General features: G+C 37.1%; 1 protein-coding gene across 1 annotated transcript; it reads left to right on the forward strand.

The window, feature by feature from the left end:
• Positions 1-44,059: 44,059 nt before the first annotated feature.
• GABRA2 (gamma-aminobutyric acid type A receptor subunit alpha2) lies at positions 44,060-99,351 on the forward strand (the record flags this gene model as incomplete). Its single annotated transcript, XM_080344052.1, has 9 exons — positions 44,060-44,130; positions 46,689-46,804; positions 68,973-69,040; positions 80,265-80,485; positions 82,856-82,938; positions 85,865-86,008; positions 86,785-86,937; positions 94,905-95,107; positions 99,043-99,351. The coding sequence occupies 9 exons, from the start codon at positions 44,060-44,062 to the stop codon at positions 99,349-99,351; spliced, it is 1,368 nt and encodes a 455-aa protein (XP_080200178.1).
• Between the last annotated feature and the right edge of the window lie 38,115 nt (positions 99,352-137,466).

Consider the following 137,466-nt stretch of genomic DNA (forward strand, 5'->3'; position numbering starts at 1 on the left):
TTGGAGAATGGGAAATTGCACTGGTTAACAATCCATCCTACTGAAAGGGCATCTAGTTATTTATATTGCATAAATAATAGAATGCAAATGAATACTCAATGTTAATCATATAGCGAATATTATCCCAATCTCCACCAATGGACCTCCAAGCCAGAAAATGTTCCCTTCTTCTCCACTCCTATCTCCATCAAAATCCAGGAGATGCAGGCTGAAGTTAGAAATCTTCAGTTTCAAAGAGGCAGGCTCCTTCATGTGAGGATAATTCAGTGTTTCAGAGGAGTAGCATTGGAGGTATGATACAGTTCGACTTCCTGAAACCTTAAAAAGGAGGCAACATATTTCCTAAAAGCATTTTGTTCGTACTGTTCTAGGTAATTAGAATATGGTTTTGACTTTAAAATCTGTGGTTTTATGAATTTCGTTTCACTCTTTTTCTTCTTCCCCTTCCACCCCCCATCCGCCAGCATGTTTTTAACATTTGTAGCTGCACAACAAAACAGTTGAATGTGCAATGTCAGCTCGTTGCCTGAGAGGGTCTGGAGGAATTTATTTATTTATTTATTTATTAATCTGAACCTCTGAAATTTGGTTAGATGATGGAGTAAGTTAGGAAGGTTGTATTCATGTTGTTAAATAATACTGAGAGATCTCTGCTTAGTGCCCTTATATGCTTAGGGTCACAACAACCATCAGAAGTATCTGGGAAGATTACTTCCCTAGGTTTGGCTGGCAGGGGATTTGTCTTGAATCTGAAGGTAGTGGGGCTTCCATAGATGTTTTTCGGCTGTCTCATTATGCCCTTGCCTTAGGGACTGGTCTATTGTTTGTTGCCTGAAAAAAAATCTGTTTATGTATTCATCTAAGAAGCATAAAACTTCTGCATAAATCAAGTGGCAGGGCTCATTACAGGTGTGTCTGCAGAAAATTATGATGATTCATGACAATGGTTACCCAGGTTTTGAACACACATGCATCACTGTGGAGCTTTAGATTTACTTGTACTCTACCATAAAAGTCATAAAGAAATTGAGAATTTGGACATTTCATTGTTTAGTGAGCTGTAGATCAGCAGTGATCTGAAGGCCAGACTCTAGATGTAGATAATGTAGTGACTTCCTCTTTGTTTAAGCTCTGTGAACCTGGTATGAAATTTGAGTTTTCTTTCTGTTTTTCATTTTGCCACTTAAATTCTTATTAGTTGTCTCCTTTCTATCCCAGTCTTAGTCTTCTTCATTAACCTCCTCACCATTGCAAGAGATTTCTTCATAGATACCTGGACTAAAATTGTTATTGGTAAGAAAATTTGCTGCTCAAGGACATTCTTTCAAATACTCTGTTAATATTCTCAGAGAGCAAAGAAAAACGACTTGCTGAAATAAATTCATTTCATTTATTGACTTTTTGTAGAAAAAGAATACTGAACAAGTTTTTAATTTAGCTGTAGTGTGTGTGGGGGAAGGAAATATTTATTGCCTGAGAGACAAGAAGATATGGGAAAAGCTGTGATCTAGTTGAACAGTATAGAACATGAATCAAGATGGTTTGGAGTTTCCCCTCCCTCCCCAGCTCCACTTCCCCCTTCTAGTATAAAATAAGAGAAACCAGACAGTCTTTGGATAAACTTCTGAGTGCCGAGATTCCAGGTAGTTCTGTAAAAATTACTGAAACTTGAAGAACATGTGGAAACACTCTACATATATTTATATACCTCATTTGACACAGGATAGAAAGCTACCCCAGAATGACTTCACATCAATTACTATTTATTCAGACATTGTTCCAGTTAAGGAAGATGCATACAAAAAACGGGCCTGTTATTATAACAAAATATTCTTTCTCATTTTGTTCGCTGTTCACTGAAGTATGTTGAAGTTATGAATTTTATTTCTGTCGAAAGTGGTATTTAACATACTAAATTATGCAACTGATATTTAGATGGTGTGATTGTTTTGCAAAAATAAACCTGTCAACTTTATACAAGCTACTTTACCTTGCATGTTTGATTCAGATACATTTTAATTTATGTACAGCTAAGGGTAAATTCTTGACTACATAAAATCTAACTGACTGATGCATGCAATTATATTTCTGTGCCACTGATCAAGGGCAGTTAATTACTAAACCCAAAGTCCTGCCCAATTTGTGTCTGAGAGTCTAAAGCCTTTCATGACAGCAAGCCTGCCCTCTACTGTACCTCAGTGTGTGGCTGGAGCTGTCAGGTTTACAGCTGGTACACAGGAGGCTGGACACCCTCAATAAAGATGGATATATATGTATATCCTCTAACCAGAGGATAAACAATTTTTTTTAGTCATTTTGGAAGAAACCCATGAAATATACAGCACGCTTTGTGCTTCTTTGGCTTAGGTACTAAATACTTTTTTTTTTTTTTTTTTTTTTTTTTTTTTTTATAATAGCAGATAAAGATGCCTTTTATGACAGCAATACTACTGACTGTGAGGCAGATAGGAAGGATACCATCATGGTATAATAGTACAAGAAGTGTTTTGGTAATATTTGATTCAGAAGCCTGTACGATTATAGTCCTGATACAATGATGTTAGTGGCATGAACTTTGTTTGGGAGATCATAGATGATGGTGCCTGTTCTGCAAAATTGTTCTCTTCATGAGGAGACCTGATCTTTGGCAAAATGCTTGTTCCTGTGAAACTCTGCTGAAATTGGTAAAACTGGAGCTTTGCTGTATTGAGCTCCACCACAAGGTTGCCTTGTACTCTTCACCGGCAGATTTAATTTTGAGGAAAATGTCTGCTAAATATGTTTATTCATCTTCTCTACTTTTAAGCACCAACAAAGGAATCCAGAGGAAAAAAATGCTAAACTAACATTAAGGGTCTGATTAAACTTGGGAAATGTAGGGTGAGACTCAACCAAACGATTCTCATTTTTGTGCTGAGGTATCATTGCTCATTTAGTGTGCAAGATTTCCTTCCCTGACAGACCATAACAGCTGCAATAGCAAACCCTTAATGAGGTAAGGACTGTTTTAGCCTTTACTGTAAATGGCTCTTACTTTATGCTCCCCTGCATCAGCTATATGTTTGAGATGAATCTTTTCATGTAAAGGAGTTTAAAGAGTAGAATGAAAAAGGAAAAACTATAAAATGTACATACTAACAGGACTTTAAATTTCAGCCTCAATTGTTTGCTAATATTATGGTTGATGCAAAACCACACTTGAGAACTCTCACTGCAAAAGTGGGTTTTGACTTAACAGAATTTTTGTATGAAAATAGGTGCTTTCCTCAGGAGCAAAGACTGACCTGCAAAGTACAGCAAAAGAATAAGGCACGTGCGTTTTCCTAAAAAAAAAAAAAAAAAATCAACAGCAGTGTTTCTAAAGTTTGACCAAAATATTTGGATTTTTATATTATCTTCATCCACATGTATCATCCAATGTTTTGGTTATGGCCATCACCTACAAACTGAATTCATAGATTCATTGGAAAACTTGAGAACAAAACATAAGAATGTTACCTAGTTTGGGATGATATATGCACAATGGATTCCATTGGAAGTGGCTGGTGTGCACAATGTTTTGTGCTTTGCTCAGAGAGGCTGTTGGAGGGCACATCAGATTTGATAGTGAAAAGCTGGAAATGCTCCAAGTGTTGAAGCTATCCATCGTGATAAAGTTCTGGGTATGTGTATTGGTCTGACCTAATAAACGGCATGAAACTATGAAACTTGCTCTTGCAGGAGTTGTGGTTTGTTTCAGACTTCATTTTGCTTCAGTACAAACATATGAGGAAATTGGATCAACCTTTCCTGATAACTCAGGCCTTGTCCATCTTGTTAGACAAGTAAGAAAAGTTAGCACCTCCCTCGTGTCGAATGGGCTTTGGCCCAGCAAATCAGCTTTGATCCAAAGGCCATTTGAAGTGGGGCTATACTTCAGCTCATAGTCTGTTACTTTTATCTTATCTGCTTTCCTATTATAGATTTTTCTGGGAAGTTTTTCTTACTCTTCTTGAAGACAACCCTGTCATTCTGGCAGTCTTCTGTGGAAAAGCCAGCAAAAATTTTCTGGATGTCTCTACAAGTAGCAGGAATTTGTCCTGTAGGAAGAGTTGTAGTAATGACTTCAAAGATATCAAAAGTAGGAACTGACATTATGGTTTTGACAGTCGGGAATCATGGAATGGGACTGTTGATGTTGCAAAGATAAGCAAAATTGGCAACTTACTGTAGTGGCTAACTTTTTCAATAATAAGCTTAATGAGCAATATTTAATACTTACTGAATTAAAGAAAATATGTTCATTTTTATTCAGATTTTTTTTTTTTTTTTAATTGAGAGGGTTTGTTCACTGTATGTAACTTCAAATTGAAAAGTCACAGACTATGGAGCCATTCTAGTATAGAGCAAGTGGTATTTATGCTGCCATGGACCTTTGAGAGGTGGATTAATGTAAAAGATTTTGTGATGTCTCTTTTACTCCTTCATGTTCACAATTCCCAGCAAGAGAGCATTCAGGCAGTTGAACATAGAGCTGAGTTAAAAAAATGACTTTTTTTTTTTTGCAATGCATAATTAATCTCTATTCTGTGTTGCCCAATATATCATTGCAGGCAGATGGTAAACAGGAGTCCAAAAAGTCTTAAACTTTTATACATCTCTTCACGTTATATACAGTGGCATTAGAAGTGGGAATTATAGAAAGGGTATAAACAGTCATACTTCCACTTTTTTACAAGATGGGAAAATGAAATAAAATTGGTTAGTTTCAAATTTTCCTTTTTAGAAAACCATACATCATTCTCTGAGATAGATGCCCAAGGTCTGCGTGCCAAGCTCCATAATTGAGCTCCATAATTGAGCAATGTTTTATTTTTTTTTCCCCATGCAGTGGTGTGTGCTGTAAATTAGGATGCAGTAGTATAACACAAGTCCTAAAAAAGTCATCTGTTTTCATGGGTGGGAAATTATATCTCTCACCCATTGTTAACCAGCAAACAGCCACTCCTGTTCAGTATTCTAATCATCACTGAATAGTTTGACACATCTTTAAACAGATGTTTTAGCCTGCTGGCTTTAAAAGACTCCGTGTTTCTGACAGAGCAATTGCACGGCTGGCTGGCTTTACTCTGAGCAACAATGTAGTTGGAGCACAGCTGTGCTGAAGTAAATTACATGAAAATACTGACTTTTAGGGTTAGTCTGGTTTGTGATAGAACGAGGAATATCTTCCCGTAGGTTTAGGAAGTCAGAGATTTGTACTGCTGTGATACTAAAGCAGTACCAGAGTTCATGGAAGATCTGCAAAAATTTTGTGTGGTGAATGTTTTCAAACAAGCTGTTCTGAATGTTGCTGCTTTACATTACTGAAATGGGCAAATTTAGAGGTATCTTGTATGAATGCTATCCATAGTGCATCCAAGTACTGCATGTGCGGAGTACCAAATTCCACCAAAGACGTCAGTGCGTTGCTCCTTGGTGAGATGCTTTGCATTAAGTTTAACACACACTGCTGAGAGGATTATTGTTGTTGTGAGGATACAGTGGGGACAAATTGGATGGAGGAAGAAGAGATTTTTAGCCCAGGGCTTATTGTAAAGAAAAAAAAAAAAAAGTCAACTGTTTCTTAATGTACTATTTTGTAATAGAATATACAATCTGCCTCGGGCTTAAATAATTTTATATTTTCCAAACTATGCAATAGTTTTGATGATTTTAATGTGCTCCCAGCATTTTAGCTAAATTCATATAATCTTCTTAAATCCCTCAGGGCTCTTCTGTTAGCTTAGTGACTACCCTATGAATCAGTCAGGGAATGTGTGAAAATATACACAGAACAGAGAGAAGCTCTCCCTATAATTTCAGAAACATCCTTCAGATCTTAGGAACTCTTCATGAGTCTAAACAAAGTGTGGGTTTTTTTGGTTGTTTTTTTCAGTCTCATATAATATTTGGAATTATTTTATTGTGTTGTAGATGACCTAAAAGGAAAAGCAAGTAAGTTTGTTATGAGGATGACATACGCCTCATCATGCTGAGGATGGCATGCCACTGAAATCTGGTTAGAAAGCAGAAAAGTGCCCTGGAGGGCTCTAAACAGGTAATAAGATAAATATTTTTAAAATAGAGAAAGAGAAAAAGTGTGTGTATTTAATCTTCCATAGGAATACTTCATCTGTAGAAAAATAAGAGTTCAGATTCTTTAGTTAGGAGGTTGGAGAGAGCTGTCAGTCAGCTTGACTCCCTTGAACTACTTGCTGTAGACCCAATTACCGTAGTTGTCAGTGTTGTTGCCTATACTTTGGGGACATGAAAGGGCTTTGGTTTAAAATTCATTTATTGACTTTTGCAAGTTTTCTTCAGAAATTTTCCCTTCTTCTAATCTGGGCTTGGTTGAGAGGAAAGGGGAAAACACTGTATGCATACAAATCTGGGGTTAAAAAGGCCTCCACAAAACAGTACTCAGCAAATGCTTCTGCAGCTTTGCATCTGGGGCATCATCTCTCCCAACTATACCCATTTAAAATTAAATCTTACAGAAATAGAGCAACTGGGTCCTGTGAAAGGTGTAGTCAGGGCAGAGTGAGCCAGACAGCAGAAGAGAAAAGGAAGTTTCAGGAGGGTGAGGAGAGGGGCTCAAAGTAAGGAGAAAACAAATAGTATCACCAGGGTTGGAACGCATTTTAAGTATTTGGTTAAACATCTGGATTCCTGCTGCTTGATTTCTCATCAATAACACAAAATCCTATGCTCCTGTTGAAGGCTAGAGAGTCAGCAAAGACCTCTTTCCCTCAGCCTGTCCTTCTGCACGTGGGTCTTGAGCACAGCAGGCTTGGAAGTGGTCCTCTTGCCATGGGGGTGCTGAACACATGCATTTGGATCATGGTTTTGAAGCCTGCTCAAAGAAAAATACAAGTAGAGACAGGAGACTTGTTTCACTAATGAGCAGTGCAGAAGGAATGAAGGAGTTGTCATTTATTATTACTTATTCTAATTATAAATATTCACTATAACAGTCACCAAAACTCTGGTCTTCTGGCTACAGCAGAAGAAATTCTTTTTTGGTCTTTCATCAGGTAACTCCTGTGTGAGATATTGATGGATTTGATTAATTTGTCCATACCTTCATGCCCTAATAAAACACTGTACTATGTTCAGTAGTTTTTATAAAGCACTGTGGTCCTGGGATGAACTAAGCCAGATAAACACTGAGGGTATTTCCAGAAGATCCAACTATTTCCACTTGAAATAGGTGGTGAGTGCTTCGAGGTTGCTTGGCGAACGTGACTGGGACAAATATCAGCATCATTAGCATGTGAGGCACCTTTGATAAGTGCAGCAATTAGCCACTCTAAACAAAACTAAGATTTTTCTAAGCTCACATGACCAACATATCAGAAGGTGGGAAGACATTAACAGTAGAGCACCTCTCTGCTTGACTTTGCAGAAGAGATGGTAACCAAAGTGTAGCCAGTGCCTATATTTACATTCAAATATGAATATTTTCCCTTTATATGTCTTACTTGCTAGTATTTACTAAAATAAGATACGTATATATTTTAATGAACCTGGTCCATAATTTGTTTCTGTTGATCATCTGTAGGCAAATAAGTGTTTGTTTATTTGTATGTTTTGTTGATATATACAGAGTAAAGAATAAAATTCACAGCGTTGAACAGTACCTGATGCCAAATACTTTAGCTGTTGGAGTTATATGGGTGTATCAGCATTGATAATTCAGTGCTATTAGCTCTAATTGCACAAAGTCATTAGTACTAAGAAGTAATAAGTAAAGTACTCAAAGCATGAATTATTTTTACTAGGAAAGGACTGGGAAAATGTATCATTACTGTAGATGCTTAGAGGTTAATACTTCTAGTAGGGCAGCTCTGCACATCTTGTTGGGAAGAGAGGGAAAATTTGTCCCTAGAGATGTAAAACTCCCTAATAAACCCCTTCTTCAAATTTGCCAATGATTATGCAAAGTAAATGAAGTTAGATCAGTAAGAATTTTCCTTCTATTCAGATGAAAAAATCTCATAACAAAATAAGTGCTTGACACATCGTTGGATACTAAGTGTCCAAGATATTTAGACTCACCTTCTTACATGTAGTAAGATTTAATAACTTGTTCCTAAGTATCTTTTTTCTGGTTGATTATTTAATAAAATTTTTTTTTTCAACCAAAAAATTAAAACGGTACTTGAACATAAAATTATAAGGAGCATTTGTTTTGCATAAAGGAATAATGTTAGAAGAATGATTTTTCTTACAGAAATTAATAATTATTCCAGTAGTATGAGAATCTCTTTACCAACAAATGCTTAGTAAATTGTATATGCTTGAGTTTTATAATATAAATGCTGCTGAAGTAAATATGCTTTTTTTCTCATTTGAAATTCATCAATGTATCTAAGTGGGCATCTATTTTAAACTAAGGCAACTTGTGCTTTCAGAAACCTTGTTAGTTGACTATTTCAAACTAGTGAAAGAATTGGCAGAATAAGTGGAGGTGATGGTCCTTGTAAATGACCTTGAATTGTGAAGCCATAAATAGACCATAAATGCCATTTTCAAAATATGACATGAAGTTTTATTCTCATTATACAGCATGTATGTAACTCCCAGAAGGAGAAGTTCAGACATGATACATTCCCAACCTATACAGCCTTACCATGAGAACAGGATGGGAAATTAATTACAGTTTCTTCAGCTATAATGTCTTAATTGTCATAGATATATGCAACAAACAGATCTATATACGGAAAACTTAAAATGCTGACTTGTTCCACTTACCACTTGAACTGCCAATACTTCATATTTTCACACTTAATATTTCCACATAAACCAGTAACATTTTCAGTAATCTTTACTGAATCTGTTTAATTGCTATGTGGAAGGAAAAAATGTTACTTCAGAAAACTGACAAAGCACTACTGTTTGGTTCGGGTTCAAATCTCTCCATCTAGGAACAATGAAATTTGTTTAATGACCATGAAATTGGACTTTTTTTTTTTTTTGGTAACAAACAGTACCTGGCAGGAAAATGCTGCCATTATCCTAGTGATGTGCGGTACACAATGCTGTCCCTTTTTGGCTGCTTTTTGAAGTCTTCAGAAGAGCCATAAGTAGTAACTTTCTGCTGGTTTTGCTGGTAGGTCTATACAACCTTCAGTCAGTGAATTTTTCCATGTTCTTTTATTGGTTTGTCCTAAAATAGAACATGAAATAGAGGCACTGAATTAGTTGCAACAACTTCATGAAACTTGAGGGACCTCAGCAGAAGGCTACAAGGAAGACTGTATGTGAGTATGACATGAGCAAGAATAGGAGGAAGGGTAATTTCTGTCACTTGCTTTCTGCGTAGCAAATGTGGGAAGGCAGCCTGTTCATGAGATAATTCAAGTACAGTCTATAGCTGTAATTTCATGAAAACCAACAAAAATGCTGGGTTTTAGTGTCTTGGTTCCTCAAAAATTACTGAAGGTTGTGGGGAAACAAGGTATTGCAATTTTATGTGCTTGATTTGTGTACAGGAATGGGCACACATTCCTTAGCAATTTATTTATTATACACTTTATTGGGTTCAACACTATGAGAATAACTCAGTTTCCTTCAAATATATTAGGACAATTAATTGTTTCCTCCTCTAGGTAGATATAAATAAAGGCTCATTGACAATTATAAGTATGAATTTCTTCAAATATTAATATAATTCTAATTTAAAATGTGAATTTCAGCTCCTGGTAACTTGTTCCCTTACCAACAGTGACCCTGATCTCTCCCTTACAGTTTGCATGTCTGTGTATAGAAATACAATAACAAAACAATGAAGAAATCAAAATGTGGATAGATGCCCTCAGTTATATGGCACTCTGAACATAGCTGCAGCAGTGTGCTCTTACGCAGCAGGCTTTGATTATAATTCTAATTCCATCTTCACATAGTCTCCTTTCTATACTAATGTGTCAATTCAAGTACTCTTTACTCTTGTCCTACATTTGGTTAAAAAAGAAAAGGAAAAAAACATCTGGGCTACATAATTTTAGAATAGGCTCCATTAGTAATGATGACCTTCATTGACCTTATTTTTTGTTTTAGAAATGTGCACGCCACATAGTTGAGTGAGCTAAAGACCTATTTTCTAAGAGAACATAGAAATTGGAACATTAGTGAAAGGAGAGCAAAGCTAGTCTGAAATCAGTGTGTAACATGCAGTCACAGACGAGGGCAGGCAGAACAGGAGGCATGCATAACCCACCAATTGTGCCTAGTGAAACGCAATATTCAAAAACTTTGCAGGTAGTATGGATAGATAATCTTCACTTACCCACGTTTTCCCTCATCTTGCAATATATTACTCATGCAGCAACATGTAGCTCAGTGTAATGACAGGACTATATAGAGGAGAATTCAGATATGTAAAATGTGAGCCAAACCTGTACAACTGTGTTCCTTCAACATGGGAAATGTTGTACTGGGACATACAGTCTGCTCTGCCTTTTCAGAATTCCTGCATTAGACACCCGAAATCCTGAGCTTCCCATTCCAGGATTCTAGCAATCATAAAAGGCATTTTGTATTCAAATGGAAATTATTACTTTCCTAGTCCTCAGAAAAGAAATACTATCCCCAGATGTGAAGGTGGGAGGCTCATCCTCAGAAGCTGTGAAAAAGATTTTCTCTGAGCTTTATTATAGAGGAACAATTGAGGATGTTGCTTTTGTTTTCTTCCTCTGAAGAGTCTAATCACGTTTTGGATTCTGTGTTTGCCTCTTATTTCTAAGCCCTCTACAGGGCTTAGAAATAAGAGGCAAACACAGAATCCAAACCCAAATGCCAGATCCTAACTTCACTTGCAACTTCAGTTATTAATTGCTATGGCTCGTGCACTATTCTAGGCAGCAGGCCACCAAAACTTGCTTCTTTACTGATGTGTGGGAGACCTTCAGGCACTGAAAAAATTCTGCCTTTTTTCTTTTTGAGTAACTTTAACCTTAGCAAGAAATTAGTTCATTAATAAATGAAGAGGAGTGAATTAATTATGAACTGAAAATGTCAAAGATTCAGATTCCCTGAAAAATTTCTTTGTCATATATGCACACAAAAATTTGTAAGTAAGGTCATAAAGAAATTATTTCAGGGGAGGACAAGGGACTTGTACCGATTTGTGAGCTGGGAGTAGAGATGAAAGTGGGAATGGGTAAGATAGTCATGGGAATTTCTTATATTTAACTTCTGCTTCTAGAAGAGTAACAGAATAACAGGGAAAAAAACGTCTCTCTAGACATATAAAACCACTTTGAGCAGGAAGCATTGTGATTCTTACATAAGTTGTTTATCAGGTGTGTTTTTAAATGTCCTCTTACATTGAAAGTAAAATAGAAAATAGCTGTACAGACTGCAGCGGATGAAATGTCTTTGGATTTCATTCCAGAGTTTTATCTCATCCTATGAAATCAGCTGACAAAAAATTAATTCACCTTTACTTGAATAAAAGTAGTACTGCTTGTTCTGAAAAAAGGGCTGAAAGACTACCAGATGTATCAAAAATAACAATATGTCAAACAAGGTAGGAGTTGTTTAATGAGCTGTCTTAGGCTCTAATACTTTAGTAGCTAAAGTAACATATGCCTTGTGGAAAAGGAAAATCATATCCTTAAATTTCAAACAGGTGAAGTAAATGATAGAGAAAAAAAGATTTAGAGTAGAAAGACTGGATATATAGGCAAAAAAATATGGTAGTGTCAACATGGAAAAATGTCTATTAAAATGGGTGTAATAATTCTGTAGTTACTGTAGACATGGTGAAGTAGAACTTATTGCTCTCAAGGGTGTCTTTAAAAAAAGAATAAAGTGCACATAAAAATATTGCATAAAAGAAAACCTGTTCAGAAACAGGCCTCTCTATATGTAATTTTAGCCTTAGGGACTGTATTATTTATTATGTTAATTCCACAGTATTTAGAGACATTTTTTCCTAGAAGTGGAATGCTTTGGAAAATATCATTAGGGGAAACTGTGAAGTTTTCCTCCTCTGAACTGTCTCACCCAAAAATTTCATCATGGAATCTGTCCTTACATGGTTACAGATGAATCAGACTTTACTGGAGAGAGAATTACCAGATATATAATTGGCTTACAGGTGAAGAAGAGCAACAGAAATAGGAGTGACATATGGAAAAAGATAAAATGGTGTTCAAAAATGCATATCTTGGCTTCAGAAAAGGCTTAGGGTATGACGGGCTTTGACGATATTTGCAGCTATTGAAAAGGTGTGAAATAAAAAGGAGGAAAAGAAATTGTGTGATACTTAAAGTATTTTTGTTTACACCAAGATTTAATTCAGCCATATGTTTTCTGTAGAGGTGGCTGTACTTTCCTTTCAACCTATATCCACTAGATTTTTAACCAGACAGTTTGCATTTTGTGAATAAAGAGGACGCACGGACCTAATATTTCACTAGATTTTGCCATCTGTATCTCTGTCCAGATCACATTTTTATAGGACAGGGAAGATTGTTGTCCTCATTTCAGAGATAAGAATGCTACCAGTGTGACTGCAGGAACATATACAGATCCCAGGGCAGGCTTGTGCATCACTTGCAGAGCCCCGTGCACAGCCATGCCAAGGGTCTCCAAACCATGGTCTACCAGAAGGAGACTTGCCTAAAGTGGCTTATATGAGTTTACTCCAGAAGTGTGTGACAGGGCAGGGCATTGAACTTGCTCAGCTTCTTACATCCCATACCAATGTTATTGTACCATACTTTCTTCCTCCTTTTTACTTACACATGCAGTTGCACTTGGGGCCTTGCATGACAGGAGATCCTGCCATGGTGTAAAAGCAATCCTACCCTTTGAACAGAAATATCACTCAATTAAGAGTTTTTACAAACAGAAATATGTAAGCAGTTAGTCAGTGGTGGTAAGTAATCCGATTCCTATGGCAATATCTCACTTTCTCCAGTAGTAACACAGAGTTTTCAGCACCTGGAAGCCAGTCCGTTTCCTTGCTAAATCTGCATTGCAACTACATAAGGCTATAGTAAAAATTGATTTAGTTTCAAATAATGTCTGCAGTGTGGGCCAAGACCTTTCTGCAGCATTACGTACAGGCTTCCTCTCTTGCTGCTTTTTCCACTCAATAATTCTAGTAATTTGTTGGTATGTGCAACTGGCTGTTGCTTTCTTTTTAGTAGTGCAAAGTGGGCATCTTTCCTTTGTGGTGGTTTTATTCCAAGCAGCTGACTTCCTGATAGCCTGATGTGTTTTCCCATTAGCTGGCTTTTGCTTCTTAACAATTGAGCTGCTGCTTCTTGTTTGTCATTTTCTTTTCACAGCTCTCAGCTTGTTGCTTCAGTTGATATGTCAGTAGACTCCCTGACAACATCAAGTATTTCCTTCTGTTACCTCTCTTCCTCCTGCTGCTTCGGCTTTTTGCTATGCCTGGCATTCTGAATCTTGTTCATTGAGACTATTGTTTGGAATAAAAATCAGCATTTCCTTGCTGATATTATTTTTGAGTTCTTATTCATCTATTTTATTTCCCCTCGCATTGTTGGTCTTAAGCTCTAGAATTTTACTCAAGACTGTTAGGCTATTTTGAGTTCCTGTATTGTGTATTTATTGTATGTACTAAGGCAACCGATAATTCTGGATAGGTCATGGTGGTTAACTTCTGCATGTTTCATTTATGCAAATGCTTTGGACATTTTTAGAGTTTCTGTTCCTAACCAGGTCTCTGTGAATCGTATTTGTTAGTGCTGTTAAAAAAGACTTAAATTTGAGACTGGACTTTATCACCTATTTCAGAAATGCAATATAGGTAACGTAATTAAGCTTCCTGTTAAGGAACCAAGATCTGTTTTTAATTGAAAGATATAGGTTAATTGGTGTAGAATGTGGATCAGAGGCACTGAACAGCGGGACTTTTGCTTTTCAAACTCTGATCTTCAGAAGTCAATGTGTGCTTTTCTATTGACTACACCAAAGAATGGATGGCTGTGGTGTTTTTCAGAATTGGAATTTAAAGTAGCCTGCTAGTAGTGTTGAATGATTTAGAAAAAAAAAAATGCACACACAGTATTTACTTTGGTGTAGGGCATTAGTCGCGCATTAAGAGACTTCTCTGTATCTGTGTCACACAGCTCCATTTTTGTCAAAAAGGGCTCAGGCTGAGAACTCTGCCTACCCTGTTTGTGAGAAGGATACCGCAAAGCTGTGACTGTTTTGTATTTGCTTATAATTATTTCTGTTCAAAGAGGTACAGAATTAATGTTCTTAGGTTACTAAACAGCTTTTGCCTTTACATGTTTTGACCATGGTTGTGAGATGAAATAATTTACAAAGAGCAACACAAGAGAAAATGCTCTCAGATATAGTGATATTTACTTGGCAGCAATGGCTTATACTAATAGATTATAAAATCCAGGTTAACAAGGTGATCTGCAGAAGCAGGTTGATACGGAAGACAGCAGAGTTTCCATTGCGCATTTCTTTCCAGATCTCCATGTATATAACTACCAGGTTGAAGAGCATAAATCATGTGATAGACAACATCCGTAACCAGTGCAGTTGGTGGGACATTGGTGGCAAAGCCATCTTTGAATGGCTGAGCCTCGGTTTTGAATTAGCCACTAAGCCAGGGGTATTGCAACTTATGCTAAAAGCTGGAGTATTTTTAAACTTAAGTTAGTGGGTACTAGCACACAACTTGGTTCTGGATCTCTCGCCTTTTTGTGTCCCTTCCCATGTCCCTTCAGACTGCTTGGCTCCTCCCATCCTATGAAAAATAAAATCTCAGCTACTCTTTTATGCTGTTCCAGAGCTTTACCAGGATGCAGGGGCTGTCAGAGCTGTCTGCAGTCATTTGTGTGGGAGGTGTGTGAGGGGACTTATGCATTAACTGTGCTGAAATAATTACTGTATTTGACTTGACTAATAATCAAGTGATATTTGTTGCCAAAAAAAGAGAAAATCTGGACAGGGGATAGAGGAATATTTTACTCGTTAAGCTCCGTACTCAATAATTACACAAAGATGAAAATATGAAACGCTTTGATGAAAAGAAGCAATTACGCCTAAAAGGTGTAGGAAGAACTATTTATGAAATAGGCACCGTTTGTTATGATTTTTCATTCAAAGTTTAAATTCAGAAAACTGAAGCCTTTGGGGAATAAAATGTTAAGTAATTCTGCGGTCTTAATATTTTTTTTAGATGCTGCAGTTTCTCTGTGTTGCCATGGTAACACACTTTCTGTATAATTGCCAGGCTGCCTTACAATGATGCAAATAAGTAAAGAAGTTGTCATATGGCATGACCCAGGCTTATATTTGAGTGGAGATTTATTGCTCGCAGAGCAGCAATAACACCAAAGATATCTGCCACCTGTAGGATAAAGAATTACATGTCGCTGAAGTGCTGCAGAACCAAATGGTAGCAAATGAGAAGCACCAGGCCTGGATGTTATGCAAGGGGACTAGAAGCCCTCCCCAAGGCCTGCTCCTGCTGAGCTTATTTTTACCCATGCTTTACGTGACTGGAGGATCAGAACTTCTACAGCTAACGCCAGCCCTGGGCACATTATTTAGGAATTTCATTTGTCTTGGAGGTACAAGAAGTCTTGAAGAAGATTTGCAAAGAAAGAGTCTTAGCTCTTACATTTACTGGTGAAATATAGCCCCTCCTTCCAGAGGAAATAGGGCTTGGATCCAAAAACCTCCTTTTGAAAGAGTGAAAAAGAGGGGGAAAAAAGAAAAGAGACATTAAAGTTCCCCTTAGTTTCTGTTTGACGAAGGCAGCTCTTATATCTTTCATGCTCCTTCAGGATATTTTTGATGTGAACCACAAATCCCACTGGTTGCTGGGAATACACATTTACATGAACCCTTCTCTCAGCCATGCTTTCTCGTCTCAGTCCTCACTGTATTTTGATATGTTGCTCCAAAAGGAAGAAAGCACCTGGGGTAATTTCTTAGTGATGAGCCCTGGGTGTTCCTGATGACAAGGTTTCTCTTTTTGCTCTCGGCAGACTTCCTTCTTGGTTTTCTTAAATATGGCTGTGAAGTTACATTCTCTTTTGTGAGACTTACTCGGACACTTGTAGTAAGCAGGAAGGCTTCTCATCCCTTGCTACCAGGTGTTAGGTTTCTTTCCCCTTTCCTCCAAATTCACCTCTAATTCATTAGAATTGAAGCAACTATGCACATATATTTCCACTGTGTTCCTTAGCTAGTCTGTCTGGGTTCTGGCTCTATCTGCAAATTATTTTAAGGATGTAAGTGAACTTTAGCTTCCCAGATTAGGAGGATCCATTGCTCATACACAACAGAGGGACTACAACTTCCAGCTTACCATTAGCTTCTTTCTCAGAGGCCACATGTGACAAAACAGTAAAAAAATATAAAATCTGATATTCAGAGTCTTGTTTTTCTAAAGTTACTCTCTTCTGCTTTCTGTCTGTCTGAAAAAGGTCTTGTCATTGCAATATATAGCATTGTGAATGCTGTATTAGTATGGGCAAACAGTGACTATTTTCTTCATATGAGAAGCATTGTAGAATAAAATGCTAAAAGCACAAACTAAGGAACTGCTATCCACAAAACTACAGAAGTACAGGATGGATTCAAATTACATATAGCCCATAGCCTCACAAGGAACTATTTTTTTTTTTTTTTAATATATATATATATATATATATATATTTTTTTTTTTTTGAGAAAGGTGTGGTGAGTGACAATATCTCAAATCATGACCGGATTTCTAAGTTCCTTTTTGCCTTCACAGTATGGCTGGTCTTTGCTCTGCCCTTCTTTCAGGAATGGACTATCTGCTCGAATGGCAACATACAAAAAGAAGTGTCTGAACATATCTGATAGAGAATACTACCCAAGTAAAAATGTTACCCGTTTCCTTTACAGAAACAGTGAAAGAATTGCTGTAAAGATCCTGAGCATGCAAGCTGAAGTCCATAGACTTATGCTACTGACACTCATGGCAGGATAGTTTAATTTTTGATATTCAGGACACTCAGCTGTATCAAGATCAGATTATTCTTTTTTTTACTTGTCCCAGAACTCTTATGTTTACAAAAAAACCTACTAATTGTCATGGAATAAAAATGACTATGCTCATATAAATTGTCTACTAAGCTTGCTTTAAATTTCTAGAGTTTTTTGAATGTAAGAATTAGAAGAAAAAAATGTCTTTGAAGGTTGTGTACATGCCACCATTCAATCAGGAAAATCACTGCACTTCAGAATTTTTCTCATTATAACATTTTATACATCCCATTAAAAAGAACATGTAAGTTGTTAGAAGGAGGAATGATTTTGTTGTTGTCTTTATAATGGGATGTTGGTCTATTACTCCTACCTAATGCTAGTAATAAAAATAATAGTCTATAATTGGGACATCCAATAAAATGCTTTTAAATGGGAGCACAGAAAATTATTGTGCCATGACAATAACCTTGGTAAGGTAGATGAATGCTTGCTTATGTGAGTCTGTTGAGGAAAAAAAATGAGAGTATTTTGAATATATGTGATACAGGAATTTTAATTTACAAGCTAAGTTCCTGTTCTCCCCTTTCTGATTGTATTCTCTTTCGTCCTTTTTCACAGCGTCTCTATTTTGTTTTCCATCCTCTGTTGCTCAGATGAACCACTGATACTAAAATGCCCAGGAGAAAATACGAGACATTTTCAACTCCTGTCAACTGTTGTCTCATCCTCAAAGCATAAGCAAACAAATACCCTTCTCTCCTACTATTTGTGAAAATTATATAATTTGTTACTTCTTCTTTTTTACTTTTTGAAATCCACCTACATTCTCATTGTTTGAAGAAAAACTATGGATTTCCAGCCTGTCAGTTACACCAGTATTTTTCTAAATATCTTTCCATGAATGAGATCCACTCTGTCAGGCAACAGAATGCCCAGACAGACATACAACAAAAGTGTGTGTGCTTCTTTGCCATGTCACTCTGGTTCTGCCATTTCTGATGATGTGAATGCAGAACAGGAGTCCAGAACCTCAGGAGTTCTTTCCCTGTTGTTCCTGTCAAAGTGCTGTTTAGTCTTGGGCATATTACAATGACAGCTTGTCTCCACACTTGTAACCCCTTCTGTAAACTGAGTAGGAGACTATTTCTTACAAAGTCATCTCCCTGGGGTGTCCTAAGGATTAATTGCTCTAAGTACAGTTCCTGGAACACATAAAGTTCCCTATAAGTATCCATTATTAAATGTTATATCCCCTGAAGTACTTATTCACATTAGTTTTTCTTCCTTAAGTAACCCAGTGACATCTGTTTCTGTTAATTATTTTTACTATTTGCCACTCTTCTTAAATACAAGCTAAATAGCTTTGGCTATAGGAAAGAAAATTCACCAGACAGCTGCTTTCTTCTGTATTTAAAGTATACTTGGCACTGTCTTTTTCCATTACTTTATTAATTTACATTTATCTTTGTCAATGATTTTTTTACTACCGTGGTTTTCTGACTCCTATTTTCCTTATTAGGGGAAGTACTTAAGAATATTGGAAGTAAAGAAATAGCAGAGAGATAAAGTAGAAGAGAATCAGGAAGCATCATACATCCTTGTAACTCGCAGAGGTCTCACAATTTCCATAAGTCTGAAGAATGAGAAAGGAGGGCGTAGCATGGAAGATTTCAGAAAGCTGTGACTTGAGCTGGCGTGAAAAAAGAGGTATGTTTTTAAAACTGATTCCATTAACTTCTGATTAGTTTGGCATCCAGTTTAAAAATATTTAGAAAGCTGTTCTTAAATCACACTCCTTATCTGCCATTTTCCTCCTCCTTCCATTCGCTCAAGCTGCCTCCTCTCTCCATGTGCAGTGTTACATCAGCAGACATAGGAATTCTCTGTCTTGGAGTCCCTCCTTTTCCTGCATTTTCCTGATTTCTTATTAGCATCCGTATATTTACAAAGGTGACTAAACATAATTAATAAAGATAACAAAGGCAAGTCAACTCATCCACTTCTCTCCACCACCTTTCTACTAAACAAATGTAATGACTCTCGTAATTAAGTAAATAGAATTTAAACTACTTATTCAGTTTAATCTGCAAGAACAAATAGGTAAAGAGACCAAATGTGATGACCTAAATGAATCCTTCACCAGCAGGGAAGTTGCTTCATTCTTTCTGCTGATGTGTTTGCATCCTATTTTAGGGCTTTTCTTTATTTCATTTTCCTTAGCAATTTATTTTGTAGCATTAGCAATGTTGGGGTAACTCAAAATTCAGGTGTCTTGCCACTCATGTTATTTAAAGTAAATAAATACATAAATAAGCATAAATAACCTTGGAACTGGTTAATTACTTAGGATATTCATGGGTAGGCCAAAAGAACCCTGGTTCCTGATGAGTTTGAAACTTTCCAACCGAAGTGCACTCAATATTTTTCTTGCCTTAAGAAGTGCTTAGTAGCATTAGAAACTAATTAAGGCTGAATTAATCATTAAGCCTAAGCATGTTCCTTAGATGGAGGACAAAAGCAGTTCTACTGACTCCACATTCTTATCCATGGACTTGAATTTGAGTACCTCAGTGCATCAGATCAAATTACAAATATGGTAAATGGTAAAGTTTTGTTGCTCTAAATGAAAGGATATACAACAGACATTTTATTTTCAGAAAAAATATGCAATCCTCTCCAGCTCTGCTGAAAAAATCCAACATATTACACTTTCAAGTACAAAAGAGATATTAAGGATTTATTACTTCCACCTTTGCTTTATCTTAGTTCAAAACCTTGGACCTGTAATAAACTGTTTAATGCTTTATCTGGCCTCTGATATGTCCTTGGCAAAGACACATGCACCAGAGAAATTAAAATCTTGGACTTTTTCTAGGAGAACTCTTATCTTGGGATTCTGTAAATAAGAAATTTTTCTAGGAATTTAAACTAGCCTATACTCATATATCAACCTGTTAATGTACCAGACCTGACAAAATGCGGACCATATGAAGCTACACAGAAACTAACTGAAATTACAAATGGTTGGTACACTAGGGATCACAACCCATCTTTTTCTGGACAAACAGTGATACACAACTATGCAGCCAATGCCCAAGGTTCAGCAGGATAAAGCAGAAGCAGAACTTCTCCACCCCCCAAAAATCACACAAAATAATTAGATGGCTGTGCCAAGAAAACACTAATTACACATGTGCAAGATGGAAAAACCTGTATCCTTCTCTCCTTTTAAAAATCTTATCCTTTGCATTGATGTGACCATTCTTCTCCCAGGCCCACTGCCTTAATGACTCACACAAGATCCTGAAATTAATCTTTCAAATCTATGATTCTTCCATGAAAGCTTTAAAATTGCCTTATATGTACAATGTTACTGCTCTCAGATCATACTGTTTGAGTGTAGATGTGGTTCTGCTGTGACAGGATTGAGGTCAATCAGAAGAGCATGTAATTCACAGTTCTTCAACAAAATGTTAAGATACAGGTTTGGTGGCAACTCTGGGATCTCTGGCTAAATTAAACTTTTCAGTAGGAATCTCTATGGATTCCAAACATTTTCATATATATTAGCAGAGGTGAAAGCATCATGAATTAGAATTGCTACATTATTTTTTAATTTACAGTTTAAAACTTTGCCCTTATGCAAATTTACCAAAGAGTATTCCATCAATTTTTGAAGTGCACTGTAATAGGGTGATCTGTTCTCTGTACATCTAATGGTATTTGGGACCAGCCAAACTTGTTCCTTTCCAAGAAAAAGAATCCTGGGAAGGATCACCAGTCTAGGCTGGGATGGTGGAAGAAAGAGTATATAGGTTTCTTAATGGTGGAATTATCTGGCCATGAAAACGCATGTTTTTACAGCAGAAGGTAGTTTAAGATCAGGAGAAAACTTGTGATGATTTTTGATTTTCCCTTTCAAGTGCTTCATGCATAAGCCACAGCAGAGCTGGAGTCATAGATGAATTATCTGGATTCTGCCTAACGGACTTTTTTTTTTTTTTTTTCCTGGCTGTTGTGTAAGAAGGAGTGTGCTGCCAGTGTCTTGATATACAGTTTTTCTCAGTCTTGGACTCCATTTACAAATGCATTCTCTGGACCCAATAAATTAAACATAGGATAAACAAAGCCAGCAATGCCCACATTCAGATTATGAATGAAACTTGTTTCTGCAAGGTGTGGAGTCCTTTCCTCAAGCTGAAAGAAGTATGTGAGTCAGTAGAAATGTAGAATCCTCCTAGGTGAGATTTTGTACTGGTACCAGGCTCTTATTTTTCATTCTCAAGACAAAGTTCACTGTTTCTAGAAACTGATTAATGAGAAACACATTCTTGAGGTTAAAAAAAAAAAAATTATTTGATAGGTATGTTGCTTTGTCCACAACAGTTTGTGAACATGTAATTAAACACTTATTCAACTGTGGGTTTGATTTATGGTAGACTAACTCAGGGATGTATAATCAAGTTCCAGTCTTTCCTGTTTAACTGATTGATGGCAAAGTAGCTTGCTGTAATTTAATAAAACTGAAAGCATCAAACGCTTTCAGAGTGTTGTTATTTATCTTGAGAGATTGATCATAAAACTTACAAGACAATCCTCAGTACTTGCTGGATCCAAAGGTCCAAGCTGCCTTTTATGCTTGGCTTTTTTGTCGTTGTTGTTTATTTCTCCCCATAGCACATCTAAAAACCCTGGCTTTCTCTCTTTTTCAACATAGAGGAATAGCACTTTCAGGTCTGAAGTCTTATACATTGTAAGCATTCACACTGCTTTCTCCCATCTTTCCTTCCCTTTCCCTTTCCCTTTCCCTTTCCCTTTCCCTTTCCCTTTCCCTTTCCCTTTCCCTTTCCCTTTCCCTTTCCCTTTCCCTTTCCCTTTCCCTTTCCCTTTCCCTTTCCCTTTCCCTTTCCCTTTCCCTTTCCCTTTCCCTTTCCCTTTCCCTTTCCCTTTCCCTTTCCCTTTCCCTTTCCCTTCTTTTTCTCCAAGATTCCCATCATTTTCTCCCTTTCCCTAGAAAAAAAAAAAAAAAAGGCTGCTAATGTAATCTCCTTTCTCTGTTTCTGTTAATCTATTACTATTGGTCTTTCTTGAATCCCCATATCCACTGATCTCCATCTCATCATCCATAGCAATGTTTTAATGGAAAAAGTAGCAAGGAGAAAAGTCATTACTGTTGTTCATTTCTTAAGATATTTGTAAACGTTAACTTAAATCCTTTGTGGAAACATTTTATCACTTGTGTATGTAAGTAAGGCTATGACTAAAGAAGCAGCCATTCAGGCAAAAGAAGCCTCAGACCAGAACTCGTATATCCTTTGGTGACACAAAACTCATGGCGGTTTTTAAGTGAATGTGGCACAATGTCATTAGGGTTCTATTGCAAAACGTTGCTGTATATTGTTTAGTTATGGAGAAGGAGTATAAATATTGCATCTAGGAGAAGTAGCTGAAGGACATGCTCTACTTATTTTTGCTCTTAGAGAAAGGTACAGAGAAAAATGTTTGCCACTGTCATTGCCTTATGAAAGGGATTTGGTGCTGAGGTATTATTTTGTCTTGGCAGATTTCCTCCTTAGAATAAATTTCATTGTTTAAAAAACTTGGTGATAGAGGACAGCCCTCATGCTGACAGCTTTCTCAAATCACAATGGCTGAGGGTGCCTTATATATCATGGTGGTGAGGATACCCTACAATATATGCCAGTGCTCAAAGGAAAACTAGCAGCAGCAGCATCTATGGTGGGAGGTGCTAGAAGTGGGAAGGAATAACTGGGGAAATGCAACAACACATTTCCAGATGAACTTAAAAGCCTTTTAAGGAAAGAACCAAACAAGGGTGACAATAAAATCTCCACTGTGACAGTAGCAAGGGTTAGCATTGCCTAGTAGCTATTTGTTATCTGTATTACGGAGATATAGGAATTACAGCTGTATGGCAAACCATGCACAGAGACCAATTAGTGCTAAAGGATAAAAATAACATAAATCCAAGAAAGGTGGTTGGAATCCAATTTTACTTGAGGAAGCATTCTTCCTCTAACTAGCTAAATTGAATCATCTATTAATAATGCAGCGACCTTCTGAGAGACTCAGCTCATAGATGTGATTTACTCTCAACGTGCCCAGAAGCAAGGTTCTAAAAGGATATGCAAAAGTTTCAGACTACGGGGTTTCTTGCTGCTTATGTACTTATGCATCTTTCACTGGAACTGGGGAGCAGGTATATGCTGGGATCTTATGTGGATGTGAGATTTAGGGTATGCCTGGATATACGTCAGATCCTGGGAAGTAGAGAGCACAGCAGTTTCAATTTAACCCATGTATCTGACTCTATTTATTAATCATATTTTCAGGTCTTGAGTTAATACTGCTCCTTCCTACAAGAGGAAAAGAAAAAAAATAAAAAAAGGAAATATCTGTTCCTACTTGTATCATGACGTATGTAACAGCAGACATTGTTAGGTCAGACAAAACTCTGTTGAATTAAAATCTTTGCTGGACATATCGTTGAAAGTACAGCTGTGCCTGTCAAATAACTGCTGACTGATACAAAGGCCAGTCCTGCTCATCATTCTACCTCTCAGCTAAGCACTTTCTTTTTAAGGTCCAGCACAGGCTTATCACGATGTGTTCCTGTTCAATGGGGAATTTCTGCAGGGAGCTGAACCAACAGAAGTTAGGGTATAATTGCGCTACTGCAAGGTAGATGAAAGATAAAGAAATAGCATAAGGAAAGTGGCAGGAGCACTTGGCGGCAGCTATGGGTTGGTTTTCCTTGGCTGCACTATGAAACTGCATCTTAATTGCATATAAACATATAGGCACATGGATACAGAACTACTAACAGACTATAAGGAAACAGCTGTATCAGTAGAATTATACATTAGATGGACATAGCTTCTCTGCTTTTATATTTCATTATATACTCTGCCATTTCTCTCTTACTGTTTTCTTCCTCTTCTCCCCTGTGTTTGGCACATTTCCCAGCAGCACGACTCAAACATCAAATCAGTCTCCTAAGCCACTTGATCTCTGAATAGCCTGGGGAGAAAATGGGAGTTCTGTGCCATCCACAGCAGAGGTAGGTGACTATTGCAGAAAGGCAGGCATTTGAGGACAGTGACTTTAGCTATGGCCCTGTGCAGTGAGTGTACCAGTGTAGTCCTAGCATGCCTCTGTTTGAATTGGATATTAGGACAAATTTCTTCACAGAAAGGGTTGTCAGGCATTGGAACAGCTGCCCAGGGAAGTGGTTGAGTCACCATCCCTGGAGGTGTTTAAAAGACACATAGGTGATGTTCTTAGGGACATGGTTTAGTGCTAGAGTTAGGTTGACGGTTGGACTCGATGATATAGAGGGTCTTTTCCAACCGAAATGATTCTAATATTTGCTAGAAAAGAGGCCCAGAGACTGAGGCTAAATATTCTTCTCCTGACTGTCTGCATTACTTAACAGCTAGCTTGCTGGCTGGCTCTGTTTTGGACTACTCACTTTCAAAGGCTATGTCAGTGTCCTTACTCAGGTAAGGACTCCATACATGCCTGTCTGGATTTTGTTTAGCAACATAGACATAGACTGTGTGATATAGAGAAAAATCTCCGTGTAGAATTGCTCTGCATATCCCACAGAAGCAATTTAATCCCAGCCCTTTTAAGTAACAATCACCTTTCATATTCCCTCTGACAAGTCCAGTACTTCATTCAGTGTGCAGGACCAGGGTGAAGACTCCCTTCCTCAAGACTTGAGGCTGATATGAGTAGATCCTGGCCATGCAGGCACAAGGTCTCGTCTGTCCATTGACTTGGGCTCATTCTTAGTCCATCCATTACTTGGTGAGGACCCAAGTCACAGCCAAGCCCAATTTATGCATGCAGAGAATGTTGCTCAGCAGTTAGTTGATACTCCTTATCTTGGTATTCAAATTACATGTACTATCAGGTCTGTGAATCTGCCTGAAGTCTGGGATCAGATCATAGAATGTATTTCTGTGCTTATTTATCTTCAGTCAAAGCAGCCACTGAAAGAAAAGGGAATTTTATGTGAGTCATTCCTGCATAAACCCTCGGGTCACATTCTGGCACCTCTGCATTCTAGATACCTCTGTGCTGGTCCAGCAATTCTACTGCAATTGTACTGGTAATGAGGATGTGACCCCAGGAAAACAAAAAAAACATCTAGGTCCTCATGGGTCTTTGGAAGTGCAGTTCTCTGAGACAAAAGCACCACTAAATAGTGAAAGTTCTAAAAGCTTTGAAACAATATTAAAGGTAATGTATTGTCTACGTTCCTTTTGTAAACCTCCTGGATAGGATTGCGTGAAGAAGCTACCTTCAGTTTAATTGATACATAGCAGAAGGCAGTGTTCCTCTGATGTTACTTTAATTACAACAGAAGGAAAAATAGCAATAGCAGAAAGTACTCGAGTAGTAATTTCAGCAGGTGCATCAGCAGTAATAAGAAATCTCATTCTTGCTTATCATTGTCAACAGGGGGGAAATTGTCCCTTCAGCCCTTTGCAGTGAATCACTAGATTATCAAAAATCAGTCCCTAAATGCTATTTCAATAGCATGAATTTGGGAAATGAGCAATTTTCTGACATACTCTCTATCTGTTCATTTAAGGATGGCTCTTTCTAGTGGATAATATGGAAAATTAACTTCCTGTGTCCTTCTAGTGTCACCATAGACACATTATTTGTGGGGAGCAATATCTCCCTGATGTACACAGTGCAGTGATGTTCAACCACCACATGTCACCATGAAGACTGTAATGCTAGACATACTAGCTTCTGTGCAATAGTGAATGGGAAACAACAAACGAGATTAATCTAGAGATCAGAATTGCTTATTAATTGTCCATGTTAAAAGGATGTTCATTTAGAATGGATAGTAATTGCAGCTGATTCATAGGTATATGATAGGACAGTACTTCTTTAAAAGTAATTTATTTATCCATTTTCTTTCAGGCCAAAGCACACATCCCTGATGAAAAGGAGCTCAGACTGGTCACCAGAGCTGAACATTAAAGAATGAGGGCACGGTCCAGATTGATACAGGCTTTAACAGCAACTAAGCATGATAAAGATACAGATTCAAAATATCTTAGGTGGCTCTTCAGATTTGCTTAAGAGCCAAAATTAAAATTTCAAAGGATTAAAGTAGTTTTCTTTTTCAAGTTCTACAAAAACAATAAATATTCTCAGGTGAGGAAAATAAAAGCTTTGCTATTCTTAAGAGTATCCTCACAAAACACACAGTTTGGAAAATACTTCAGCCATGCACTTGCATTTCTGCATAGCATTCCCTATGCCAAAGCTGTCTAAAATACAGGGTGTTTCAAAAAGATGGGCCAAACATGTTACACAAAAAATTGCAAACAGTTTAATGAGTTATCTAGTTCTATTATAAATCAAGTTCTTTTTATAAATGCTCTACGTTCCATCTACCTGCTGTATGGACTGTGAGATTTTCATTCATGGGCTATTCGTCGTTGAAGCGATACAGTGATTTCAAATTGGGTCCATCTTTTTGAAACACCCTGTATATTTGAAGAAACAATGTCATCAATTAGAGAGTCTCTCTTTTTTTAAAAAGCTTTTTTAACAACTGTGGTGTCTGCTAGGATCTCTAAGCACTGGGATCCACTGAAATGAAATGTTTTATCAGAAGTTTCTTTCTTGTTGAGATAAAGCAGTTTCAAGGAAAAAAAAAGTGTACACAAATAATTCAACATCCCTATGTCCCCATCTCTTTTCTGGTGCTGAAGCTAAAACCATATTTTATAGAAAAGGTAGTGACTTTTGAGTAGGACAGGGACAGTGAGTAAGCTATTGATGTATTTCACAGAGCAGCAGATATTGCTGAAAAAGACAAACTTCTGCTCATTCAAATGAATTCACCTTCCTCCCCTGTCCTAGTACACAAATATTTAATTGACTCAGCTGTAACTATTGTGAAAGTGTCAATCAAATGTTAAAGTGAGATTATTGGAAATGTTCCTTTAGATCTCTAGAATAACAGTGGGCAAAATAATCCAGGTTATATTTTTATAACATAGCAGAGTGTTAAGATTGGTTTACATGTAACTTAGATTTCTCTAATCTGTATAATTTTTGTGATCTCTGCACAAAAAGCAGTGATTTATTTGTTCAGTGGTGTCTGTGGGATGGAAGTAAATATTACATACAAGAGCTGAAATGTGCAGTCTGTTTCATAAGAGTTCAGTGGCAAAGGTACCCATGAGATGGAAGAACTGTAATTTGTCTTGAAATCAAAGAGAGAAAAGATTCCTGTTGGGCCATGACGAGTGAATTTACTTTTCAGTCCACTTAAAAAAAATTAATACTAAATTGATCTTTAAATTTTGAGAAATGTCTTAAAGGAACACAATTTATTAACATAACTGTTTGTAAATAAAATGTGACATATTTGTATCCCTAATTTGATGAAATTTAAGAGTTGTTTAAACCATCACTGTCCGTTTAAGCCTTTATTTGAATTGGAATACCTATTAGAAAGTTCCTATTCTTTTTTCCCTGCCTTAAAAATTCTGTGTGACAAATGTACCATAAAAAACTTAGAGGTAAATAGCAGAACTATATATACGAAGTCAGAGTAAGAGGAACACAATAATTGCTTAGTTTGTCTCTTCCCACGCTTATCTCAAAGACTGATTATTTAATGCACTAGTTCAACCTTATTAGGCATATTAAAACTTTACATAAAATCATATGCACAGCATCTTAACATATTAAAATAACAGGGGATAAAATCTGTTTGAAATGGCTTGGGAGACATTTGCTTTATATTCTAAAATGAGTTTTTATGAAACTCCTACATGAGAATGAGAAGTCAGGTTAACAGGCTCTTTTAAGTACTCTAGTGAACTAGTTTTGAAAACTAATGCTTACTTTGCAATCACCTCTGCATAGCACAGCTTGTATTTTCATGCGACACTTTCCTGTGTCATGTTACATAAGCCACTGGATTTTGTACTTTTTCTCCAGAAAACATTTTGTGTGACTTGGGTATTAGACACCTTTGGCAGTAGGAAAAGAATATCATTTCCCAGCAGCATAAGAAATTCAAACACAAATGCCCTTATTTTATAGTGTATATTAATTTGAGGTAATACATTGATTAAAAATATTTGCAGAAACGGGGAATGGAGTCTGTCACCTATAGGCAGAAGCTTGGAGGTTAAGCTCGAGTAGGCATTTACAGATTTTGATGTTTCTATTTTGCTAGCTACTTACACACTTTCTGCTCTGCCAAAAATGGAATAGATGGTGGGCTTTTATATGCAATTGGAGCAACTGTCCTTGAAAACCCACATAAAACACCCACCACTCTTCATCCATATTAGACAATTCTGAAGCACATGGGGAAAAAAAAAAAGGGTAACCTAACTTTTCTCCTTTTTTTTTTTAACAATTTCTTCAAGAATGTGGATGAATGTGTGCGTGTGTTTGTTTGGTTTGTTTTTCTCCAGAACACATAGGTTCTGGAAATAACCTGTATGAAGTTTCTGCAGGCTGATTTCCAATCCTGTCTTGATCACAATGCTCAGGAATCTTCTTATAATCTCCTTCTCTGTTTGGTCACTCCTTTTATTTCTATAACATGGCTATAACAGCATAGTGTCCCATAATTGAGATGGAATATGTTCAGTTTCCGTGTGGTAATAGGTAAGTTTCCCTAGTGTCACACACAGGACAGTGGCTGGGGTGCCATCATGGGAGACCTGGGTCAGAATGTCTTTGGCAGATAAATATCTGCCTAGAGTGTAAGCACCAAGTGCCTTGGTATTTTCTAAAAATAGACCCCAGCTTGATTTTTAAAGTAGTTGTAAGCTCAGGAGAAGATATAAGTGTGTAACTACCAGGTGGCTGTTCTGGACCTTGTTTGGGCTCTCTCTCTTTCTGCCTGTCCTATGTATCGAGGGATCTAATGTGGGGTCTGGATTCTGCTTTGGTCCTAGTTTGGATAGAACCTCAACTGTCTGTCTTAGTGCACCTGGAAACAGCTGACTGTGCACAAACCAACAGGAATAATGAAGGACAGGCTGGACCACGAGAGGTCCATTTTCCTCCTGGGTGCCATATCTGAGGTGACAACTGCACATGCAGAGGCGAGTTTGGTCTCCAGAATACTACTCATAAGGCCCTAAAGAATGTGCATTGTGTTAAACTGATTTCTTGAGCTTGCCCATATTTTTTCCCTTTCCTGATAGGAATGAAGAGACTCTAGCTGACTGAAAGAAGAATTTCTAATAGCTATAGCCCTTTAAAATGAACCACCTTTGGCAAAGCTTTGATGATGAAATACACAATTCTGTTCAATATACGTAAGCCAATTCTCACCAGTTTAATGCTGTTTTAATTGTAACTATATCCTTGTGCCTCCAGGCAGACCTGTAAAATCAAATGGTACAATTAGATCTACAGGATCCATTCACTGACTGGTTGCAATCAAGATAAGTCTTGGACACTATGGTGTTTTTTAATTTGTAAAGTCTATGTATTCCTCCTCTAAGGGTCTGAGAAATGTAACCATGAAAGGTATTTTGTTAGTAGGTTTAAATTCACTATATGTCTCCACTGGGAGGTTTTTAGAGGTCTGCAAATTGAAAAAGGTTAAAACCAAACTGCATTAGGTCATTATATAAAAGGAGTGACAGAAGTATGATAAAAATACGTATTTCAAAGGTGTTTTTTTGTTGTTTATAAATCTGGGCTCTTTATTGGAAACGTAAAAGTGTGCAGGTTAGAAAAATGACATTGTGTTTTCATAGATATCAGAAGAACTAGTGGCTTAGTCTGCACTTGTTAAATGAAACAGAGAATGTCAAGGGAGGGCCAAAGGTTTGCATGGTTGGTAAGGGAGGTAGAGGAAGGCTGGCTGCTGGCTGACTACTGGTGTCAGCCTACTTAGGAATAACCTCAGTACTGATGAGATTTGCTGTATTGTAATGGTATTGGAGAAGTGCCTTTGTCATTTTAAATCTAAACAAATCTCTTCATCTATTAGGGGAAAATGCAGTGTTTTGGGGTGTGTGTGCATTTTTTTGAAAGCTTGGGCACTTAACCGAATGCCCAGGTGGACATCTTTCCTGCTGCAGTTTGGTATCAAAAGCAAAACTCTCTAACTGGCAGCAGCACTGTCCTGGAGGTGCCTTTTCTGCATAACCAAGGCAGTTTCTTTTGGGCAGAGCATGACTCAGCCTTCAGCAGTCCCTCTCCTGGCCGAGTGAGTGAACAGCTATTCCTTGAGCTCCAGGAGATGCTTCCTTTATTTTTTCCTGATACTTGATTGCTTTGTGCTCCAGAAAGGCATATATTCTAGCGATAAGATTTATGAATGCCCTACTACATTTATCACTGCATTTTATCCTTTAAAATAAGGGCGTTGTGTTTTATAAAATCGGAGCATAACATTTTGCACAAACTTCACTGTATTTCTGGTACTTAATTCTAAATAAGGAAAGTTGATAAGTGAGTTGATAATGGTCGCAAACTGCTCTGTAAATACATCCATATGAATAACAGCCCAAAGCAGTTGCAAACTGTTTTGTCTCTGTATTTAGTCTGATCTAGTTATATAATTTTAACTAATGAAGGTTGAAAAGAAGGCTCTAGATCTAACCTTGGGGAATACATCCCCTTGGAAGAAAGGAAGAAAGGGAGGATTCCTGACCATTGAGAATGGATTTGTTAGATGATCACATTGTAGGAAATCTGTAAATGGTAATTCCACCTTTAATATAACAAAACAACACTGTCCAGCACAGCTAGTAAAGAAGCTTTTTCAATGGAGTAAATACTTCTGTCCCTCTTCCACCTCTGTAAAACTGATTTCTGCTAAAAAGCATTTATGTTCTACATTTTCTTGTTTCAATGATGTACAATTCTATGTCCAGGTATCTCTGAACCTTTAGTTTCTACTTTTAGCCTTAGATATCAAAGTTCCTAATTGAATCTGTGAGATAAGTTTCTTTCCTTATTACCATCTTCCATTAACCTTTCTAATTTTTCTGAGATTTATTATCTATTCTTTGCTTGCCAGTGGCTGGAATATATTTGCCATTTGCTCTTGAAATATCTCGGTATGGTAAGAGGGGTAGGGATTCTAACCACAATAGTTCTTAAATGACTTTGATAAACCTTTTCATTCATTTTTGAACTTTCTTGATCCCTTTTGGGATGCAGATGAACAGTGCATGTCTGCTTAATCAAAATCAGGCACAATCAATGACATTTTTTAACGTGTGTATTTATATATATATATATATATATATATGTATATATATAAAATAGTTGTGGCTTACTCTGGTGGAGAAAGAATAAATTTGAACGAGTAGCATTTAAAACAAATTACAGTGGCACCGTAGGACCAGTAATTCTTACTGTACAGTAAAATTATAGTAAGATGTTATATTATTTAAAATATTGCTTTTAAAATAGTCACTTTCATAAAAATACTCTCCCATTCAGAGAATAATCTCCACACCTGATGTTCACCCATGCATACACTTTCATGAAATCTGAGAAACATCACTTACTTTTGATTTATCTAAGCACTTGTTTTACTGTTTTGAGGCAGTCAGAATGTATATTTTTATAAAACATACAAGTGTGATGAATCGATATTCAGCATTAAGGGAAAATTCCTAAGCTTATTAAATAATGGAATAAGCTGTACTCTCTTCCTTGTGTCTTTTGGAAGAAGGTAGTTTGTCTCAATCAGCTAACAAATCTTAAGAAAAAAGAAAAAACACTCTAGATCTAAAAACTCTGGAGTAGATACGGTAAACATTTAGCATAACAAAAATGCTGACCCCAAATATTTTAATATAATATCTTTTCCTTAATCATAACCAGCTGATAGAGTGAGGTTGCTTGGAAAAGGGCATGTTTCATGTGTATGTATGAGATGGAATCAATATAAATTATTTGTTCTACTAAAACACAACAAAACAGCTCTGTCCAAGAACTGGACAGAGGTGGTATTTAAATACCTGTGCAAAAGAAATTATCATTGTTGGTAGACTGGCATTCATCAAAAGTGTCTGTATCTTATGATAAAATGTGCTCTTCGGTTTTGTTCTGTGTTTATTATAATGTTTTAGCTATAGCTGATTAGCATTTATTTTTCTTTTAACACTAAGCAATAGTAATGAAACATGCAAGATATATAGAGGGAAAACACTTTACTCTGTTGCTACATAATGCTTTCCCAGTCAATGCTCTTTCAGTAGACCATATCATTGGAAACTGGTTCTTATGATTCCTGACAGAGTGAGCCAAGCATATTACACACAGTTACTAAAACTTTGTATCTCTTGCAAAAAACTTCCTGGTGTGTCCTAGGATCACATTTACTTTGCAGTGTCACTTCACATCAGTGATTAAGAGCCATCTTTCTTCTCTGCTTCTGATTAATGAGCACTGAATTTAGCAAAGGAGCTACTTACAGATATGGGAAGTGCTGTACACTGAAGACTGCCACAGTGAAGCATCCACCAGGCAAACCACCTAAGGGGAACTTGGCAAGCCTGGACCCCTGTACATGTACATGGAGGTGTTTAAAAGACATATAGGTTCTATGTTCTTTCAGTAATCTCACTGTGTCTATGACTGTATTCACAGTATAGTAGTAGTAGTGGTCATTATCTCTTGAGTAGACTTTGAGGATCTTAAGGAATCTTGCCCTTCTCTGAATACAATGAGAGCTCTTCTTCTTTCCTCTTACTTTGTACACACAGATTTATTCTTATTCGTCTTGCCTTTGATGTTTCTTGCCTTCTGAAAATAACATAGGCATTCACAAGGTCTTAACTACTCAAGGCCATAAATGCTGCATTTTAAACTGTTACCCTTGAAGTCTTTGAACTACCTTCAATTCAACATTAATTTTCCTGGCTTACTTGCCTTGGGTTAATTAGTTCTCTGTACTGTCTGCCCACATCTTTGATTTGTTTTAGAGGTTTCCTTACTTGCACAGAAAAAAAATTATTCTTTCTGCATGTGAGTGAAGTGAAATAATGGTCTTCAGTATTCTGCAAGATTATTAATTCAGGAAGTTGAAAATCATACTGTCATTCTCTATGGGGAAACCTATTATTATATCACTATTAAGTACTGATTAAATATACATTGTCCTTGCATAAATATATTATGCTAATAGTCCTTCCATGATCTTATAATACCTCAGGATTATTCCCAAACCAATAGATATTAAAAAAAAATCCAATTTTTTGAATTTATAATGTAATAATTTTCCTCTACATAGTCCATCAGATAGCACGTGTAGGAGAGAGATTGTGGAGCACAGGCCAAACTTTGGATTCACAGTATGTTTCAGAAAAACTGATGTTTGTAGGAGGACTCATCTTGATGCAGCTAGTATAGAGTAATCTGCAGACAAACCTGAATTAATGGCACTAAACCCATGGCAAGCTGAAGTTACCTCCCATCATGTGTTCACCCTGCCATCTCAGAAGTGCCAATTTTATTGAGCAACTTTTGTAACTCATACTGCCAAATTCTACACTGTTAACAGAATCTGACCTACTTCAAAATGACCTCACATTTCTCTGTACCTCCCAAATAACTGCAGTATAGGAATTCTCTCACTCAAGCATAACTTCATTCAAATATGGCACAGGTATTTGAGTGGAATAATGTGGTACTCCCTGCCATTCTTCTTTGAAAGATGTCCAGAGCACTCACCTTCAGATCAGTCTCTGAAGTGATAAAAGTCTTGGAAAGAATTATGTGCCCTGTGGAAGTCAAGAGCATTGTTTTCAATGTGACTGGAATTTTCACACTACAGCTTCATTTGCCAGATGACTGGAATGCCATGATACATAGGAATTTGAGAAGCAGTAACAAGGTGCAATTGGATACATGTAATTAAGATTAGTAATTAGAAAAGAGAAAAAAAGTGTTGTGCATTTATGAGAGAGCTGAAGTACAAAACATATAAAAGCCATGAAAATGGCAATAACTAAATAAATAACGTGTGGGAATAGTATCCAAGATCAACTTACATTTACGCTTTCATTTTCAGCCAAATAAAAGCATGTTGTCTAATTTGAGAAGAGTTATATGGTTTTACAAGTACTGTTGATGTCTTTTGAGACATCTTTTCAGCACTGTTGATATATTAGTGAAGTACAAAATTTTTCATCACCAGAATATTTTTTTTCAGTTTCTTTTAAGTGATGGAACATCAGAGACTGATTTTCCACTTAAAATAATGCACAAAAAAATGAAAAGTATTCAATAACATTTAACTTTGAAATATTTATTTTTCCAAAGTATCTATGACATAACAGAGGAGCAACTTGAAGCTTGTGATTCCTTTCTTAAGGTGGAATAGAATGGTAGAAAATGTAGGAAGCTGAGAAGAAAATCACACTGAAGTAGGAAGGTAGTTGGGTAAGAGAGATGTATTTAAAAAAAAATCTTGATAATTCTTAATTGTCTCTTTGGATAGCTTGATCCATTTGAGTTTTGTTTTGCCCTTGTTTGTTTGTCTGTTTGTTTGTTTGTTTTTTAATACAGGATAAGAATGAATTTGAGGAAACACTATGTTTATGCCTGAATTACCTGCTGTTGTGCAGAAAAAATGAATTTAACATCCCATATTTTCCAAATACACTCCTGAAGGCCTGGATTAAGTGACACAAAACCAGAGAAGCAAGCTGTTTTCTGAAATTCAAATTACCCTGGTGAAAATATGTGAAAACTACAAGTGTGCCACATTGGGCTGCAGGTACATCTCTAACAGAGTTGTATAAACAGTACACAAAGACTACTTTGCATATTTTCTTCAAATTTTTGCATGTAGGCTGTTGGTGTTTTTCAGCAGACTGCTCTCCTAGTTGAATACTTACTACAATGTAGTCTTTAGGGTCAGAGCAACAGAAAGTTCCTTATACAAACAGAGCCCCCTGCTAATCCTTTAAAATTTCAAAAATTAAATGAGACTTCTTTCAGTTTACATTTTATTCCTTGAAAAGGAACTGTGATTGGGGTTTGTAAGAGCCATCTACAGTTTTCTGTGTAAGCAATCCTTCTGGGCAAATATGTAATTCAAAAAACCCAGAAATAGTTAAGTATATGACAACATGGGGTACCTGTTAAACCATTGCCTGTAATAAATGAGAAGCAAATGAGAGGAGTGGGAATTTTGTACAGAGTGTGGAGGTGGATGCTGGAGTTACATGTCCTGGTAAATTAGATTAAAAAAGACTTTTTTCTTATGTGTCTCTCCAGTCTCTTGCATCCTAGATGATGGTCCCTCTGCCACTGGTGTTTGTGAGAACAGATTCAGGCTTTTAGGGAGAGCCAGCATGGGGGAGGATCTTGCCCTGGCTAACGGGCATGTTTGTAACTTCTGGCTGTGCTCATGTCTGCCTTTTGATACAGCAGTGACTCAGGGTCAACTAAAAGCTTCCTTCAGGAGATGTGGTACCGTATTCCCCAGGAAGTGGGGAAGGAGTTGCTTGAGCCACCCCTGTGCCTGCACAGCATGCCCCCAAAAGGAGACTTGCAAGGCAAGCAGATCAAGCCTCTGAAGCCAGACGGTGCAGTGAGAAAATTGTGTGGAGGGCCACCAGGGAAAAGGAGAGCCTGTTATCATGTTCTCAAAATGTGTCACACAACTCTGTCCACCCATGCCAGCGACCAGCTAGGCTGAGGTGAGGACCTGTCTGGGTTCTTAGTTAGACAGTGGGAACCATCAGCAAGAGCTCAGAGCAGAAAGCTGGGTACCACGGTATCAACTAAAAGGGATATAACAAGTTCCTTATTTCCAAATAATCTTGGTGATGTTTAATAAACTCTTGCCCTGGGCACCACTTTTTGTGTGGCAGATTTTAATAGCACTGTCCAGATCTCTTGGGTAACACAGTGCTTACTTTGTAGGCAGCAGCATAATATTTTGCTAGCAGCTGCTCTGTTGCTCTCTTCTGTCAAGCATTTGCTACCCAGATGCTCACAAGTACAATACTGTGTTGACACAAACTATCCACCCTGTGCAACTATTTATACATTCTCATTATGTTAGTGAGATGTGAGGGCAGTGCTGTTTTTCCTTAAAAATGCCTTGCACTTACAGACAGTTTTGACTCAGTGTCATGGAAATGAATTTTAAAACGCAGCCTAGTTTTCTCCCCCTTCAGAGCATGGATGGCTACTGCAGACTCACGTGGGAAGCAGAAAGCATACTTTGGATTCCCTTAGTGAGTCACCTCCATTTCACTGATGATTCATTGCCCGAAAGGAGAGGAAGGCAGATCAGGCCTGTTTACACCAAGTGTCATCCATTTATCTTGCTATTTATTTATTTTAGCCCAGGGCATTCTCAAAGCACGTAACTGCTGGAACGTGGTGGGACTGATGCCTGCTGACCTCTGATGCTTTTTCTCAGGCTCTGGGCTGTGCTTGGCACCTACATGTATGGAAGGGACTAGAGATGGAGAAGCCTCATTCATGTAAAGACCTCATGCACTGAAACATGGAAGAGTGGGGGAAGGACTCATACTGAGGGCTCAGGTGCTCAACTAGGATCATTCTGGATTTGTGCATCCTTGGGTACGTGAACATCCTCCAGAAGGACCAGCTGAGAATCCATCCAGCCAGGTCCTGGGGAGCTGGTGAGGTTCTCATCTGCCCAGCCGGGGAGCTTCCTGATCTGTCTCTCCGTCTGCTGGTGCAGCAAAGGGTAATTTAGGAAACAGCAATACACAGAGCGAGTACTGAAATCCAGCAGTTTGTTTATGCAAATGTCTTTATTATGATTTAATTTTCATCCTGCATAACATGTCATCTGCAGTGTGCAGAAAAGCTAAATTCTTCTTTTAAATGTATAAAAATACTATAATGGCAATTACTTAACCCAGATATGTTTATAAATAGCTCAATGCTTTTTTGCAAAATGTGAGCAAACTGTCCCAGGCTACAGCAACAGCCTTAAGCAATTATGTGGTTTATGTTTTGTTTTGTTTTGTTTTGTTTTTTCTAACAAACATGGGATACAGCACAACACTCTTCCTCCTAAATCTTACCATCTAGACTCCATAGACAAAGAAGCTACATTTGTGTTGACTCTGTAGGGAGCAATGTGACTTTTTTTGTTGTTCTTGTTGAATGTAGGCAAGACATTTCATGTTGAAACTGTCTTTGGATTATTTGTTGTTAGTGATAGAAGAACAGCTTCGCATGTGTTTTAGTTAACATTAGTCACAGACAGGAAGAAACTCTTTGAAGTCCCAGGAGGCAGAATCATTTTTAAAATGCAGATTTTTTTGCCACCCAAGATAAGGTGGTAATCTTGCATCAGCAACAAAAGCTTTCCTGACTAGGAACAGTTATTGGGCAGACTGCTAAATAAATCCTGAGCATTCTTTTAAGCAACACTGAAATTATGGCAAGGGCTTAAATTTTTTATCAGGACTTCAGCAAAGCACCCTTAAAAAAAAAAGAATTAAAAATTGCAGTGCCCTCTTAGTAGGAACTTTTAAGAAAACGTCAATTTTTTTCTGCTCAAAATATATCACTGCCAGAACTTCCAATTCCAGCAGTTCTCAGGCACTCTGAAGGTCTGTATTTTGCCTTTTTTTTTTTTTTTTTTTTTCCCCCCCAGAGTGACTTGTGCTTGTTCACAAAAGACAGCACCTTTTAAACCAGTTTGCCTGGAAAACTCATCACTCAGTATTCCCTTTGTTTGTCATGCTGTATTCCATTAAACTTTCTGCTTGTTTTTAACCAATCTTTCATGCTACTGACTTTCTAAAAGCAGAATTTAACTAATAAAATTAAATATTTTAGACATAGAAATATCACTGCTTAGTTGTGTCATCTGTCTACAGGCTGCATTATGGTGGGGGAAAAAGACGTGCAGAAGCACATTCCCTCGGAAGTCCTTGAGGCTTAGCCAAGTCCACTGGCCATTGAGCATCATTTAGTATGGCAAATATTAGTCAGCGAAGAGGGCAGGTGAGGCTTTTGCAAAAGCAAAGACAGCTATTGATGAATGATTCCTGGTATTTTCAGACTGCAAAGTCACCACATGTCAATTTTGTGTGCAACACAATCCGACAGAAATCTAGTGTCTCCTTTCTTTGTATTCCTGGAAAAAAGTTTGATCATAAATGGCCCTATGTCTGTAAAATTTTCTCTGAATATGAACCTCTTTGTACTAATCGAAGAGCATTTGTCTCTGAACTTCAAAATATGTTCAAACAAAATGAACCTCAAAGTAGTTCCATGATGTCATGCCAATATTTCTAAATGCTGAATATCTCTATGCTGTTAATAAACAAGCTCTACTTGCCCCAGGCTGGACACCTGGAACATGAACATCACAAATTTGTGTTGTTTCACGTGAAAAAACATCTCCAGAGTCCACAGAATGGTTGAGTGAACAGCTGGAAGACAAAACAGACTGTATTTGTACAAGTAACACAAATGTAAAGACAGTTATGAAATTATTTAACATATATTTGCATTTTCTACATTCTGTCTTGTCTACCCAGAGCAAAGGTCTTGTTTTGCTGTAAACTTACTTTCAGCCTGCTGTGGTACGTGAGCTCACCATAGATTGAGAGTGGGAATTTGTAGCTGAAGAAAACTATTGCTCTTTATAGAAGCAGATGTCCCCTTCCAACCACTCAAACCAGGAGTTATGAGCCAGTTCTATTTACCTGAGCTTTCCTGTCCCAGCTCCATGTGTTGCATTGCCCTCTGCTACTTGCCTTCCATTTGTCACATCAAGGAAGATCTGCTCTAAAAAGATGATGCAAGTCTTGCCACTCCTGATAGACAGAAAAGACCCTCCACTCATGCTTTTGGTAGATCTCAGTATATTTGGAGACGACTAAAAATCCTCATGTGGTTTTTAAGGTTCAAATTTGGGAGATATATAAAGAAAGATTCAAAGATAAAGAAAAAACACTAATTGATATCTAAGATGGGAAAGCTTGTTTTAATCTCCTGTCTTGCTGAACTTCTCAGTGCACTTTGGAAAGTGACTTAAAGCTGACTACACAGAGTTGAAATAAAGCTGGCACTGGCCATTTACTTCTGCTTTTCAATCAGGAAGTCTGTATGATATTTACAGCTTTTGAACAAGCACAACAGCTCTTCCCGTTCTGAGAGTGTCATAGTTAGATGGAATATCCTGAAGATTAAAATTTGCTCAGGCACTTATGACAGGGATATCACATAAGGGCATAAGATTTTTCCTGCTTCCTGGTTTATTACACTAGCATCTATTGTTGAATGGTGCATTTCAAAATAATTTCACCTCTCTTGCAGAAAGTCAATGACTAGAGGGGTTTTGGAGACCTGAGCCTTCTCACAGAAATCTTATTTTCTTGATCGAGTCATAACATGGAGGTGCTCCTAAAATGAGCCAGCTCGTCCTTTCTTTTTGCTCAGATTAGCATCCATGTAGCTACATGATGAACTAGTCTAGGGACTTAGTAAAAAACTAATTCCCTCTGTAGCTTTTTATTTGTTATTTTTCATTATTCACTAAGATAAGGTAAGATTAAAGTAACATACATATTTAAAATTACATAGGCGTTGTATTGTGGTTATGTATCTCAAACACTTGCATTTTTACATGAATGGTTTATATTCATTTTTTATAAATTTAAGAAGATAAATAAAATAGCCTTTCCAATAATGAATACCATATTGATTGAGAGATGTGTTTGATGCCTTTTTAGAGTTTAAAACGTTTATACAAATTATAGGAAAAAAAAATATATTGCTATATCATATACAAAAATTTCTGAAATATCATTTCAATTTTCATATATATGTATCAGTTTACTGAATCCCTGTGATTATTGTTTTTATTCTTGCGGCTAAGAGAGTTGCTGGCCTAGATATAAGGGTGAGGATTATTCTCAAGAAGCACAAAGTATATGATGATTACCTCAATCTGCCAAAATTTTTGTCTGGAACTAGTATGCTGCAGAATATACCCCAGATCAGCATACTGTACTGTTTGACATTACTTTGTTATGTCCATAGCAGAAAATGTTTACTGCCATCTCCCTAATGACTGCAAAATTGAGGGTTTTTTTGAGTAGTTTATTCTCCCTGAAAGACGGAGTAACTTTGTCATCTGATGATTCTTTTAAGCAAAATGGTAAAGGAACCATTTGATTTAGTATTTTGCAATACAGAGAATGCCTTGCCTGGGCTTAACCTTTCCTGTGATTCTGTTGCCTCTAAACTGGAAGGTGTGCTTATGAGATGGCACATAGCTGCCCTGATGTTCAATCTGTCCTCACAAAGGAAGTCTTTCCAATCTCACAAAGGTATTGTGAAACACCATTTATCAGTGTGTGCAGAGCTTTGAGATCATTGTCAGGGGGAATAATAGGATTGTAAGGTCCTTTCAAAATACATTTTAGAATATCAAAATAATAGGGATTGAATTCTAGTTGTATATTTCAGCAAATACAGCAGAAAATCAATACAGCTTTATTAGTAAAACAATTCATTTATACTGTAAAAATAACAATTCTTAGACATGCTGTCTTCCAGTGGAGTGTTTCAAGTCCTATTCAAAGCAATGGCATGGCTCCCTACCTTCTAGGACACTTGCATCAGAACTCAGAAGAATCTCACAAACCTGATGATGCGTTGGACGCCACATATGACCCAGGTCTAACTGAAATTCAATAACGAATGGCAGTATTCACTCAGCAGATAATGCAGAAAGGAAAATTCCCTGTTGACTGTGCAGCTGAGGGGGCTCAAGTGCGTTTTTTCTAACCAACAAGTGCTAACACATCTAGCCATGTGAGCCATGCATGCTTGTAACCTAACAAAAGAATAAAGCCCCAGTAATACCACACTTTTATCCTCAAATGCCTTCCAGCTCATCAGCAGCATGGGCTTTAAGGGTGTGGGACTGTTGCAACAAACCTCTTGTAGTAATCATGTTGCCTCTGATCTCTCATACGTTGCCTCAGTAATCTGCCTGTGATTTTGGATGCTCCTGTCCAACTTGTCTGAGAATGCGAATGAGTAGTTCAAGATTCTGATATTTTAAGGTACGTGGTTTATCTGAAGTGTGACTTCAATGCCTGAAGCTACGGCAAATCTCAAAGAACCTCACAGGTAATTGTGATTAGAGCCTAAATCCCATTTTTCTGGGGGAAGGCTTTGAGCACAAGCTCATTATAAATACATACCTACCCCATGTGGCTTTTGAAGAATGACAATATGCTGTCATTGCAACAAGGAAACACTGCAACTGCTTTCCATAGCAAATGTGGGGTTTTTTTATATTTTGATGCAAGTCACATACAAAGGTTGGATCCTAGTTCCATATTATGGTTACTGAAGTGCCTTTTGGGAAGGAAAGTCACAAATACCTGTGGAAAATAAATTATTCTGCTTGTATAATGTAACGTATTTCACATAAGACTAAATCACAGAAGCTCTTAACTCTTAATGATTTTTTTTCTGTATATTGATATTTGTGCAGTCACCCTATCTTAGGACAAGTAGTTAAAACTTGTTTTCTTTACAGTGAGGGTTGATTCTGCCTTTAGTGTCCGTTGTCAATTCTGCAGTTATTAATTCCTAATATGTTAGGACTTGCAGGCAGATCCGAAGAAGATTTTAGATCGACTGTTGATGCTTAACTGATCAGATAATGAAGAACTGTAAGCAGAAGAATTTTTCAGATCTGGAAAGGGAAAGGCAAGTGCATTGTACCTTAGGCATGTCCAGGGTTAAATGGCTGCTGAATGAGTGTTCTTTGGTTTCGAGTTTTTGCACTTGTGTCCTTCTCTTTGTTATTTTCCCACAGTTTAGGCTGGCATTTTACTGGTTATTTAAAAACAAAGAAATCCAGCTTGCTCCCTCTGTCTTTGCAATCTTACTGCAAGTTATGAAATATGTCAAAGTTGGAAGTAACAGATCATTTTGACAGCCTAAACACTTTTCTTCCTTTTTTTTGACTCTCATGCTGTGCTGTGGAGTCATTAAGCCACTAGAGAAGGAAAACAAGGGAACCTCCAGTTGCAAGCAGCAAACATTAGAAACAGGAAACAGAGGAAAAATAGCAGAAGGGAAAGTAGGAAAAAGAATTTGTCAGTTTTGGTAGTTGATTCTCTAGTTAACTGATTTTTTTTTTTTCCTCTTCATCATGTGTGTGCATATAATTTCACATGTTCATTTTGGTATTGGTGCAGAAGCAAGCTTCAACAAAACAACTTCAGTGAAAACACAATAAACAGGTAGGCCAGTGATACCATTGATGTTAAGAGGATAATTGAGAGCTGTGTTTTCAGCAATTAACAGATGGAAAGGAGGTGGATGGAGATTTTATTTCTTTTTTTTTCCTTTCCTTTTCTTTTTTTCTTTTTTTTTTTTTATTTTCTTTAAAGCAGCAACGTTATTGCTAGTGTTATTTAATTATTTCCAAGTTAATGATGCAAAATGAGGATACACTAAATATAAACTCTTTAATTGTCAAGCCTGTCCTGATCTACTTGCACCGGAAAAGCTGAAATCAATGGGAATGAATTCTAGCAGTGGTCCAGTTTCTGCCAAAGGACCCGATATAAGAAAGGAGGGCAACGTGCTGTAAAAGACAATGCAACAGAAAGTAATGCAATCTGAGCAAAAAAGGAAGGTTTGTTTTCTTGGCTGCCTGCATCTTGAGCTCACTTTAAATGACAGACTTTTCTTCTCTCTGCATTTCAATTAGACTGTGCCAATGGGCAAGTGGGGTAAGGAATATTAATGAGGCAGTCTCAGAGTGAAGGTGGGAACCGGGTCTCGGCGGTTGTTCCCAACGCAGACCGAGAAGGGCGCAGGGCGCTTGTTTGGGTTATGCCCTATCAGGCACCTACTTAACACGGGGTGATTAAAAGGCTGAGAAGGGCCAGGGAAAAGGTGCTTCATCCTCCCGGGGACCGCTTTTCCCCCCGTTCATCGTGCGCGCGTGGGCGAAGTTGCCGCGCCCGCCCGCTCCGCGCAGGCTGTAAGGCCGCGGAAGCCCGCGTGGCAGGAGCCGCCGTTCAGCAGGGTGACTTGCATCTTCCCCGCTCCCGCGCCGGCCCGGGGCCCGTGGGCGCCCTGACGCCCCCGCGCGCCCCGCCGCACCCGCGGAGCCGCCGCCCGCGCGCGCGGCCCCCCGCCTGCCCCCGCGCACCGGCGCGGGCGCCGCCCGCCGCCCCCTGCGCGGACAGGCACGCGCGCGCGCCCGCGGCTCGGGAGCCGCTCGGTCCCGGGCGCGCTCGCCGCCGCCGCCCCGCGCTCCTCGCGCTGCCCGCCGCCTCCCGCTCCGCTGGCGCCCTCCCGCCCCCCACCCCCGCCCCGGCCGCGCGCCCGCTGCTCGCAGGTAGGGTCCCCGGGGGTCCCCGCCCGCCGCGGGCAGCGCGGGCTGGAGGCGGCTCCCCCAGCGGCCACGGCGTGGCCCCCCCGGCCGCGGGCAGCGCCTGCCCCTGGCGGGGCTCTGCCGCGGTCCGCAACTAGTCGCCCTGCGGGGACCGCTCCCCCCCTCCCGCGCCCCGGCGGCTGTCGCCGGTGTTTTGCCGAGCAGCTGTCAAACGTGTTGGGCGCTCGGCGGCGGCTGGGGGCGGCTCGCCCGCGGTCCCCGCACCGAGCCCCTGCGAATGGCGTGACTCCCTCCCCGTCGCCCGCCCCCCCCACGCCCCCCCGGCTGCGGTGTGCAGTAGTGAGGCGAGGAATGGTTAAAGCCCCATCTCTTCATGCACACATTTTTTATTTTTTGTTCCTTTTCGTCTTGGGGCTTTCAGCTTACGGAAAAGGAAAGCATCTGATGCGTCTGCTCACATGCCACTTTTGAGCATACGTTGCCTCTTTGCACAGAGCAGGATCGTTGGGAAAGATGGAGATACAATAAGTTGCTAGTAGTGAAAAGTGCTGCAGAAATCCAGCGGTTTCCTTTCTCCACTGAAGTGACATATTTTTCCTCGGGTTAAGTTGAAAGCACCGCTTGACGGAGACTATAGCTGAGAGAGGGTTTGTGTTTTTCTTGCACGGTTAGGTTTTGCAAAGAGCAGCGATGAAGAGGAAACTGGCACTCTCCGAGATGCAGTTGGTTCTTCTCGTTTTATCGGTGTGGCTACCAACAAGGTGAGAGGATGTTTAATTTTGTTGTTCAGTACAGACATGAGTATTACAATCTGCTAAAGGTAAGCTTGGGTGAGAGGTTACAAAGTATAGGACATAGTAATGTAATAATAATAATAAAATCTTTCTTAGCTGTTTGAATGCAGTATTACATAGTTTCCAGAGCAAATGCAGTAGGAGAAGGTAGTGTAGCCTCGTGTCTGGTCCTTAAACAGTTTGTGAATTGATGCTTTATTTTACCATTAAAAATGAAAACAACTAATTCCTTTAAATGCATTAGCAGATCTTTACTGTATCACTGTGATTCTGTTCCATACAGAACAGTTAAAATGGAGAAATAGGTTATCGTGAAGTCAAATAACAAATCACAGTCTCTAAAATATTGCTCGCATATTTTTTAATATGGGCATGCCTTTTTTATTTTTTTGACAACATAACAGAATTCAAAATGATACTTAAGCTCTAAACCTCTAGGTGGAGACAGCATACAACTTCACAATCACATCATAAAACAATAGCCTTATTTATTAATAAACTTTTCTTATGTTGTTCAAAGTTCTCAATTTCTAAAGTGACAACATATGAGCAAGTAATTTTAATCATGTTATAGTTTTGTGTTGCCCATAGTCTCTGAACATGCAATTAATTGTAGTTTGTAACTTCGATTTACTTGCTTTGGTTCTGACTGCAGTAGGTCTTGTCCTGATATGGTAAGGGTCATAAGCTAAATCATGCATGTTTCCTCTGACTGAAAAGGTCTGCATTTATTTTTGTCTCTTTCCTATTGAACAAAATATTTCCTGAAACTATGTTTCCTATTTCATTTTATGCTTAACTATGGTGCAGTATTAGTTGAGTCACAGTGGGCCAGATCCTGGAAACCCTACTCAAGTGAGTAATCTCACTGACGTCAAAGAGACTATGTGCGTAAATTAGAGAGTTTATGCCTGAGTAAAGTTTACAAGATTCGACCCTAATTTGATATAATTACATGATCCAATTTTTTAGTGGTATCTTGAATTCAAAAAAATGGTGTATCTCAAAAAGAAGCTTAAAAATGGCAGAGACAGTACAGAAATACATTACAAAAATAGAAAGGGAGACATCCAGTAATTAAAATTAAGAAAAACCTCTCGCATCAGTAAAATAACACATGACATTTTGATATGTTCTTTATAAGTTATCTGATTTTCATCGATTCTGTGGTTTATGTGATGGAAATCACAGACTGCAATGATTTACATTTAAAGACTTCCTCCATGCTGTTGAATTGGGGACCAACATAAAGCCCTGTTTTTAATTGTGTTATAGCTTGCTTTAAAGAAAATGTCACCCAAACTTACTTTTGGTTTGGAGCAGGAAGAAAGCATGCTCGTTTTTATGACATAATTAATAATTCAGAATACCTTGGCCAGTAGTTCATTTAGATTGTTAGGGAATAGACTGCCTTAGCTTATTTGAGAAATACTCAAAACATTTCATGTTAAAAATGTAGATGTCTGAAAAAGGTATAAATAATAGTGCATGTAGCGTATGATGCTTTACTTCCTTGATACTAATATTCCAGTATTAAGTAGGTAATACTGATGAGCTTGTGCATTTCACATACATAGTACTTAAGATTTTTGGCACAGTAGTGTTTGCATATGTAAGGCTTTCTGCATGGGAGTGTTTCCCCAGTACACAATCCCCTTGGTCTAGGTGTCCAGGACTGCGAGGACTCTTCACCACCACAGCTGCCTGGGCAGCAGATTCATGTTCAAGCTCCTGGTGTTTTCCACAGATGTATGACCCATAAAGGCTGTAACATCTCTTTCTTTATCGGGGAAGTTTGAAACAATCAGTGATCTATAGTTTCTTCTTGACACTTCATTTATATTTTTTTCTATCCAACTTTCCTAAGGTTTGTCTGCACCTGGTGGAACATCAGATAGTGTTTTTTATAACAAAATAACATTTTAGAAACGTGAGGGCTGTCCACAGCTATCCTGCAGCTTGCTAGTCAGCATCGTTGTTCCCACCCACCAAATACTGACATCAGAGGACTCCCTGAGCATGATCACTGGAGTTTTCCCTCATGTTAGTTCTTCTAGTCATGTACGTTACATGACCATTGGGTGGAAGCATATCCACAGGATTTATCCAGAGATAGAATATACTTAGGTGAAGACAGATAGCACAGAGCTGGAAGGAGACAGTTTTGTGTGTGGGAACCTGGGTTATTAGTCTGGGAGTGACATGTCACTGAGGCCTGGAAAACTCCTTTAGGCTTTTGCACCTGCACAGCCAAATGGAGCTTGAAGTAGTGTTCATGGTGATGCGATGTGGACTAGAAGTAGAGGCTACTGGAAAACGACTACCTGGAAATTTTAAATAGTATACAACTGACTCTTAAGTATCTGAACATGTTCTATTAAAATTGTGTATTAATATACTCTTAACTACTCCCTTCCTGTTAGAGGGCAATAATTTAAATATTCAAGACCAGCCTGCAAAAACTGCATTTTGAGTGTAAATGAAAACATATCTACCTCTTTCTAAAATGTAAAATGTCCATTTAGATCAGTACTGGCTGACTCCTTGGAAGACGAAGCTAAGAATAACATCACCATATTTACAAGAATTCTAGACAGACTTCTGGATGGTTATGATAATCGTCTCAGACCTGGATTAGGAGGTAATAAAAACAATTAAAGATTGATTTTTAAAAAATCAGTTTTAATGTTCAGATTTTATGCAGTGATATTCTTCCTTCAGTTTTTTTTTTTTTTTCCTAGCAACTGGTACATATCTTGATAAATTATTTATAACTCTATGTTCACCCAGCTGAATCATTTGAAGTTTGAGGAAGATAACATCTATGAATGGAAAGGAGGCACTTTCACACATTTATCTTAAGTAAAAAGAAAAAAAATCTGGTGATTTAACATGGTAAAACAGAATGAGAACAGAAATAACATCTGAAGCTGTTATTCCAGTCAGGGAATTTTGGTTGAGCAAGGAATGCAGGCTTGAATCCCTGCAATGCGATGAGTTTTCAGAAATCTGCACAAGTGATTTGTGTCGTATGTGTAAAATCCACATTTGAGATTAATTCCTTGTCCCAGTAAATTCAATGGGAATATTGTATCTTTGACTTCCTTGGAATTAGGGTTTCATTGGTAATTAGCATGCTGTTTCTGGGTACCTTGCTTGTATTTGGGCATTTAAAAAAAAAAAAAAAAAGAAATAAGGGAATACTGGAGGACAGAGGTCACTGCACTCTTGTGCCATGACTGTCAGTTATTTTTCAAAATGTCAGTTCACATTTTCGTTTTAGAGCTGTATGCCAGCTCATGTGAGTATGTAAGTAAGAAATTTAAATAATTTTTTGGTGTTGGTAGTATTACTGTGCAGAAGGGTCTCTATGGTATGGAGAGGGGCAGAATATCTTATTTTTGAAAATATTTTATCTACTATTGTTGTTTATGTACAGATTATACTATTTAACATAAATATTTATGTACTTAATATAACAATGTTTATTATTATTATTATTAGTTAACAGTTAACAGATTTGGCAATTGTAATTTTCAACCTGGAGACTGTTGCACCTTGCTAAAACTAATTCTAGTGCAAAATTCCTGGGAGCTGTTCCTGTTCTTGTTGATTTCAGTAAGATCAAGCCCAAAGCTGGAGACCTGCTCTGACTTGCATGGAAATTGCTCTAACAACTCTGTTTGATCAAACAGGGAATTAGTTAAAGCTCACAGTTTTTAGCCAAGATTTGTCCATCCTGACCTGTGACTCTGCTGCTGTTTTGGTTCTGGGGGATCTTGTCTTGTGTCTGACACAGCACAAAGAGGGAGTTGGTGCTCGCTGGCAAGACTTTTCTCATTATACATTAATCTTAACCTGGAATATCTTTTCATTTCCATTTCTGGCCTCTGTACAGTGAAGACCTGTGAAATATTTTATATTTAAGGACTTTTTAATTAAGATGATCCATAAAATGAGACTTACAGCACTGCAAATGTGAGAATTTGTATAGTGATATTTTGCACAGAGATTTGCTTTCTTTGCAAAATACCTGATTTTAAGACTTTCGACACAGTATGAACATACAACACCTTGCAAGTGACTTGGAGAAATATTTCATATCATAAGGGTCATGTTTAATTTGCAGGGGTTTTAAAATCATTTTTTAAATTAGAAAAATAATGAAAAATTCTTGTTTACAAAAATGAACGTGCCATTTAATGAGAGCAGTCTGCAGTTCTTTTGCTAGCATTTATTATTTTGAATATTCAAATTTATATTGGTGATATCACAAATATTAAAAACTATTTTTCTAATGAATTTTTATTTTAGATTTTAGATTTTCCATTAATTCAAAATAACTCTTTTATTTTGCCAAGGCTCTTAGGTAATTAAAATATACTTTGGAAGCATAAAAACTGAAGAATTAACATCTGTTTGATATTGGCATACATGGCAATCAACCCATGCGGAACATGTGTGAAATGAAACTGTGTCATGCATATTAAACCATGATGATTCATGATGCATTAATGTTAATCTGCAAGAATGCTTCAACTGTAGGTAGAGAGATTCCTATAGTTTAAAGGAATGCTTATAAATTCAGTTGTGATAATCCATATGAAATATGCTAAACAGTACTTTCTTACATAATGCTTAGTAATTACTGAGTTTTGTATTTCAGGAATTTTGTAACATTTTATTCCTATTTTTCTATTAACATGTACCCTGGAAAGAAAAATGGAAATACTACATTTTTTTTAAATGTTATGTGGCTAGTGAGTCCTGATATTTTCTAAAAGTGGTTTTACATAGATGACTGCATTTTGACCATGCCACATGTCATTAATTTATTATACTAAGTCTCAGTTCTTTTCCACTTTCATTTATATGAATCTGAAACAATTCAGTTCAAACCAGTAGAGCATTTACTTTGACATAGCAACTTGCATTATTCTGCTAAACTACTATGACTGAGGTCACAATCTGGCCTGATGTGCTACAACAGAAACAGTCCATGGTCTGAAATGGATTCTTTTAAAGTCTTCTGAAAGCAAGAATTGTTCACCAGCCCACTTTTACCTGTTGTAAGACATCTTCAGAGATGTCTTCTAGCAAAAATTCAGCTCATTGTGAAGAATTATTTATCTCAAACATATTTTTAATAATGAAAAGTGTTAGCTTAACACTGGCATTTCAGCTAAGTAATTGTCTGGGAATTTGTTCTTGAGTTTAGGGGTAAATTTATGGTTAATTTTACTGGAAGACTTGGTGTGAGTACTTATAGTATGTAACTTGATACTTGACTGATACATCAATACACTGCAGAAGTGAGTACTATTTTCTCTAGACTGTTAAGGCAGCTTTAACTTTTGCTCGTGATGCAGCTCTGTTGTATAAACAGATTTTGGCTATTGGCCGTCCTAGCAGCTGGGATCCTTGAATCATGTATGAGCACGGTAGTGATGCGATAGTCTGCAAAGTGGGTGTGGGCAGGGAAAAGAAAATACTGCACTGTCCCCTGAAGCTGGAAATATCTCATATGACTTGGAGAATACCCCAGCCTCCTGCCTTCATATGGATAGGCATAAGGATATTCAAGCGGAGATAATTTTTTCTCTGTACTCATTTTACGCTTAGCACAGGATTGCAGCTGCCACACTCTTGACTACACTGTCAATTTCAACATGATCTGTTTTACCTAAACATTCTGTGCCATTTTTGTTTAGACATCAAAATAAAGTACAAGTTCAGTTTCAAAACAAATTCTATATGTCATTAGCACTAATTTATATGAAATACAACCATGCAAATGGTAAGTCATCCAGAGTTTGATTGTATATGATTTTCTTCATGAAGGTATTTTCTTCTATTTATTTACTGTAAAGTTTTCAAGGCACTTAGGTTAGCACTTTTCCATAAATCCTTTGATTCTTATTAGCATGTAGAAAAAGAAATCCACACAACAGTGAACACTAAAACTAATCAAGGGACCAAAAGAGAATTTAGATCTTCAAATGGTGAGACACCAGTGTTCAAGCTGAGATACAGCTGCATTCAAATCTGGAAGTGGCTGAATTATTTGTCTGCTCTGTCTGCTTTCATCTGCCCCATGGACAGACATGATTAAAGGAAAAAGGGACATAGATTAAGGCAATCGTCTCTTTTAATATGTTGATGTTGTTGTGTATTAGGTGTATCAGCAAAAACATACTTAATTTTTAAAAAAATTGTATCTTCATTTCAAGATGAAAAAGAAGAAGGAAGGGGGAAGAAATAGAGATGTTGCTAGGATTTTGACATCATGTTGGATGCTTCAGTAATCTTACAATCTCCATAAGTTATTCAGCTGGCTTTGCTTTCTCATGTTGGAAATTGGTCATTTCCAGCAGCTAGATAACTTCTGTCTGTTCTACTCTCCCAAATGTATAAAATATAATTGAATATAACACTTAGAAAATATAAAACTTAAATGCTGAAAAAAAAACATAAAGGGAAGTTACAAGGACAGAGGACTGGACTTCATAGCCTGAAGACCAGATTTTCAACTGCTGTATTGACATCGAAAAGAGCTATGCAAGTTTATATAATCTGAGGATCTTTCCACAAACTGTAGTGATTCTCACCAGCTTCAAGAATGGCATTCTCATTATAACCAAAGAGGTGAATGTTGGTTATTAAAAAACCTGAGGAAGATCAGACAGTAGAAAGGTGAAAACTAAATCCATCTCTGCTGCAAGGTGAATTTCTGGGGCTCTGATGCTTGAACTAATAATCTCCATTGCGTTTTACTTACAGACATAGCAAAACCTTTTTTTTTTTTACAACGTTTTGTAGATATTGAGCAGGAAAACCAAAGAGAACTGAGAAGAATTATTTCTGATTATTGTTACGAGAGATGGTGAGCAGTGAGCACTTGTCTTTGCAGCACTGGATATATCATTGCATAGAAATGTTGCAGAAGTGTAGAGTATGAGACTATGATTAAAAGCTGTATGATGTGCTCACCAATATGACCTAAAAGGGAAAAAATATTTTTTTCCCAGAAAACTCTTCCTCCCAGCTCCCAGATAAGGAGAGTTATATATATGGTGTGATAATCAAAGAGTTGTATGTATTCAGTTGCCAGGAAACAAGGCCATGCTCATATGCTGATAATCTGCAATACGTTAAATTTAGGGCAGTGTGTTTATGTATCTTTGTGACTCAGAGTTTTTAACTGGTTTTAGAAGAGTTTGTAGCTGTAGCAGTCCCCTAGCAGGGCATTCAAATCTTAGCAGTGTTTGTCAGCCTCGTCATGCTTAATACACATTCTGAATATCCTAAAAGAAGGTCCTTTGACTATTTTTGCTGCAGAACAATATAGGAAAGCTTTCACTACTGTGAAAAGTACCGTTCCCGTGTTCAGTTCTGGTTGCTTCCTTAGCCCTTCTTTGCTCCAATTTCATCTTTTGGAAATGGTGATGTGTCTCTGTCTCTCTGCGGAGCAATTCAGAGCAGCGCTTGCATTTTCTGAAAGTCCACTATCTATGTAATTGTGCTGGGATACAAGGAGTAAACTACCTTATGCTCTTTCTTGGGCATACCTGGAAGGGTCACATGGAATCTGGCCATAATAGTGTTTTCTAAGGAGTCAGCGAGAAAGTCAGATTAATTTATGTTGGAGTTGTGGGTAATGTGTATTGGCAAAAAGCATTCCTTGTAAAAAAATGGAAAAGCAATAAGGGGAGGATATGAAAATCTCATTTAATTAGTTATCCAGGGCATGCAGATGGTGCTAAAATCCAAGAACAGAACTAACTCAGTAGCTGAAGCATTCTAGAGAATGAATCATTAGGAAAGTAGAAGGATAAAACACCCTCAGAAATTGTTGCGATACTGAACAACAAACCAGCAAAAAAGTACGTAGGATAGGGTAATGACTGAGGAGCTAAGCAAAGCTTATTTATTTATTTATTGAAAGTCTGTGGATAAATCAACAGTGAAGATATCAAAATAAAATTAATGTTACAACTGTGCAGAGTATTGCAATCAAGGAAAGTGTTGCACTGTGCAAAGTGGCAAAATGTTATGCTTCACAATGGTTAACAAAAAATCTAGGTACTTTACTGTAAAGTTTATATGCTTATGAAGGAGCCTGTCTGGGAGGATCTCCCAGTTCACTGAACATGCATGTTCAGTACTGTTTTGTTTTGTTGTTTTTTTTTTTTCCTGGCAAAGTATCAACACTTGCTTCTAAAGCTAGAAATACTGCTGATGACACCAAGGCTGAATTAAGGCTTTGCTTACTTTTATCTCAAATATAATGAAGACATGAAAGCAGATCCTGCAGATTTCTGTGGAGCTCGTTGTTGGAACTCCTTGTAAATCAGATTGATGGGATGGTTTAATTTTTCAACCAGTTTTGATGTGCTAAGACAAACATCACTTTTTTTCAGTGATACCTTTATTCTGGGTTATTTGGAAAGTGGTTGAAATGCAGTGGCCTTGCTGATATCCAAGGCATTCTGCTGTTGACTGCTTCCCACTAAGCCCTCTTACCATGTTACATAAATCTTGCAGTGAGTTTGCTATCTGAAATATAGAGCTGCTTCTCACCCAGGCTGACTATTTTTAATAGCCAAGTTCCAAGGAACTGCAATGTTACAGTTCCAAAATTTTTATTACCCTCGTGGAGTGATACAATTTGTGTAATGCCACCTGAATTGGAAATATAACTATTATTTAAACAATCTAACTCTGAAACAATTGCAGAAATATTTAAAAGCATTAGAAATTTGTCCAGGATATATTTGGGGGATTTTAATGGATTTAATGGATATTTAGTAGTGGATTTTAACCACCAAAAAGTGAATTTGAAATGTAGAAATCAATGTGTATATGCTTACAATGAAAAAAATGTTAGTCCTTCTGTAGCAACAAAGACACATTTTATAATACAAAATTGGTATTGTTCTGGGTTACACTAAAAGGTGTACTTATAAATGGTATCAGGGAAATCCTTTAATGTTAACTGCTATGGTGTAGCCATGAAGTACTCAGTTTCCTATATGCTTTGTATAGGAGACACACAATGTTACATTTCAAATCTTTTCTTTACTAAGATGTACCAAAGAAAGAGTGCTAACTAAGGAATATAAGAAGGAAGATATAGAGATCTCTTATTCAATTGTATAATCACCTAAAGATATTATAAGGTTTATTATTCATAAACAATCCACTGTGACAAACAGAAACTTGGGGATAAACAGGAAAGGTCTGGAAAAACATGGAGGACATATCCTTTTTAATGTTTTTTTGCCTTGGATTTTCTAACATTCAGCAGAAGCTGGGATTTGACTAATAGATTAAAAGTGACTCTAGCCACATTTTTCCCACTATTACCATAACTTAGAGTCCTGAAAAGGGTTTAACATGGGAAAATACAGTATTTTATTTCATTGAGTCATTCTCAGTTTACTTTGTCATCATTAGATGGGCAGTGTAGGGAACTGAAAAGCTGTACAACACTGTGCATCTGATTTTTAGAATTAGTAGTGTGTAGAGAGAGAAGTACTTAATCAACAAGGATCATGCAGAAGGACATTGTAATTGCCTGTACATTTAAACTGCATCTGCTTTGTTTTTTACAGTATTTTGGTCTGTATTAGTTGTTGGTATTATTAGCTACTATTAGTATCTAACCATAGCTTCTAAAGACTCCAGGAAACAGACATGAAGTAGAACATAACACTGTTTTTCAACAGCCTAGCGTCAGGGTAATACAAGCCAAAGTGAAAAACCATCATGAGCAAGGAATAAGGGAAATGGCAGGAGGGCAGAACAAAATAGATGGAGAGTGAAGGAGGGAGATAAAAAGATAAAATGGTGATACTAAACGCTGACCACTTTTAGACAACTGGCAGATTAAGATAGCTGAATAATATTTTTTTTCAAATACTCTTTGAAAACTTGAAAGTAGAATAACGTAAGCAGTTTCATCATTATGGTATATGCATGTATATGAATTTCTGACAGTAATGATTTTCAACAATGAGTTTTCTGTCTCAAAAAGCAGCTATAGAGAATGCATCAGATAACATTTTGTGTTGCTGTATAATTCACTAGCCTGCTAAATTAAAGCATCAGCAGAAGATTTTGAATTAGTACTGTCAAAAGTCTAATAAATTTTAATGATAAGAATCAAAGCACTTTAATATGCCAAAATTAATCTTTACAAACTTTTTAATGTCTGTTTTTTTCAGGTTAATGCTTGAATTAAATTAATCACAAACTAAAGGAGTTTTGTTTACCACTGTCATCCTAATAATAATTTGCTTTATAATGAAGAGTATGTCAGCACTATTTTTCTGAAATAGTCTGTGTGTTAGGAAGGTATGATTCTGCTAACGTTCTGGAAGTGGTGTTTCTATTTGGGAGCCATTTGTGTGATTATTTTCTAGCACACAGCTCTTGATTTACATTACATAGTTCATTGTCATATGTTGAGGCTATTTAATAATTAGAGCAGTTAACTCTGTGAAAGCAGTGTAAATCAATTTCCCTTTTACCTGGGATTATTGTGCACATCAGAGAACATGAAACATTTCAGTAAAGTTATGTTGCTGCAGTCAGAGATTGGATTTAGTTGCATCTGACCAAATTAAATTTATTTTTTGTGTCTATACACACATACTTGGTCCTGCACATGCATTTTTTTTGTTGAACCAGTAGAGATCATGCATCCTAATCTGCAATGTGTTTGGGAAAAACATGAATGCTCCATGTTCTATCTGCTTAATATGTGTTTCTTGCAAACTGTGAATTACTTATCTTGTAGTCTTATAATGTTATGACTAATAGAACTGATTGCAATCCAAATTCAGTGCCATGGACCACTGACCTTCACTGTGTTCTGACACATACAGTTCAATAAGAATCAGTTAAAAACTGACGTATGCTATAAAACCTACATGTCCATTATATGTACATCATGACTTTTCTCACAGCAATGACACTGAAAATGTATCAGAGAACTTTGCAAAAGGAGTGACTTTTATATTAGAGTAAATACAGAAGGTCCATGAGGGCGAAGTAACCAGGAGGTGTGATCCACCGTTGTAAATGGAACGGACACATGTCTCCAAGCCCCAGGTCACATAATTTCTAATACCAATTTGACCTGACTGAGGAGGTTTATACAGAAGATATCTTCCACCTGGAAAGGTGACTTCTAAATAAGCTTTTTTTTTGAAACTCCTAATTATTTTCTTGAAGTGTTTCTAGACTGCTTGCATTTGTGATCTTTCATGTGAATGCAGTTTCCTGGAGTTACCTATCTGCATTTAACACCCTCTGTCTCAATTTTAAAAATTGCATTCTCTTGATTCCTTGAAAACCTGAATGTCAGAAAAGCAGTGTATCTTTTGACTGAAAGATTAGGAGTTATTCTTCTCTTTGTTGGTTTCTGTTGCTTGGTGCCAATTCTGTCATCCAAGAGACAGGTCATTGTCTTCCGATGCATTCCCTGCTTTATCTTTCTTGTATCCATTCTCAGTTGTCCTAGGATAATAGGTTCTTCAGACCACTCTTATCAGGAGACTGGGAGTTATTACCTTTATTATCCTTTATTATCGTTTTCAATTCCCTCAAATGTGTGAGCCTTTCAGCACAACACCAGAGAGCAGAAATGAAACGGAGGAGGAAGGAGAGTCTGTGTTTATCTTTCAAGAATTTAGAGGTGGGTTGAGGGGACAATTCCTGCCCTGAATATACTAGCCTAATGTTTTAGAACAGGGGCATCAAACTCTTTTTCACCCAGAGCCAAATCAGCCTCGTGGTTGCCTTCAAAGGGCCGAATGTAATTTTAGGACTGTAAATGTAGGAATAGTTACATTTATACAGTTTGATGCCCCTGTTCTAGATATTTCTCTCTGACTGACAATCTAAAGGCTGCTGTAGATGCCTTTTTATTCTCATTATATGAAATAATTCATATTTTTCACAGTTTAGAGGCAAAAACCAGAACTTTGAGCCTTGGATTTAGAGCTGTGTTGATAAAACCTCTCTGCCATACTGAGGGCATGCCAGGGCATTTCACAGACTGTCCTTATCAGTGTCCATAGTGTTAATTGACTACTGGTGAACTTCTTTCTACTAGATCTTTAAATGTGAATTTGGTACTGCATTGCCTCATGCAGTTTCTGAACAAAAGGGAAGATATTTCCTCCTGGAGAAATAAATAAATAAATGATGATGAGAAAGGAGAAATATAAATGCCTGTTGTTTGAGATAGTAGAGTGGTCACATCCTTAATAATCCCTCTCTATCTGCTGGGTACTAAAAGCTGTCAGAGATTTTTTTTTTTTTAACCAGGCTTATTTTTTAGTTGACCATAAAAAATGAACAGATAATCTTGTTTGCTACTGCATAATATGCTATTTTTAAAATAACCAATTGTTTTAAAATAATATTTTGTGGTATATGCTGTCTGCATTCTCAGAAAGCCAAAGTATCGGCTTAGAAGAATATGCATTTCAAGAAATGGGATTCTAATTAAATGCATATTAGGCATCATTTCAAATAAAGAAAAAAACGGTTTTATATTTTCTGTCTGTAAAAAAACAACTGTTAATTTAATATTAAAAGCAGATTCTTGTCCCAAATACGTAGCCTTTCCACATTTAGAAGCCTGGCAGATTCTGAAAGTCCTATGGACAGCCAGAGGGTAATTCTCTTGTCACACACAACCATAAAAGACAAATTTGAGGCTGCCTAATCCAAGCTCTAGGAGTATCCTGGGAGTATGTTTTAGAGGAGATTCTGGGAAACACTTCTATCTGTAAAGTAGCTTGGAGACATTCAAGTGACTCAGCCGTGGGACTTTGGAGTGCTACAGTACACATTACACAGTATTAATCTGAGACCTTTTTTATTATTAACCAGATAACAGAAGAGTAACTGACAACTCTGTAACATGTTAAAATGGGATTTAAAAGAAGATTGCCCCATTATTGTCCATGTTAGTATTTTTTGGTCATTAGGGAGCTACTTGTTCAATTTAAGTACTAATATGATTCTCTTCTGGGTCAAGTCATGAACTCCTTGTTTGTCTTGACTACTGTTTAGCAAGAAGCTGAAAAAAAAAAACATTCCACGAATTGTCCTGCTGAACAAAAAGTGCTAAGAATAAAAAAAGGCAGCTTGGCAGCCAGTCTGATTTGTGCTTTTCCTGCATTTCAGCATCTGTGGGGATCAGAGAAGTGTAAAGAAAAAGTGTGTCTACCCGTTCTTATACATCCTGGCTATTTAGGCTGTTAACATACCCACAGCCTCCAGCTGATATTAGTAAATCCATGCGAGCTTTTTTGAGAATATTAGAGTTGTCTGGATAAACATTAATTTCCTGTCCTTCATAGTTATTTCACCTGGCTTAAAATAGGAACTGCTGGCTGGTTGCTAGAAGGATTAGAATGCTGTCTATTTTTCTGACAGTGTGTCACAATGTTCTGAAATGCTATTACAGAACTTCATACAGAGTTACCTATTAAAAATATATTCAAGGCTTCTGCTGCAAAAAATGCATTAAAAGTGGCCCCTAATACACAGCTCTATTAAATAAAGACAATACCTTTTTCTGCCATTGGTTCCTGTCATGCTTGAATGCAAAGTACAAGGTTAGCAAAGGAAAAAAGAACTGTAGTTCCATTTTTAATGACTGTATGATCCAGGAGTATAGTAACCAGGCACTAAGCATGGACAGTAAAATGAAATATCTGAAAAGATTGTCATTTTCAATGCTTTCTTAAGTCTGTTGATCTTCAGAGGAGCTCCATCAGCCTTTGGGACTTGGAAACGTGTGAATTTCATACTTTGCCCTGATAGCAGCAAGCCTTGGGAGGATGCCAACCTCTAGTGACAATGAGCATTTGCCACAGAACAAGCAATACTATTTTTCCCAGAGTTTCATCCTGGTTTCTGTCAGATCCAGGGTTCTAACTCTTTGTCATGGCTGACCACAGAGACAGGCATTCTCCAAAGGCTTCCTCTGAAGCTGACCATCACCAGAGGAAGCCTTTTTCACTGATTTCAGGGGCCTCTGACTACCCAAATCTTCATTAAATGATTAATGAGGGTAATAAGCACTGTGAAAATACTTGTTTTAGCTGAGAAAAAGCAGTGTGTAGCCAAAGGGTGAAATCCAATATGTAGTATCATAGTTCTGTGGTCACTCCAATGTGAGTTCTGCAGCTATTTCCTATGTCCTTGGTCAGGAAGAACTTTGACCTCTGGTGTTTTTCTGGGGAACTATGATTTTTTTTTTTTTTTTAAATGTTTAGAATGTGGGAAGGTACTGAAGGAGAGCTGCCTCTCATAACTTGTACGTTCAGTGGGAAGTTGACATGCTACCAGTATAAGCCAAAGTGACTCCTGGAGTGACTGTAATCTGGAGAAAACCTAGGCTGAGTAATCTTGGTTAGAAAAGCACCTGGGCCCATGTAATAGGAGATGAACAAGGAGATAAGCTAGCAACTAAAATCAAGTAAGTCAGGAGCCATTGTGCAATGAAGGCATATCTTAACAAGTCCAAACTCGGCCACTTTATGACTGTAAAAAGAAACTTGAAGCTGCTACTCTTTTAAAATGACACTGCTGCTATGGCGAGATGTGTTTTGGAGTACAGGAGGGTTTGGCAGAGTGAGTGTATCAAATGGGATGATTTATAAATCCTGTGAATTGGAATAAGCACAGAAATTAAAGCTGAAATTAGCCTAGAAGGGTAGTGCAGCAGAATTTACCAGGATGTTCCATGACTGAGGTCATAAAATTCAAACATAAATTAAAAAAGAGAAAGAATTGTTCTGCCTTACCTGCATGCTATGATTTCCTTTCTAATAGCACAAGTCTCTAAGCAGATTGGATGGAAATACGGTTGCATGCGAGTAATAACTTTGCCATCCCTGCTTGTATGATGACATTGATTCAGGTCAGTCCAAATAATTACAGCATCACTTTATCAAAGTCTGCTCCCTTCCATTTCCAGACTTGTTTGAGTGCTCTTGTTCTCTTTGTCTTCCTCTGTCTCATTCTTTAGACAGCGCTGGGGCAGTCTGGTTCATTTAAGTTTCATCATGCTCATCCAGCTGATCTAAACAACGCTGTAGTCGCATTTGTTTCTCAGCCTGGTTATTATACGCATCCTGATGGAAGCTATGGTTTCTAAAGGGATAATACTTAGTGATCATGTTTTATTTTTCATTTGGATGCCATATAGTTCTGGTTTGCTGCCAAATGTGCTGTGTTAGCTATTAATAAGTTAATTTTACTCCAACCTTTTAAGTAACCCTTCTCAGTAAAATCACATTTCTTCTGGCCAAACTCAACTGTGTTTTCACTTTCATGTTTCTATTGAACATTTTGTGCAACTCCAACTAAAAATGTGTGAGGATGTAATGAAAAGGGAACAGAGACTGGGTAGATTTCATGATAGTCTGTCTTTATGGGAACAGATTTCATACTACCCATGTATTTTGATTGCCCTTCCCAATGATTTAATTCACTCCTTGTTCTTATTTTCCACATTTTTTCACTGTTAATTTTAATGTAGTCAAGACTACCGTTTCTGATTACTCAATTGTCTCAAATGTTTATACAACCAAAGCACCCATGTTGTGTTAATATCTACAACAGACCTGTAAATTGGAGGAATACTCTGTTTGAAGGATAGGAAAAAAAAAATCCAGATAGATATCTAGATAGATAATTGCTGTCTTAATCACTTGACAGTTGATACCTCTGAGATTGTCAAAATGTTTTTTGAGGTGCCAGAAGTCCATGAAGTCCAACAGTAATGACTAAGAGTATCTACATTTCTTCTTTTCCCCATGCAAAGAACCAATTAAAATACGCACTTCTGCATTGCTTTGAACTCTCATGTTTAAGTACCAGCAGAATTCAAGCTAGACACTGGTTGATTGGTTGGCCTGATGTGGTATGGGCTGCACCAGTCAGTACAGTAGCCTTCTCATCGGGGATTAAGTTCGTTCTAGTTTAAATGTTTCATTTATTCTCTATCTGATTTGTAAAAGGGATATGAATCCATGTCTCTTACTTTCCAAATCTCCTAACTTCCACTGGAGATGTTTTACTTTGTATCAAGTATCTATATATGTATCAGAACATGGACTGAGATCCATGTTTTGTACCGCTGAACTGTAGAGCCATTCAGAGTCTTTAGCCAGTTAGCCCCATACAAGCTGAAGGCTTAGCTTTGGCAGTGCCTGCATCCCCTGGACCCCATGTGTAGTGGAATTCATTGCTTCAAACAGCCAGGCCTCCTTTGTGGAACATGGGGAAAGCTAGGACTATTGACGCCCTTCAGAAATGGTGTGGGCATAGCCCTGACTGTCTGCAAAAGCAGTTCATAAAGTCAATAGACTAAGTGGGGATTTGTCAAGCTAACTAATTAAAAAATGCTGAAGAGAAGCATGCAGATGAAGCCTTTTCTTACCAACATGGGTGAAACATCCATGTTTGGGTGGGAAAACATTACCAGTTCCCACTTCATCTGTCCACAGTGGTGTGGCCCCTCTAGATCTCATGCCATTCCTCCTTCCCTGAGAAGAGCCATGAGAGTAGCTGATAGCCTGGGATGATGGGAACTTGTGAGAGAGAGGGCACCTCTTCTCAAGTGCATGCTCTGATTTAAAGCAGATACATGAACTCCAGTTACTGAGTGTCAGGGTCTGTCTTGACCACAAAGGTGAATTTTCTAAGATAGGGCATGCTTCCTCAGTCTTTGGAAGGAATTGTTCTGCTTTGTGTAAATAATTAGATATTGAGCAGAGACTTCAATTTGTGTCTGCTACATCCCCTGAGTACTGCTAGGCTGTGGTATCAGTCTCTTGCTTGTTTTCTTGCTTCTCTCTCAAAGTCTTTGGCCCAGTAAATTTGTAATTATTTATAGTTTGAGAAACTCATTGGGACTTGGTTGAGAGCCAGTTCTTTAAGCTGCTTGGCAGCATCAGTATATTTTTGCCTTAAGGTGGAAATACAAGCACCCAGGGAATTTTAGGTACTGAAAATGTTAGACAGGAATTTGGGAGTAAAGGAGTTTCAGACAAATCTAAGTGCAAAATGTAGCCGTTATGATCTGAACCACTGAGACATTCAGATTAACTTTTATTGATTTACATGGAAACTTGGAGCTTAAGTAACTTAGTGGAACGTGTCCAAGATACTTAAAAAGATAATTGGGCACCAAAATCAGTCTTCAGCCCTTCCCTTGAGTGACTTTTTCAAATTTTCATACAAAGCTGGTAGTGAAGTTAAAACTGCGCCTCAGATATCACTTGTGTCCAAGGCTTTTCATTCATAGAATCCTTTGGAAATGTGCTTATTACCTGAAGTAACAAGATTTGCAGATTAAAGGTCTCTTGGTAGAGAGAGAGAGAAGAAAAGTAGTAAAGACGATGTTTGTGTATATGATCTTCATGCTGCTTCTCGTTTTGAGTGAGAGTTAAACTGAAAACCTGTCAAATGCGTATGAAAATTATCTTAGTTATGGATAAATGTACCAATCAGCACAGAGAAAACTTTTTAATTTTCCATTTGCTAGCTGGAAACAGTGCTCTTACAGTTTGCACCAGTGTTTTTACATACAGGACAAATCTGACTAATTAATTGACTGTGGAGAAATATCACACTATTTGTGTTGTAGATATGCTTGCATTTTATTCTGTGCACACTTTGTGGGTAGCCTACACCTAAAAAAGATGTTAGCTCAGCTAAAAACATATCTGAAAATGTTTTCCCAAGTCTACAGAAGAAAAGGATGTTGACAGTTAAGCTAAATATTTTTTCATGTTAATGTGTGGGTTTTTTTAACTGTCAAAAAGTCTCACTTGTCTCTAAAGATACATTTACTTTTAACTTAAGTTTAGTATTGCATTCCCTCAAGTTTATATTTTCCTGCTATTTCAGACCTTCTGTATTCAGTTTAAGAATAATAAATGCTACTTTTCTGAAATAAAATTTCCAGTTCAAGAATAAGCTTATACACAGGACCAAGTATTCTGTTAGTCTAAATGACATAACGGTATTTATTTCAAGAGTACAGTATTGCTTTACAGATTTTCCCAATTTCATGAGTTCTGTGTAGGCCTTGAGAGGGTCTCTGGTAGTGTTTACATGGAGCTGTCTATTTAGTATATGATAGAATGTCTGTTAACAGGTATAAACTCTTCAGAGGAAAATCAGGCAGGGTCTGTTAGTCTACTGGCTTTCAATTCCTGTATCTTTCTCCAGAATATTTTCTCCAGAATATATTCTTATTTCAGTGAATGCCATAAGAATGCAATTACAGTGCCCAATTTATGTCTCATTTACACCAGAGTTAATCAAGAGAGCAACTGTTAACAGTAACACACATATTACTAGGTCTTACTAGTGAACTTGCTCTGCATATGCTGTGTTAAAAGGTGGAGATTTGAAAGAGAAGTTTACTTATGGCTCATATTAAGAAATTGTGAGGATAGAGTGAGGCTATTGGAAGGGAAGTGCTGATGTCAAGAAGGGAAGTGAATTTGTTTCTTCTCACAGCTGGCTTCAATTTACAATTTGGAAGTGTATTTGTGTGTGCACATGTGGCTTTGAAACTCTCGTAATTTAACAGTGGATAAAGAATGAAGATGCTAAGTGGTTAGATACATAAAATGTCATGTAAAGCACCAAAAACAAATATAAAGAACTGGCAGAACAGTGTTTTGAAGTATCTGCATTCCTATGGATTTTGCTGTTCTTGCGGCTCCACATTGCATAACCTCCTCTGACCTCCATTCCCTGACAACCAGAGTGTCTTGAGCTGTCAACGGACACACTAAAGAGCTTGTCAGATAAGCGGAGCATGTTGAGTTGGAGCAGTGTTTGATGGATTAAGACCCTGGCTGCTTCACCTGTGCAATTCCTGACTTGTATTATGAATGACAATTTCAAAGCCTTTGAGCAACATTGCCAAGAGTGCCCTTAGAGACCATATTACAATGTCAGAACAATGTCATTTCCAGTTAAATACTTTTTATAGCAAAATAATTAAAGTAACATCAAACTTTTGACAGCATTTCCACAAAAACTCGGAAATCCTTGGTTAAGGCTCCCACAGCACTGCAGCTTGACCTCCTTTTTTATTTTTTGTTGATATAATTAAAGAGCAGTATTTTAGGTTCACATTTTTTTACATGCTGTAGCAGCCCTTCAGTTACAACCTTGCAGTGTTCTCCTGGGTACTATTTACTCTACATTTAAAATAATATTTAAAATAAATTATTTCGTGCTATGCATTAGAACTGTGTATGTATATTTTAAAAGCTCTGTCTCACCAAGAATACTTTTGATGGTTTTGGATTACCTCAAACAGATTGGCTTTTATTTTAGCTGCCCAGACCCTGGATTTACAGTTGTATTGACTGAAAATTCAAATTAAAAAAAAAAAAAAAAGTCCAACCCAATCTGCTAGCTTGTTTTCTTTTGAAGGTAACCTTGACACATGGATAATGTAGCCAGATTCAAGCAAACAAACATCTGGAACCTTGCTGATGGTCCACTCTGAAGACTTTGCAGTGATCGTACTCCTTTCCTCTCTTCTTTTGAATGCACCTAGAACTAGTCATGTGTGTTTGGCTCTACACTGTGTGAAGTGAAAGGATTGTTAATTGTACTGGTAAGAGGAGAGGAGGAATGAGCAAAACACAGATCATTTTCAAATCTGAGAGATATTCAGAGAATTTATTTCAAGAAAGATAATCCTGCCTCCGAGTTCTCTAGGAAAGGGAGAGCTCTCAGATGTGTGCAACCCCACATGTCTAGCTACCCCATGCTGTAGTCGCTGAAACCCTCTGTACCCCTTCAGAGATGCAGGCAGCTGAGAAGCGACATTTGAAAGAAAGCAGAGAAGTTTTGAAAACTGCCTGGGAGGCAACAGTCCAAAGGAACTCATTCAAAATTGAGTTGCCTCTGTGGAAATTTCCAATTTTGTCAAATTGGTAAATGCTGATGAGGAACCTTTCCATCTGACCATTTCCATTACTCAGCCTGTGATTGATTTAGACTTCAGCCTGTGCAAATTCTCTGCCAATCGGCCTACTTCAGCTGAGTCAGCTCTTCTACTGAGGAGCAAGTCATCAGGACTTCAGACCATCAGAAAGGGTATCCCAGCAGCAGAAGAGCTGGCATAATGGAATGGACGAAAGCACTGATGCCAACTCTTAACTGAGCTCTAAACTCCTAATTTTGATGAGTCAATGATGTTGACATTTTCCAGTATGGATACTTAATGTTGGATAGCTGAAGCCAGATTTAGTAAACACCTGTGCTTCACATTACTTGCACTTCATTTAATTCTTCTGCCTCAGCTTCCCAAGTACAGAGAAACTAAGATAATAAAATTATTTTCTTCAGAGAAACTTCTTATAATTAATGTTTGCAAAATCCTAAATGTAATTAAAGCACACAGTAAACCTTCCAGCTAAGGATAGATAAGGATACATATCAAAATCTTCTGCAATTTGGTATATTTATTGCTTTTTCTTTTTCTTTTTCTTTTTCTTTTTCTTTTTTTTTTCCCCCAGTGTTGATATAATGACAGTTCAAGTAAGGAAAAGGAGTCAGAAGAAACCATTTCTTGAGAACCATGTGAAACATAATCTTAATAGTTATTGCTTTTACTACTTCTATAGGATATGCTTTTCTTCCTCTCTTTATTCTTAGCTCTCTATTCTTTTTTTTGTCAGTTTACCTTTGGCTTCCATATTCTGAGAAATTTGCCTATGCTACGTCAGATAAGGATTCTCTTTTAACATTTATGGCCAAGACAAGTTAGCAACAATGCCATAATAGCATTTGCTGAATTTCAGAGCACTTCATAGGACGATGTCATCTACATGTCATATTCTTTGTCCAAGATTTTTTTCCTCTAAAAGAAACATCAGAAATAGAAATTATATCCATACTTTTTCCTGTTCCTGTTGTTTAACCTTCAAAGGTGGTGATTCAGAATAACTTAAGAGCTCACAGTATAAATGAGTCAGCCACCCCTTCTCCCAAAAGAGGATTCTTCCTTAAAAACTGGACTGTTTTTCAAAAGTACTAGGCATTCATTGATTTAAGCACTTTTGAAAATCACACCTCTTAGTTACGTGTTTATATGTCAATTGAAGAAAAAGATTTTGTAACTCTAGTGGAAAAAACTTGACCTAAATTTTTCTCAAAAAACTAGACTCTAGATTTGTGCACGAACACATGTTGCATTGAACAATTTTTTAGAGTACAATTCTTTGGCTTTTCCACAAGCACTGATGATCCAGACCTGTTTGAATCTCCACTGGGCTAAGTGTGATGACTTGTGCTGTTCATGACAGAATGTGATTTATAAAAAGCCTGTAACTGTGGTGCCTAATGGATGAATTCTGATCAGAGTCCATCTGAAACTGTGCTTTGTGCCTCTGAATTGTTTTCAGTAAGTTACTAGTAGGACAAAATGATATGTTTTAATACAGACTTGATTTGACAAGCATGTATTCTTTCAAAGTAATAAATACAATATTTGTTGTAAAAAGGGATTCAGTTTTTGTTTTAATGGAAACCGATTCTGAAACCTTCAGTTCAAATTTGTAATTCAGAGCAAACTTAATTGTAATTGTCAAATAACAAAGAAGCAGCAGACACAAGGCTCAGACTGCTAATACTAACAGATGGGAACAGGAGTGATTAAAGATTTATTACATTTCATCTTCTTTTGTTTATAAGGACCAGTTGCCTTGTATGTGGGGTATAAATTAGAAGTTCTAAAATATGCAGAATTTTGAGAGAAAATAGGAGACAGAAATAAAAATCTGCCAGTTCCTCTTTTGTGTACTTTCCTCTTTTTTTTTTCCCTTCCTTTCTTCTTTTGTTCTGCTTTCTTATCCTTCCTTTTTCCCTCAGTCTTGTCATTTCTTGTGACTTTTCAGCTTCCCGTCTTCCTTTCATACCCCATTTCAAGTTGTTCTACCTACTCCCTCACTCTCTACTGTGGCGTGCTTCTTGCCTGAGGAGAAGCATCCTAGTGGGACGCCTGCCACTGGAATGAACCCTCACATCAGGGAAGAGCAACTGGTTGGCTTGAAACTCATGCTGTCACCACTGCCTCGAGCTATGCTGGTTTAAGGCAGTTTTGGAAATAAAAAAGAAAAAAAAAAGCTGCATGATTAATTTGCATCCATTCCCATTCCTGAAACTATGAGGGATTAATTTGCCTCAGAATTTTTTATATACATTGAAGTGCTTTTCTTAATTATGGCAACCTGAAATGAAGCTCTTGCGGCTGAGGGTCTATGGATAGCAAACCTCTCCTTCTTCCCATCCATATCCTCTCCACTCCCCAAGTCTTGATCCTTCACTCCAAGAATTTGAAGTGATCTGAAGTGAGTAATGCACACCAACAGGAGGAATCTACAGACTGTTGCAATAGCATTAAATGGTATGTTGTGGTCAATTTGTTTGTTCTCAGCTCTGTCATCTCTGCTCATTTCTGGTGGGAGGATGGATCCAGAAATATGTATAAATAATATGATAATATATGGAACTTTTGTTTTTAATTAAAACTTGAAATGCAAGGCAAGCCTGAATATTCCATGTCCTGTAGCTTACTATATGCAAATTGTAAACTCATTCCCATATGTCAATCAAGTTAGATGCAAACAACTGATAGCAACAGGGTGACATTACAAGAGGACTGTGCTTCCAACCATTTGGGGGGCAGTATGTGCAGATTAAGATTTGCCAAGTGACCTTGTTGCTAATAGTAGGGTTCCTTTGAATTATACCAGTATAATTGAAATTAGCCTTGGTTTTCTGCTGTCAAGATACTTGATTGTCCATCATATTTTTTTAACACCACTGTTTTTCATGTAACTGTAATTAAGATTTCATGTTGTCATTATAGTACAGGCCAAATTTCACAGTACAGACCAAATTTCACAGTACAGGCCAAATTTCACAGTTAGTCCCTGCAGCACTGTTTTACCCCCTGAAGAGTATCTCTCCTGTCACTTTTCCATTTCATCTCAGCCTGTGCCAGGTAACCATTTGGCGAGAATAATCGTTTTTTCTGGAGAGTCTCCCACAGGCAACATGTAGTCACTAGCCTTCTGAACTGTACTTGTGGTTTCTGTAAGATATTTCAGCCAGACTCATACGTTATCCTTGTTGAACAGTACAGATTTAGCACTTCTTGTTGTCCACTGACTTAAAATGAGTTTGAAAGATTTTTGGAGTACAAGTCAACTCAGCTTGTGTATAGATGCTGCATATGGGATTACAGAAGTCTCTGTTACACAAACAGCATCTCTCAGAACACGCAGGGGAAGTGTGCTTTTTCAGCTTTCAGAATGACACATAGTAAGAATCAGCCTGCATTTATTTGCTTAAAAAGCAGAGACAATCTGGGAAAGAAGATTCTTCTTGTTGGGAAGGCTTTACAAAGTTCTGTATTCTGATAAACAGGGGTGTAGTGTTCCACTGCAGAAGGGAATTCAAGCTTTTTTAAAGGTGTGAGTGCAGGAATGTACCTTCCCCATGCTACAGAAGTTTTCTGAAAGTACAAGATCACCTCATCCCTGCAGCTACATCCCTTTGAAAATACACTGCGGGCACTCATAGAAAGGTCTTGCCTTTGCCTGGTGGCTGGTAGAACATCTGCCATCATGGGTGATCACTGCTGATTTCTACCAAGAGAGGGCAGTGATTATACTGTTAGCCTCAATACAATTAAAAGTAAAATCTGCCTATACCACATATTTGGCAGAATGTAGCTTTTAGGCATATAGAAATGATTAATTATCTATATTAAATGATGATTAAATATGGAATTCATAGTATAACAGCAGGATCACTCATCTAAAAGGCAGTTGTATTACTTTTAGGAATGGGAAATTCTGGGGTTATTCAAATTGCAGCTAGTTGTATTCAAATATTTATTTTCCAGCCAGCAACTGGCTTTAAGGCAGAGAATTTCTCATGTTGACTGTCTTGAGTGCAGACAGTAGTTGGCAACTGCTGTAAGAAATTTCCTGCAAGTGTGTGATATCCCTCTTAGTGAATATCATTCCATTTTGAGCCTAATTGAAAACTGAAGATAGAAAACTCAGCAATTATTTTTCCCTGCAGTACAATATTTAATATTCTGATTTCATGGCTGTCTGACTACAATGATTAGGAAGAACATTTTCTTATAGTGTTTATAGTACCACAACAATGTATCAGGAGCACAGCATATCAAGGGAAGGAACAATTATGTTAAAATACAAGGCACCTAAAAACATACCAAATTAAAAGTAGGATGCTGTTGAGTGTTGCATTTGTTGTAGTCAATAATTGCTTTTTAAGGTTTTTCTTGTCTTTGGCTTTGAAAAAGCTATTCTGCATGAAGAATACAGCCCTGAACTAGAAAGACTGCAGTTGGAACGATCTGCAACAACAGAGGTAACACCTCTGCAACAAAGGCCTTTATGTTTAGAACTGGACTACTGTGGTAACAGTGTGGCTATTTTTGCTGGTGGAGAAATGGGAAATATGTGTGTAGTTGCTGATGGTTGTATAGTCCTTTAACTAAAACAAACTACTCAGTGGGACAAACTCTTATCTAATAACCTCTGTGTTAAGTCAAGTAGAGACTCCCAGTATTTACAACAGGATACTGGTTAGAAGTAAATAAGGACAAAAAATTGTTCAAAATGTCCCATAATTTTGCATTGAGAGTTTGAAGAAGTACTGTACATTTAAAATGCTTGCTTGTTTTTTTCTTTTTATATCAGACAGTATTACTGAAGTCTTCACTAACATCTATGTGACCAGTTTTGGACCTGTTTCAGATACTGATATGGTGAGTTTCTGAATCTTTTGCATATATGGTAAATGGTATAAGATATATACTGTTAACTTCTTTTAAACTTGTATTCTGATTTTACTTATTGTAGACAAATTGGGAATAATGTCACTGAAATAAGGAAGTACCAAATCCTGGTAGTTCTAAAGATGGGAATTGGTTTATAGATTTTACATGATAAGAACACTTGTGTTAGCTGTTTAGTTTAGAACAGTGAATCTTCTGATTGTCTCCACTGACTGTACTTTGGTTTATATTCTGGACCAGTCTTGAGATGGGTGAACTGGATTCCTCTTGGATGAAACTAAGGTAAATGTGCACTGTAGGAGAACACAATGTTGGGAACAGTCTGAAAGACCTGAATGGAGTCAGTCTGAAATAAACTTGAAAGATCTAGCTTGGAAGTTGGGTCATCAGCACGATTGTGTTGTTCTACAGATCTGTCTTTTTTAATTTGCACTATTTAGTAACCATTTAAAGGAAGTCAGTGACATTAAAAATAAACTGTCAGGATATTGGTCTGGATTACATTTTTTTTTTGGTGAAAATAGTAATGGGAAAAACTCTGACGTAAGAGGTCCTCGGGAAGCTCATTGCAAATCATACAGATTAGGGAGAATGTGTCACACTGGGGAGAAAAATCTTCACAAATATAAAATCTCTAAGAGAAAAGAAGGGAAGGATAATCTGAAAGTTACTTTATCTGCCCTTACCATTCCTGCAATAAGTTATTTTCTGCATGAATTTTTTTTTAATTATTTTGAACATTCATAATTATATATGAGACATAAAATACTATGTATGTGTATAGGTATTAAAAATGAATATTTTTAAAACTAGGAAGTATTTACTTTTTCTATGAAAACTTTCAGGTTATGCAGTAAGCATCTTGATGTTACAGGCTAGGTTGCAATGATACTAAATATTTCATCATATGCTCTGCAATTTAAAAGTTATTTGGTCACTGACTCACAGGTAGTCATACCTTTGGAGAAGATATTCTGGATTTTTGTGTTTACTTTTTTGTGTGTGTGATAATTACAATTTTCAAGCTTTGCTTCAATTGTGATTAATACATTACTAAGGCTTCACATGAAAAGTCATTTCATAGGAAAACCAGACATTTATTTTCTTTTTGTCACTGTATATATTACTGATTCTCTCGAGGTGTTTTTTTCTGATGATGTTAAGTTTCTGAAATGATTCTTCTTTTATTACTAATTATAAAATACAAGTATCCACAGCTACATACCAAGGTGGTATGAACATCTTGACCTTGTTATTCTAGTATCTCATGACTTCACAGTATTTACACTTACAGTATTCCTGTGAAATGGGGAGATGATATTAACCCAATTTTAAAGATGTGGTACTGAGGCACAATGAGACTTACCTAAGGCTATGAAAGTCACTTATGCTTAAATGACAATTTAATGAAAAGCTCCTTGACCCTAATCCCTAGCTCCTAAACCACTTTTGACATCGGTGTGTAAATGTGTGGAGAAATCTGGGTGTCCATTTACACAGGCAGATGTGACACCACAGTAAGGGGTCAGGTCATTTGATGCTATGGCTCTAATGGCTCTGTGCGGAGGTGTTAATTGAAACAGAGAGCAGTGCATCAGAACGGCAGCTGATACTGTGATAGGTAGGTCTATTTGCAGGTAAGTAGGTAAGAGCGAGCAATTTAATACGTGCTGCTACAAGTTTCAGGGTTAATTTAGCATGTTCCTTTGATAATTATAAAATAATTTTCAAATGTATGAGCAGTCAAGTAGAAAATTTCAACATGTGAATTTTGAAATAGTAGCTTCCAAAGTATCACATATTCTGTCAAACATGAAGGTGACTAGTTTTTACCATGAGTACTCTTTCATTTACTGAATTGATAATGTAAACTACTACACTGAGGATTTATTGATATTTTCTTCTGTAAATGCTGGAAGCTTGGAAATATTCTCATTTTATAAGCTTCCTCCCTAAAAGGCTTCATGGGAAGAATAAGTTTGGCTCTTGACCATATCCTCCTAATTCTCCAGAGGATCCCAAACTGAATCTCAGATCTTTTCAGGAAGGTTGGGTCCCAGCCCCTGAGGTCCTCTACTTTCACGGTGTGAGTGGCAAGACCCTTAGTCACAATGGGTTTTTAGGCTGGACACTACTGTTGCTCGAAACTCTCATAGCCATGGCTGTTGGGAGCACTCCTTCCCATGGAATTTTTCATAGCAACAAAAGTCAGCACATGACTTCACCGCTTTGCATCATCTGTTTGCCGGTTTTGTTTGATTTTGTTTTGTTTTTTTGTTTTTTTCTTCTCCTGGGTTAGCATCTTGTGAAGAGCAACAGTGCTTATGAGCAAATCCTATCAAAAATGGAAAGGGTGCTCACTGCCATTGGAGATGTTAAATGTGTGTATACAGTATGGAAGAAGGAGGTGGCATGTTGAAAATGATGGGTGGACTGGGGCTAAGGACACTGTTGTCGCATAGCTGTTTTGATTCACAAAGTCGATAAAATGGCATTCTAACCCTTATTGTTGCTGAATTAATAGCAATTTGTGAGGTTTCTCTTTTCCTCACTAAGTATAGGGGTTCCCATTAATGATAATATAATATTTTGTGCAATCTGTGACTCAGTATTATTGCTAGAATGTAAGTTTTTATTCATATTCCCTTTATTTCTCCAGTATTACAATTTTGCTGAAGAATAATTAAGTCCAGGGAAATTTTGTCTTTGACTGATTTCAGGCTAGCTGAAGTTGTCATTGATAAATTTAGGAGGTAAAATCTGAGGTTGAGATTATTCTCCAAATGCGTTAAGCATGAAAACCTTTTGATCTTTGTTGTGGATTAACATTTTGACTAAGTTAAAAAGATGGTACTCTCTGTTCTGCCCCAAATAGTCAGCTACTAAATCTGTTGACTCTTGGCCAGAACTCTATTGCAAATTGCACTTTTAATTAACTACTGTGACTAAAATATTGGTGTATCTATATTAGCTGTGTCACAAAAATGCTATTGTATGTCAACCACAGTATTTAATGTCAAAGGAAATGCCAATGTACAACAGGAATTTTCAACTTCATTTTGCAAACTAATGGAAATCAAGGAAGGCAAACCAAAACATGTGATTAACAGATTTTATTTTCACTGTTCTGTCTTTTTGAGTTGATATTTCTCTGAAATGTTTAAGTTCAGTATTATGATGCTATGCCTTTTAGGCTTCCAACCAGATCAGTGTTACAAATTAATTTTGACATTGGCCTGAGAGAAGAAAAGCTGCATTGTTTAGAAAAACAAACAAACCAAAATTGAACAGAGCAATCAGAAAAAAAACATATATGAATTTTCTAAAGAGTTATAAGGCTAAATTATGATTAAAGAGGCTAATTAAAACATTTGTAATTGAATTAAAGTATTTAATATTTGGTAGTTCTGAGGTGAATGGTGTTTTTGGTTGGATTATGATTAGTAGGATAACAAAATGGAAATAATATAAACATTAAAACTGATTATTATTCTAATTTTTTTTCAAAGTCAATTATTTGAAGTCTGATAGTTTGACATATCTTTATAAATACATATGCTGCTAACGCTGATTTTAGCACTGCAAGGAAGGTACTTTCACAGCTTTTTTCAGACTTTCTTTCTTTCCAGTCTCTACTGACACTTTAACTTCTAAAATTTCTGAGATAGTCATAACTGCTGATGTCCTTGATAGAATAAAAAACCATAAATAATAAATGAGAAACATATTTGCTCTTCAAGCAATAGTTATTCTCTGTAAAACAGATCACATAGGCACTGAGAGCCTTTATATGAGGTCTGCTGTGAAGAAAGATTTTCCAAAATTTTACCAAATTTTGCCTCAGAGCAGTCTTTCTAATTGTCACCAGGAACAGTCTTTCCTGCTTTCCTACAACACACAATAAGTAGGTGGCAGAGCCTGAATCAGTTTTGCTTGAATTTTAAACTTGTAAGCTTTGTGAAAGTTTTATATTTCACCTTTCAACCTTAGCTTTCCTCTGACTTTGTGGGGTTTTGTTTACTGTGGTTATATCTTTGGTTTTCCCTATTGTTTGTACACAACAATTTTCCCTAGTTTCTTGATGATAGACCTCTATTTTTTCACTCTAGAGTCAAGAAATATGAACCTTTCTTCATGGAGATGGTCATAGCCAGGTAGTTCATTGTTACACACACTTCCATCTTGTCAGTTTTCAATAAAACTTTGAAAAAGTGTTTCGTATTTTTCAATTATAGCCAGAACAGAAATTTTCAATGAGGCTAAAAGTCAAATCCAGAAATGACTGAAAGGATTGTTACAGCATCTCTCACTACAACTGCAGAAGGTTCTTTAGAGAGAGTGGCTGAACTAGAAAACACATTTCTTTTTTTGTGTCTATTTTTTGGATTTCCTCATTCACAGAATCACAGAATCGCAGAATAACAGAATCACAGAATTGCAGAATGGTTGGGTTGAAAGGGACCTCTGGAGATCATCTAGTCCAACCCACCTGCTAAAGCAGGTTCACCTAGAATAGATTGCACAGGAGTGTGCCCAGGCAGGTCTTGAATGTCTCCAGAGAAGGAGACTCCACAACCTCTCTGGGCATCCTGTTCCAGTTGCTCTGGCACCCTCAAAGTAAAGAAGTTTCTCCTCATATTCAGATGGAGCCTCCTATGCTACAGTCTATGCCCATTGCCCCTCATCCTATTGTAGGGCATCACTGAAAGGAGTCTCGTCCGATCCTCTTGACATCCACCCTTGAGGTATTTACAAACATTGTTGAGATCCCCTCTCAGGCTTCTCTTCTCCAGGCTGAACAGACCCAGCTCTCTGAGTCTCTCTTCATAAGAAAGGTGCTCTAGGCCCCAAATCATCTTTAATCTTTCCATGAAACTTATTTTTTAGCTCTTTCAGGGTCTAGTTATTAGTTATAGTTCCTTAACTGGAGAGAAGCATTACAGGGCTGCATGATATCTAAGCCAGGACAGAATAGCAGAATGTACCAATATTATTTTTTTACAAAGATTAAAAACCAGCACCACGATTGTTTTACCATAGCTCTTGTTTTAGCTCAGTAACAGAAGACTAAAGAGTAAAAGACAAATAGAAATTATTAATACACTTGGCTTTCTTGGGTGTTGGAGAGCATCTACATTGTCTTTTTATCATTGATATGTTTCTGAAAATTAATAAATTGTTTGCTCTATTCCCGTTTATTATAGGCTCATGTCATTGCTTTTGTAAGTTAAATCCATAGGCTGAAATTTTGAGGAGGATATCTCACATGATGTCTTGCAGAATTTCTGTCCTTTTTATCTGTTGGAAAGACTTGTCCCTCTGTGCAGCATCCTGCCAAGTGGATGAGTATTGGAGATTGATTTGTCAGAGGTTGTGTCCAAGCTCTTCACTGATGTTAGCTCTCAGTGTTCCTCTTGTTTGGGCTCTTGTCCCTGGCACCAGGCATCCATTGTCTTTCAGGGTTGCTCTTTCTCTGTGTCTGAATAAAAAAGGGTAAGTAGAAATGTTTGTGTTTTCAGTGACAGCAGTGTGGATAATATCTTGTAGTCTAAGCAATCCCTATTTGTATCTTTCACATCCCTCTCTTATCCCCCCTCAGTGCTTATTTTAGACTCAGGGTTCATTCTACATCAGCTCTATGGAAAGAAAGAGAGAGAAAATTGTTAAGAGAAGGTCCTTTTCATAAATGGGTATGAATAGGAATAACATTATTTTCCCTAAATACTATCATTCAAACTGGTTAAACACATTTTTTACAGATTTTTTTCTAATACTTCATGTTTATGTTAAACACTTCAACAAAATGACTGAAGTTGGCAGACAAAGCAGAAATAAAAACCTTGAAATGAGTTCTCCAAATAGAGGAAAATCATGCTACAATTCCCTAGAATAGTTTTGAAAGTCATATATATCTGCCTAAAAGGCTTTACGTATTTAAAAATGAATACATGTTCATTTGAAATGCAGTGATGAGATAGTGTTTAAGTTTTTAACAGGGCTGCTAAGAGTTTTGATAAAAAGTAATCAACAGTGCAGTTTTGAATCACAACCCTCCTTCATAATGGAGTTTATTCAGAATATTTTCAAGAATTCTGTTCACTGGTGTGTAAGATCCACACTTCCCAAAGACTTGAAAGGAAATTCTGGCTGTCTGCTATTTCCTTCTGTGTTCTGTGCTTTGTACACATCAGAAGGTAAGTTTTGGAAAAGAACAAATAGACTGAGTTTATACATCTGTGCAGTGAGGTTTCATGTTAGATACACAGCTAGTGAAGTACTTTTACAGAGCCTGAGCAGTCAGTGTTTGTGACTGGAGTCCTGAGGGGGTTTTGGGCAGAGGAGAATTGCATCCTGAACTCTTTCAGTCCTGATATTGTTTGAATTTTTTTTTTGGAAGAGATAAGTAGAAATTGAGATGGAGATGGTAGAAACCTTGTCCAATCTGGTACACAGGCCTAGGTAAAGCCAAGTTATACAACAATGTGCTTCAAGAACTATGGGGCTTTGTAGACTGTTGTTGTGTGTTAGCCCTTATGTCTGCTATTTGCACCATGCATAAATCTATCCCACAGAGAATGAAATGACCAAGACAACAAACTAATGATTTGAACCTCCCACTGTAAACCTCATTTCAGCACTCACTCAAAAGCTAGATCTAAATGCTTAGTGAGGAAGTTTGGTAAATTAATTTGCAGAAGTTTCATCACAAATATGCACTCATCAAACCCACAAATATCGGATTATAGCAAGACTGCATATACTGAAAAGATTATTTTGCTTTGAATAATTGCATTTTTTGAGTCTGCTGTCTAAAACTCCTTCTTGGTTTTCTTGGAAGTGGTTTTGATACTTAGTTGCATACCAAGTGTTAATATTCAATAGTACTGGTTGCATACTAATACTGTTAATGTTTTCAACCTGAATTACACATTGCCTCAAGGTAAATATGACACCAAGAATGTGCTTTTTAAGAACTAAAATTAAGAAATTATACTTATGTAAAAATAAATATTAATATGAAGCCCCCATATTAGCTAGATGGGATTTAGGTACATGAATCTAATGTGTTTATTTCATCAGTGTACCCACCACAGTATTTCTGACTGTCTTTAAGGAATCAATAAAAGGATATGTGTGTCATTTTCCCTTACCTTATTTTAATTTTATTTGCCTTTTTAACATTTAATATTTTGCATGATTTAAAATTTGCTTTCATGGTTATACATGTGTGTCAGTTACGGGCTTTGACAGTGGTCAATAAAAAGCCAAACTTTCTTTACAGGATTGATTGAGAAAAATCTTTGCAAGTAGGGAATGAGGAACTCTGGCCTGAACTATTCACTGAACAAAGTGCTGTGTTCCAGGGGGTGATTAATAAAATGTTCTCTCTACTCCATGACAATACTGCTTGCTAATGGACGCTCACAATTCTTGAGATGTTTGGAACTCTTGCATTTTTACTCCAGATGGAAAAACTACCACCATCTGCTAACCCTCAGCTGAGAGGCCGAGAGTACATTTTTTGTTGTTTGAACTTTTCCCATAAAATCTAGCCTTAGCAAACAACAAGTAGGAAGGACTGCTTATACTCAGGTCAGTTAAAGTTTCTCCCAGAGATTTTTTTTTACTGTGCATACAGTTATGCCCAACTGCACACTAAAATAAGAATGAAATTCCTTCACCATTTTATTCTTCTGATCATTGAACTGGCAGAGATTCAAGTGCTTCTTAACATTGTAGTAAGTATCTCATTACCTGTACCTAAAATTTAATGCAAACTGGTATCATACATATTTGAAAGATTGTGTTTAATTGTACTGTATTAGAATCCAGTTGTGAAAGCACAATTTCAGAAACAAATTAGTAGGAACCATTTGCATGTCTAGAAATGATCACAGGAGTCCTTTGTAGTCCTGGACGTATGCTTGTGTGATTTTGGGAGATACTGCACTAGGTACTGTAGCGTGGTTTGGTAATGTCCAGAGACAGCGTAGGTTTTTTCATATGACAGAATATCTGCAGATTTTATGAAATGAGTATTGGGTATTAATTTGAGTCTTTTTTTCTAGAGTCCAGATTGATGTTTCTGACAGAATGTTAGTCTTGCTTGGAAAGTAAACATTACACAGCATTTATCCCAAAGTGGTATATCTATGGAATAGGAAATAGTTAAAAAATCTTTATGTAGCATGTTTTGATAAATCTCATTGATTATAAAATTGATTATTTTCAAAATACTTTAACAGTCACCTATTTTTTCATTTGTTTTGTATGCTAATCATTTTAGGGATATTCATGTTCATAAGTGGTATAGATTGGGCTCAGGACAGAACATGGCACCAGTGAATATAGCACTGGAATGTAAAAACACATGGATTGTATTTTACTTTTCATAATCGCTCTGTAAATGGACCAGGACAAGTTAATTTCATCTCTGTGCCTTGGTTCCCCTTCATACAAAATTGAGATCCCAGTACTTCCTTTGAAAAATGCACTGAGGTGAACAGAATGATTTATGAGTTATTTAAGAACCATCTGAGATTTTATTGCTATTGTGGTAAATGGAAGGAGAAGGTGTCCATGATTATTCACACCAGACCTTGGATTATTCCCTCTTTCCATCTTCTACATGTGTTGTTCTGTGAATGAATATTTCTGGATGGATTGGATAGAGAGATTAGAATTACCTGTGGATCAGTCAGAGATTTATCAGTGAGATCTTTCAAGGCTGCAGCTCAGATTCTCTCCTGCTTATTCTGCTTCCTAAGAAGTTGCCATGCATCAGATGTGCTTTTTTGAAATATTGCTGTTTTGATTTAGTGGCATTTCATGTCTGCTTTTTTTTTTTTTTTCTATTTTATATCTCTTGTAATTCTTTTTATACATGTAGCAAGACAGTGAAGAAGTGTGGCGTTTGAAAATCTTTATTGATGGAAACATGACAAAAACTTAAGATTTATATTCTAATCATTTATTTGCAGGGATATTTGTCAAAGGCACCTGTAGGACTTATCACTTCTGTTGAATTTCAGTGGGATTTCAAAGTCTTACTCCCTCAGGCTCTTCTTTCCACTTCTTTATACCTCAAACATCAGTCTTATCATACATAGCAATGATTTATTGGCAAAGCTTTCAGACAGAAACCACAAGGAGGCTTTTAGGGCAATTGTTTCCCTTGAATTACCTAGTATTTCTAGCCAGATTTAATGTATTGTTCCTGCTGCTTCTGCTGCTTCCGATCCTCCATGATTTTATGCATTTTGTGGCTTTCCCTGGTCTACAAATAAACTGATAGATAACTTGGAATTTATAAATGGGATTTTAAGTCATGTGATATTTAGCAAGTGAAACAACATGTAAATGAGCAAATAAAAGAGGACATTTGAATTTGATCTATCATACAGAAATGGGCAAATTGTCTGTGATGTGGCTGTGCCTCTGGCAGTGATGAGATACAGTAAAAAATCAGATATAATGTCCAAGAAATACATTTTTTAGAAGTGCATAATTTTGTATTTCACAGATATATTTACTAAAATATTATTAGAGATAATAGCAACTGGCATTAAAGAAACCCATACAAATTAAATGTCAGTGCACTGTTGTGTTAGTTTAATATTTGTTTGAGTAACTATAATTTTAATTAGAAAAATGACAAAATTATGTTGTAGAAAGACCTCTTGATATAGCTAAAAATTGTGCTCGTGGATTTTGTCAGGTTAGTTTATATGTATTTCATTACATCATTCCAAAAAGATCTCCCCAACCACCTGTCATAATTCCTAATGGCAACTGCTTTCTCTCCTGCCCTTGCCATGCTCCTTCAGGTAGCAGAATTCTCCTTGCTTTGTTCCGCATGCTCATCTTAGCCTCTGGCCCTGACCTGGAAAAGGTCCTCACATCTCCCGGCTCACAGTCACAAGGAGCTGAGAAGGGCTCTTGCTTCTCACTGTCTGCTCAGCAGCCCTTTGTACCACTGTATGACTGACTGAGAAAAAACTCAAGCCTTGTTAATCAGCACACAAGGGAGCCAGCAGAAAAATGATGGGGGCTGATAGGTTGCTTGAAATCGCTTTTACACTGAAATCACTTGAATATTTTATATTGGTTGAATTTTATCAGGACCTGTCCATTCAAATATAATAGACTGAAAATGGTTTACTTAAGCTGTAACATTTGCAGAGGAATTGCCATAGTACAGCCTGTTGTAACATGCTAATATTTAAAAATGATTGCTCCATTTTGCACCAGTCTAACAGAACTGAAACTGAACCAAGGTAGGCTTTGCTTCCAGCAAAGTTTTTAAGCTCTTCCATTTCCAATTTATATGCTGTGCTGACAGTAGCAAACCACTAAATCCATTTACAGCTCCAATTTGAAGTTAATTAATGAATTTACATTATCAATTTTTAATCAGTATCTTTTTTTGTTGTTGTTTGTTTTGAACAGTAACAAGACCCAGCAGATGGTATACCCAGCACTTGATGACACAGGCATCTGATCTAGGTCATCAGTCTGGTTTTGCTTGCATCCCTTTCTCCAGACTGTACTTCCTTCCCAAGATTAGGCATCAGAGAAAAGTTCAGCAGACAGTGTGTATCACCTGTTAATCATCAGCTGATGTTCCCTGTCTATATATTTCTGTTAATAAAATCCAACTATAGAGCCGTACTTTCCCCATTGCAAAAATCTTTCTTATATCAGTCTTCCTGGATATATTGTACCCTATATAGGTAGCCTTGTTTCCTTCCCACCAGTCGCAGCCCTTCTCTGTGCTCTTGAAATGCTGGGTTACTCTCCTTCTATTGCATCTACTGCAGGAACTATTTAATATCCTTCTGTGTATTTTTTCGTACTCCTTAATATAAAATGTCTGTGTTTATTGAAATTACCCTTGTCACATATACTATGTGTATCAGGTACAGAAATCTACATATTGGAAGGGCTTGGTATAGAAAGAACAGCTAGCAATCATGAACAAGAATGTCATACTCTGAATAAATTGACTTCCTGTTTATTATTCTCAGTATTAAACAATTTAGTGTAATGGTTATTCTCTCTTGACAATTTTAGCAAGTGATTTTTTTCAAGCAGAGCTTTTCTGTGTTAGCCCTCAAAAAGCAGATTAATATTTCATTGTGTCAAAAAAAAAAAAAAAAGGCAAAAAAAGCAGCATATCTCTATTCCATTACAGGAATACACGATAGATGTTTTCTTCCGTCAGAGATGGAAGGATGAGAGATTAAAGTTTAAGGGCCCAATGAACATTCTTCGATTGAACAACTTAATGGCTAGCAAAATCTGGACCCCAGATACATTTTTTCACAATGGAAAGAAGTCAGTGGCTCACAACATGACAATGCCAAACAAACTTCTACGAATCCAAGATGATGGGACTCTCTTGTACACCATGAGGTAAGTCTTTTCATCTATTCTCTAGGCAAGCTATTTCTCAATGTGATTTTTCCAGATAACAGTTAAATAAGGTTCCAGAAGATCTCATTTCTGTTGCAAAAAAGCAAGCTAGGAAAACATATGTTTTGTTTCCAGTTCTGTAACAAGTCTGTCAGCTGATTATGAGTTAGATCTGTTTTCCTGTATAATCCTCAGTTTTCATAGCTCTATAAAGTATTAAAAGATACTGACCAGCTGCATAAAGTGCTTTGATACCTTCAGATGGGAATCACCATGTAAGAATACTAAGAATTTTAAGAATACTCAAAGTTTACCAACTCCATCTTAGAACAGTTAAAATAGTATTTGACTTTTGCCTGTTACTGCACCCATTACACCAACCATGGGAGTCTTTAAGCAAATGTATTAATGTATTATTTCAATCAGTGGCAATCAAAACAAAAAAAAAAAAAAAAAGAAGAAGAATAAAGGCCTCAGATTCTTTCCAACAAGAACTACAGGGATAATATGCCTTATTCTGTAATAACTGTTTCTTTATATCTTATTACAACATTTTACTTAGAGTTTTACTTTTTGCATCCTGTGTGTGATTAACAGCTAAGATAAACATTTAGCTAGTAAAATGTGTTTGATTTGCTTAGAAAATAAATTACAAAAAATTGTAAGTATCACATATGCTTAGGCATAAGCAGCATAAGACTGATTTCTTCTTTGACTACTTGTTTTGTAATGAAGTTACCTGTATGACTTTTTTTGAAAATTTATCCAAATATCTGGAGACCCTGACTTAGTTTATTTCTTTTTCTTTGTGAATATTTAATAAATGGAATTTGTCATTAATGTAGACTTAAAATCCCCAGCCTAAGAAAGATATAAAATGTGAGCTGTAAAGCAAACATGTACTGTGCATTTTTCGCCTTGCAGCAATACCAGCATCCCTTAAGCCTGATTTACTATACAGCATCCAAACCCTTAGAGTATTGAATGTTGATGGGTAGACTGCTAATGATGTTGAATGATGTGGTTGCTGGACAGGTTCAGAAAAGTTTGCTGGAAATAGAGATCCCCATTTATAGTACTTTTGCCTGGGCTCAAATCAATATTTGAACTCCTATCTGTATAAACTGACTGTAACTCCCTATAGAAGGCATTGTAGTCATATGCTATAAATAATAAGGTGTTTGAAACCATTATGAAGAATTTTTAAAAACTGTAAGATGAGTCATGTCAGCTAGAATTAACTAAGCATTTTCTTGACTTCCTCATAAGTTCATGCCTTAGTAAGCATGTTGCTTCTGAGGGTATGAGATTAATGTGTAAACTATTTTCATTGTTTAGATTTTAAACAGACATTTTTGATCTGTGTCTGTTTAAAATGATAGTGTGGTTTACATCAGAAGCTCATGCAGTTCTTTCCTTTTCCTTCAGCTGTTTGCTGACTCCTCTTTCTCTGCCCCTTGCCTTCAGAAAAACTTTCCTGGGGAGTGAGGAAATACAAATATGGAATATTTTGGGGTGGAAGGGTGGGATAACATAGTGGGGAATAGAATGACTATGAACCACTGAGAGTACAGGACGATGTAGCTGATGTTTAAGGCTGAATGAAGAGGAACAAAGACATCCAGAAAAAAATCTCTACACAGAGGAGACTTACAGGTTAGTAAGGAGAAACTGAGCTTTTATTTTTATTATTATCTAATCTAAAATAATGGGAAAGAAAAGCCTGTCAAAAACTTTCTTCAAACTGTTTTAAATTATTTTTTATTGTATTAATCACTGTACTTGATATTGGGATATTGCTGGGATTTTTTCACAAAAGGAGCAAAAGTGAATACATTGTTAACATACTGTCATGCTTACACATAAAATAATAATCACAAGTAACATGGAGAATGAGTAGCAGCAATCTTTTGAAAGAACATACATGGTTTCTTTTCCTACATCTTCCATTCAAACTGAAAAAAAAAATTAAGAAAGCTATGGAGCATGGTCCTTTGGCAAATTAACCATATTTTATATGCTTTTGTAATGAGCCTTTGGGACCCATATAACCACACATGTACCTCAGAATATTATGAGAGGAAAATGACTGTTCTTAACAACCTGCAGTTACATAATTCATATTTTCATTTAAATGGCCTTTCCTCATAGTTTCGAGGTCAGTTCTTTCAAGTTTTTGATGTGATAAGTCAATGCCTTCCAAAGGAACACATAAAAGGGAAGAAGCAAGAGCTGATTTAAATTTTAATTAGTTTAATATAACATTTCAGTTTCATCTCCTAAATCAGCATGAACTCTGTTCATTTCTGTGGAATTGATTTTCTTGTCCTGCTAACTGACTTAAATGCATAGCGGTCTTTTGCCTTTTAGGCTTACAGTCCAAGCTGAATGTCCAATGCACTTGGAGGACTTCCCTATGGATGCTCACTCATGCCCACTGAAATTTGGCAGCTGTAAGTATATAACCAGAAGTATAGCTGTTGGTTTGTGAATATCTAACATTGCTCGACATCACTTTCTTTCAGTAGGTTGTTACATGAGAGATTTAAAACACAAGATGGTACTTCTAAAAAATTTGTAACCTGACACACGTTTCTCTATTCAGTCTTGTGTCTTCAAATGTATTTTAAAGCTTTCTTGGTTCCAGTTAACAATAAACATGATGCACCTAATTCAGCACTGCATTGATCAACCTTTATTCCAGCATGCAAACCATACCGATGAATGCAGACTTGGGTCCGTGTAGCCTGTATAAAATGTATGTGACATATCAATGAAAGGCAGATTAAAGAATATTTTTCTCATTTACTAAAACATTTATTTTCTCTTCATTGTTAATGATATTTCTTTTTACATTCCTAGTCAATGTAGGCAACAACAGATGGCTCCTTGTGAGAAAAAATTTCACTCAGTGCATCTCCATGTTAGATAAGTGGACTTTGATCTCACTAGTATTATTTCAACAGCAGCATAGCTTAATTTACCTATATTACAGCCTTTATTCTTTTTCTTTGTGAATTAGAATCACATTATATATATTTCCTGGATTTTGTATGCTAAAAGGTTTTCCTTTTTTCTTTGGCTGCAGCCTACATTCTCTGCTGGGCCCAGGAAAGGGAGTGTTTTTCTGAGGAAACTCGTTAATACCTTTAATTTTTTTGCTGATTCTGCATTAATTCCAGCCACCACGGGTTACAAAACAAGTGATATGCTGCCACTAAAGACATCATTGACCAGATGAACATTATCAGAGCACTGTGCACACTCACTCCATAACCCTGACATATCACCTTTCCTTGGAGTTTGGAGCAAGTTAAACCAATCCTGTGTTTCTGATGATATTTCTGCCCTAGAGGGAAGAGGGAAATATTAACTACGGAGATAAAAGATCATTACAATTAATAATATTTGTATCATCAAGCCTTTTTTGCACCTTAAATATTATCTTTATAATACATAATACAGGTTAACGAACATCAGAGATGTTAGCTGAAATCAGCTGCTAACTGATAATATTTATGTATATGTATCCAGCAATATATGTTTGATTTATAAGGTGTTGGGGGGAAAAAGCCTCATATGTAGCCTCAAAACAACTGAAAAAAAAAGAAAACAAACCAGGATGATGAAACTGATACTCAGGCCAAGTGTCTACTTTATAATATGAATTAATTTCCATTCCTAAGTTGGAAACCCTTCTGACTAGGTATATTAGACATTGTGCGAACAGTTTATTTTTTTCCTCTATCTCTTTTTTTTTTTTTTTTTTTTATGAATTTGTTCTTTGTTCTCTGTCCATCATTTCTGGTTTTCTAGTAAACAGGAAAATTCAACTGTGAGCTGTCTTTTAATTTCCCCATAGTCACTTGTGCGCTACCCTGGTGGCACATCCAGGCGACTCTTATTTCTGTTCATTTTGAACAGTTTCACATTCATTTTATTTCTTTACCTAGAACTAATTTTTAGGCTACTGTGCATTTTTCAGATTTTATTCTGTGATAGAATTTGAATGATGAATAGTAGTGAAAATACGGAGGAATCCTGAGGATTTTGGTTTAGCTGAGGCAAGTCTGCCAGTAGTATGTGTATGTCACAGGTCTTCATGTGCTGCTAATCTTACATTGCTTGGACAGTCATTGGCCTGAATGTCCCAGGCATTTTTTTGTTATACACAAGAGAAAAGCCAAACAATGTATAGGAGAAGCTGTAGCTTAATAGTTTGCCTTTCTTTATCCTCATCAAAAAGTCTAGCCAACAGTGGGGAGGATGGGGACAAATCAGCAATTGACAGTTGTGCTGGTTTTCATTAAAGCACAGGTCTTCTTGTGGCAAGCTGGAAAGATAGAAGGAAAGTGTTAAAAATCCCTACATGCTGCCCACCTGCTAGATCTTGTTAGTCATGCAATTTATGGATAGTTGCAAGAAGAAGCTTCTTTCTGGGCCTCCATAGATTTCTGAAGTGAAACTGGTTGCAGACCAACAGAAATGTTGCTTTTCTATTTCACCTCAGTACAGTTATGGTATAAAAATTAAAATGTGCTTGTCTCAGTCAATCAAAATGAACACAAAATTTCTTCCATCAGTGGTTTACCCTTTTCCTTTCATACTTCATTGCTTTAGTAGGATATTAGACTGTAAAAACTTGCAGGACATACTAAATATTTTTCTTACTGGAAAGCCATTGATGCTATCTAAAATACTGTGTTGACTTGTTTTTATTTAGGTTATTTTGACAGACCCTAGGCTAATTGTATGTTTGAACAGGAATGCACTGAGAGTCAGTGTCAGTGTGTCCCACAAAAGCACGCCCTGATAAGGAGTGAAATTTAAGATGGTACGCAAGGCAGAACACAGAGCTCCTACAAGTTTGTTAAGGGCATTGTCAGAGAGCCTGGCTTCCCATATTTAGGTATGAATATCAGCTAATAATAAAATGCCTGTGATACACTCCCAAAGTGGAGAGTGGGGAAAATGGAAAGTCAGAACAATATAGGAATGAATTTTCAGAAATGTTATGTGCCCTAAATCTTACAAATTGTTGTTCTTTTCACTTGGCTTACCATGAGTTTTAGGATACATATAATATCTAATATCTGACAAGTTTTAACAGTGTAGAAGAGGTGTTTTTTGTAATTTAATAGCAATAAATTTGAGTTAATAAAATCAACAAATGAGTGACATGTTCCCATGCTGCAACAGGCATTTACCCTGCAGTAAAGCTATTTTAAATGGCCAAACATACTTTTTACTGGATCACTTTAGGTTTTTGGGCTGGGTTGTTTTTGAAAAATAACCAAGTTGCTCTTCTAATTCTGTGAGTTTTGATGGAAGCTGTTTAATTTAAATTGATGACAAAGTATTTTATTTTATTTCCCACAGATGCATACACAACTTCAGAAGTGACGTACATTTGGACTTACAATGCTTCAGATTCAGTGCAAGTGGCACCAGATGGTTCAAGATTGAATCAATATGATCTTTTAGGCCAAACAATTGGAAAAGAAACAGTTAAATCAAGTACAGGTTAGTAGAAGATATTTTGAAGAAAGAGGCACTCACTCAGCTATGAATAACATAGGCGTCACTGGTGGTGTTAGAAGGCTACTGAAAAAAAGTGTTGCAAAATGTGAGATATTAGGCAGAATTTGTTAATGTACAAGTAACACACAGTGACAGCTTACTGATTCTTTCAAGTTTAAAAGTAGCCAGTGACAGCAGAAGTGAACATCTCGTCGGAGACTGTTTTTTTTCAATACTAGCAGGGCTTAGTCCTGAATCCTAATTTTTGTAACCGAAACTTGGATAATTGTTTAATTTGTATGATAAATGACACTTTTGGTCTACTAAAATGTGAAGTATACTGTTTTCAACCATTTTTTTCTTCCATCATATTATTTGCCTATCCATAAATGCTGGATTACTCTATCTGGCTCCAGACTGTGTTCCTGCATGTGATAGACCCTCCTGATTCTGACTATAGACTAAGTTCTTAAGGTGCTTTTGGGCGAATGCAGATAATTGCTTATGTGCAGAAGCTTGCAAGGCTCAGGGTCTTGTCAGGGCATAAAACAGTTCTTGTAAGTTCCTGAACACTGATCTTTCTTGGACCTCAGTGGGAATAAGATGCAGTTGTGCTCAAAAACTTTCTTACATTCTCTAGTATACTTTCTACTACAAAATATGGTCTGTGCAATTTAACCCTAGCATAATTGGTTCTCATAAATGTACCAATTTCTTTTGCCAAAGATCATAACCTTTTTTTTTTTTTTTTGGTCTTATTCTGTTTTGTGCCACCTTAGGTGAATATACAGTAATGACAGCTCATTTTCACTTGAAGAGAAAAATTGGTTATTTTGTCATTCAGACTTATCTCCCCTGTATCATGACTGTCATTCTCTCTCAAGTGTCATTCTGGCTGAACAGAGAGTCTGTACCTGCCAGGACAGTCTTTGGTGAGTATACTGAGTAGCATTAGCTTTGTGTGCAACAGCTGAAGCTGTTAAAAAGCATTTCTGAAGTCTGCTTGGCAAAGGCCTTTTGTCATTCAAGTTAGTGTGTTTGTAGAACATGGTACTATTTCTAGTCCAAACAGCTTTCAACTGAAGCTTACAGAGCTCCTGAGAATAACAAAGTGTTTGGAAATTAGCACATATGAGACGATTGTCCATATATCCTTGACTTTATTAAGAGGAAGAAGTTTTCACAGAATGGAAAAAAGATGATAATGTTTCTATTTAAAAAGTAAATTTAGATTATTTTTGGAAATGTTTTACCTTGATATTATTCAAATATTTTGGTACTTGGTAGATAAGCACATTTCTAAATATATTTGTAAATGAAGACAATTAATTTTGAATTTGTTGAATTACTTGAATGTGTTAAACTTTGCAAGCTGCAGTTCTTTAAAAGAAGCCCTACTCTGGGCGTTCAGGCAAATCTTTCTCACTCATTCTAATTGGAGGGTACTATAAGGCCGTGAACAGCTTCAGCAGTGCAAAGTAATGGTGTTTTTCTTACATTAAGATTTTACTCTCTTCTTTATTAAAGCAAGGCAACAATGTTTTTCTTATTTGCATAACGTAAAGTTCTTTTAATTTGTTTGCTTTTAAAGAAAAAGAGACTAGTACAGCAAAAAGAAAGTAATGTCTGTATGGAATCAGCCAACAAGAAATGCTGCATAAAACTGTACAATTAGTCATCAGCAAACACCGTGCTTTCTTCAAAAAACAGGGCAGACTCAAATGCATGTTAAGTATGATACACAACAAAGCACTTACTGTCTCTCCTGGTAGAGAAAAAGCCACATGAAGAATTGTGAAAATTGCAGGTTTGAATATGACCCTTACTCAAGTCAGGTGAAATGGGTCAGTGGTTTTAGTGAGACCAGAATTCTACCATGTTTTCCCAGGCACTTACCAGGCAGATTTTTTTCCTTCAAAATCTGCTGTGAATTTGTCCATTTCTGCTCATCAAAATGCACCTTCCTGTTTGCCAGCTGTGCAAGTACACTGTCAAATACTTCTGTATCTCTGTCTTTGCCTTTTTCTGTACGCTTCTCCTATACATTTAGGACACAGTAACTCGTTCGTCCAAAAAAAGTCTCTCATTTTCTTTTCCAAAAAGACACTTTCCATTACTGTATCATCAGTAACAAGGCACTAAGATAATTTTACTGGAGTGTTTTGTCCCTTCCTGTAAGTATCTTTTTTTGTTGTTGTTGTTGGTTTTTTGTTTTGTTTTGTTTTTTGTTTGTTTGTTTTTTGGTTTTTTGTTTGGTTGGTTTTTTTCTTTTTTTTTTTTTTCTTTTAAAAAAGTAATATCTGCATAGATGCTTCACTCTGCTGGGGCTTTAGCATAATATGGATAATGAATGGTGTCCTGCTTTGGGATGTCTTGAGGGATCTGGGTAGAGTCGGCACAAGAACAGAACAACACGGCGACATAAAATCTAAAATCTATTTGCTAAGCACAATGGATATATTGAGGAGATAGCAATTTCTATGCTAGTATCTTGTTTCTGCCACACAGACATGCACCTCATGTACAGTCAGGGCTCTATCCCCTCCAGGCCAGCTCAGACTGGCACTGTGAACCCAGGGAGTCTAGATGTGTCCAGGCTTTGCCTAGTGGAGCAGCCCTAGTCCCTGCATGCAGCTTTTGTACCTCAGGCTTAGCCTTCTGCTTTGGGTTGTATGTCCCCTGAGGATCTATTCCTTAACATTCTTTTACACTCTAGATGAAATTGTCAGCATAAACTGCCAATAGCCTCTCTAATCATGCAGCCCCAGGCAAATGTCCCAGTCTTTCTCCATACCTACTGGCAGCAGTTGTCACTGGGATTTGCAATACCCTCTGTCTCCTGCCTAGATATGTTATAAAAACGTGAAGTTAGCCACAGTTTCATAACAAAGTTCATTTATTACTTCTTTGTGTTTTCTGTCTCCTCCTGAATTAGTCTTGACAGATAGAGCTGGGCAGGTACACTCGAGGTCTCATTTGGGTAGTACTTTTGTTTAGAGTCCATCCAATGACACATGGAGACCTTACTAATAAAAATAATAAAATAAAATAAAATAAAATAAGCTATTTCCAGCATGGAATATAAAAAATGTAGGAGATTTTACTTTATTTTTTTATTGATCATGCTTAATTTTTGTTTTTTATATAAAGTAGTCACTTGCTAGATACCCATCTTTTCATTGCCTAATAAATATATAAATATTAAAATTTGATTAAGTAAAAAGTATAAGTTTTGATAAAGTGCTTTTTAGAATCAATGAGAAATTTATTTCAAGTACCTTCTTGGGAAATACCAAGACCTGGAAGGGACTAACTACTGGAGTACAGAGGTAAAATACATGTTCCTTTCAAAGAAACAGAACTCCCAGTTATTCAAAGCACCACTTCAAATTTATTATTTCATATTTGAAAGTAGTTACTTTTCTTTCCCCTTTCTATTCTCTCACAATGTTGTTTCAAGTTTTAGGTTAACTTTAAGGGCTTGGTATAATGAGACTCCTTTTATAGTTGAGCTCTTTAATCCCTTTCCTTTATGGCATCTATTTAATACTGTTGACCTAAGCTATCCCAAATGAATTATAGCCTAATGTTATATTGTTTCAACTTTGCTTTAAATTATTGGAAGAAGAAAGTTTTATCATCGTTAATTAAATAAATCTTGAATGTGTTTTCTCTAACAGATAAATATGAAAAGCATTTGATTGCATTTTTAATGAAAGGGAATAAGCCTTGTTCATAATGCTTTCATTTTGTGCAAGATTACAATCTATTTTATTTAGTAATGTGTTTATTGTTAGGCATTTAGTGTCAACAATATTAGCAAAGCAAATCTTGTGCAGCTTATTGAATTCTCACTTCATTTTTAATGGGTCATAACATTTAGAAGCATCACATATATTTGAATAGCAGCATTAGATACAGCTGATTGATGAATCAGAAATTAGTTTTCTTAGTGCTACAGTTACCTATGTGTTTTAACTTACATTTAGTAGAATTAGAATGTTAACATGAATGTAGTTACATATATATTCTTTGATACCCAAAGCAGGGAAGGACAAAAAATAATAGTTGTATTATTTTTTAGTACATTGTCCAAGATGCTGAATTTTAAATTCACATAGCTATGTTCTTTTGTCAGGTTTCTGTTCTTTGTAATAATTTTGTTTTTATACTGTATTCCTATCCTTGTGTTTTTCTTGTTCTTGTTTTATCTTTTCTGAACTTGTATTAATTAATGTACATTTTGAAGCAAAAAGCCATTTAGACCTGAAATGGACAGTCTTTTAAATTGTGCAGCTACAGAAAGGGGAACTTACGAAAAGTTCAGATTTGTTCTCTGGTTACTTTTACAAGGGAAATGAATAACATAGAACCTTCCTTTTGAACAACTCTGCATATACAAAATACCTTCTCCCATTTTGTTGAAAAAATTCTTAACTACCTCATGTTCCAATAGCGGCATAATGACATGGGATGTTCATTGGAGTTGGGGTAAATAGCATTTGCTGTTCAGTTTTGGAAATTAGTTCAGCTCTTGATCGATGGGGAACTCTCTTTCATTGCCTGGTACTGGGACAGTGAACCAACATGAGCATCAACTTCATAATATGTATATGTAGTTGAAATGACTGAAGGCAATTTTTCTGGAAATAGATTATACTTAGGTTCTTGGTCTCTCATGCTATTTAAGGTCTTTTGTGTTCTTTTAGTAAGAAGGGTAGACAGAGCACTTGAGTTATTTTCTACAATCTTTCTCCCAATGATTGCTCGGACTTACCTCCCAGTGTCTGAGTAGAGTCAATGTACACTCCTTTTGCATTGTATTCTCAAATGATACATATACATTGTGTAAGTAAAAGAGAAACAGTATGTTGTGTAGCCAAATGTTATAGTATAATAGTTTAAAATTGTACTATCTCCAGAATTCTTAAGCTTTTGTTTAGACCTCCAAGAGTTTACTCTTGGAGTGATAAAATGAAGTATTAATCTGTATCTCTGTTAAAGGGACAAGAGTATTTTCTTTCTTGTATTTTATTTGTATTTCTAAATCTATTCAGGTTTTGGACCAGGTTGAGTGATCTAATTACCTAATAACACTTGCAATTACTGTTAAGAAAAAAGAAAGAGTGAAATAATAGAGCAATGGAATTAGCTTCCTAATTAAAAGAAAAAAAAGTAATGTATCAATCCTTTTGTGATATGTTCTTCAACCATTATGTGTATCTTTGCAAAGTGCTGTGGTGAAAAGATAAAATTGTGGGAGGAGTGGCATAACATTGTAAGAAATGGAGCACATTTTAAGCATTTTGTACAAATTATTTGCAAAGCTGAAGTACCTCTTTTGTAACTGAATGTCTTTTGGTAACTCATTATTTGGGCCTTTTACTTTGATTTTCAAAGGAGATGTCCACATTCTAACACGAGAAGGCCAGGTCATGATTTAGTTGACTAAAACTTGCTCAAATTAGAAAAAGCAGTTAATACAGAAGAGGTGAAGTTAGGGTGCAAAAGAACTTATCCCTGTCAAGGAGTAGCTTGACATTTGCATACAAATGTGGGCATAAGCTAGTCATCGTGACAGTTTTTAATTTTAATATTTATGTGCTAGCTTTTCCAATTTCCACTGTATGTTTTTAGTTAGGAATTTCTAGTTTTCCAGTTTACCTTTTCTGCTGTTGTGTGGCAGTGCTGTATACCATTGAGCAGCAGAAATTGTTTGCCCAAGGGTGACTGTCTAACTTTAAACACATCTTTAACAGTATCCATCTGTCCTAGAATCCAAAATATGACAGAGCTGGTATTTTCCACATGTATAAGTGCAGTGAAAAGTGTTAAATTTACAGCCCTGAAGATGGATATCATCTCTCCAGTGAGCAGATGCCATTTCTAAAACAGCACCATAAAAAAAATCCTGGGCAATCAAACAGCTCCAGTATTGGTCTGAATGGATACACCTGTAGTGATAAAAGATATTTAGCATTTATAGGCATGCATTGCTGAGAACAAAAGTTGTAATGATGTTGGGGTATATTTACTGTCAAGTATAAAATGCTTCATCCTTTCTGGAGAAGGGAAATACAATCAAAAGGAACTGTCAATGATTCATTTTTTTGCTCATTTTTAAAGACAAACTGATAACTTCTCGTGGTCTCTTACAAGACGATACTTGTCCTTGACTTTCTGGCACCCAACCAGTGCCACATCTGCTGGGTGCTGGACTATAGATGATAGTTATTGACCTGAATATAAACAGTGGTCTTTCTACATCCTAGTGAGATATCATCCAGTCTTATAGCCTGTTAAATTATTTAGGCTGCTCAGAGTAGTATATGATTTAGGGGAGAAGATGGTTTCTCTTTAATATTTTGACTACCTCATTGTAGCGGGACAATCTACTCACTGTTTTTTCTACCAATTTTAGTTCACTAGTGTTCCAAATCAGATAATGCAATGAGGAATGTTTTTTATCTGTTCAGTAGATGGATTTTGTGGGAATTTGTGAAATTAATGTGTTTTGATCTACAAGTTGACCATAATCCTGCACATTAATAATTTTTAAGTCCTCTCAGATTTAGCAATGACAAGGAGGCAGTCATTTTTATTCAATCATTCTCCCTAAAGAAGACTTGATAATACAGATTTTTCAAATTAACTATAATGTTACAAAATCATGTGTCTTTTGACTGAAGAAGAATAGCAAGTGTAAGAATAGTAGCAATTCCTAAACTGACAGGTATCATGGATTAAATTTTCTGTCCAATTTTTACCACTCAGTTCAGGTTAAATTACTATGGTAGCTTGGACATCACTGAATTTATGGAGTGAAGGAATAAATGAAAGTGCATTGGCAACTGTCTGACAAGGTGCTGTTTGATTAGCATTTGGGTCACAAATTGGTGTGGCTTGCTGAACTTTTTAGAGAAATTGTCAATGGGTAACAAGATACAAGATGTAAATTCATTATGTTTTAATTGAGAGTAGAAAAGGTCAGCAGTTGATCCTAAATTAGATTTCTGAAGAAGCCAATGGGGCTTCTGGAAGATTAGTTTATTCTAAAAGGTAGGACTTAAATAGAAGAGTACCTTAGCAACTGTATATATTTACATGTGGATAAGGTCACCTTATCTCTGAGAAACAATTACTTTACTGATACTTCTTTATAATTAAAATGATTTATCTGCAGCTCAGGACCAGTGTTAGAATTTGCATGTGATAATTTTAAGTGTAAGATAGACTGCCTTTTCCCTGAGGTGCTGAAAATAATTAAGCCATATGTTGTGTAAGTGTTAGGAGAGAATAAGTTATTTACAAAATAAATTGTCTACACATTTTCATACAATACAGTATGATAGCTGCTTCCTTTTCATTCTATATGCTAGTAGATCCCAACCGTGTCATGGCTGATTCCAGACCAAATCCACTCCTTTAATTTATGGAGGCTGAAAAATAGCAATTAGAGAATTATGTTTGTTATGGTGTCTGGGTACTGTGTGACCCAGCAGGATGTTTCTGTGCGTGTCTTCCCTGCTGCCTGGGCCTTTGGAAGCTCATCAAAAGAGAATAGCACTGAGGCCGAGTCCACTTAGGTTTGCTCTGTCACCCTTTGTAGCACCCTCAGAAATGGAGATTGTTTACAGGAGAGGTGGAAATTGCCAAGCCTGAAGAGGTCTGAGTAGGTGTAATTGCTGCCTCTCTTCTCTCTCACACAGTGGTTAAGAATGCTTTTCTTGTAGCAAAATGAAAATTTGGGCTAGGCTGATCTTGCAGAACCCAGGTGACAGATTGCTGACAGTTGGAGGATCTGGCATTGGGAGAGTGACTTGACTTTCTGGTGGAAATCCTCTTACAATAATTTCATGAGTGTGTAGCTGTTGAAGCTGTGATGTGCTGTTACTAATATTTCTGCCATGGCATCTCCTTTGCCTGTCATAATGGAGTGTAGGTTTGCTGATCTGTGCTAAGTATATCACTTTGTGTTGCTTTTCATTCTGGAGACATATCTAGTGGTGTGCCACAAAGGGAATAGTTTAGTTTGCCTAAGTGTGATTCAGCCTGAGGTGGGAGAACTGATTTACTTAAGGAATGGAGGCTGCATTTGTGGCTGTGGGTTTCTGCTTGCTAAAGCTGATTCAGAAAAATGTTCTTCTCTTCCTCCCGTGTATAATTTTTTCTGATTTTTTGGAATATAATTCCTGGCTTCCTGCTGGGACTTCATTATGTACAAAGTATTGTAAAGTGCTTTTAATAACTGCCACAGTGAAAAAACAATCTTCCCAGATCATCAAGTCTTGTTTTCTGACACATAATATATGGTTATAATCTGGCATTTGAAATCAATATACTATTCTAGAAAAAATACACACCTGAATGAAAACTTACCCTGTTTGTGTCTTCAGCCGTCACTGGATGGTTAGTGACACAGCTACTAGTGAAAAAGAAAGTAATTTATTCTAATAATAAAGGTAAATTTGTGTGATATTGTCAGTAAAGATGGGTGCCAGACCTCCAGCCACTGCAGTGAATCAAGCCACCAACCATTAACATGTTAATCATTATTACTGAAATGCTGCAAAATATTATGATTCCATTAAGGAATTGTCAATTTCGTGCCTTACCTGTCCTGGTTGCTAACCAATAAAATAAAATATTATCTATCTCCTATAAGTAAAATCTTAAGTTGATTTAAAAAAGGAAGTTCAGACAACAAAATTGAACTAAAATATTTCAAAGAAAACTCTAGTTGCAGCCTTTAATATGATTCTGGCAGTTTGTAAGCAACTTAGATAAGCAAATTTTCCATTGTATTTCCCAAACAAGCCATAATACTTTTTTTGTTTGTATTTTTATTAACATTTAAAATCCAAGTAAAACTGATGATCTGTTTATTGTCCCCTTGCAGGAGTAACAACTGTGTTGACAATGACAACACTGAGCATCAGTGCTCGAAATTCACTCCCCAAAGTAGCATATGCAACAGCTATGGATTGGTTTATTGCTGTTTGTTATGCATTTGTATTCTCTGCATTAATTGAATTCGCAACTGTAAACTATTTTACAAAACGAGGATGGGCCTGGGATGGAAAAAGTGTAGTGAATGATAAGGTAAGTCCTAAGGGAAGAGCCCTCTTTCCAGTCAATTGCACTAAAACAGCTGTAATATATTGTTGATAAAATAATTTTATATAAAATTTGCTACATAAAAAATATATATATGATGCTTTAAATCAAAAGAATGTAGATGTATTTTCTCTCCTGAACAAAAATATATCTGCCCTGATGTAGCTAGTCTCACTTGGTTTCAGTAATCTAGATTTAGTGATCAAGCACATTGGTTTTTTATGTTGGAACTGTGTGATTTGTTTCTTGACTCCTCAGATACAACTATTTATCTGGTTACTCAGAAAAAATAATCCAAAATGTATTGTTTGATTACTTTTTTATTATTTAATCCATTTGAATTGGAAATAAGAAAAGGATTATGGAAGGATATATGTATATTAATTCTCCTGGTGTTAATCTGTTCCCTAGCATCTAGTAACTAAATATCAGAAAAACAACTGAATGCTGACATATGTAAAAACTATTAATAACAAAACCTAGAAATTCTGAACATTTTCAGTATTTTGAAACCTATCCTTTATGATATGTAGGCATTATTTTTAAACTAATTTAAATAGCAGTTTTACAAAATTCCGAGTACTCTGAGTGTGCACAAGCACAGTCATGCCTTAATTTTCTGGTATTAATAGTAGCATAGGTGTGATAGCATGAAGATATTTTGACCTGATAGAACTTCTTATTTTGTGAACAAAATGAACTGGTGATAGGCCTAAGTTTGTGTCAGGCTTTACTGTTTATAATTTTAATAATCCAGAACAAATGTTAAAGCTGACTTATTGTTTTGACTGACTTAGTATATTATAGAATTTCAACCTCTCCCCAGTCCCTGATTCTACCAATGGGAAAGGATTTCTTCTAACAAAGAATACTCTCATTTCTGTGCTTTTCCTTAAAACAGAATAGAATATGATTTGCTTTCTAGATGATAACAGTAGATGTGAAGCAAAGTTTAATTAACTGATGATTTCTTAGCCCATATAAAGCACAATGCATGAAGAAGCAAAATGTTCAGTGAATGATAGAGGAGAATTAGAGGAAATCAGTACATTGTTTATAATCCCCTGTGGGTTCTGGAAGGGCCTGAATTCTCCATAGCTTCAGGATCTGTTCCCTCATGGTAAAAGTAGTTACCAAATCGCTACAAGTTTATCGGCATGTCACGAGTGAAGCTTTTCAGACTGGCACTTTGCCCTGGCATTGTAATAATGTATGGAAAACTCTCCAATGATCCTTTGGCTGTTCCTTTAAATTAATATAACAGTGTTGTTTCATGATCTTAGGAGTGACATCTGTCTAATAGCTAGGCAGTATTCCTCCCCTAGGAATGAAAAATTTAACCATTCCATTTAAAGTTTTATATACCATTCAAAAGTCCAGTTCTCTATTTGCTTCAAACTGACTTAACAAAAAGCTAAATTTCTCATATAAAAATATGGTTCATCCTTATTAGGCAGTTCTTATTAATGGGATTACAGATAGCTTTTAAAAACATACTGTGTCTGAAAGGAAGGAATTATAGATCTGTTAGAGTATTTAATAATTTGATTTGGTAATTTGCTCTTATTTTTGTTGAATGTTTCTGTGGAGCTAAAGACAGGATTATTCTTCATCAAATATAGAGAAAAATGTTTTCTCAGTGACATTTATCTGTGTTCACGTTAAATGGAAATTCCTGTCTAAATGCTGTCAACATGGAATTTGTCTCAGAGAAAAGCAGGTACAGGAACAAGCTACATGTTTCTTCGGTCCTTTTTCATACTCTAGTCAATAAGGAACAATGCTGAATTCCCACCAATCCCTGATTTTCTTTTTATGTGACACCATTTCCTGAGACAAGGTATTTGGGACACAGTGTCTTACCATGAAGATCTTATCAAGATTTGTAGATGGCTCTGATAAATATTGAATTGGAGCTAATTTAAAACCAAAATTGGAAATTGGGTAGATGACTCCCAGTGGAAGTAAAAAAAATTGAATGCACTGGTATGAGAGATGTCAGAAGAATTCTCTCACTTGTGCCACTTCCATTAGATTGAAAATCAAACCAAACCAATACAACAGATAATGATTTCTTGTATGAGTCTATGGAGAGACTTGCTTCCTGAGAAACTGAAATCCTTCCATTCTTTCCTGTAGGTTATTAGAAGTTCCTTAGTTTAGGATTGCTGCAAAACAGTGAATCAGTTTGTAGCATTACAGTCTTATTGCAGAGCTGGTCTGTGTACGTATATATAGGTCTAAGAACTCAAGCCTATACTCATTAGCTATGCATCCCTGTATATATCTATAGACATAGCCTCCCCATTGGACTGCCATTGGCTAAACTTCAGCCATTTGAAAGATTCCACAAACCTGTAAAAACACAGAACTGCTATGTTGGAAGGAACCTCTGGAGATCACTGAATTTAACCCCTCTACTCCAAACAGGGCCAGCTAAGGACAGTGCTCAGGGTTGGTTCCAGACAGTTTTTTAATATCTCCAAGGATGGAGACTCCACAGCCTCTCTGGGCAACCTGTTTCAGTGCTCAGTCATGCTCACAGTAAAATACATTTTTTTGTATGTTTAAGTGGAATATATTTCATATTGTGCCCATTTCCTCTTGTCCTTCCACTGGATATCACTGAGAAGAGTCTGGCCTGGTCTCTTTTCCTCTCTCCCACCAGATATTTATATACATTGATCAGATTCCCCCATGAGCCTTCTCTGGGCTGAACAGTCCCAGTTCTCTCAGCCTTTCATATTTCAGATGCTTCGGGCCTTTAATAATCTTTGCGGTCCTTTGCTGGACTTGCTCCATTATGTCCATGTCTCTCTTGAACTGGGGAGCCCAGGACTGGATCCAGCATTCTGGATGTGTCTCGTCAGGGCTGAGTCGAGGGGAACAATTACCTCCCTCAGTCTTCTGGCAGTGTTCTTTGTAATGCAGCCCAAAAGGCTATTTGCCTTCATTGCTGTGAAGGCATATTGCTGGCTTGTGTTCAACTTGGTGTCCACCAGGACCGCCAGGGCTTTTTCTGCAAAGCTGCTTTCCAGCCCATTAGCCATAACCTGTATTGGTGCATGGGGTTATTCCTCCCCAGGTGCAGGACTTAAATTTCCCTTTGCTGAACTTCATTAAATTCTTGTCATGCCATCTCACCATTCTTATCTTCTTTTATTTTTTAGGTTCTAAACCCCATTTTCTTCACTGTTATGCATTTTTTTAAACAATAACTGCTGAAAAGCAGAGCTAGTTCTTGGGCTAGTCCTCAGCTCACTTCTGCAGCTACCATGCTGGAGTCCTCCTTTCTCTTAATTGCAATCTCTTTCTGACTTCTCTGTGTGTGTGTCTGTGTATATTAACATGTAAACACACACACATATTTCTCTAGAATCACTTAAAAATGCAGACCATTACTGAAATTCCTTTATTTATTGGTGGTATGTTATGAGATGTTCAAATAATAATGATGCTAGTTTTACGTGGGAAAGATGGCCTAGTTTTCATTTTATCACAATGCTGGGTAATCTTTTTTCCTGGTCCACCCATTCACTCCTAGTTCTATTAACAGAGAACATTTTAAAAATCTTGCAGTTAACAGATAACAAAGATAACAAAGCAGCTAGAGAAAGACCAACTCTTTTCCAGTTATCCTTACAATTGCAGTAAAAAACTCTTCCTCGTATAGCTTCAGCAGGGCATTTGATGGTTCAAAAGTCCATATTTTTAGAGCATTCTTATGTTACCTGTACCTTCTTTTTGGATAGACTGGAATATCTTTATTTATATTTGAATTTGTTAGTATGGTATTCCTGGTATTTATTTTAACATGCTCTCATATACTAATATGTTTCTTTTACATTTGAAATGATGTTTTATTAAGACTATTCTGGAAGTACACCTTGCATATTTAACTTCATGCTGTCTTCCAATAGAAAAAAGAAAAAGCGTCTGTCATTAAGAAAAACAATGCCTATGCAGTGGCTGTTGCCAACTATGCTCCAAATATTACCAAGGACTCAGTGCTACCAACCATCTCCAAGAGCGCTACAACTGCAGAACCCAACAAGGCAAAACCAGAAGCGAAGCCACAGGAAGCAAAGAAGACATTCAACAGTGTCAGCAAAATTGACAGAATGTCTAGAATAGTGTTTCCAGTCTTATTTGGTACTTTTAATTTAGTCTATTGGGCTACATATTTAAACAGGGAGCCTGTCTTACTGGGCTTTGCGCCATCAACCTAAAAGTTGAATTGCACTGAGGACTTAAAGCATCATTCTAATCAGATAGGTTGTTTGCTATGTACAGTACGACTAATAACTGCTAATCTGTGAACCATTATGTACAGAGTGTATATAGATATCTGTGTATCTCCAAAGGAGGGACACAGTGTAAATTCATGGGTCTGTAAACAGATGGCACCCATGGCAAATATAGCCAGCTGTTCAAAAGTTATACCCAGGGGAGTTCTGTTAAACTAGGATTCAAATATACAGAATTATATTCTCTCCATACAATGAAATGAAGATATGATCCTACATAATTATTTAGGAACAGTATTTTTTTAATTTAAAGTTAAAATATTTTTCTATAAAGTAACTAATTCTACTTTAATGAAAGAAACTGTCATTTAGAAAAGTGATTTTTTTAAAAAGGTGCAATTGTTTCATACAATAGCAGTTCCCATGTACATAACAGAATACGGAGGTTGTACGGTTCTACTGTTGACAAACATTCTGGATACTAGTTAGGCTGAAGAGGTAGTAAAGACTACTCTATGGCAAAAGCCACAAGTTTCTTACTTCTATCCTCTTTGAAGTTGTTAATAAACTCCTCTAATTGATTTCAGGGAAGGAAGTATTAATGAATTTTCCAATATCAACCAACTTCCACCAGTGAAACTCATTCTTTTCCCTTTTTTTTTTTTCCCCCTTTTTTTTTTTTTTTTTTCCATGTTGCTAACCCAAGTTGTCTGGTTTGGCAAAGTTGGATTATTTTCAGGTTCAAAAAAGCACTCAGAATTTTTTCAGGGTTAAGTATATCATTAATATAATACATTATTTTTCCTTGCTTAATGTTACCCTAAAACCTGCCATTAAAATACCTACCTGTATTTCTCCCACAAAGCATTCTTTTCAAGGGAAACAAGAACCATTATTTGAGTTCAGGATATTGTCCATACAATAAAATTTACTGCTGCTTTTGTAAATTGCAACTTTACATTTCGCTGACATAACTTTACAAAAACTTTGTATACTAGAAATGGTTTTGCTAAGATTTGGATGTTATTTTTTTAATAAAAGGTCATGCATCATCTGTAGGTATCAGCTGTATTTCGTATACACAAATATAACAAAATTGGAGCTGCCATTTGCAATTTTATATGAACATTTAATACTGATCAGTAAAATTGTTTTTCATCTGAAACTTTGCAAAGATTCTTTATGCCCCTAAAGGCCTGGTAAATCATGACATAAGTAATAATTGCGTATTGTATTTAGATTTTAGTATACTTGGCCAATCAAAAATATTTTGATTCACACATACATTAGCAGTTATTAGTTGACCTTTAAAAAAAGATACACCTTTATGATGATGTCTTCTAGTAGAGACATATGTAGTCGTATAGTGTCATTTATTGCAGTTTTGTACAGTACTTGAGTATAGTGCATAAAATAGGTATGTTCAGAGTTTAACAAAGTTGTACAAATATTTCTAAAATCAAATAAAAGAATATCTTAAGACATGGAAATGTGCTAAAAACACAGAGAAACACTGCTTTTATTTGCTGGTTTATTTTCTTGCTTTTTCTTTGCTTTAAATGTGATTCTGTTTGTACTTTGTGTGACAGTGTAGATGCCAAGGTCACAAATGCATATTATGAATAGAATTAATAGCTAAGACAGAGTTGACATCAGTAAAATAAAGACATTGCATAAGTTATAAATGAAAGGGAGAAGCATTGACAAAGTGCGTATCCCTTGAAGTCCCTCTTCTTAAACTGTCAGATTAAACCGTCCTCATCAACAGTAGTTAAAAAATGAGCACTTTACTCAGAACATTAAAATTGAAATATCCTTATTTTCATATATATTTATATATAAATGTCGATCTTCCATGTAACATGGAGGTGTGTGCAATAGTGTGATTATGAGCATAAGGCTGGAAGGCAAGCAATAAAAAAAAGGTTTTTTCATGGTATAATTATACATTTTTAAAATGTTTCATTTGTAAATTATAAATTATCCCTTTAATGTCACATTGTCTAGGTATGAATAAATATATAAATATGTACATATGTACAAATAATTGTAAATATTAGAACTGTAGAAAAAAACCCCTTTACTTTTAACTTTGTTTTTGGCAAAGGGCTCTGGCTGTATAGTTAAATGGAGGCCCATGCTAAACTGCTCTTGGACTTCAGTAGCTTGATTATGTTTTCTGTAGCTGAGGTTTCCTTCCTGTGACCTAGTGGGAGTTCTTACCTTCTCTTTGCATCAGCAAGATTTAGGGAGTCTCTGAACCTCACTGGTCTCAGATATGAGAAACAGAGGTTTGTGTTTCACCCTTGGCCACATCCCAGGTCCTCAAAACCCTTTAAAATGTTTAAACAATGTTGTGTACTGCTCCATGCATGACACTGTATAGTCAGAACTCTCCCCACTACCAACATGAGTGTGCTCAGAGCTGTGTTGGATTACTTGATGAGGAAGGATTTTGCATCCTTATCCATGAATGGGACCCCTTAAATGTTTTTAACAGTACAAGTCTCCTCCAACAAGACTTCTTCACTGGAAGATAACATCTGTATAATTCAGAGCTGCGTGCAAACAGTGTATCTTCAGTTTGCACGAGAAGGCCGATGATGTCCCTTGTTAGTCAGCTCTGCTGCTACTGCTTTCATTTGGTACAACTATTTTTCCATCCATTGACCATTTTCTCTACTCTTGTGTTATGCTTAGAGTCAGACAAAAAAAAAAAATAAAACGGGTGTTTTTCACATGCTAAAGGTACAGTCATGACACACACACACACAAAAAATAAGCATAATAGATAAATACACTTATTGAAACCCAATACATTTTAAATATCCACGAGCAGTTATTGTGGACATCAGCAAGGCTTTTGAGTGAATACACTCCAGAAAAGTTTCACTTATACATTTAGTACGGTTGGTCTGTGTTGAAGCAAAGTCTTTCTGTGGGAGGAAGGAGTCTGCTTTATTGTTTCTCTACTGAAACATTTCTAGTGAGTAAACTGTCTACACATAAGTTGCAAATTTGTGAAACTGACAACTGGATAAGTGAATTTGAATGTAAACATTTAACTGAATGCAAGCATTACACAAGGAACACCAGAATACAAGAGTTAGACCTTCTTTCCTTTTAACAGTATAGAATCTGTGTCTGGGATTTTAAAGCTGGTCTCACAAATGTCCTGAATATCTAGAAGTTTCTTTTAATTTGAGTAAAACTTGCTGATCTTAAATACTTAAAGTGGGAAGAGAGAGCATGAGTGAGCAAACACAAGTTGCTTTGCTATCAAAGACTTGCACATGGAGTCCACCAGTGAAATTTTTGCTTTGCTTAACATGTTAATCTAATTTATTTTTCCAATTTTTATTGGATCAGGGTGTCATATTTTGTGTAACTTAAGAAATGAATATAATAAATACAATGATATAACACTGTGGTAAACTTGGATTGGAATTACCATAATTCCAAACAAGGTTTATGAAACAGGCTTCCAGTGTAGTACTGGAGCACGTACTTCTGGATGCATGTGGTCAGTAATTTAACAGTAATTCATAAATCAGCATGAACAATATAGAGATCAGCAGGGTTTATCAGCCAGGGTTGCCTGCTGGAGACTTCTTAACAGATTGCTTTAAAAAGAGTGGCTTCCAAACTTCTCAATTACATTGTAGCCAATGAAATTATCTTCACCTTTGTGTCTGGTTTAATTCAACTTGTAACTGCTGCTTTGTGGAGCGTCTTAAAAAAATATTATGGTAGATGTTCTGAGATAGGAGCTTTAACTTGGGAGACTACTCATACCACCAAACATTATGCTAAGTTATGGAGCTAGTCTGCCTCTATAGTCATGGGAGAGAGCTTCATGAGACATCAAAAAGAAGCCTTACTGAATCACCCTCCCTTCCCAGCAATTATAGATAACACATGCAGTGGTGTGACTTTAAAATGCAACAACCATGAACAGCCTTCCTGAAAGCAACCAGAAGCAGCTGTGAGGAGGTAGGGATGTGTGGGGGAGGAAAGGGGGAAAGAGAAGAAGAAAATGGCTTTGTTACCCTGTCAGTGGAATGAGGAAGAGGCCTTTGAAGGAGGTAATGTGTGTTTTTGTTTCAGCTTCAGTTCTGAGCATTTGTTACTATATATGAATTGTAGGAAAGTAACTTTTAGAGCATGTAAAATTGAAATATTTCTTGCATAATTCTGCAGAAATTGAGGGACATGAGTTGTGCCTTTCAAACTAAGAGGCTTCTGCTGACTACTCTGTGTAAACCTTGCGATATTGTGTGCTTCCTGTAGCATGGGCCATCTAGGGTGGAGGGGGGAAAGAAGCTTCAGAAATTAAGTAGAACTTTGTTAATTCCAGGTTGTGTTTCCTTAAGAGGTGTAACTTTCACTTAAGCACAGATAGTCAGCGTCCGTCCTCTATACCTCTCATTCCTATTCTGAAAGTGTAGGGCTGCACAAGTTGTTGCTTTGGCCTTTCACAAAATAGATGAAGTCCATGCTTCTGAACATTTCCATTCCTAACAAATTTGCATGAAAGATGATTTCAGTATGGATATGAAGCTAACATCAGTCTATACCCCATTATGTGTAGACACATAATGCTAAAATTTAGAAAGCAATGCAATGGGTTTTAAAGCAGAGGAAGAAAACTGAAAATAAGCCAAGACAGCTTAACAGCTTCATTTAAAAGGAAAAAAACAAACAGCATGATAAATGTACAAGTGTCTAAAGAAATCTAAATTTAATGTGTGAGTGTGGTATGATTTGGTGTCATAAATAAAGTATTTGTCTTAAATACTTCAAAACATTTAAGTAATTAAGTGAATTTATGTGAAAGCTCATATTTCAGCCTCCAGTAAAGTGAGTGGTTCTTCAGAAAACACAGTTTTAGGATTCCTTCCACCTCTTCCCAGGGACAGTGTACCTTCTGCTAGAATGCTGTCAGTTTGTCATATAACTTTAAGTATCTCTTTAATGTTACCTTCTTTTATTTACTATTTTCTTTTAGTCAAGGAGACGTCCTCTGCCTCATTTCTGTAGATAACCAAAACTCCCTGACAACCAGAACTATTAATCCTATTCTGAATCCAATTATTAATTGCAGCCATTTGAGAATCAGTGAGTGATTTGTCACTTTAGACCTTTAGTAGTAGAAGCTGAAGGCTCAATAATTTATTTCAATTAATGGCAGATGTTAATCACATGAGTTTTTTCTCTAAATGATTTAATTTTTCAGCTTCAGGTCTTTCTAGGTGAATCCTTGAACTCATGTTTTGGAGTCTGTGATTGTTTCTTACTGGAAGAAGCTAAACTTCGGGGGCTTGACCTCTCTGAGATCAGTGCAAAATTTGCACTGAATTTAAAATAAAACTAGTTAGCATCCTCAGGATATTCATCTATGTCACTGAAGTCAGTAAGGATTTTTTACAGATGGAGAGTACACCTAAGTTGCTTAGTTCTTTAATCCATGAAAATGAGCCCCTAAAGGAAGAGCCAACCATACTGAAATGAAGGACTTCATATCTCTTTCTTTCCTGCTAGATATTAATGCCTTTTAAGAATACTGTGAAAGTGCTGTGCGTTAGGAGTAGGTGATAACACTCACAAAAAGGAATTTGGAGGATGTTTTAAAATATGCAAGATGATATATACTCTTTATCTAGTGTTGATGTCTACATAAAGATATATGAATATATTTTTTATTTTTGGATGATTTAAAAGTTATATTTTTCATTTACAATTTTAATTCCTTATATAATGTTGTGAATACTTCACTTGATTAAGTGACCTGGAGTGTGTCTTTATGTGCTCAAGGTTGTTAATGATTGCACTGAGTGCTTTCATTCATCTAATATTCAATGAGGTGAGCTTCCACAGGTTGAAGTATTATATTTGTTTGCCAGTACTTCATCCAACTATCTATGCTATTGAGGATGGATGGAAATAGAGAATGAACAAGATACTGCTTTGATCAATTGCTTTTGATATTCTTTATTAGATGTTCATTTTGGCTGAATTTATCAGTTTATAGGCTACTGTAGCTTTGCATTAGCACGGAATGCAATGTAGTACTTTACATCTATTAGAATACATATGTACAATATGCACCGTATCTATAAACTGTTAAAAAATCAGTTCCCAAAGAGCACCTCTTCACCCTCTGCCCTCTGAATAGTCACTTTATTAGGAAACATTTGAAGGCACTTTAATATTAATTGAAGTGATTACACTAAATCTTGTTATACTTGATTAAAAAAAAATAGTAAAGATAATATGGAGTCTGATTCAGACATTGTTAGCAATTTCTCAGCTGGGCTGGATGACAAATCTACTTTAGTGAGTCACTTGGGTATGAAAATGTATAAGAGTTTGAAAATAGATGCTTCCAGTATATTAAAAAGAAATAAGGAAACGGGAAGAATGGAACCAATAATTTTAAAGAAAACTAAACACCAGTCAAATATGCACAGTAAGAAACTGCATGATAAATATAAGTATACTTAACCTTGAACATCAGCATCATATAAAATCTTCTGGGTGACAGTTCACTTATTTAGTAGGTTTCATAGTTATAAATAATTAAAGAGGATAATAATATTCTGTAATTTGTGACCTTGTTTTAACTGGAAAAAGTTGTTACTTTTCTAAAATGTAAAAGAAATAACTGGATTTATGTTTGAATGTGTCACTGCTTGCTATTGAAGAATATTTATTAATCACATGCAAAATATTGCTTAACATTATCTTTTTGTACTTCTTATTAAAGTTAATTTAAATATAGCACACTTTGTATATTTGTTTTTAATGCTTTGACAGAACAAATGTTTGATTCCCCTCATAACTTTTCTCTCAGGATTTGTGTGTGGGTTTTTATTTGTTTTTGTTTACTTGTTTTAAAGCAATCCATTACAGCCGCTATGGAGGTGTGTTTTTATTGAGGATGGAATTTCCCAAAGAAAGCAAACAATATTTTGGAAATATTCCTTAGCATGGTGAGAGTTGAACAGGGTTTTCTACTTATATGATGAGAATGTCCTCATGTCAATGTTTTATGTTTTCAGAAGGTTATAAAACATATTGCTGGAAGGTATACAATAACCATCAGCTGATGGGGAATGTAAGAGACACTAGACAGCTTGGTTCATCAATAGGAGTAGACTGGGTAACATAGCTTACTCAGAAACAACCGCAAATGTGTATACTGATAGTAGAGTGTGGGTTTGTTTTATTTTTTTTCGTTTGTTTGTTTTGTATTGTTTGTTTGTTTTAAAATAAGTGCTCTAGGTTCTAAGTCTTTCTGTGAGAAGGCTATAACTATTTCAGAGATGGCCCTTTGTCTTCCTGTATAGCTGCAGCTTCTCATTATAAATACATAAACATTCTTTATGGAAGATGGAAGTAATTTTGCTTATCAGAAGGGATTTGGGTTTCCTTGTATCTGGGCTGGAATACCTGGGAATGCCAGGACTATATGTGAGCAATTTATGACAAAAATAGATATTTATACATAGTAGAGTTGTAATGATTTGCATTGGAAAGGATCTTTGGAGGTCATCCTGTCAAATCCACTGCTCAAATACAGCCACATTACATTAAGCTGTGGGCATCCTTGTCCAATCAAGTGTTGAGCATCTCCGAGGATGGAGATCACACAGCATCCCTGGGTCTCTGCTCCCCTGTCACCACCCTCACAGCATAAAAACATTTATTTGTATTTGATTAGAATTTCCCATATTTCCCATGTTTCAAATTGTGCCTGTTACTACTTGCTCTATCACTTTAGACTTCTGAGACGAGTGTTCCAAGGAATATAGTCCAAGCTATAGCTCTAAGTAGTTTGTCCTTATTGCTAATTTGGATTGAAAATGCTAACATGTGGGCCCAGGTGACACCACAAGGATGGCTTTCCTTCGGTTTTCCTTGCATGATCACTATTTATATCCTACTTGCTTGTATGCCAAAACAGATATCTGGACTTGGGCATAACAAATTCTACCAGCCTCCATGAATGAGGATAATAATTCTCTGCATGTATGCAATGACTTCTGTCAGTTCAGAAGATGCGGTAGAAGAGCCTTGCTATTGAATATCCTCACATAATCAAACTAGCCAATTTTTCTACTTGCTTTCCCACAGTAAATTTCCCACAGGTACTGAGGTGACACAAAATACTATATCAGGTGAGGAAAGACCTCCCTTTTATACATTGACTACCATTGGTGATGAGGTAAGGGTTACAATGTGGGTGATAGACTTACTTAATTTTTAAATTTTAAAAGCGTCTGGGTACTTGACTATAGAGTATTGTAGCTTTGGCAGCTGCAACTCTCAGCTCAAACAGTGGCATGCCTCTATGATGGAACAGAAGTGTGATGCTTCGTAGATAACTGTCTGCCCTGTCAGCATTGGAGCCTCTTGCATGAGAAGCCCTGTAGTAGCAGGATTCCTCCCTTAATAGGTGCTGAAAATGTGTGGGGGATTTACAGGCAGGCAGTGCTCAGACAGTGTGCTCTTCCCTTAGGGAAAGGGCCCTGCATTGCTTGCACAGCCTTTTGGTCTGGAAAGCCCTGTGCTTCAGTGCCAGTACCTCCCTGCACTGAGAGTGCACTGAGAGTACCTCCCTGGTGCTGAGAGTTTGGCCGACTCCATGAAACAAGGGATTCACACTGGGATGATACCAGCAAAAGGCTGGATGTGGTTCTTCAAAGACCCTTATAGGTGTGTGTTTGTGCCATTTGGGCATTGCTCCCTGCTTTTCTCGGGAGATGTAAATCAGTAGCTGTTGAGTGATGTTGGACCTGTAAATGCAGGGCTGGGTAATTGCAGTTGTGGTCTCAAGGTAGTGGATTACAGTTCCTGCTTGTGCTTTGCCTTCAAACAACTACTGGCGGGATAAGCTACACCAGTTAGTTGCCTGGTGTCTGCATCAGTAACAGCCTTCAATTCAGAAACACAGCTGTAAACTCTTTTGTTCCTTGTTGTCCTTGGCTAGTGTCTCCTTAAGAGCTCCATGGCATACCATGTATAGTTCAAGATACTGTGTTGCTTGTAGTTCAAATTATATTAGATGCTAAATCTTGAATTTCAGGCTTGTAAACTCTGAGTGTCAAAGGTACCAACAAATACCAACAAATATGTTCCCAGATGTTGGAATATTTGTCAGAGAACACAGCTTCCTTCCAGCTCTCATAAAATGTCGAAGAAAGTTCACTTATGTTCTTCAGGTCAAATCGCTATTTACAGTATGTCTCTAAATCTATCATGCATTAGGATGTACGCTTCATCTACAGATTGGCACAAGTTGAGTGAGGGATTGCCTTTCTGCTAATGGCCCAGCATTTTTTGCATAGCACACCTTACATAATTAATCTAGTCTTGATCCTGAGGTCCCAAAGAGCCTGTATTCCTACTTTAGGGAGTGATGTTGAAGTACAACATTCTTAGTGAACTCTACTCCTACTACAACACTGTCACCAACATTGTTCCCAGGGAATAGGCTATGAACAGCACAGAAGTACAATGCACACTGAGAAATACATTGGGCAACATGGGACCTTATTGCCACTTCATAACTTGCCATTTCTTTGCCCCTGCTTCAAAACCAACACAGGTGCTGAGAGTTTGGCCGACTCCATGAAACAAGGGATTCACACTGGGATGATACCAGCAAAAGGCTGGATGTGGTTCTTCAAAGACCCTTATAGGTGTGTGTTTGTGCCATTTGGGCATTGCTCCCTGCTTTTCTCGGGAGATGTAAATCAGTAGCTGTTGAGTTATGTTGGACAGGGTCCATTCTCAGCTGTATGACCAGTACATTTCTTATGTATCTAATTTACTGATTTATTAGGACACTGCAAATAACACCTCCTGGAGCCACTGGGTGAATTTGACTTTTTAAAAAATTTCTTCCCTTGCAGAGACAATGTTTAATATAAAGCAAGGCAACAAAATAATGTCAAGATAAAAATAAAGATGAAGTTATTGGTGAAGAAGCAGTCTGTTCTGCTTGTCTCTTTATACATTTCCTTCTTCATGGGTGCAAAAATATATGCAGACAGAATATGCTTGGAGGGCAAAATATGCTTTTAGTGTTCTCTTATTAGCAACTGTGCAAAGATTCCTGTTGTTCCATTGGAAAGAGTTTTTCTTTAGTTATAATTATTTTTTCTTTGAATATTCCACCAGCATTAAAGAGGATTTCATGGAATGGTGAAGGATTAATAGCAATGCAGAAAATGGTCTATAACAGTACATTTTTTCAGGAAACTTAATCAAAAAATCAGGTTCTAATGGATGAGGATTTGTTTTTCAACAGCATGCTTTATGTACAGATATGAAGTAAACAGGGGACCTGAGTAATATTTACAGACTTGCAAATCATATGGGAGAAGAGAAGTATTTAACTAGATACAGCACTGAAAACATTTTGAACAGTTGTCTGTGCCTTTGTGGTGGACAGGAGCCATAGTGAAAGTGAAGGATGAATATTCATAACGTTTTAAATATTGAAAGCAACTCTGCTTTCAATTTCTTTGTAGATATTTTGAGATCTTGGCGTAAATTATTAAAGAGGAAGGATTTGAATGTCTCTTCCACTTTCCAAAGACTAGCATAATTTTTGGCTAATGCTGGACATGATTGGCAAGTATAAGGAATGTGACTGAGTTTTATGAAGATTACTGTTTGTGCAGAACAGCTTATTTCAGTGCTGCAGTCCTCACCCTTCCCCCCAAGTCAATTGCCAATATTTTGAGATAGTCAGACTTGGCACTGAAAATTCTCTTAAGTTGTGGCTCGGCATATTGCTGTTATACCTTTCTGATGGAACGTATTTTCCTTCAAAAGCCCTTTGTGTTCTTCCTTTCTATCACACCTGACACTAAACAGGTTAGTGTTTGCAGAAATGACAGTGATGAGAGTTTAGAGTCAAACCATGTTTCATGCTGCATTATAGAGTTCAACTGCTTTTAATATGGGCTGTGCATGGTGGTCAGTGTTTCTATTTTTACGAAAAGAAGTCTGACAGAATTAATAAAGTAGAACAAGTGTCCAGTAATGAGCCAGTGTCCAGATGGTACTGGGAATATCAAAGACTACACCCATCTGGTCACCCTACCATTTACCAAAGGTAAGAGTACCTTCACAGTTCACACTGAGAGACATCAGGGAAAAAAAGGTGGAAAAACCCCAAAGCAATACAGGCGACTTCTAGAGTGCATGGAGGACAACTTCCTGACACAGGTGATGGAGGAGCCAACCAGGGAAGACTCACCACTGTACCTCACACTCTCAAAGAAGAATGTGCAAGCTTTGGGTGCACTGACCATGAGATGGTGGTGTTGAGGATCCTGAGAGGAGGGAACAAGGCAAAAAGCAGGATTACATCCCTGGATTTCAGGAGAGCAGACTGGCCCTGACTCTTGATCTCCCCACAGTGTGAACTCCATCCTCAGACCCAGGCTGCTGAGAGATTTGCTTAAAAGAGTTCCTTGGTAGATGTTGCTGGATAGAAAAAGGGTCCAGGGCATCTGGTTGATTTTCAAGGATCTCTTTCTCTAAGCTAGAGAAAAGTCCTACTCAGTATGCAAAAAGTTGAGCCAAGGCAGCAGGAAGCCTGCATGGATGAACAAGTTGGTCCTGGCTAAACTCAAGTATAAAAAGGAAGCATACAGGAGCTAGAAGCAGAGAGAGGTGACCTGGAAGGAATATAGAGACACTGTCTCAGTATGCAGGGAGTAATGAGAAAACAAAAGTCCACCAGGAGACAAATCTAATGACAGACATGGAAGGCAAAGTTAAGGACTTCTATAGGTATCATCAGCAAAAGGAAGACCAGGGAAAACATGGGCCCACTGTTGAATGGGACCCTGGTGACCAAGCACATAGAGAATGCCAAAGTACTCAGTGTCTTCTTTGTGTTGGTCTTTGTTGGTAAGATCTACCTTCAGGAATCCCATGCTGCTGAGTCCAGTGGGAAAGTTGAACAAAGAAGACTGAGCCTTGATAGAGGATCAAGTAGGGAACATTTAAAGAAACAGGACATACACAAGTCTCCAGGTTCTGATGAGATGCATCCACAAATGCTGCCTAATCTCACCTTGAGGCCACTGTTAATTACCTTGGAAAAAAATCACAGTCATTTGAAGTAGTTTCTGAGAACTAGAAGAAAGCAGATATTACTCCTATCTTCAAAGAGGGCAAGAAGGAAGGTCTGATGAGCTACAGGCCAGTCATCTTTACCTGGATTCTTGGGAAGGTAATGGAGCAAATAATCCTGGAAAGCATTTTCAGATGTCTGAAGAACAAGGTGGTGATCGGGCATGGTGAGCATTGATTTATGAAGGGGAAATCATGCTTGACCAACCTGATACTCTTCCATGATTAGACAACTAGCCTTGTGGACAAGGGGAGAACACTGGATTTTATCAGATTTCAGTAAGGCTTTTGACACTATCTCCTATAACAACATCTGATTAGACAAACTGATAAAGTGTAGGTGGAGTGGCATGAAAAGTGTCTGAACTACCAGGCTCAGAGTATTGTGATCAGTTGCTCAAAGTTCACTTAGAATTCAATCACTAATTTTTTACCCAGGGGTAGATACTGGGGCAAATACTGTTTTAAAATGTTGAATAATGACCGCACTGATGTGATGAAGTGCACCATCAGCAAGCTCACAGGCAATACAAAACTGGGAGGAGTGGGTTGTGTTACCTTTCAAAAGAGTCTTGACAAGTTAGAGAAATAGGCAGAGAGGAACCTCATAAAGTTCAATAAAAGAAAATGCAAGAAGAATAAGTCCATGCACCAGTGCAGACTGGAAAGCAGATCTGCAGAGTGGTACCTTGGGGTCCTGGTAGACAAGAAACTAAATCAGCTGTGTGCTGTTGTGGCGAAGAAGCCCTTTTGGGTTGCAATAGGAAGAGCATTGCCAACAGGTCTTGCTGCTACTCAGCACTGGTGATACTGTGTTTGGAATACTGTGTTTAGTGCTGGGCTCCCCTGTAGTACAAGAGGACATGAACACACTGTGGCAAGTCCTGCGAAGTGCCACAAAGATGACTAAGGGCCTGGAGATTTTGAAACATGAGGAAAGGCAGAGAAAGCTGGGACTAGTCAGCTTGGAAAAGAGAAAGCTCCGGGAGCATCTTATCTATGTGCATCCATATATGAGGGAGTAAAGAAGACCAGACTAGACTTCTGTCAGTGATATCCAGTGAAAGGACAAGAGGCAAAGGGCACAGATTGATACACAGAATATTCCACTTAAACACACAAACCCCTCTGCCTTACTCATTGGGCGTTTGAGCAGGTTGCCTAGAGATGTTGTGGAGTCTCCATCCTTGGAGATATTCAAAAGCTGTCTGGACAGCAGCCAGTCTGCTCTCCTGAAATCCAGGGATGTAATCCTGCTTTTTGCCTTGTTCCCTCCTCTGTTGTCTCCATCCTTGGAGATATTCAAAAGCTGTCTGGACATGGTCCTGAGCAACCTGCTGTTGGTAACATGTGTTAGACCAGATGATCTTCAGCAGTTCCTCCTAACCTCAGTGATCTTGTGACTCTGTGCAAAAGCTGACAAAGCTGATGTTGGAAGGAAGAATAAACTAGCAGGTATTAAATAGTTTTATAAGGATCCAAGCAGATCACTGTCTCCCATGGCACAAAATTAAATGAACTTTAGGTTCAATTTTATTTCTTCTTCTGCGAATGTGTTCTTGGCTTTCTACCTTAGAATTTATGAACTCCATTTTCTGTGTTAAATCTGAGATCCCCCAAGATGGCTTATTTCCAGCTCTGAAGATCTCTGCTTTTTGTCAGAGGAGATAATTTTGGCCTCTTAGATTATGCAGCTCCACCAAAAATTCCTTGCTAGGGTAGACTATGGGGCAATCTGACACCAACAATGACATTCTCTATAACACATGGCTGCCAAGTGCTTCTGCCCTTTTCATGTTCAAACCAAAAATCTATAAGAATAGCAGCCAGGTTTTCTTCAGGTTCCACTACCAATACAGGCTATATAAAGAAAGTGTGAGTAAGTTAGAAGTCACAATGATATCCCTTTAACTCTAGAAATAGATTGACTTGAATATAAATCTATTTTAAAAAGAAATGAATACCTATATTTTTAAAAAGGAGCCTATAGATACATCGAGAACTTAATTTATCAAACTCCCAAAGATATATCTAGCCTTACAATTGTGCCTGAGGCAGTGTATGACTCATCTGGCTTTCTGGTGCCCTTAAAGTGATCTAGCTAATCTGAAAAGTTCAGAATTTGGTTCTTGGTGAATTACATGGTAAGTTAAGAAGAGCCTAGATTAAACAAACAAACAAACAAAAAACCAAACAAAAACAAAACAAAAAACCCCACCAACCAAGCAAAAAACAAAGGTAGGAAGGCTTATTGTGGTAGACATAAATGCAAGTATGCATGTATATATTTCAATCTTCACATTCTAAAACACTGAAAGAAATGGTTGAGCCCAACAGAGGGAATATAGTCTATTTCTGTATGGGAACAAACACGGATCATTATAGTCTAGCTAGTGATTTGCTTTCTCTTTCAGAAAATTAGGAGCCTGATATGAGGGGAGCATTGGGTATGACCAAAGGCAAAGGATTCAGCACAATTTGAGTTAACACGTGCTCATTGCTATTTTGCCAAACCTGACCAATTTGCTACCCTTCCACAGCCTTTAGTTAGTGTCTGCTTTCTGATCACATATCACACTGCAAACAAAGCATATGCAATGACAATTGGCTCAGAAAACAGAATTTAATATACTTTGTAACATTTGTAATCCAATTAAAATCCATGTGTGTTTTATTAGAAGCAACAGTCATAATCTATAAATATGATACAGCCTGGATTTTGTTATGCAAGTTTATGTTTTTAAGCAAGTCATGAGTATCTTATAAAGGTAAAATGTATTCCAACAAAAAAACCTGATACACACTGAACAGGGGATATGAGTTATACCTGATGTTAATGAACCATGCGTTACTAGGGAAATGTCCTGCATAAACTGTGTCCCTAAGCTCTGGCTTTATGGCAATTGCATTTGTGTTTTAACTTGTGAATAACTAAAATGTGTTGCTGGGATCACATCTTAAGATACCTAAAGCAGAACGGCTAGCACTTCTTGAACTGAACTGTTGCATCAATGAGTAAGTTTCCTAATCTGCATAGCTATAAGAGTACAAAATGTTGAAATGCTACTACTGGTAGCAATGCTAAATGCTGCTTTTATTTATTTATTTTTGGCCAGATTAGCTACTTGGTTTGATCAGCTGAGCTAAGACAGAGAGCAATTGCTGGCCAAAAGGAAGAAATGGGTATGAGCATCCAAGGGTGAGGGGAGAGATTAGTGTTGCTGTGAACCCATAGCTTTCAGCTTTGCCTACTCTGTTGCAGTTTGAATCCTTGGGTCAATCCTGGCCTGATTCCTGCAAGGTATGAAGCTCCCTTTGGCTCCAGAGTTATTACTAGCATATACTTTTTTTTTTTGTAATTTAGCCTTTTGGCAAACATCAAATTTATGTGATATTTTTCATAGGAGGTATCATTCCTGTCTACCAGCAGTTTATTTTAATAACTGAGTTCTCTTTATTCAGTGGCATGCTCCCATGCCCTGCTTGATTAGCCAGTCAGAAAACCAGAGCTGGTTGCCCAAACTCCATGGCCCATATCCCACTAGAGAGAGGAATAACTTCACTTATGCTAGCAGATCTATCAAATTCCAGGATCAAAGTGTATGTGACATGACATGTCAAAATGCAACATCAAAGTGCATCTTATCCAGCAGTAGCTGCATGTAGTAGGACAGTACTATTAGGACCGTCAGGATTTTTGCCAGCTGTGCAGATATTTTTCTCCTACATTAAAGGAATTTAGGAAAAGCTAGCTAGATCACTTGCATTCCACAAAAATCAGCACAATAGGCAACCCGTTGCTGTTTCCCTGTATCTTACCTCCTATGCTGATGTCTCATTTTTTCCTTAGAACAGCAGTTTCTATTCCTTGCTGTTTCAAAGTAAACATGTGAACTGTACATTCAACATCAAAAGTTACAACACTCCCTGAATCTGCAGACAGTCTGACTCAAAACATCACTTGTGGGAAGTGTCATTTTAGTGTCTTGTGGACTAATCAGTTAATCATTTAATTTCTAATCCAATTAAGATCATTTAAGTCATTCACATAAGAGGTTTGCTTCCTCTGCTAGGCTACAGATACATATTTTTAACTGTGTATAGTGCTTAGGAAATGGGAAAGAGGAAATAATAAAAGAAGAGCAAACTGAGATTTGTGCAGTACAACACTACTGTGACTCAAATGGAACTAAATATTGCAGGTTGTAAGGCAAGGAAGAACTTATTCAAAAGTACCTACAAAAGTTATTAGAAAGTTGTAGATCTTAGGAACAATGCAAACATGATGGGACACAGACTAGAATTTCAGCTACACCTGATTTTGGTGGTGTTAGGGAGAATTATTTTGTCCATCACAGAAAAAAAAAGTGCGTGAGGCGGCTTCACATGTTTCATGTTGTTAGCAGTTTCTTTTCCTTGACTGGATCTGTTATTACACTTATTTTCCATTTTTCTTAGTATACTATTACACTTACTTTCAATAACTGGGTCTCTTATTATACTTTGATTTCTTATATTTATTAGTCTAAAATTACATTAAATCATCCTTTTTATGTTATGATCCTGCAACCAAATAATTGTTTTGCCTCCTAGTCATTCTCCATTTTCACCATGAAAATTTCCAAATTATCCATTTGCTCTTGTAGAGCATTAATGGCAATCAGATGATTTCCATTTATTCTGAGTGTACTATAATGTCATAAAGAGGTGACTACTTTAGATTATTGCCTTTCTCACTACTCTCACATTACACTTGTTACTGAAGTTTAAGTATTATGCCTGAAATATAGTTGCTTTGTTGTCAAGTTCTAATATTGGCAACAAATGATCTTTCAAGGCTAGTGAGTATGATGCACATATCAATACTGTTTTAATTATTTCACTGTTGAAATAGTGATCGTCAGTGCTAAAGGAACAACCATAATTAAGTGAGAATTTGCTATGAGTAATATTTTGTTGATTTTAGTAGTGTATTTAGGTTATGACAAGAAGTATATCCCAACTATTACTTTCCCTGCTAACTCCTATTGCAGATCTCGATCAGAATTTCTACTTGTTTATGTTACGTGGGTTTTTCTTATAGAGATGGATAAACTATTCCCTTTCCACATATGAGAATTACTTCTGACATTTATTTTTTATGGATGTTGGCATTTGATTTCTCATGGTAATAATTATACCTGCATGCCTTACACCTGCTCAAGAACCAGTTGACTATTATAAATTTGCATGCAATTAAATTCCCCAGTAACAATTATTTTTTTTCTTTTCATTGTGGTATGTGATGCAATCACAAATGAAATACTGTTGTTTAGAACATCTCTAAGTCTCCTTCATCAGAATTGATTTTGATCAATAGTGAAGGATACTTGCAAGTTTTGAATCTCTGATTAATATACGATACACATATTATTCACATTGATTAATGGTTTAAGTTGCAAGTTCACTTATTGATTACATTTTCTAAAATGTAGACCATATATAAAATCTGAAACGAAAGGCTCAGACCACCTAAAGATTTCTTCAGTGGGGTAATGGGTTACTGCATATCAGAGTTACATACTTGCATTAGAAGAAATTATCATTCAGAAAATAAAATCTGCTTTGTATCTATTCCTTAAGGAAAACCATAGCATTTGATTTTGTAATTAAATACAACATTATACTGCAAACAACCAAAGAGGCTGGAGTTGCACAGGTAGGTAAGCATTTTTTTTGACACAGTGAGCAGCTGAAGTTATGATCTATGTGATGTTCTTACATGGAATTCTCTACATGTTATATCTCATTTAAGGAACAAATCAAATCAAACGTTATTAAGTATAATACCAGTCCTTCACCTCACCAGCTCAGGCTTCTGCTGAAATGCACAGCAAGCTCTCCTAGGGTGCAGTTGAAGAGGACTGATGTGGGTTGCATTCCCACCCTGCTGAACTTCAAAGGCTCCCTGTCATGGAGTCATTTCAGCCTCTGACAACAGTGACCAGAATCCTCTCTGGAGGAAGGCACTAGGTATGTCTGCGTTTAAGGGACACTCATAGTGAACTGAATGGAGAGCAGGATTCTCTTGAGGCAAACCCCTCTGGTACTCATTTCAGGTCTGATTTGTTCACTTGCTCTTATGGTGGTTACTTTCCTTAAGTAATGCTGCTCAAATTAATGGAGAACGAACCAGTTCTCCTGCCCAGGTGGAATGGAAGGGCAGGTCTGGTCTGTGTGACTTTGGTTTTCCCCTTCAGGTTCTCTGTTTCCCTTCAACATCAACAAGCACCCTGTGGGACCCACCGTATGAGAGCAAAGGTTAGTTGCTCTCTGTCCCACATCTTGTGAGGTCCTGGAGATCTATGACAATTTATTTGGTTTGGTATATAGTTACTGAACCACTGAAAGCTGGTTGAGGAAGACAAGTGCCATGCTGATTGTGTTCTCATGGTACAGCTGTCCAGCAGGAAGGGAAGGTCCATGATTGTCTCTGTGCTCTCTGACCTGCTCATTTGCAAGCCTAATTGCAGCACCAATGGAAGCAGGATGGCATGCTGTGAGGGTGAGGCCATTGCTCTGCCCGCCTGCTGCAGTGGTCCATAGTGTGGTCTCATCACAGGAAAGACAATGACATTTGCATAGGAATTGTACCAAGAATTTACTTTGATCTACCTAATCAAAGAACCATGCTAACAGTTAAAGCACTATCTACCCTTCAGGAACCATTATGGTTTGCATTTGCCTTTTTGCATAAAAGCTTTTAAAATATAATGTGATGTTGAGGCTGTGAAATAACCTGGATGTCTGTTTAACCTCCCACTCAAATGATATCTCAGTGAATTCCCTACAAAACAAAAATGAAAATGGTTTAAATGAAAGAGTAAAAGCTATGGAAATAACATCTGATGCATGATATAGTACCATAGGGAACCAAAGAAAAGGAAAATGTGCAAAGAAGCTAAGAAAATAATTACTTTAATTGGGAAATAATTGGAAGGGGAGGAAATCATCCAAGGAGAATACTTCAGAACATGACTCACACTATTTTCGTAGCAAGTTACAAACAAGTTGCTTAGAAATATGGTATATTATTTGTATGTTTAAACACTTGGAACTGATTTTAAAGGCAAAACCCTGTAAAATATTATTATTTCTAATCTGGATTGCCTCCTCGCCCCACCTAAAGAATCGAAGCTTTTAATTTTCTTTCACACTTCAGAAAATCTGACTGCATAACGGAACATGATTTATTGATACATTTGTTTTAAAAAGTAATTCAGTAAAAAGTGCAACAAACGTTTTTCTTGTCAAGTCAGAAATATGGCCATTTCAGCAAAGTGTTAAATGAGGATTAAAAATGGAGATTGCACAAACCATATCATATACACAAGCATGAAAGCAAAGTTTCTCATTTATAGGAAGCGCCTATAACCAATATAAGAGAGAAAAGTCTTTTATGAGAAGGACCATTGATGCTTTAAGGATTATTTTAAAAGCAATCATCACTGATATTTAGAACTTTTTTTTAAAAAATGTATAACTTTTCCATCCTACCTGCTCATGCAACTATACAATTCCCTTTAAATCATAAAAGTATTTAACAGGCATGTGAATTTCAATAAATTTAATGTGGGATCAGAGTTGTATTTTCATTTCATGGTATATTTTCCTCATTGTGAGTCAGAAAGTCCATCTAGGGAATTGACATCAGTTAGATAATTAGGGAATAATTTAAAGTTATTTCACACCCAATGCAGCAGAATATGAATAACAGTACCTGTATTATTTGTGAATAATTTAAAATAATTATTTGTTTGTGAAAATGTATCACTGACTTTTATGGCAACTCACATCCTGTTGAAATCTCTGAATAAATGAACCCTTGATTTCATCTCTTCTTCGCCCAGGCAGATGATGGTGCAGAGATGTAGTTCTCACCTGGGCATGTTTCCTTCTGACATGGGCACTCACGAGAAAAGAGAAATGCAGATACTTTAAATTTCATGCAAAACCATCTGGTTTTGCGAGTTGCTCTCTCTTCTTCTATGTCTTTTCCTTCCCCAAAAGATTAATACTTAGATGTGCTTTTTATTCAGAAGCCATACCGCTGAGGTTTTGGAAGAAGTGGCTGTACTTAATAGGACTTTAACAGGGAACTCTTGTTGCAGTTGACTTTTACAGAACCTTCCTGTACTTAAGGTACCTCCCTTTTTGTTCTTACAACCTTCTATCAGCTTACAAGAGGCTGTATAACAAAGGGCAGGTTATATAATAATGTACTGCTTCAACTAAAATGTATTTCATATTCATTCTCCGTACTATATATCCCTTTCATAGTCATACTTGATAGTCACCATAAATAAATTCAGGGTTAGATTGTACCTCTCAAGGTGACTTGTGCAGGATGAAGGCAGTTGTTATTGTGTTTCAGCTCTTTGTAACGAATATAGAAAGCAATGAAGGTTTTATCAAAAGAAAAATATTTCAGTTTCATGCTTTTTTTTTTTTTTTTCTTAGCAGAAAGTCAGACAAATGGAACTATTGAACTTGCACTTTCTCAAAGAAAACTTGCTGAGCAATTGAGATGGAATAGCTTTTTCAAAAATCAGTTTGTTTAAATTCCATTGGATTAAGGGCATTTTTTTTTTTCTTAGCATATTTCGTCCTAGTGAATTTTCCCTTAGATTATTGAAAAGAATTCTTCCTTTACATCAGAGTTTTCAGATCTTTTCAAATATTTTTACAGCTTTTCCAAGACTGATTTGTTTAAATTACACTTGTTAGGTTTTGTTTGTTTGGGGTTTGTATGTTTGTTTGGTTGGTTGGTTGATTTTTTGTTTCATTTTGATTGGCTAGTTTTCTTTTGGTTTGGGTTTTGGTTGTTTTCCTAACATTTTAGTGCATTTCTTCTTAGCTTAGTGAAATGAATTTTTCCTTGGCTTCAATACTTAACATCAGATTTCTTTCTATAAAAGTATGAGAGCTTACAAGAGCATTTCCGAGTTCCTTATCTCCCCCCCAACCCCAGAGAGATTAGATTCAATGCACTTCTTGCTTCTGAGGCACAGAAATCTGAGGAAGAAACACTTTTCTTTTGAGAAACTTCTGCATGCATTGGAGAGAAGTCAATAACAGGTAAACCTCAGCTCCATAACATCCTTTGCATTTAGTTTGAAGGTATGAAGGCATAAGCATTTATAATGTATGTAAAGCCATAATCCTTCCCTTAGCTTTTCTGAATCTGTCTGGTTCCCCTAGGCTGGCTCAGCCATGGGGTCAGGGAGGGGATAAAGCAGGAGTTTTTGGAGCTGCATGGGGGTGCCAAAGGTGCGGTGAGGCCCTGGCTCCCGCAGGGCCACAAGAGCTGGCAGGGGGGACCTGCTGCTGTTTTTGCTCTTCCTGAGCAGCCACACTGTTTGCTGTCCCTTCTTTCTCTTTCGTAAAGTGACTTCAGACTGGTGGTGGGCCCCAGCCTTTTGCAGCAGAAGGCTTAGGTAAGAGGAAACAGCAGTAATGACAGTTATTCCAAAAGTCTGTGGTGGAGAATTACAGCGAATTTCCTGGAGAGAGTGGGAGAACTTACAAAGACATAAAACAGAACATGCATTTAAGTCAATTGGAGGATCCATATTGTTTTGTTTTGCTTTGTTTTTTCTACAGAAACAAAAATTTGCCCAGAAAGGGCCTAGGGATGATTCAAACTCTTACTAATTCCCAGCAAATCCCATGCTAGTAGTCTGTAATAAAAACGATCAAGTACGTTTGTTCTGATAGCAAGATAGTAGGTGCCTTAGAAGTTTTTTTGAGAATAAAATTCCTTCTACATGCATAAGATATTAGCAATCATTTTACCTGACGTATTTTGGCAAAGTAGCTTGCTATATTTTTTCCATTTAGAAGCAACTGGGATTGTTTAAGTATTGGAATAATGTGGGAGAAAATTAGAATTTGTAACAACTATTAAATAACTCTAAAGCATCTTCTTGGCTCATAAAACTCCCAATATTCTGACAAGAGATATTTAAGTTAAGTTTATCTAAGGTATTTTCTACCCCCTCCAACTTGCCTGGCGTCTCAAATTATTTCTGAAATGTAAAGTGAGAGAGTATAATAATTCTTGCCCTTGAATACATTGGATTGATCTCCAGGGAATTCTCCTAAAGCAGATCACATTGTAGCTTTTGATAAAATACAGCTCAGACTTTTACAACTTCCATTCCTTCAACTTTTCCATTCTCAATTCAGTTAGTCTGAATTGCATGAAAAATAAATTTATTTTGCTTGTTCTTTAACTTGCCTCACAAGAATTCTTCTCACTTTGCATGCACAAAGCACTCATCTGTCTGGGCAGGAAGAGCAAAACAGTCCTGTCATTTCCTTCTTTATAAATAACAACAAAGAACGGTTATCCTCAGAATCTTATTCTCTCAGGTATCTCTTCTTAAGTTTGATTCGGAGGCTTATGAGGCTTTTGCTAGCCCATAAGGTTCTTCCTTCTGACACTATGAAGTTCCTAGGAGTCCGTCCACAAACAGTGGCCTTTCACTTGCGCTTCAGCCCCGAAAAAGTAATTGTTGGAGTAATGTGTCACAAAATGTTATTCTTCAGTCCTGTAACAAATTTCATTTATTAGTAAATTTACTTACTTACACAAATTGCTTGCATTTTAGTTGTCTTTTCATTGGTGCAAGCATTTTATGTTTATTGGCAAAAGAACATTTATAACTCACTGTCTGTAAACAGAGATTTGCCCAGGACTTAGAGCTGCTATGCAATCCTCAGTCACCATGGCATCTACAAGATGATGCATTTAAAGCTCAGCTGGTGACTTTGCAATGAATTTTAAGTGGGAATGGTTTGGTTTTGTTTTCCATTATAGCAGCCTTTACACAGCAACAGGTACAGTTGCGAGATGACTAAGCAGCAGCCATGTTCAGTGCTGCATAGTGTAAATGATGGAGACCAAGAAGCCTTTTGTTATAACAGGCACTTCCATTTAGAGTGTATGAAAAATTACATGAGACATAGACTAATACTCAGGTAGTGACTGTGCTCTGCAAGACCTGTCTTTTAAAATACTTGTCTACTATAGTATCCAGCAGTTTTGTTTTGTGGTTTGTTTTTTTTTTTCCTAAAATGAATTTCCACACTTAGATATCATTTCAGTCTTGAAGAACTACTATTTTAATCTGCTGAATGCTGGGTGGTCCCTAGGGGATTTTAGGACACCACTTAAAGTAAGCTTTTATAGCTCTTATATGCTTTATGCCTTTATGACTAACACAGCTATTTTGAAGAGGAAAGAATGCCTACTAAGTAGATACAGGGCAAAAAAATTTAAAAATTATGCTTTGGCAATTCAGCATAGGGAAAGGAATAAGGAAACACATTAATAATTTGCTATATTTAATCACAAACTACTGTATTACTCCCTTAAAGATACATTTCCTAAAGACATTCTGCTCAAAGATTATTGATTTATGTTAAGATGACAGATTATTTAAGAACTTCTGTGAACTGAAGGAATCATACACACCAGAGAGGTAAAAAGACATTAATTACCTGGAAAGAACTTTTGAGGGTTTGTGTATGTACATATTTCAGGTCTGCTGTATTTAAGGATACTTTATAAAAAACATGCTATGGTATACAAAGTGATTCATTGCTCTTTACTCACTGGCTTGGTCTTGAGGCCATGATTTTATAGAGGACTCCAGCAGTTCATTTCAGAATTATTTACCACTAGTTTATAAACAATTGTTTTCCCTTCTATTAGTGAAAAACTTTAAGTATCTCAAAATAATTATCAAATATATTAGGAAGTTTTTTTTCTGATCATCTCACTTATGTTTCAGAAATGTTATCATTTTAGACACAGAAGACTTCTGCAGTCAGGAGGAAGTAGGACTTTCTGTGCAAATGGAAGAGTTTGACCTCCTCAGGTGCTCTGCAGGAGCATCAGAAGAGGAACTGTGTCTGGACAAGACTTAGACAAACAACCTCCAGCCAGCCTGCATCAAAATGGGATTACCTGGCCATCAGGAATTGTGGCAACAAGAGCATGCAAGCGTTTCAGAGATGGCCAGGAGGCTGAATCGTGTCTGTCTGAATGAACTGAGGGTACAGTTAACTTGTACCTGTGTGACATGAGGCCCCTTACTCACATGATTTAGGGAGTGCTGCTCACTGACTACAACTACCTAATGCATGTGTTTCTAGCTCGTGCTATCTTTGTTTCTGGAGCATTAGAGGCTAGCAGGCAACCATAAAAGTCTTTTCACCACATTGCCACTATTCTTATTTTGATTCTTGTGGTATAAAAGCTGATGAAACGCACCTACGCATTAGGCCCTCATATATGCACAGCAGTTCATTCAAAGAAAAGCTGTCCTATTAATCTGTTTATGATTACACTGGATGCATATGTTAAGAAGCAAAAGAGTAGAAGATACCTGCATTCCTCTACATACTTTAAGGAGCAATGCATCGAAATTACAATCATGCCTCAAGAGTGGGGTACCAGACCAAACTCTCTGTGCTCACTCTATGTGAGCTAAAGAAGTACACCTCATGCAAAGTCAAGAATTTATTGTTGGTCTGATTAAAATATTAGAAATCTAATCAAAGACTTATTGCTGATCTAGTTACAATGATACTAATACAGTCAAAATTATCCAATTACAGCTACTTCTCATTTATAATGCAATTGCTGAACACAGACTTCCTACTATCTATCCTTGTCTCTTTTATCCTCACCTTTACCACTCTAGGTTGGCAGATTGATGATGTTACTGTTACTTAAGCAGAATATAACAGGGAGGAAAACTATACTGAGGATCCAGCATCTCAGGTGCTTCACTGGCAAGAACATGGTGGTTATAGTAGGATTTCTTTCTCCTCGTTTCTGGCTTCGCTTGAGGTTATTTTTGTATGTTTGCTGACAAACATATTTGCTCTTTCTTCAACAGTCTGCAAGTTCCATGTTATCATTGGGTTTTAGTATATACAGTATGTTTTTCATGTGTTGGATACTTATCTTTTGCTGTCTTTGCTGTCCCTAAATCCAGCACTAAATGCGGTCCGCAGCCTTAAAGCATCTGCTGTCATCCTGCTCTTGTACTTTCAAGGCCCATACTGTCATCTTGTACTTGAACTTCTGGAAGCCCCTGCTTTTTCTCAAAAGCCTTGGATCTGTTCTTTCCCAATAATGTAATTAACATTATATTAGCACAACTTAGTAAAGCATACATCCTTACTCAAGGGTTTTTCAGGAGTTCTCCACAAAAAAGTATGCTCCAGAGGCATATCTATTTGCTTCATATGCTCTGGGAACTTGTTGCTACTAATACCTGTTAGTTATTGCAGCATCGCTGTTATCAAAATTGCTTTACAACAGGAGTGATTTCAGTCACTAGAATTGGAGTTGCTATTTTAAAAATCATGTAGTCTGTGTTACTTTTGGTGACTGTCCTAACGCATGTTTGTAACTGATTAGTGCAACTTAGTGACTTCTAGAGCTTGCAGCAGATTTGAACAGTAGTATACTTGGCACATGGTCAAAAACTGTGTAGGATTAATGGTGGAGTAATTCTGTTTGAATGTACTGCATATGAAAAATTCATTGGTAGGTAGCACTGGGATGTGATTCCTAACTCTTTAATTCCAGTTCATTGTTATTACAAACATGATTGAATTCTGGCTGCAAACACAGAACAAAGGCAGTCTGATATGCCTGTTACCTCTCCCATCCAAGACCAGACATTTTGACAGTTACATATTCCAAAGGTGATTTGGAATTTCTTGTTGAAAACCTCAGAGTGGCCCCATTAGGAGAACAAGCTATAAAAATAAAATATCCCAGCTACCAGAAAAAATTCTGGTAAAAAATAAAAATGTTATAGAGAAGGAGAACTGGGAAGCAAACTCCTAAGAGCTTAATTAGTGAAGCCTCTTCTGGGTGCAAGAATTTGAACAGATTTTTGAAAAGAATATTTGAATAAGTTTGGCAAGGAGTTGAGGAGGATTTAGTGAAAGACTTAAAAGCATTAAAAGGTATTGAAACTTACAGAATTTGATGGAAATATAGTGTCTGAAGACCTGGCAGCAGAACACTCCTCTAGTGTTTTGAGAAATCTGCCCGAAAAGTTAACACTTCTTCAGACCTTCAGGCACCAAACATCAGTTCTCTTAGTCCAGCAACTGAAAATTCAGAGAACTACTTAAATCTAAAATTCTGATTCAGAACCATGTAGAAAATGGATCATTAAACCAAACTACTTTGTCTCCTACATCCTGTACTTCTTTAACAGGTGCTAAGTGCTTTTTGCTTTCAAATTGTCTGTTTGATAAATACAACTATGTTAAATCCAAAGCAACTGCACTTAATCTCTGTTGTGCTTGGAATTTTTCACAACATTTTTCAGCCTTGGTGATAACATTGTGTACTTGCAGGATTGTATGCTTTTTGCAGCTATTTCAGCTGGTCTAACATGCTTACATTTGTTTCCCTCAGAAAAAGGCAAAAATCATCAAAACAGATGTGTTTCTGGTATCCTGGGTGGTAGAGCAATATGGGGATAAGGTTGGACAATCCACAGGCAACATAAGATTCCAGGTCTGCAAGCCTGAGCACAAGTATGTCTATGATGAAAGTTGGAAAAGCCTACTCATCTTCAGAGAAATACTAGGTAGAGTTAGTTGAGGACATTCATCTATTGACTACAAGATTTTCAGAGAAGTTAATCAGTGCGGAACTTCTTTTGCTTATCTCTAGTTGGAAAAATTCTCAGTGACTACTATAGGTAGCATTAGCAGCATGAGATCTGCACTATTAAATTAAGAATTTAGTAGTTTTCTGGCTTTTACCACCTTAAAACTCCAAATAGCTGCACTGTGCAGGCAACAGTGCAAGAAGCTGTGTGGCGAGGCATAAAGAAGAGTGATCATATTGAGCTTCCAGGAATTAAGTGCACTCTACTAATTTATCAGAAACAGTAATTACCAGTAGTGATAGCTGCAGTGAAGTTCAGCTGAAGGAATGAAAGGGAAGGACTAGTCACACAGCTAAACTGTATGCTCTCTGTGCCTCTGAGAAAGAGGAACTGAATCCTCCAGAAGATAATTATCTCCCTCTCCAGACTGCATAGGGATCCTGGGAAATAAATCTCTTAACCTAAGCAATTCAGAACAACATCAAAGTCAATTACATGTCACATTTATCTAGTTACTTGCTAAACTGGCATCTTAGTTGTTCACTTCCCAAGTGTTTAACCGTTAAAATAGTTATAAGATTATAAATGTCTGCTTTCATGGACACAAATACAGGAAAAAGTTTGAAATATATCAGGTGGGCCAATAAAGAAGTGCAGTTCAGAGGGCTTGACATACAACAGTGAGCTTTCTAACAGTGGTCACTTACTTCATTCCTGCCAGAGTAAGAAGTCATTCTTGCTGGTGTGAGATGGCAGTTCTTCAGTATGAATAATAACTCTTACAGTTAATACTAGCTGATGTAGTCATCAGTGTCAGAAACAGCATGAATGTCTAGGCCAAAAGAATGAGCTGGGTTTTCATTCTCTTGCATCCCTTAGATAGAAAGATATCATACATTAGGGTTACGTGTGCTGTACCTATTTTGCTAGTAAATAGGAAGGTCACAGGGCTGCCAGTTCAGGTGCTACTAGGATCTGTATGTCTGCACCAAAACCAAAGATATCAGAGTGATGTCTATAGCAGCATACTCACTGTTTCTTGCCTTTTCTTTTTTTTTTTTCTTCTTAAAACCTCTACAAAGGTGATGAAAAAAGCCACTAGATTAACTGGTTAATTTTTATAAAATAGCAGATATAAAATATCAGGAGGTTCTGCAGCATGTTTTTCTCTTGCTCTGATAGGAAAATTACCATTAAAAGACACCATCACAATTTACAGTGTGAGAGTAGTGCTTTTGTGTATAATAGTTCACTTTTTCTGACCTGTTTATTCCAGAAGCACTACAGCATTACTGCCATAATGTCATACTTACAGGTAAGAGGACAGGACTGCTGCAATACTGTACTCCTCAGGCATATGTGCTAATAAAGAAAAGTGGTAGTTTAAATAATTTAGGCTAATAAATCAGTTTAGTTTTATGTTAGCACTTGGCTACTCACATAATTTTGCCTGTTCTCAGGAGCTTTTCCATTTGGAGACAATGATAATAATGAGGTCAAGTTGTCCCTTTCTAAAGATAAGCTACAACTTGGACTTAATTACTTTGTTTTCCAAACAGAGACTAGCAAGCCATATGCTTTTTAATTTTTATTTTCCCCTCTCCCCTATGGATAGATAGAAGAAGCAATATTGTTTCAGTATAGTGAAAATTTTTACCTAGATTAATTCCCCAAGGAAAATTTGACAATATTTCAGAGAGCATTCTTATAGGATAAAAGTTTGTCCTGCTAGCTTGAAATGCCTCTAAACAAGAAAAAAAAAATGCAGACACAACAACAAATATTAGGTGACATTACATTAGATACGTCTAGTAAGATGTCCTGCCATTTTATATTATCAAAAATCTATGCTTCAGTTAAGTCTATGGATTTATTTTCAAGATGTTCCTAATCATCAAGGGCTTGAATAAGATTAATAAACTCATCTACTCTCAATAGATGCAATGCATAAGGTCACCAGGTTGTCACAAGTCTTGAAGATTATATGCTTGTGAATGGGCAGCTTACTCAAAGTGCAAACAAGAAACAGGTGCTCCCGGCCTGGACATTCACACAAGGCTTCAGCAAGAGTACTTGCTGCTAGCAAGAATCTCCATCATCCCAAGAAGGCAAGTGACTTCATTTTTTTAAAGACAGTTTTTAGTTTTTACTCACCATGAGAAAAATGTTCTGTGATATCTATTTGGCAGAGGACTACACCACTGCTATTCTAAGGTATTTTGCAATTGCTGTAGGCTCCGGCAATCCCTGGTACCCATGCAGCTATGACTCACTTTATCTGGGGCTTACACAGGGAATGCTGCTCAGCATAATGTGGCAGTGACTCAATGCCAAGAGATAGCAGGAATGTGTCTTTTTCATTGGTGCTACATTTATTTGAAGGGGCAGATCTCATTCTGTTACTGACCCACTCTATGGATCTTGCCATGATTTACCTAGAGAGCACAGTGGGATTTCTGGTAATGTTCACAGCCCAGGCTATAAATGTCAAAACCTAGAGGCAGGGCTTTTTCGGAAGATGACATAGTTCACTGGAAGGAATTTGTGGAACAAGCCAAGTCAAGCAGGGTTCATGACAGACACAAGGCTCCGCAGAGAGACAACACCAAAAAGAGTGACCGCCAGACACAAGGCTCCGCAGAGAGACAACACCAAAAAGAGTGACCGCCTTTATATCTTTCTGTGTTTTGTTTTCTTTCCATAAGATTTTCCACTCAAACCCTACACTTTTGACTAAGTGGAGTGCTTGCAACCACTGCTGAAGTTTAATGAGGTAGTTTACGAAATTATACAAAGTTGCTGATATTATAGTAGCTACTTTGATGAAATTCTGAGGTGAGAGAGATACAAGTTGGAAAAATGGAAGTGGGGGTATGGTCCTCTTAAAATAATCTTTCATTAGCAGAAACAGTGTGACCCTGGAGGCACTGTAAACTCTCTTGTAAATAGACATTCAGGTCCTGGTATTGATCTGGAAGGAAGTGGAGACTATGATAAAGAGCTGTGGAAGATGGATGGTGGAAATTCCTCAGCTATGGGACACACTGCCAAGCTCTGCACGAATGTCAGCTTCTACTCTACACTAAGGCTGTGACATATTGACATTGGCAGCTATTAACATACTGCAGTCTTTGCAATGCTTCTGAAAGAGGAAGGCTAGCCTCTGGCTGGACAACATTTTGTCAGGAGCTAATGCGTATTTAATGGTGAAAAAGGATTAGCAGTTTAGAAGAAATATTTTAAAGGAAAGGAACTATGAAACAAAATAGATTAGAAAATTAATTTAAAATTACATTTTACTTTATTATATCAGATTAAATTATAATTGTGTTTTTCAGACTAAATAAAGAATGTGTTTTACATGGCTAATACAGCATGGTAACTGAGGTGAAGCTTTACAAACACATGCTTTTAACAGCTATTAGGGAAATCAAAGACTGTAACATTCAGAGTATCATTTGCAACACAGCTGAAGCAGAAGATAATATGAATATCACCAATCCTGTTAGTGGAATTATTTTAGGAGATACTTTCAAGAGAACGGTTGAATTACCCCAGGGAAGGATCATACTCAAGAATAATAGAGTCATCAGTGATACAAACTGAAACAGCTGTTCCGTTAGTGTACAATCAAAAGAGTGAATTGGTTTTGATAATCATTACTGATAATGACCTTCCTGAGAGCATATGATAAACCGTAAGATAATTCCTCCACTTTTAAAAATAGTTGATTTCTACGTCATTCACTGGAATTATCTCTGCACAGCAACAATTTTTTGTCATGCTAGAATGATGAATTTTCATCATATGCAGATGCTTGTATATGCAAGCCAGTGGCTAAAGACAACTGCAGAAGCAAGAGCTTATCTAGGAGCAAAAGACCTAAGACTAAGTGTTATCTAGCCCTGCTTTTCTAGTATATTTCAGAGAGAAAAATACTCTTCTGTGGGTCATGTTAAGAAACAATATCAAAGCACTTTTATATTGATGATGCAATGAAATAGTTTTGAAAACTTAGCATGAAATACATCTTTAGAAGATCAGCAGACATCTGCATTTTGACAAAGTGGAATGTGCATATTTTTTTTCTTTAAGCTCCACTCTATCTCAGTACTGCTTTGTGTTGACATGCTTGATATTATCAGCAAATGGTTACTGGTAATTAACAGCATTTTCTTTACACAATCTAGTAGGACCTGTTATGGAACACTACTTAGGAGGGTTTTGGGTTTAGTTATTTTGTTTTGTTTTGGTTGGTTGGTTTGTGGTTTGTTTTTCTCTCAGTAATTAGCTTAGAAGCAATGTTGGGTTTACATGATGCATTTTGACCTATTCCTGCCACTGCAAATAAATCCATTGACCTAACAGTTGAGTTTACACCGAGCTAGATTTTAGGACAGTTCTGTTTGATTATGTAGTGAATACTCAATAATGATTAAAATAATTTGAAGTACAGCCAGATCCCTGCTTATCTCCCTGGTAAACACATGAGATACTGATGATTGTGATGTTTCAACATGGAAATTAAACACTTTTGGTTTTTTAAGTGTTCTATAGTAACTAATAATGAGAAGACGGAAAAAGAACCTTAAGAAAAATGGAGATGCAAAAGAAAAGGAGAAAATTCGTTCAACTTCAGAGAATGTATACTCTCTGTAAAAGGCAGCAAAATACAATCTAATATACCAGAAAGCAACCTCTAAATATCTCAGGCTTTTGATACAATTGAGAGGTCTAGAGGTCAATTAATAACAATTACAGAAGTTCAGCAAGTGACATAATATATTGCAGAGAGTGTTAATGTTCTGGACAGCAATTATATTCCACTTCATTTAGATTTGCTATGGGATTCTGTTACCAAGAGTTTAAACAGGCATTCTGGAGAGAATGTTTTTCAATTATCAGACAGACCAATCTTATGAAAAGACCTTTGTATGTATTATGCTTTGCAGATTAAAAAACGTGTACTCTAAAGAGGATTGGTCACGATAGGGCATACTGAAAAGTCACTTTCAACAAAGGCTGAGCCAACTATCAACAGACTCTTTTTAAAACTGGAAAAAGTACAGACCACAGTTTTTTGCCTGCCCCATTATTTTTCATTTTCACATGTCTTTGTCCTCCTGATCTGGCTGGAACAGTAAGTGCTCACAGTAGTTGGGTAGAACAGCTGCCCTGTTAGCCTTTAACAAAATAAGAGCAGACAGATAATCAAATATTACCCTCCTGAGAGCATCCTATAAGCCATGAAACATTCTTGTTCTTACCATTTGCAGGGAAATTCCATCCTGCAGCAAAAAGAAAAGAGCTCTTTGCTATGTGACTTCAAAATATGGGAGCATCTACACTGGCAGGCTGATTTGCTGTGATTCGTGCCAGGGTCTTTGTCCTCTAATAATTCACTGTGGCTTTGGCTACATTGGCAAACACTGTGGTGAAACAGAAGCAGGTCTTCAGAGAGAATCAATTGGTGTTGAGGATCCAACATTCACAGTATGTGTGTTTTGGGAGAGTTTTACTTCAGACTAGAACTATTCTAGTCCCATAAACTTAAGATCCGTTAGCAGGTTCAAGCACTCCTGAAAACGCTTTCTGGTTTAGTTGCCTCCAAAAAGATGCTGCAAGTATCTTCATGTTTTCCAGGGTCTCTCTGTTATGGCAGGTAGAACTCGGGAGGAAGGGGTGATTGGGAGGTTCACTTTGAAACCACACTTGTCATTTTAACTTAAGTGACAGTGTATATGATGCACCCTTAGTATGTTTGCACCACTGTGGTTTGCTGGAGTGAATTATATTCCTGGCTGGGGAAAACAGTGCATGGACCGGAGAGGAGTTTGAGCGAGTGCTTAAACCCTGCCCATGACACTGAAGTAATTCAAGCTAAATTTACCTTCCTAAATGAACTTGAGTGCATCTCAGTGTCCCAGTCCCCTATAAGACTCCTTGCCCTGCCTGCAGCATACACACATCTCACACTTGCAAGTATGACATATCACTCTTCTAGTTGGTCACCATATTCCCTAGCAAAGTCTGCTGTCTTCGAAGATGTGTCCTGGCAGATGGGAAATCTGAGCTCTCAAGAAATCCAGGGCCATGGTCTCTATTTTCTGGGATATTGCTCGAAAGGTGAGGGAGAGGCAAAGACAAAACTATGCTCTTATGGAGAAGAAGACAGAGAGATTGTGGATTTCTGCCCTGTAAAAGATAAAGGATCAAAATGTGTTTATATTCTGTTTTCTGATTTACATTGAAAATACTTAGAGGTCTAGTGAAAGGCAACAACAATACTCATAGACCAAGGGGATATGACTTCCAAGTTATCTTTCTGTGCCCAGGCACTTCAGCCGAGTTACCATAGATCTGCCTACACTTCAGTCTGTTTTTCATTCCATCATAGCTTAAATGGAGAAGAAGGGTAAGATGTTAAATGTAAAGGAATATCATTCTGTATACTCTAAACCTTCCCTCTCCCCTGGATGCAAAGATGGGTGCAGTCTTTTCCTTGCCTACATATGTTTTTCTCTAGTTGAGATTACTTCTCTCATTTAATTTTTAAGTGCTGCTAAAGTTGTAGCGTTAGTAATCATTTTAATGAATAACATAAGTGAGTGAGCAGTTAAATCAATGTATCAGAGATGAAATCTTAATTAAAATGGTATTTAGCTATGGGAAGTGAGAGTTTCATAATTTATTTTCTATTAAGATGTTGACTGTTTCACTGAATGCAATTATTTTGTGGTTTTAATCACAATATGAAAGCTGCACTGAAGTGACATTTCTGCATTTTTCTGTTGTCCCATGGAGATCCATCACCCTTATCTTTAAAGGCCCATTTTAAAAGGCCAGTGCCAAATGTTTTCATTCATTTTCTTTGTTCTTCAGGTGTTTTTTGCATCTGTTGCAACAGTAAGCTCCTGTGCTGTTTAGGATACCTTTCTGGAATTTTATTAAAGTGTAAAGATTCAGGTAGGATTAAGCATGATTATGCATATTTAAAGCCTCTTTTTCTGAATTGCCCTGAGGAGAATGGAACTGTTTTCATTTGGGCTGCAGTTTTAAAATACTGCACATGTAACTTTGTACTTGCATATGTGCTTGCTCAAATGCAAGCACATAACTCATGTGTGAATACTTTTTGAAGGCATCCCTGCTCATTGCAGGGGGTTTGGACTAGATGGCCTCTAAAGGTCTCTTCCAACCCAAACCATTCCATGGAATTAAGGGGTGAAGTACACACAAGAAATTTCTCTGTGCATCCACAGACAAGGTCTACAGATGGAACTTCGCCAAACATGTGTTATATAAATTTGAATTTATCCTTTTGAAGACACGACTGCGATGGTCCTTGAGCTCTTGCTATTGCATATGCTTTTCTTTTAGTGGAGGGCACGACAATATAATAATTTTCTCTTCCCTCTCCATGCACTGGATGACTTTACTCTCAGCAGGATAAGTGCTCCTTACACAACTACATGACTGAGGACCTCCAGCTTCCCTCAAGCACAGTAAATGAAGATGGGCCATCCACTAGGGCTAGATATTCAAAGCTTTTTATGCACTCAAGGTGGTATGCAGGCACACATACCTGCCATCATGTTTCACGTATTTCTGTCAGGAAAACAGTTACATTCAAGAAAAATACAGAAGGTGTGTGATGTCCGCTATGGAAAATAACTTACGAGTGTTTTTAGGTTCCTATATGGTTTTGAACAATTAAATTCTGAGGAATCACCATGCTTTTCAATACTAGGCATGAAGGCTCCCAGTTGCAAACTATAGACATATTAGCATCTTGTTTTTGTGTGGGGTTTGTTAGTTTTTGTTGGTTGGTTTGTTTGTTTGTTTTTCCCTTCTCCTTCTATTTGGACTTCAGCTTTAAGCATAAAAATTCTTATATCATTTTAGATGCATTACAGATTGTAGGTACCTTGAAGTTGAATAGGTGGCTTCCGGACTGGAAATCACAAGCTTGTGCCAAGTGCCTTTGCTTCTTTTACAGTGCCAGAGGGTTAGCTGTATTTGTATGGAATCCAAATCAATTCTTACACTTTCATGAAGGTAGGAAAGGGAGGATCTACCCTGGCTGTGTTTTAGAGGACTTTTACATTGCATTTGATTTTCCTGCTATGTTCCACTCCTCAAACCTGGAGGTCAGAGAAAGCTTTCAGATGAGCTTGGGCAGAATTTAGGTGCTGAGCTGCTCAAACTAGTGCTCTTCTGGGTATTGGTATGCCTTCCGCTCTACAGTCCTGGAAAATTTCATAATTAAATATAAATGCTTTCTCTGGATCTTCCACTATTATGTAGCAGTATCACTGATAGTTAAGATGTGATTTTACATTTAGGTATTTACTAAATTCAGTTCTTGAATTATGTATCTTTTTTGGTTTGCCAATGTATCTTTATAATTTTATAATTAATTTTTTGTACTCTGATGAATTGATCAGTATTCTTTTTCTATAGACTTGACTCAACTGAAATTTTCATCTGTAAATTTTTCTGTTTCTTGTCTTTAAAAGAATTACTTCAGTAAGAAATTAGTTAAGTAAGATAGTCTCAAGAGAAGATTCATAAGAACTCACAATTCATCTTTTTAATGTGGAAAGTTGACCGCTTTGATAGTAGTCTCAAGCAGTTTCTGAAAGATGGCTTTACTATCTTACTCATCCCATAACTATGCAGCTCCTTTAACAAACAACTGATAGACTCAAAAAAGGTTTTGAAAGACAGTGACTAATGTAGCCTTGTCCTTCTATTCATAGACTCTTTAAATATGACTGAAGAAGTTAGAGACAGTGGCTTTCCTTTGCAGAAGCAATTCTGGTTTGTGCCTCTTCAATAGTAACAGTGATCTGAATCCTACAGTTTTGCTTGTACATGAACGTCGTTCAATTTTCTGCTTCTGGAGTGATGCCTAGCAGGTGTGAAATTCCACTGTTGACCCTTTTCTTCACGTCCTTTTTTTTTTTTTAAAAAAAAAAAAAAAAGACAGCCATCCTACTTTGAGCAGGAGGAAATTATTTTAACTGAGAATTCAAATATTGTTGTTAGGTCAGCTGTTCCAGTACCAAGTGGCTGATGAATATCAGCAGGCCTTGGTAACTCACTGTCCTGTAGTTTATTATCATACATCAGCATTTCCTTCTTTTGACACTCATCTAGGCAATTTCCCCAGCTTTTCTTCAATATTCTGTTTTCCATTTTGCAATTTTCCTTTATTGCTTCTTTTATTCCTTAGGAATACAGGCAATCTGAGATGATTTTTTTTTTCCCCTCAAGTTTTCTTCTAATAGTTAAGGAATTTTTATTATTTTTTCTTTCCTGTTTGCTTTTCACAAATTTTATACCTATTTTTCACCTCTTATTTTATTTAATCATAGAATATTTTCTTATCTGTTTTGGAGAGGGATGGATTTCTATTGTTTATGTTAAAGTACAAGGAAAATTCAGATTTGGGACTAACTGAAAACAGCTTGTTCATCCTTAGTCTTTTATCATTTGAGAATCTCATTGGTGCTGACTTTATTTTTAATTGCATTTTTATGTGCCTTAGCATTCTAAACCCAGAAATCAAATGAAAAAAAAATTCTCATTATTCATGCTACATGTTATTTTAGTTGTAATCTTCCACCTCTTTGCTATGCTAGTGAGCTGCTGGACCTACACAGAGGTGAAATTAAGTGTTTTTAAATAGGTGCTCCAAACTGCTCACATAGAAAGAAGATGCCTTGTAATCCTGTAAGTACCCTTAAACTACTTACGTCAAACTTTCTCAGTAGTCACATTAATTATGTAATGCATTTTAGTGACAGGATGAAATTTTATAGATTAGTGAAGAGTTTTAATGGCTCCATAAACATCAACATGCGAAGGCATAAGAAGAGTTCATTGCATATTTTGCAAACTGCAGGCAATTTGACAGATCAATCCATCATAAACCTAAAGACCACGGCTATTTTCAGGGCAAAATAACTTCCCAGGGAGAAAGGGACTTGGGGATGGGTTGTGCTTGTTTTCTTGCTGAGGGAAACAGCAAATCCTGTTCCTTGGAGCCAGAGCCACCAGCTGCAGCAGGGGAGCCACTTCTGCATTTATTCTGTAATAAATGCATGTTCTCTCCTCTGCCATCATGCTAGGACACTGACTGCTGTGTTAATCCACCAATAAAGAGACCCCAGGTCATACAATAATATGTGCCTTTACCTTCTGCCAGTACCCCCAGGACTGGCTATTAATTTTCAAGTCATTGAATTTTCACTTAAGGTATTGCAGCTTTCTGAACCGTGGTGAGTTTCTTTAACCATTAAAACAGCTGTAAGCTGTACATATAAAATAATAACCAGAGAATGACATGTAAAGAACCAGAACCCAAAACAAAGCATTGTCTTTCATCGGAATAACCACTGAATGGGGGCTTATTTACATTACTGTGCAGTTCTATCTTGACTCAAAGGATGATGATGGTGATGACGACTATCCTTACACCGATAATCACGCAGCGCAGGTTAATTCAGGAGTGCCCGATAGAGAGCTGCAAGCGGGGACATCTCCAGGGCCAGGGAAGTGGGAAGGGGAGAGATTCAGGGGCTACCCGACCTTGATGCCGTGCACAGAAATGTGGTTTACTTAAGCGCTAGTCCCACCGCTGGACGAGAGGGCTGCGGGCGCGGAACCTCCCGCGCGTTTCCGCTGCCGCGGTTGCTTTTCTGTCTCGGGTTTGGTTTTCGTGTGGGCTTTATTTGCAGTGTTTTTTGTTTTTGTTTTCCTATTTTGGCTACTTTCCAGTGTAGGTCTCCCGAGAGAGGCAGGAGGAGGGAGCAGCAGAGGGGACATACACACACACACACAGACACTCACCAAAAAAAAAAAAAAAAGGTGCTTTTTTGCATGTTGTTGCAAATCCCGGCTCAATTTATAGCGCGGCACCGCGCATCGGCCGCTTTCCTCCCCCTTCCCCCCGGGGGCGCTCCGCGGCCGCGCAGAGCCACCTGCAGCCTCCAGGCTTGCGCGACTGTCGTTTACTGGGTGCGCGGAATTCCCGCGGCTGCAGTTGCGCGCCGAGCACGCCGCCTGTCTCCAGCACGGCTCTAGGGACCGCAGGTTGAAGGGAGGGCCTCGTGTCTTGGGGACGGATGAGGGGTTCCAGGAAGAACCCGTTTCCCGCGGCTGGTGCCGCCCTCCCCAGAATCGCGGTCGTGCAGGACGCGGGGCCGCGCAGTTTCCGCGAGTGCCCGCGCACATCCCCCGG

Source organism: Nesoenas mayeri (assembly GCF_963082525.1).
Source record: "Nesoenas mayeri genome assembly, chromosome: 4".
NCBI classification, from domain to species: domain Eukaryota; kingdom Metazoa; phylum Chordata; class Aves; order Columbiformes; family Columbidae; genus Nesoenas; species Nesoenas mayeri.